The following is a 144,179-nucleotide window of genomic DNA, read 5'->3' on the forward strand; positions in this document are numbered from 1 at the left end:
TGATGTATATCTGAGATCATATATCTTGAATTATTTCTCTCTTTTTGAATGCCCTTGTACAGACGCACTCCCCACAATCTTTTTCCAGAGGCATCTATTCGGCTAACAGAGGTTTAGAATTGTTCTAGCAGGAATGCAAAGACAACAGAAACACTAATATTCAGTTTATATTCTATAGGATTTAGGTAGAAGACAACAGTTGCTGAAGCCAGGCTTTATGAAAAGAGAGTTTTCTAAATTCATTGAGCTCTCAAATGGCAGAATTTCTTCTGTAGGCAGAAATGACACCTTCAACTGTGCTATCTAGGTCATGAACATGCTTTTCTGGGGACAGAGAAGGATATTTATTCACATGGTAAACAACTTAGCATCCTATATGCACTGGGCATCATTCTGAGGGTTAGGAATACAGCAAATGAAAAGAAGCTGTCTTTGTTTAGAAACATACATACAATGGTGTGTTAGTAAATGTTTAATAACCAGCTCACTGGAGAAAAAGGCTATGCTTTCTAGTACTTGCTAATTTCATGCTGTAAATTTTCCCACCATGGCTGATTTCAAGTTATCCACAAAATATTAAGTACAGAGCTGGGGGAGGATGACTTTCCAGCTGGTACAAGCTGGCTGTAGTACACTGATGGCTCCGTGTGAGATAAAACTCTGTGTGTGTGTGTGTGTGTGAGAGAGAGAGAGAGAGAGAGAGAGAGAGAGAGAGAAAGGAAATCAGACCCTAAGCACTTTATTTTTTTTATTAACATATAATGTATTATTTGTCCCAGGGGTACAGTTCTGTGAATCATCAGGCTTACACACTTACATATACACTTACACTTATACACTTACAGCACTCACCATAGCACATACCCTCCCCAGTGTCCATAACCTAAGCATTTTAAGAACAATCCCCTAAAGGGATTGTTGAATTTATTACCAGGTGTAGTTCTGTGAGTGTGCTACCAGAAGCATCCCTGGTTTGCTAAATACTCTATCTTGAAATTCTGAATTTTTTAATAGGGAAGACTACATTCTCACTTTATGCTAAGCCCTGCAAATTATGTAGTTATTTCTTCTCATTAAAAGTACTAAGTTTATTTACAGACTAAACTAATATTTAGGACTTTTCCCCCTATTATCTAGAGGATACAGTCATGAAGAAATTGAGATGCTTTATGGAAATATAAAGAAATATTTTCTTAGCCCAGTCTGAGGAACGATTTCACCCTGTCACAAGTGCACGAAAGTTATTGTCCACTAACAACTCATCCTACTCTTGGATCTCATGGCTCGTCACCCAAACTGGTTCTTGTCCTCCATCTTCATTACAGAGCAGAAGCACATTTGCATATTCACTCCCTGGACCTCATCATGAGATCTCAGAATTTATACTGAATCTTAAGCTACAACCATCTTATATGTGAGCCTCTCTCCACTCCCTCCCTGCATGGATGGAACTTGATTTTCACCGGGATCTCTAATCATCCAGTTTTGATCATCAGCTCACTTTGACATGACTGTGAACACCAGATTGGCCTCCATAGTAAGTCTCCCACATCCCACACTAGACCACCATGTCTCAGTGCTCACAGTCAAATAGGAGATCAAGCCTAGCTTGTGTTGCAAGTTCATTAATTTTTTTTTTATTGATGCCAGAAGACTGGGATATTCCAGAAGATAGAGGACATATTTTATTCATTTTCATATTTCTAACACCTAGCATTGCAGCCATTTCAGAGCAGAAGCTCAAAAACAGTTTACACAACTCAACTGAACAATGTTGTCTCAAGCTCTCAATCTTAAGCTCTTGCCTTTACCATCATCGGATGACCTCCTTCTAACTCCAGGGGGGACATCAGTTGTGAGACAAGAAACACACATGTCTACTGACCCTGTAGGACTTGGGCTTCCCCAAAGCTCCCTCTGTGGCCCTCTGTTCATTTCTCTTCATCCTGCCCTTCCCCCCATCATGTCTGTTCCCTATTCATCACAACGCAGTTGTGACAAGTCTCATCTCAGGAGGATTTCCAAGACCTCCAAAATGTGGCTTTATGCTCCTTACTCAATATTTTTTCTTGCTGCTATCCACGCTGGTCAGGCCACCTTCTCACCAACTGCCGTCACTTGCGCATGCTCCCAGGGCGCGGGATGCCTTTCCCCTCCAGACTTTCTCTTTTTCATCCCATTCTTCACAGCACCAATGCCAAGTCAATCTTGCTGGAGATTTAGAGGGACTTTTTACAATACAGTGAGCATTTTTTTTTCTAAATTTTTAATTTCTAAATTTTCTAAATTTTTCTAAATTTCACAGTACCTCCTCAGTCCCAATTTTTTAGACACTTAGGGACAGTGAACTGAAAACACAAAAATGGCAATTCCCTCTTTATTTTCTGTCCTCTGCCTCTTTCTTTGAATTCCGAGCTTCATTCCTCAAAGCTTCACACACACACACACACACACATGGAGGTGGAGAGAGAGAGAATATAACAATTTCCTCAGGTGCTAGCCCTGGGAAAAATAGAATTACTTAGGACTGTGGGTAGTCAGGACCCACACTATCCCCTGCCTTTCCCAGGTCTGACTTAATTGCCCTTGGGTTATTCTTACATCTACAAGAAATGGGGGACAGATTAAGGGATGAGTCGTATTAGAAGCTTAAAGAAAGGAATGAAGAACTGGAATTATAACATTCTGGGAAAGTGATTCTAAAAATTCCATAAATTTATGCCATTTTTCATAGTGACTAATAGGGAAGAAATGGTTAAATCTTTGGAGCTTGCAGGAAAGAATTTTGCCAGCTTTGCCAGGTATGAAAATTGCTATTGAATTGTCACATCCCAGTTGGAGCTGAGGTAACACTTTCTTTTCTAAATTTCCATAAATGTAGGGAACCAGGTTTTAGGTTGTAAAAAATAAAAACATAAATATTTCTGGCTAAGCCAGAGAAAGAACAGGAATTATATCTGATACCATTTATCAAGAGACCACTCCACTTCTTCTGATAATGTTGAAATGGGACACGGTGTAATGCTCTTCAGAGAACTGGAGTACCATCTGGCCATCCAGGGTGGTTAATTTCATGTGTCAACTTAGCTAGGCCATGTTACCCAGAAGTTTGGTCAAACATTATTCTAGATGTTTCTGTGAAAGTACTTTTTAAAGATGAAATTAACATTTAGCTCAGGAGACAGAATAAAGCCAATTACCAGTACTCTGCAATATGGGTGGATGTCTTCCAAGCAGTTGAAAGCCTTAATGGGAAAAAATCTGACCTCTCTTGAACAAGAGGGAATTCTGCCAACATAATGCCTTCAGACTGAACTGAGGCAAGGACTCTTCTTCCCTGTGTCTCTAGCTTGTCAGCCTATCCTGCAGCTTTTGGACGTGTCAGCCTTCACAATTGTGTGAGTCAATTCCTTAAAACAAATGTTTCTTTTTCTATAAGTATGTGCACATTCTGTGGTTCTGATTCTCTGGAGAATCCTAAGACCCTCTCTTAGAGAAACTTGGAAACTTCCTGAAAAGTGCGTTTGTAATTTCTCAATACTGACTTTCCTCTGTTCTACTTTTAGAAACAGACCATTCTAGTACCTTTATTTCTCTTTTAGAGAAATACTAGGCATTATCTACCGATAAGGAGAAAGAATAAATGAAGACCAACATAAAGGTCATTTTGATAGGTGTTAATTGTGTAGTACAATATGGAATTTCTTTGTATGAACTAACTTTTATACCCCCAAAAATGAGAAAAGGAAAAGGAGGAGGTAGAAGATAAGAGAAGGAGGAGAGAAGGAGATCAAGAATGAGAAGGAGAAGAAATGAAATTATTAAAATGAACAATAGGTCTTAAAAAAAAAATCTAAAACAAAAAACAGTGTCTGTCCAGGATGAATCAATATGCTGGCTGAGCCCTTTTCTAGTAAAATGATATTTAGTTGTAAGAAAAGCAACCACAAAGGGTTTTTTTTTTTCTTTTCTTTCTCTCTCTCTCTTAAAAAAATTATTTATGATTCGTACATCGTCTGCTTCAAAGTCTCATTTAAACTTTCTATAGTGAATCATCCTCCTTGCATATTTTTTGAGTAATGGTAGTGAATCACTCTTTTAAAATGTTTTAGGTACTTAATGTTCCTTAGTCTTCAAACTTAACACATCTGCTAAATGCTACTATGTATGAATGCTGCTAAATAACATCGTAAGATCATCATTCTCCATAGAATTGAGTAAGTACTGAAATGAGATGTGGAAGGACAGTGTCTTGTCTCTGACATTCCAGAAAATATATTAATTGTTGACAAGATCAGAAAGCAGAATAGCACAGTATAAATACAAAAATGCTTGCATTTGAAGTCAAAAGATCTGGATTCTAGTCCCAGTTATCACTACGAGGTTCATCTTAGGCACACCTCTTTGATATCTCTACACTTCAGTCTTAGCCTTAGCTATGATATCTGAAAATTATTATGAATATTATGAGAGAGATTATTTAATGTGGGAGTGCTTGGCACAGAGAGGGATACATCCACACTGATGCAGTTTAGGGAGGCGTGGAATCACTATAGTGAATGTGCGTGGGGGGAGGGGGTGGAAGGAGAGAGGAAAGAGGATATTCAAGGATCTTCCCAGAGCTCTGGAGCGGACTGTCTGCACTAACAAGAAAGGCTATAATTGGGCCAGCATTGGGCTTTCCTCTCTCCCAGGCTCAGAGGAGGGGTGTGGGAAGTACAAGGTGCCAAAACAGAGCTAGAAGTCGCTACTGGCTGAGGCCACATGGTCTGGGGATCCATTCTCTTTCTCTGACGGCAGGTGGCAGAAGGGATGACCCTCAAATCAGTCCATTTTCACCCCGGGTGAGAGCCCAAGGATGACATGTGTGCGTATAGGAACAAGTAGGCGATTCAGTTAGAACATTTAGTCCCGGGGTGCCTGGGTGGTTCAGTGGTTTGGGCTGCTGCCTTCGGCTGGGGTCATGATCTCAGGGTCCTGGGATCGAGCCCCGCATCGGGCTCTCTGCTCCGCAGGAAGCCTGCTTCCCTCTCTCTCTCTCTCTCTCTCTCTCTCTCTGCCTGCCTCTCTGCCTACTTGTGATCTCTGTCTGACACATAAATAAATAAAATCTTAAAAAAAAAAAAAAACATTTAGTCCCCATGTACGTGTTCACTAATGGAAGCAGGAATACCAGGAAGGGGAACGCATATGCTCTTCTAAAGGCCAGGCACTTTATCCGTTTAACTTATTTATACTCATAACCATCTCATATAGCTTGTATCCTTCCTTCTGTGCAACACGTGAGAAGATGGGTGCAGAGCGCTTGCGAGATTTGTCTGAGCAGCTACTGGAACTGGGATTGAAACCGAGGATAATCAGTCCTCCCAAGCCCTGTCTTTGTGGAGTCTCCTTCCTGTGCCCTCTTCCCTGGATAGCAGTATTCCTGCAGCTCTCCTCTGTGTAGAAGCAATGTTCATTCTACATGGCACTTGGTGGGAGAACTGTCCTCTTGTGAACACTGACCTGAGCTTTTCAAAGGGGCTTCCTCGTGAGTGTTGTTTACCGTCACCGAGTCACCGAGCAGCTGCTTGTTCCTCAGAGTGCTGGTGGGTGTTGGTGAGGGCACCTAGGGAAACAGTCTGCACTTTCTTTGGCCACAAACCACTTGTGCCACTAAAGAAGAAGAAACAAAGGGAAATCAAGCATGGAATAATGGTACAAGTGTTTAATGGCAAGAATCATAATTTCTCATTTACCCCCTTGGTGGATACTCTCCTAAAACATAGGCTCTCCTTTTGCTGCATTCTTTTCAGAGAGCACAACTTCAACATTTACAAATGTTAAGCACATTTTCTCTCCTTTAAATTGGATATTTTTTCTTTATTGAAAATAATGTATCTAAAATTACTGATGCTAAAATAGTTACCGTAGTGCTGTAATTTCTCCGACTCTGTGTCCTACAAAAATGCAACTCAGCAGGAAACAAAATATTTTCTAGTTAAATTGATAAGATTTATATCCTTTTGAAAAATGAAGAAAGTTAAATTTGGATCTTCATACTATTGTTTTTGATTAAGTCTTGTTTCAGCATTACAGAATTAGTTAGGAAGAAAGTGTCCTTTAAGCATTCTGTCACTTAAAATATATTCATTTTTAATTAGAAAATTTTCCAATTAACTAAAATTAGGTCATACCAAACCTTCTAAACTATGACACTTAACGTTTGACTTTTGCTATCTCGATAACATGTATGACAAAATGAAGGATAATTCTTATCATAGATTTCAATAGTTCTATTCAGACAAAAACTCCCACATTTACTGTAGCTCCCAGGGGTTCTTCGACATGTTCATAAACGAGTTACTCTTTGAGAGAGAAGTTCAAGGAATGTATGAGTCGTTTTCCAGGCAATCACCCACTCCATTCTCTGATGGTTAGGATTTAGCATTTCACAGGTAAAAACACCACTTTTTCTTATTGTTACAAAACCTGGATTTTGAACGTAAAGAAGGCTCACAGCAGCGGAGCTTTGTTGGTAAAAGGTGAGATGCTAGAAACCATTCTGCCATCTTTCATTTCAGTGACTTCCCACCGCTTTTGTTCACTGATGTTGTATGTGCTATAGGTGTCCGCCTTCACAACTTTCCACTTGCGTGGAATTCCATCTGTTTAATCAAACCGAAACAAACTGTACTGTCAAGGTCCTTGTACCTTAAAAGATTTCCTTCCTATTATCTTGTTAACCCATTGCATCATTCAGAAGAATAAATACCCCAGCTCAGCACACAGGAAATGTAACCCAAAAAAAAAAAAAAAAAAGGAAATAGAGAATATTAAGATATATACATGTATGTGTCACACACACACATGCCTATATGCAAAATATATGGTCTATGTAACAGAAAAGTCAATAATTTATTAAACACGTATAATGATATTTGCCTAGTGTATTTAAAATGATAAACCCTGTTAATTAAAATTTGGATTTTTTTCTCTTTTTTTTTTTTCAAAGAAAGTAATAAATTAAGACATAATCCTGAATTTGTGTTAGAATTGTGAGGCAGGAAAAAGATGTAGCTGGGATTCCAAATTCACTCACAGCACCCTTAAACATGCAAAGGAAATGTAGCTTCTTCATTTCTCTATGGCTGACTTTTTTCTCCTATGAGCCTCCATGCTGCTGGCTGGAACAGATATTTAGATGCACCAACAAATAGTTGATGTTTTAAACAGTATCCTTTTGGTGTAAATTTCAATCTCTTCAAATATAATGTGATACCATCCATCAGAGCTGGTTTAAATGTTTTGTTTTGGGTGATTCTACCTTTCAGTAAATGCTCAGACTTTCAGAATGTTGCTTTCCCTTTTGGGTAGCAGCTGGGTGTCTGAGGGGCTTTACCGTGTTCTCCCTGGCATCCCTGGCCATGTGCTGCCTGCTGTCCATGCTTCTTCCTCTGGGCATCCTGCTAGTGGCTGTTCCCGAACTCTGAGGCTGGCATGACCGCTCTGTGCTCTCTCAGATTGGCCTGACATCAAGAGTTCTCTCTGGTGACTTGGCCCTGAAGTTCGGCTGTCACCTGGCTTCAAAGCCATTTTGCTTTCGCCTGGAGATTTTTGCCCGGTTAGACAACCAATACCATCTGCTTTCTTCTGCAGCCCTCCTCCTGCCAGCAGAAACTTTAGAACTCACTGTGTTGTCCAAGGGCCAAGGGGAGCTCAAGAGGGCTAGCTCATACTCTCCCTACACATGCCTTGCAAACCAGTGCTATCTCATCATGTTGTACAGAGGTGGAGCCACTCTGCTTAGCTAGATATGTTCCTGCCAGGGCTTGAGCCAAGAGGAGGAGGCCAGGACTCAGTGTTTCCTCACCTGCCCCTTTCCCCAGCCACACCCATCCACAGGTTCTTGCCGCACTTCTCGTCCAGCTGTCCTATCCTCCCTCCTTACATCAAACTTCAAGATCAAGTCACCAGACCAGGTTCTTCCCATGTTAATAGGACAATAAGGCATTCAGGAGAAGTGTCTTATTTTTCAATAATATCAGAAAAAGCAAATCCTATCTTGGTTTTCAGAAGGCAAACAGTGACTCCTTTTCTTTGCACTTGTGTCACAAAAGGTTCAAATACACAACCTACCCTCCAACTCTAGCCCCACCCTTCCCTGGCCTTTTCTGCAGGTTCCAAATAGGAAAGCCCAGTAATACATTTCCAAAAGATGTTACCCTTGCTCCATGTGCAAAAAGAGTGCAATTTCAAGGGTCTCTTAGGTTGATAAAACAAGAAAGGAGTCGTATTTTACTCTGAATGTTAGCAAGCCCTAAAATTCGAGAGATTTTTATTTATAGCTAGACTCATTCTAGCATATATGTAGCAGCAGCAGAAGAAGCTTTTGAAAATTTTACATCTGATGGAATTGTTGTTTTTCATCTTATTTTATAGAATTATTTCCTCTATCATTTCATGTTTGGGTATCCTAAAATAGCTTAACGAGCCTCTCTCTATTAATAAAATATGAGTTAGAGTCCATTTAATCAAAAAGACTTCAAAATCATTCCACATTCTACACTGTATTGGGGAGATGATCTCAGACTTTACCACTGAAAAAAGATTTTGAATTCATTTTATTAAATCGAACATGAGGCTTTAGGTCAGTGCCTAACACTTGCTACATAATTTTCTTGTTAAAAAAAGAAAAAATATTGTCAAAGCAAAAACCATCATTTGATTATCTATACAACCCTGGAACTTGGGAATTTTTAAGAGAGTTCAATGAATTACCTGTAATTATATGCAGAATTCTGTATTTACATTTTCATGGGAGAAAAATCATAACTTTTATCAATTTATCCAACCAGGGATTCTGATTCCCAAAGAGGGTTAATTTTCTTTCGAGCTTTATGCCCAATAATACTGAGTGGCCAATCAATTATTTGCGAGAAATAGAATATAAATGTCAAATTGCCCTTTGCAATGAAATAAGTAGGCTGAACCATTCTTATTACAAGTAAAGTATGTTTGTTAAAGGTAAATAACTAGGTAGCTATACAAGTTTTCCTTCACTAAAGATGTAAAATCAAATGAACTGATTCTCATCTTCCTCACCTTTCAGCTGACTGGGCAGAGTGCAAACTCCTTAGCACAATACCAAATGCCACTTAAACTGACCCAACCCTGCCTTTCCAGACCTACCTGTCACTTTGCCCTCACTCTCTATTTGGGCCAAACCCAATTACTCACTTTCCTCTGAATCCCTCAGGCATTTTCATGCTCTCTGTTCAAATCCTCTCTGTCCAGCAAACTCCTACCTCTTCTTCAATATCTCTTCCCCATCCCTATGCATGGCCTCCATCATAGCATTCTGCACATCTCACTGCTGTGACAGCACCTGTTATTCCCCTGTCCTTACCCACTATTAACGGGACTGTCTTGATCACTGGGACAATATTATGTTCATCCCATGTCCCTAGGACTGAGCACAGTTCCTGGCTGAGAGGAGAAAGTCAAGATATGCTGGTTGAACTCGTAATTGGAGGATTCAAGAGAGTAAGTAAAGTAGTCTGGCAGAGGACAGTGGGAGGAGGCCCAGCCTTTGGACCGCAGACATGAATTCACTCTATTCTCCTGACACTATCCAGAATGATATGTCACAGTCCCGACGCAGGTGTTCAGGTATCAGCTGGGAATAGTAGCAAGCTGTGGCAGCTCAGGCCCTGTGCCAGAGTGGAGCCCCCTTCTGCACGGGGACCCGCCTTGCATCGGCCTCCCACAGGGCTCCCGTCCACCATCTCCTATCTTACCCTCGGCTACTGCCCCTTCTCATTTCTTTTCTTCCTGCTCCCTCTCCTTTCCCTGTCAACACAACACAGCCCATCCCTGTCTGCGGCACACATGACAGGGCCCAGGTGGTAGCAGTAAAGTTGGGTAGTTCTGGATACTCTTCCACCTGCCAGGGTTATGGACTCGCGTGGAGAAGTTTACAGTTGTAAAACACTGTCACAGTGTTTTACATATGTGTGTGTCGCATATATCATCTCATAGAATCTTAATTTGAGCCTCATTATCTCTGTCAGCTAATGTGGAGAAAAACACAGTAACTTAAGTTATCTAAGGCAAAGCACCTGGATGAGCCCAGCCTGGAACAAGGTCCTTAACTCTATTGGCATTTTGGAATTCTTGTTGGAGAACAGGGCAAAGTTGGTGATGGTGCCCTTAGCTTAACCCAATATTAATAAAAATGTTTTTGTTGTTCTAAAAGTAATTAATAGGCAATAAAAAATGACATAATATACATAAGAGTTATAAAATAAAGTGCAATGTATCCCTCCACATTGCCCCTCCAAGATCTTTATCCCTGCTCTTCTAAGGCTACCACCATAAAAAATGTCTTATATATCCTTCCAGAAATGTCCTCAATTGTCCTTCCAGAAATGTGTGCATACATATATGTACATATGTGTTATATAAAAATATTACATGTATTTATAAGTGTATGCAAGTAGAAGTATGTATGCATAAATATTCCCCTGTGTACAAATATAAGACAATTAAAATATAAAAATATATAAAATCATACCCATATATGTATTTGTATACATACATATATACATAAAATAATTTTATATTAAGTTCTATCTATCCTATCTATGTGTGTTGTTCATATATATGGATGGATATAGATACACACGTACATATACACATACACAAACCTCCATATATATACAGTCAACCATGGACCTGAATGTCAAGGGGCACGGCTGGTGGTTCCGGCCGGTGACATTACCTCTTTTTAATGAAGTGAATCAGGGAACAGTTTTTTTGTTGTTAGAGAAGATAGCTGTTTAAGAAGCACCAGATCCTTTGCTGGGCCCAGTCTACTTTGGGCAGAGTCTTCTTTCCTAGGAAGCTTGGTCTGCGGGTCCCTGTATTTAGTGACTCCCAGTTGCTTTGCTGTGACAGCAACTTCTGGGACCATTTGAGCACCAGGACTGATTTACTGTTTCCTTTTAAACACACCCATCCAAGCTCAGCACAACAGTCTAGGGTGGTAATTGACTATTTATTGACTCCACCTAGCATCCCTGTCAGTGACTGGAGGGTAAAGACAATGTTTCAATCCTTTTGTTTCCCCAGCACAGACCCAGTGAGGGCTTGTAGCACAGATCTGAAGCAATAACTGGCATTTACCATAGCTCACCTACAAAGTCTCCACAGAGCTCCATGGGGAGGTAGATGCCCTTTCTTACTGAAGAGTAATCAAGATCATCCTCTCTTTTAGACACCATTTAGAAGTAGGTCATTTCTCTTTAGTGCTTTTAGCTTCCTCTTCTATCTTCATACTGCTTTGAAACTAGCAAACTAAAGCAAGCCATTTGTGTGATTTCTATGCTTGCCAGCTATGGTTATGGGGGGGGGGGCGGCAATTGTTTCATCTTCTGGAATATTCATGCAGACTTTGCATACTTTTTGCTCCACTGGGGAAGAAAGAACCTTGAGTCTCTTAGGAAGTATGCAGTGAAAAAGGAAATTTTTTAAAATGGAGGGAAAACAACAGAATGGAAAGAAAGATAAAAGAACAAGAGCTTCAGCTCTACAAACTCATCTGCATACATTCTTTAATGACATAGTCGCTGCACTTGGAAGCAGTAAGGTTGGAATGGAACACACCAGCTGGAAACATGGATTCAGTCCTAGCTTGGCCATGGAGTGGCCAGCTTCAGCTGTCTTGCCTGTGGCCTGGCTAACTGAGAAAGAGGAGTTTAAGTAGATACAACAGAGGCACTGATGCTCTGGTAAAGTTCACTTAGCCTGTGTTTAGAGACAGCAGGAGTTAATGGGATATGGATTTTGACCCAGTTTAAGGAAGAACGTTATAATATAAAGTTTTAGGAAAACGAAATATTCCACTTTGTAAGGTGATAAATTCTCAGGTACTGGAAAGATTTGAACTGCCTGGGATAGAAGAATGTCTTATGTGGTTTCCAAGTTCCCTGATATTCCCTAAGAATGTGATTCTGTGACGATTGCTCTCTAAGGCAGCACTGACCAATTGAGCTTTTTCTGCAGTGAGGAAAATGTGATATGTCTGTGCTCTACAAAATGGTAGTCACTAGCCACATGTGCCTGTTGAGCCCTTGAAATGTGGTTAGTATGGCAGAGGAACTGAATTTTTAATGCTAATTCAATTCTAGCTAATTTCAATTTTAAAAGCCGCATATAGCTAATAGCTACCTTATGAGTCCAGCTCTGAAATCTTTGATGTTTTTCTGGCTCTCATCATCATGGCCTATCATATCATTGTCACATACTCTGTCTTCGACGCCGCTGGTAAACTTGCTCTATTAGGATAAGATTTTTTTTTTTAGAAGGAATTACGTCCTGAGAACGAAGAAGAACCCATTTAAAAACATGGAAATACAATCGAGAATAAGAACAGATGGCAAATAAACTATTGCCAAACTGGAAAGTGCAGTCAGAGAACCTGTTGTACAACCACAATAAAAACACTGGTGTTTCTAAGAAGAATAAAGATGTGAACTCCCCCGGTCCTGGGGGTGGGAGGGAAGTAGCTCCGAGCTCAGTGTTCCCAGCCAACATGCTATTGCACCGAACAGAGGAGTCTTCCCGCTGTACATGCTCAATGGACTGTTAGTTTTTTCCTCTGCGTTTTAAGAGTGATATGGAGATTTAGAAGAATGTGATAAAGTAACCTCAGGCTTCATGTTACTTCACCAGAAAGAGGAAGTTGTTTGAATTAGAACTTATCATTTCAGATCAGGAAGAAGCCTCAGAGATTATATAATCTAGTCTCTGTATTTTACAGAGAAGAAAACCAAAGCCTGAAGCCCAGAAAAGACTTGTGACTTGCCACAGTCATGTGGTTATTAATAGACTATTTCATTTGCGTAAAAAAGTTAATATGCAGTAAATCACAGAGAGTTACCCCTCGAAAATAACCTTTTTCTTAAAAATAAAAACAAAAATGGTGCTTCCCAAGAGCTTAGTAGAGCTGAAGAAGAGTCAAAGGTGTCATCAGTAACTTTCCTGGGAAATGTTTCAACCCTCTCACGCTTACTGAGGGTGTGACAGAGGCCTTTCTTGGAAACCTGCTTAGAGGGCCACACCTGAGCTTCTACTTGGCATTTACCTTGGCTAAGACCATGTCTCCTCAGATTTGGTCCAGAGAAAAACTGTACTGTGCTTAGGATCTGATCCAGGCCATATTCTCTCCAGAGTTACAAGTCTCTGGCGTCAGTTCCCAAGAAGAAATTCTTCCCCCTCAGAGTTCATTGAACATTCTTGTACGTCCCCTAGAGAATGGCAAAATCTAAACAAACAAGTTCTATTTTCAATTTGTCTTTCTGAAAACCGAACTTCACCCACATGAAACTAGCCAGCAGTCTTCAAATGCTGAAGGCTTCTAGGTACTTTCTGAGTTTGCTCTGACTCATGTTCTTACCTACATTTTTATCCTTGATTTAAAAAAAAAAAAAAAAACTAAAACAAAATAAAGCAAAGAACTGAGGGCTCTCTTTCAATGTAAACTATTTGATTCTTCCCACATTCTCATCTTTTCTCCAAGACCACGTAAAACTCTTCTTCCTTGAAATGGGTATAGAATTCATGTAACTAACATATTTGGAAGAATATTTATGGACCAAGTAGACCTTTGACATTCAACAATTTAATAAAAGGTACTGTCACGTCAAAGACTATGATCTAATCACATTTCTTTTCATAATGACTAACAGATTTTCATGATGTCAGTTGCCCATACAAAAACCATATTTGGCTTTCTTCTGGGATCTTTTTGGATTAAATAAGAGTTCCTAAGTCTGGCAGCTTAATGTTAATGTTTTCTTTCTTTCTACCTATCAAACTACTTTTTAAATTCATCCCCAGCCTCACTCTAACACACATTCCTTTTCAGTCAGGTTATTCTTACCATGCTCCCTCCCCCAAATTCTTGTTTATGATCTTTATGCCTTTCTTGCATGGCATTCCATACTTCATGCCCTCTTTTGGGTACCATTCCCTCTTCCAAGAATAGGCTTAAAGCTGCTTCTCTTTTAAAATATCTTCCCATCTAAGCCCATTCAACACTTGTGTTCTATCGCTTTTCTACTTTGGGAGTCATTGCACATTTTGCTTTGTGTTACTTTTGTGCAAAAAGCTATAAACTTTTAGAGTGAGGGATATGGCAGTGGAGACAGATGACACAGATACATCGTTGGATTTACCCCTGTCAGCCTCTAGATGAGGACTGGAGTTCAGATTGACTGAGTGATATGTTCAAGATCACACAGAATTAGAAGCCACATCTCCAAGACCACTGCTCATTTCATCACACTACATTGCCTTTTAATTTCATATCTGTACCATACTAATAACTGACAAAAATATAAATAGTATTACATAATATGTAAAGAAAAATTCACAACTGCATTAGAGTGATGCTTATGTTTTTATTACTTAAAATTATGGCTGTGACAGAGAGACTGCTAGACCATGTTTCTCAGTCTTATCAGCAATGAGAAGCAATCAGAAGACTGAGTTCTGGCACATGGAAGAAGTATAGAAGTAATGTATGTAGCTCCAGGTCTGGCCCATAAAAACCTCCTTGCATACTCCATGCCTTCTCCTCTTGCTCTAATTGTTGATGTTGGGTTCCAGGATGACCTTAGAGGCCAGAGTTGAAGACGGTAGAGTCATAAGATGATAGAAACTTGGTCCTAGAGCTGCCTAGTGATTCAGAGCACCCACTTTGAACCGTGTTACGAGCAAGACACTATAATGTTAACAATAAACAGTGTTAAGCCACTGAGATTTTGGCTAGCATCTATCCAAAGTAATACACATTCATTACAACATTATATGTTATAATTCTTACAACATTCATATGAATTCGATATCCCCAATAAACAAATGGAAAATCCAAAATGAAAGTGGTCACACTTTAGGCACAGCCAAGATATGAATCCACGTCTGTCTGATTCCATATGCTTTTTTTTTTTTAATAAATACAGAGGTTCCTGTGATGACAATTCAACTTAATAAACTTAGATAAGAACCATTTTATGTACCTATGTTGAAACGTATCAACACTGCCCACCACCAACAGATGGCAGTAGTGGCTGCCTATAGACTGTCACTGAACTTATGAACAAATGGATTTAGGAATATCATAAAACGAAATATAACCTATATATGCATAGAGGAGTTTCTGAATGCTCTGGTGCCTTTTCCCTGTGAGGAATAATTTATTTTCTTGAGAATTATCATTGCGAGTTATTCAAACTTGTGGGCCTTTAATTCCCTCCTCTGAGAGTGAGGAAATCGGCCTAGAATCAATTGTATTCAGTAAATCCTTTCAGAGACTGACATTCCATTGTGTGCGTGTGATCTGATCCCATAAAGAAACTCACACTGGGCTGGCCCTATCTCCCTAGGGGAGACAGGCTTGGTAGTAAATAATGTTGTGTGATTACTCTTGGCAATGGGTCAACAAGGCTACAACGAATGCCAACAAAATTAATTTATTCTTTCTTTCTTTCTTTCTCTTTCTTGTTTTCTTTCTTTCTTTCCTTATCTTCTCTATATTTTAAAAATTTCTTCCCGTGAACACATGTAATTGTACAATTAAAATAAATATTACAGATGGACATTCAAAACCAGGCAAGCAATGTGAAGGATACATTTTAAAGGACGAGGCCGTATAGCAGAATGGTTAACAAAGCAGACTTTGGATCATGATAGTTCTGTGTTCAAAGTCCTGCTCTGCCATTCTCTTACAATATGGCTGTAGAAAATTTTCCTAGCCTTCTAGAGCCTCAGTTTCCCCATCTACAAAAAGGAGGGAGAGTATTACATCTACACTATAGGGTTTTGTGAGGATTAAACACAATATGAGGCAGAGGGCCTGGGAATGAGATGGTGAAGATGGTGAGGATGATATACATGTGATTATATTAAAATGGATAATAAAATCATAAATAGCAACTGTATACTAATTATTCTGTCACTTATCATATTAACTCAAGTTATTTTCTGGTGTGTATGCAGCTTGAATGTCCTAGATCCTCCTACCGTTCTCAAAACAGAAGTCACATCTTCTTCTTATTCTCTGGCATTCTCTGTGTTCATGGACACAGAAAGAAGATAAGTCAGTCAGTACTTCTTGAGGAAGGGAATTATAACATGATCCTTGCTCGATTTCTAGGCATTCAACTTCAGATTTTCACGGAGCAGTTTTTATAGCACCATACCCATCCACAAAGAAGAATGAAAGCAGGCCTATTTAACAGGATGCTTAATGCAGTGCTATAAAGCCAGAGAACTATAGACTATAGAAATAAAGACCAAAGAACTAGACAGACTATAGACTAGAGTACTAGAGAACTATAGATTATTGAACTGTCCTGAATACTGTGGTTGTCACTCATCACATGTGGCTATTTAAATTTAAATACAACTAAAAAACACACTTCCTCACACTAGCCACATGCCAAGGCTCAATGGCTGCATGTGGTGAGCAGCTACCCCACTGAACAGTGCAGATATAGAATATTTCCATCACTGAAGAGAGTTCTACTGGATGCTACTGGCCCAGAACTCCTCAGAAAGCCCCTGAAAGTTGGAGAAAGAGAATTGTCAGAGTTAGGGTCTTTTGGCCAAATACTTCTTTCTTCAGTTTTAATTTTTTAGAAGACCATTAAATTCCAATGATGTGACATGTGAATGGTTACAATTTATTAAGCATTTAGTATGTTCAAGATATAATGCTAGGTCCTTTGTACATACCCTTTATCTAATCCTCATGCTCTGAAATGCAGAAATTATTGATTATAATAGTTTATTACTAATAATTGTTCATACTTAGAGCAATTATTTTATAAATATTATTATTAGTTATGACTAACTTGCTTTTTAGAAGTAAGAAAACAGAAGCTCAGAGAGGTTGAATAACTTGCCTGAGATCACACAGCTTGGAAGTAGCAAAGTTGGGATTTAAATTCAGCATTTGTCTGGCTCAGCCATCTCTGCTTACTCAGTAGGTTCCACTGGTTTTTCCTTGATCATACCCTCTCTGAGGCACAGTTTAGGAGCTGTGGAGATATGCAAATGCATGCAACAATGCTTTCCAAAGCCTGTCAACCTAGTTGGGGAATAAATGGATACAAAAGAATGTAAGTAACTACAGTTACAGAACAAGCTCTGTTAAAGAATGATAGATAGGATAAAAAGAAATATGGAATGGAAAAGAAATATGGAATGTACTAGAGGTAAGAAACCAATTAAGAGGCCATTGCATTGATCAAGGCATTGTCAAGATAAGGTGTAGGAGTTGAATAGTGGAGATAGTGGAAATGGGAAAACACATAAAGGAAGGACAATCAGTATTCGGGAACCATTTGTATTTAGGGAAAAAGAAAAAGGGAGGTTTGGTTGCCAGTCTCTAAGATGATTTCCCTCCCCACAGTGATCCTTGGTATTCATGCCTGGTGAGTCCCTTTCATGGTAAAGCTGACCTGTCTCACAGTAGAGCTGACCTGTGTGACCAGTGGGACATGGAAGAAGTGATGGCATGGGACTTCCAAGACTAGGTCAAAAAAGCAGCTTTCCCCGCCTTTCTTGGTTTGTCTACTCCATGGGAGGCCAGCTACCATGTTGTAAGACCACTTAAAAGTCCTATAAAGAAGTCCACATGGGGATGAAACTCTGAGACATAATAAGCTCTTATTATGGTTTTTAGCTACTAAATTTCAGGATGATTTATTATGTAACAGTAGATTGCTAATAGAGGAGGCATCAGATTATTTAACGATTTCAAACTTGGGTGATGATGGAACTAATGACCCATTTTCCTTCTTTTCAAAACATAAACCATATAAGCAAGCCACTTTGTGATCCAGTTCTGTGTGGACTTTCCTAAAGAAACAATGTGGTCCAGTAACTGAAAAGTAGATAAACAGTGTTTAATCTTTTACAACAGTCTCTCCTGAATGTGCTAGATGGGGACTACTTTCAAAATAAAATCTCATTTCCCCATCTTATCCTCCATATTGCCTTGATACCAAATTAGCTCCAAAATTTGTCTTCAGGGTTTCCCAAAAAATTGTACCATAAACTCAAGCCAAAGAGGCTTTTGTCACTCTCTTCACTGATCAGAGTTGTATTATGTGGATCTATATTAACCTCTGTCTTTACAGCTTTCTTATCCACTCTGTATTTGCTTTCTGTATAACAAAGGAGAGCCCAGGAACCATCCCTGAAAGCAAAGAATCCTCTTATAGAGGGAAAGAGGGGAATAGAGTGAGATTGCCCATTATTGCAACCACAAATAAGAAAACAAAAATACCCTGCACTTTTTTTTTTCTTTATATATATGTTCACCACGGGAGCCAACTCAGAAGGTAGCCTGGTACAGGCAAATTCATTTAATATTTGTGTGACTCTGAGAATGTTAAATAGCATTTCTGTATCTCAGTTTCCTCCTTTGCAAAGTGATGATAACGACTTGCTGGTTTGTGAAAGGATAAAATGAGTGAAAGCACAAAAATTGCTTCACACAATACTTAACAGGTTGGAAGCATGCAATAGCTATTAAAGTCTAAAATATCTCAATTATTGGAAATTCTGTGTTCTAAACTGTTACACAAAAGGGTAAATTATTTCAGATGCTAGTACTTGAGTATCCCTTCTAAGTCATGCTCTATTTGCCTCATCTCATATTTTGAGATAGTTGCTTCTATCATTGTTAGGACAACAAGTGGCTATGATATTGATGTGGCATTGAATAACATTCATCATGTCTGGACCCAAAAGCTGTAAGCCCATTAACTTTGATTTATATCATGTCATATGTGACCAATACCTTCTACATTTTTCATATCTTTCTGCACATTTGTTTCTGATTCTGAATACAGATAGGAGAGCTCATTATACCATCATTGCTGAATCTCACTATGTAGTATAAGCATTCAATTTAACTCCCAAACTATTTTTGGGTCCTTAGTACGTGCCACAGTTCTGAATATTTTGTTTACATCAGTGTACAGAAAGCTAAAGACCTGACTCCATGAAGCTTATACTCTAGTGGGAAAATACAGAAAATAAATAATAAAGATAGCATATTAGTAAATTATATAAGATATTAGAAAGTGATCATTATAAAAAAAAAAAAAAAAAGAAAGGACTGAAGATCTAGGATAAAGCACTTATGGCCATTACTTCTCCGAGGATAGTATCTGATATATCCAAGACAAAAGTCATCTCTAGATTATGCACAGCCAGAGTAGTAATGTGGGTGAAGCTGTGACCAAGAGATGGAAGCCCTGATGAAAGTGAGTCCTGAATTGGGAATGAGAACCTAGATATCTAGGTTCTCTAGATTAATTCAATGCTTCTTCCATTCTCTTGAGAGCCATTAGGGGAGTCTTTCCAAGAACTTTAGATATATATCTTTAGTTATCTTTTGGACATTCATCTATGTCCAGCCCTTAGTGGGGCTGGCAGTCAGGAAGGAAAGATGGACATCTGTGGAGAAGAGTGAGGAAAAATAAGAATCAAGAATAAAATAGAACCTAAAAGAAAGCACTGGAACTCATGTCTCTCTCACTGCATCTAATCCTGATGACCAGCAGGAGAAGCTGCTACCATAAGTCTGAGAGCTGTGCCCAGTCCAGTACTTGAAGAGCTAAAGGAAGAGATGAGCAACAGCTGGACAAGGTGAGTTAGCAGGCGCTGCCCAGGTGAGTTAGCAGATCCGTGACAACATGATGGCTGCTGTTTCACTTCTTCCTTCCAAATCAAGGCCATATGCCTCATGTGGCCACCCTTGGCCCAGAACCATACAGAGAATAAAATTCTAGGAAATATAACTCAAACTAAGCGAAGTTGATGGAGTACAAAATCAACATAATCCTTACATATCAATCAATTTTAATTCTTACAGTTTTGTTAAAATTTCCCCTTTCTTTCCTTCTCTACTACCATTACTCTAGTTAGATCCTTGGCATCTCTCTTCTGGCCTATCAACATAGCAGAGATACAAAAAATTTGACAAATTTTAGGGTCCTGCTTGTAGGTACTATGACAAAAGCTTCTGCCCATCTAGCTCTCTGGGGCACCCCTAATCTTGGGAATACTCTTGAACTTGTTCGGCTTCATCATTATTGGCCAATATTATTGGCATCACCCTTTCTCCCTGCTAACATGTTTATCAATACTGTGCACGTGTACTCATTAGTACTCAAGAATGCATAAGGCCAGAAAGGGAAGGGAAAGTAGATACTAATAGCAGCTAGCATTTACTGTGTAAGGTATTTTATTAAATAAATTATTTCACAGCAATGTTTCAATTAATACATCCTTTTGATAATAACGAAAACTCAACTTTGTAGCAGCTAAGTGAATCACCCACCTAAAGTTGGGTTTAGACTCAAACATATTTGTTCCCAAAGCAGATGCTCTTTCTATGAAGGAAAGAGCCGGGGGCAGCTCTTCCTTCTGTGTTTTCATGACTACCAGGGTAATTTATCTTTTTAGGTTTGGGTTCTTACCCAGCTGGATTGGATTCCATTTGTGGCAGCTATAGAGAAGATGCTCAGCACAAACACCTCCATGAGCAAGACAAGTACCATAAATGAGTGAAGAGGTAGGAAGTTGGGAAGGGCCAGGGGTGGTGGGGACTGTGGGAAACTGGAAAATTTAAACTTATCTATGGAGTACAAGGGTGAATCAGCTTTAACCAATGATTGCCTTGCTGGACTGCAGACTAAATGTTACACAAATGTTGTAGTATCTCCTAACTTTAAATGTTGACTCAATATTTTTGTTAAAGATAACATGTCTCAGAATATTTTTAAGATCCTGTGTAGGGTGCCTGGGAGGCTCAGTTGGTTAAGCATCCCTCTTTGGCTCAGGTCATGATCCCAGGGTCCTGGGATCAAGTCTCACACTGGGGTTCCTGCTCATTGGGGAGCCTGCTTCTCTGCCCCTCCCCTGACTTGTTCTCTCTCTCTCTCTCTCTCTCTCTCTCTCTCTCATTCTCTCAAATAAATAAATAAAATCTTAAAAAAAAAAAAATCAAAACCCGTAGGCTAAAGGTAACACTGACCGGAGTCACCTAAGGACTGCTAATTTGCAGTCTCCACTCTGGAGATCTTGTGCTAAATTCTTTAGATTTATGTGTGTCATCACAATTTCCTCCAAAAGTTGATCCAAATACTATGGAGGAGTAGGGAGAGTGACAGGTTAACCCATGGTTGGTCTAGCCACTTCGGACTCCAAAGGCTTGCAGACCTGAAGGCTACTCCTGTTGAGAATCAGGCAAAAACTAAAAAGCCAAGGCACCTGGACAGAAATGGACATGAAAGGAGCACACGGTGAGCCACTGTGTGGGTGGTTATGAGAGCATGAGTCAGTGGATGTTATGTGGGGGTGGAAGTTAAGCGTGCATGTGAGGTTGGGTTAGAGGACTATAAGCAGAAAGAAGAAAGGGAGATTGACAACCAGTGGTAGGAAGAAAGGGAGAGAAAAGAGAGACAAAGTAGTCACTTGTAATTTTACCCAGTGCATGTGAGGACGTGTTCTATCTGCCAAATGTTTCCCCTAATATGTGCAGGGACAAGCAAGTGTTAATACTTATGAGGTTAGAATTGGGCAACTTTATGACCAAGGTAGATATTTAGTAATTTCTTCTGGCTACCACTTTCACCAGAATCTTTCTTTTTTAACAAGTTATAAATCGTTCCCTATTATCTTTGTGCCAGCTGCTTAGAAATGTCATAGCTTGGTTTGAGCATCTCAGAAACCCAACTGAATAGATAAAAGAGGGCTAAGTAAAAATGATGGTTATAATTAAAGTGTGTGATTCTAAGACATTCCTATCTTCCCTATCAGAGGATTAAGATCTGTGGTGAAGGAACCAGAACCATCAAGTTCATGTTGGCAAATATTTTAATACATGAGTAAATTCACAAATCTGAGCACATCGGCAGCTGGCCCTGCTGCAGCAGTGAGGACAAGAGTGTGGATGCAGCAACCAAAGGAGAGTGGCATCCATAGCAGCCTGAGAGGGCCTTTGCCTCCAGAGTTCCCCAATGTTATGACCTAATTCTTGACCCATCTTGCTCCTCTAGGAGGCCAGCAGAAGTTGAATGCATATTCTGAAACCTCTTTTTTCCACTTTGTGAGAAAAAATTATATAATTTGAGGTGACGCTCATATGATGGATGTGCAGTTTTCACATCGTAAAAAGCAGGTGCTAAGTGAGCTTGGTGTGCGCAATACTCCTACGCAGAAACCATCTGTGAGAGAGCTCCAGAGTCAGCGACCCGTGTACATTTCACATTTTTAGAGGGCAGGAAGGGAGGCAGAGATGATCTTGGATGCACAGGGTAGTGGGCTAGCCTCATGGATTCCACTTCATGGAGGTTTCAAATTCCTGCTGATGTTCTGGAAAAGACTCCAGCATTTTACCTAGGTTGGTATGGTTCTTTCCAGATTTCTCCCTTTTCCCAATTCTCATCTCCATCTCTAATGAAAAAGATTTTTAAAAAATTAATTAAGGTTAAAGTTTTTTCATTAGAAAAATAAGGGGCTTAGTGTTAGTCTTCTTCAGTCAGGAATCTTTTCAAGGATATGATGAAAACTGTGGACCATTCTCCATAACAATGCATATGTCTACAAAGACTCAAACCTTTTCAAACTTTTCTCTGGGACAGTGGTTCTTAAACTGCCGGTCCACTAGAATCCCCTGGAGAACTTTAAAGACTAGGGATGCTTGGACCCCACCCTAGAATAATTAAATCAATATACCTCAAAGGGCCTGTGTATAATATAATGTTCAAAAATCTCTTCAGGTGATTCTAATGTAGAATCAGGCCTAAGCATTGGATCCCCAGAATACTAAGTGAACACAACAAGGAAAAAAGTTGGGGAGTAAAGAAAGCCAAGAAGCAATATCTACATATTGCTATAATATCTAACTAGAAGGATACACTCTAGGAGATACAAAAGATGAAGAGTAAAGAAGACAAGACGCAAATGACTTGCTCCTTATTGCCAATTCCAGATTATTCTTGCTTCCTCCACCTAAAAACAATCACCTGCATTGAACTGCATGCCATAAGGCCTACCACCAGCTAGTTTCCTTGTTTCTGTCTTTCCCCAATGCTCCCACCTCCCACCTCCTAACAACAAATCCCAGGTCCCTTTCCCTCTTTCCTTGAAATTTTAACCCTTAGTTCATTGTCACTTACTTCCTTCAACATTGCTCCGGACAATTCTTGGTGATTTAAATATTCACATAAATAATCCTTCTGATATTCTGGCCTGTCAATTCCTTGACTCAACTCTCTCAAAGATCTTGCCTATACCATTCCTCTGCCACTGACTTTCGTGGTCATATCCCACTAGACCTTGTTATTAACAATCACTTAATCCCTTTATAACCTCAATTCCAAGCATCCTACCCTCTGACCACCACCTCCTGTCTTTCCAACTTATACTCTCTAGTGCCCCAACTCCAACATCCTTCATGTCACCTCCTGCAACTTACTGATCTTACTAACTTTGGATTGTCCCCTACTCCATCTTCATGTCATCACTTGCCTCTTGTCCATCATCATTATCATCCCCTTACTCCCTTGTCTTTATGTGGCAAAAGTACAACAATGGTTACATCCATCTCTACACCTACTCTGAGCTCACATGTACACAGCTGACCTTGACTTCAGGAAAACATGCATCCATATCTACTGGTCTCACTAAAAATGCATGACCATCAACCTCAAATGGACTACAGAGCCACCCAATAATCTAACAAAATCCCCCAGTTCATTAATTTTCTCCCATTCCCATATGATTATTTCACATCTTATCCCCTCTTCCAATTCCTCCTTCCCCATCTTCATTCTCAGCTGATGACCTTATTTCCATTTTCTCTGAGGAAATACAAGTAATCAGAAAAGAGCTTCTTCATGCTCTTACCACCCTATCTATCTAACCTAGCTGTATCTCTATCCATATACTCAACATTCCCTCCTGTTACACTGAAGGAATAGTTTGTATTCCTGTCTAAGGGCAAGGCCTCTACTTATGCACTAGATCCTGCCTTCACTTTATCACTCAAGGACATCACTGTAGCAATTCTCCCCACCACCCAACCATCAATTTTCTCATTTCTAATAGATCATTCTCATGATCATAGAAACAGGCTATTTTTCCCACCTTAAAAATAGCTTTGGGGCACATCAGCGGCACAGTCTGTCAAGAATCTGACTCCTGTTTTCAGCTTGGGTCATGATCTCAGGCTTGTGAGATCGTGCCCTATGTCAAGCTCCATGTTCAGCATGGAGTCTGCTTGGGATTCTCTCTCCCTCTCCCTCTGTCCCTCCCACTGGGTGCAAAACCAATGAATTTTGGAACACACACACACACAAATAAATTTTAAGAAAGTAAAAAAAAAAAAAAGAACAAAAGAAAGAAAGAAATCTGGGGAAAAAAAGTTTTGACTGTTCACCGCTCTCTCCCTATGATTTCATTTCCCTGCTCCCCTTTATAGCAAAACTCTGGAATAATGATCTCTTCTTACTGACTCTTTTCTCTCTCCTCTCATTCTCTCTTAAACCCCATTTTTGTCCATACTAACTCACTGAAATAGCCCTTTTCAAGTTCACTAACAACTTCCCCCACTGCTATAAGCCCATCAGTTTGCAGCCTACAGCTTACTTCACCTACCGACACTCTGGATTTTTCTCCTTCATCAGTGTGCATTCTTCCCCAGGTACCTTTGCTGATTGCTCCTCATTACCCTAAGCTTTACACTTTGAGGCTTAATTCTCACACCTCCTCTTTCCTCCATCTACACTAACATCCTTGGTGATCTCAACCAGCTTCTCAGCTTAAACACCATATACATGCTGATAATTCCAAATTTATATTTCTAGGTCTGAACTCTCTCTCAAACTCTAGACTTGTACATCTAGCTGCTTATTTGACATCTCCACTGGCTATTTCTTCTTCCTGGGATGTTCTTCCAACAGCTATTCACATGGCTTACTTCCTTATTTCTTTATTCCTAGACCTTCTTTGTGTACACAATGAAAAACAGCATCTACTCCCAACCCCCACACTCCCTATCTTTCTCTACTGTTTCTCTCTTAAGCAATTATCAGTGTCTGACATATGTTATATTTTGTATTATTATCTATTCATTATCTGTTTCTACCCACCAGAATATAATCTCCATGAGTCCTGGCATTCTTGGTATATTTGCCTGGTACAAAATATGTATTCAAATATTCATTGATTGAATGAATGGCCCTAAACTCTAGATTTGGAAAATCAGTGGGAGAAAACAGGAAATATCCCTACTTACATGCTAGATTACTAACAAAGAGATCTTTAAGGGTATTTTATATTATCTCCCCATTTTCCTCTGAGTGGTGGCAGCTAAAGTTAGCCTACTGGAACACAATGATGAGGTGGAAAACCTAAGGGCGGGGGAAGCTTGTTCTTTTAGCTGCTTCCCTTGGGAAGGATGCTTGTGCTCTCAGCTGGGGAATTGGGCCAGAGTTCTCAGAGTGGATCCTGGAGGACTTGTCCCATGCAATGCTTCATAAGGAAGAGGCAAATATGTACAGCAGGACCCACAGGGGTAACTCTCTTCTTTATGCACTCAGTCAATCCATACCTCCTACTTTTGTGAGAAAATACTAAGATTTGAATACTTAAGGAGAAAAAAGGTAAAGAAGACTAGGGAGTTATAGCAGTGCAACTGAATATAGTGAGCATTGGTATACTGATCAAAAGAGAAACATCTATCAGGTTGCATGGTCAAAAGAATGACTTATAAATCTGGAGTTTAAGTTTTTTTGGTGTGTGTGGTTTTTGTTTCCCTTGCCATTATTAGAGTTATGGATTTTGGTTGCCACCTGGGGTCATTATCGGTGGTAACTAACAATTGTGGTTATCAACAATGGTTGGGTCAGTGAGACAGGTGAGGGTAAATCACATCATTTGGGGCTGACTCTTAGTTTAGATGACCTTTTGTTGCAGTAAATATTAAAGACAGACATGGAAGGAGATAGGAATCTTAATTAGTCACATACATCCTACAGAGTCTGTGGAAAAAGGGAAGGACTCTTTTACTAACTGCTATGGTAAGGAAGGATGAGTTTATTGATGGAGTACATTTATATATGAAACCTTCATGTGTTTTTCTACACTTGTGCTGGTAATCTCATTTTTTTCCTGCATACTCTACCTCCTGAGTCATTTCCTAGCCACTGTTACAATGTGTGTGTGGTGTGGTGGTGGGGGTGGTGGTGGGAGACACAGAAGGTGTAGAACCTGGGAACTGTCCCAATTTATTATACCCTGGGCAGGACAGTCACCATATTTTTTTTTTTCATGGTCAAGTAGGATTTATTTTAGAAATTGGATTGTTTAATATAGTACATCTACTAATATATATCCCACTATTGACATAAAAACTTTTTAAAAGTCCTCTATTTATTAACACAGTACCAATAAAATAAAAAAAAATTATGATGACTTCCTAATCTTGAATCTTTTTTTGGTTTTGTTTTTTTTTAATTTTTATTTATTTTTAAAATTTCTTTTCAGTGTTCCAGAATTCATTGTTTATGCACCACACCTAGTGCTCCATGCAATACATGCCTTCCATAATACCCACCACCAGGCTCACCCAACCCCCCATCCACATCCCCTCCAAAACCTTCAGTTTGTTTCTCAGAGTCCATAGTCTCTCATGGTTCATCTCCCACTCTGATTTCCCCCAACTCCCTTTTCCTCTCCATCTCCCCAATGTCCTCCATGTCACCGTATTTAAGAGTAGATATGACAAAGAACTGCAAGGTCTAGAGAAAAACAGGGAACAAAATCATGATATTGTTGGAAACTAGGTCCTTTGAGAAAATATTAAACTGGTTTGGCTCATAAGAGAAGACCACATGCTGTCTTCAGATACGTCGAGGTTTTCTTAAGGGTCTGAGCCCTTGTCGCTATGACAGAATTTGGAGATGTAAACTAAATTAGGAGGTATATTTGACAATTTCAAGAGTATTTTGGCAGATCCTAAAGCAAAGGTCCAAATGAGAATTCTAATAGCTTACACTCTGGATGACTTGCAGGTTTTGATAACTAGGATTTTGGAAGCCACTTTGAACCAGCTCTTTGATGGGTGCTATCTGGCCTCTCTAACCTGGCTTCTATGCAGTCAGGACACCTAATTGTTATGAAATGGGGACACCCAGTCTTCTATACTGTCTTAGGTGGCATCCCCAGCATATGATTTACCTGTATAATAATTCAATGCTTCAGTTTTACCTTAGCAGGGATAAATTCACCCTCCCTTTTTATTTTTTATCTGCTTTGAAAGAATTTTGCCAAAATTTCTAAAATTTCTAAAAGAACACATTAGAGGAAGTTCATGAAGAGAACTTGATCAAGATGCTGCTCAATCTTTCACACTCAAATATCTGCTAGCTTTCTTTCTGTTTGTTGTTTAAAGTGCATGTGGGACTTTTCGGGGGCCTCTATTCAACAATGTTTGGGGTATAGGAAAGTCTTTAAGCTGCACTGGTTGGTGGCAATTATATCTTTGAGATGATCAATGCTCAGAAAATCCTGACAAAGCCATGCAGGGAAGTAGAAAACAAAACAATGCTGCAGACATGATTTTATCATTTAATTAGAAACCAGCAACTTATTTGTAGATTTTTTAATGTTATTGAAGGCATTTCTTGTGAATAAAGCATGAAACAATTACATATATAAAATAAGCTTATAATATATATAATAGTGACTGACTATTAAAACAATGAAGCTGTCAACTAGATACATTTATAAGCTAGAAATCTTTAAAGATAATTTTTAATCTGTGTGGTAGATTGTAGCGGTGGCCCCAGTTTTTCATGCCTCCCTCTCTCCATATCCTTCGGTGGTACCCTTCCTTGGTGACTCTGGGCTTGGGGACATGACTTGCTTTTTTTTAATGAGATAGTAGTAAACTTGCCCCAAGCAAAGACTTGAAAAAAAGACTTGTTATCTCCATTTTCTTTTTTGGACCCCTGGTACTACCATCAAAATATGCCTAGGCTGGGCTGCCTAGGTGGCTTAGTGGGTTAAGCCTCGGTCTTTGGCTCAGGTCATGATCCCAGGGTCCTAGAATCGAGCCCCAAATCGGGCTCTCTGCTCAGTGGGGAGCCTGCTTCCTCCTCTCTCTCTGCCTGCCTCTTTGCCTACTTGTGATCTCTCTCTCTCTCTCTGTCAAATAAATAAATAAAATCTTAATATATATATATATATATATATATATATATATATATATATATGCCCAGGCTGGAGAGACATGGGAGCCTTGTAAGGAGTACTTAGTTACTTAGTGTCCAGGACAAGGCCAATCTGCTACTGATTACAAACACAGGAGTGAGCCCAACCAAGATCAGTTAAATCTATCCCAGATCAGCAGAGTTATTAAGCCATCCCATAACTTATGAGAAATAATAAGTGGTCATTGTTTTTAGCCACTATGTTTTGGGGGTGTTGGTTATATGGCAATGGCTAACTGATGCATTGTGGTTCTTAGGTGCTTCAGGGATTCATCTGCTTGAGGGATTATTCTTCAGAATCTCTAGAGGCTACTTTTAGGAGCATGAAGTGGTGTCAGTCCAAACACCAATTTTTTGCCTTTCTCCTAGAAAGGCAGCAAGTATCTAAAGAAGTATTGCAATAGTATTAGGTGATAGAGGGCAGCAGCCTTGTCAAGGCCTGTAAAATGAATGTCCTTATTTCCTGTAGATAAGTGACCCAAAAGGCATTATAATAGGCTGAGTGGAAAATGTAGATAAAATATTGAGTATTAATGAGATTACTGATGCAAGAACTCTGCTAGGCAGAAGATGGGATTAGCTGCCCTTGGTTTTCTTGGAGATATGGAATCACAAGGTCATCATCATCATCAACATGGCTAATCATTATTGAATACTTACTCCAGATATTGTACTGAGTGCTTTGCATGCCACATCACATTTAATTCTCATAATAACTCTATGAACTAGGTATTAAGTAGTGCCATCTCTGTTTTACAAATAAAGAAACTAAGGGTCAGAGAGATTCTCCAAGATGAAATTGCTCTTAAATCGTAGAGTTAGAATTCAAACTCAAGTAGTCTGACTCTAAAGCCCATGCCCTTAAACTCCCTACTCTATAATCAAAATGCATATTTTTTTAGGGGAAGAAAAAGGAATCTAGTCCAACTCCCTCATTTGGCAGATGAAGAATTGAGACCAGAGTTGTTGGTATACAGACTCTGTGTCTAACACAGACTGAAGGAACTCTCCTTATACTCGGCCCAAATCACCCAAAACTGGACAAAACCCAAACTGTTTTTGTAAGGCTGCACCTAAGACTAGATTCCATATATAGGTGTACTTTTTGTGTTTTGCAAAATGGTGCCCAGCCAGAGGCTGAAATCCAGAATGCACTTCTCTCAGCTAGGACATAGTGCTATATCCTCTCAGAGGAAGAGGTACTTTCAAAAATAATTCTTTTGTACAGAGAGGGAGATGTTTTTGTTTTTCTTTTTTCCATTTTCACAAAAATACTGTTAAAACATCTGCCAGCTGTGTGCAGTAACACACAGTTAAAGACCATTCCATTTTCTCACACACAGAAAAAATAGAGGAAGTGTGACTAGTTGCTTTTTAATAAATAAATGTTGAATGAATGAACTTTAAATGAACAAAGATGTCTTCATTATGCACAGACACACAGGGACCAAAGCACACGGAACATGCAAATTTGTCACTGGAGACCAAAGCTATGGCACCGAACCATTCTTTTTTTTTTTTTTTTTAATATTTTATTCATTCATTTGACAGAGATCACAAGTAGGCAGAGAGGCAGACAGAGAGAGAGGAGGAAGCAGGCTCCCTGCTGAGCAGAGAGCCTGATGCGGGGCTCGATCCCAGGACCCTGGGATCATGACCTGAGCCGAAAGCAGAGGCCCCAACCCACTGAGCCACCCAGGTGCCCCATCACCGAACCATTCTTGAGAAATGACTGATACAATCTAATTTTCCAATCTTAAAAATTAAAAACTATATATATATATATATATATATATATATATATATATATTGCTTTCTTAAGCCATCCCCTTCTTTCTGTAAATGGGGCTTCATGAAATTCAAACTCAAAGAAAGTTTAGAGCTGTGTTTATTCCTCATCTGAATGTATTCCCCAGCAACCCTTCTTTTCTAGAACAAAGGAAACTAATTGCTCTTGCAAGCTAGGTGGCTTGCATTACAAATTTTAATGCTTCACCAGAAACTGAGGCAAGCCAATTCCCTCCTCCATTCTCACATCCTCCCCCACCATGGCCCACACCTCTGCTGACTGCAGCAATCTGAACTGAGTACTTGTAAGGCCACTCTTCTCCCTTTGCCTCTAATAACCCAATCTAACTATTGTGGTGAGTAATTTCCTTACCACTTCTGTTGTTAACAAATGCTAATAATGCTGCACGATACAGATCGAGCACGGCTACTGAAAAAGAAACTACATAAATTATTTTTAAAAGTTACCATCAAAAGAAATGCTTTTCTGAAGGAAATTATTTTTTAACGGCTCAAGGCATTTGCCTAGCTTTCTGTTCAAGTGACCGCTTCTACATTAATTAACAAGTGATTCTCTTACATGAGCGGAAACTATCTTATCTAGGGTACACCTGCAGGCTTCTTTGGGTGGCTATAACTGCAGAGAAGTCACTATCTATTTTCTAGAACCTGCGTTATCTGCTTTCGTGATGCTTAGATTAATAGACTAAAGTTGTTCTATCTCATTTTGTGCCTGCTAAGTCTCAATTCTCTATTTGTAAGAATCAGGGTTGAGCAGGTGGTTGGTATGCAATTACATTTCTTATACATGCCAATAATCAGTGAATTAGGCCTTTCAGTCATTCAATCAATCAGTCATTAATGCAGCAAATATTTACTAAGTGCCTTTGTGTGCCCTGCATTGTGCCAGACCCTGGAAAGAAAGCAGCGAGCAAGAACAGTCATCCGGAGTCTTTACATTGTAGCCAGTGGCCGTTATCTGAGGTGCTGCCTAAAAACAGAAAAAAACAACCAAGGAATTTAACCCACCATCATTGAGATGAATTTAATGCTAAGCCTAATGAAGGAATCTCCCCAGCACATTAAATGTCTGAAATTCTTATTCCATAATAATTCACCCAACTAATTTTATCAGATTAATCTAGATGTAGCTAATATTGTCATGACTTCCGTATCTTACCAATGTCTTAATGTGTGCTTTACTAGCCTGTCCCCAAATTCATGTAAGTCTAGATTATAGGTTTTAATTCCTGTGAAAGTCTCAAAGACAAAATCCATTTTGTGAGCAAAAATGGTGCTTCTAACTCCTTCTAACTTCATCTTAAAATCATACATGGGTCATCAGCAGTAAATGTGAACAGAAATTATGGAAAAAAACCCTCAGTGCGACTGAAAAACAAACCTCGAGTGCACATTTGTCTGATCTTATTTAGTGTCATTTTCACACATAAAGGCCTGCGTGCTTTCATTTTCTCAAGCACGCGTGTCATTAAGGTTTGCCGTGTGTCTTCACAAAGCAGGGACCTGATATCATCTCAAGAAATACCAAATAAGCACAGTCTCCATAAGTGTTTTCTGATGATGTAATGCTTCCTATTTATTGTTTTAAGTAGCATCTTATTTTATCTTTCAGGTTAGTGCATGTTTATGATAAATGCTGAATAATGAGTTCAAGACTCCTCAACTTAGAGATGAAAAACAAATTCCTTGAAAGCAGTTTGTCACTTTGCCTCCTAATTTTCAGAATGCTATTTAATCTGCCAGTGACTAAGCTGTAGGAAAAATCTTTTTCTGTTGTTATGTAAAGGAAAATGTGGGTGGAAGGAATAAGGTCTGGTCTAAATCCACCTCACGATTGGACTGTCAGAGATAAAGGAAAAAGGAAATCTCTGCTTTCCCCAGGTAGGGATGTGAGGTTGCTTAGAATTCCACTTTTGGGGAAGTCCACCATCAAGGCGATGTAAATTCTCAAGTAGCAAATTGACTCAGCATGTTCCTAAGCCACAGGCCTCCTAGGTGACGTATGCTAAATTCACGTCATTTGCCCATTTGCTCTCACTAGGTGACAGGGAAACCATGTATTTTCCCCACTTCATGCACACACAAAGCGGAAGCATACTAAGCTCCCCTGTGGGTCTTGTTCTTATTCATCTTTCTAACAATTAAGACATTCTATACCTGATCAGAATGATTCATTTTAATTCTTTTCACCTTTATTCCAGTGAGTTTAGAGTGAACAATTATAGATGATCCTCCTTTGCCTAAAGGTCTTTCCTCTTTTTCTTTCTTTCTTTCTTTCTTTCTTTCTTTCTTTCTTTCTTTCTTTCTTTCTTTTCTTTCTTTCTTTCTTTCTTTTTCTTCTTCTTCTTCTTCTTCTTTTTTTTTTTTTTTGGAAGATTTTATTTGTTTATTTGACAGAGGGATTGAGATCACAAGTAGGCAAAGCAGCAGGAGGAGGGCGGGGCGGGATGGGGGGGGTGGCAGGGGAAGCAGGCTCCCAGCTGAGCAGAGAGCCCAATGTAGGGCTTGATCCCAGGACCCTGAGATCATGACCTGAGCCAAAGGCAGAGGCTTTAACCCACTGAGCCACCCAGGTGCCCCTTTCCTATTTCTTGAGTAGTCAGGAAAATTATTTTACATCTTGTAAATCTGTTTAGAAATAACTGAGATTGTCAGAGCCCTAACCACAATATTCCTCAATGTCTATTTAGCAAATAAATTCAGCATCAGACGTGGCAACCACCACTGTGATAACATTTTAAAGGTATGATCCATAAGAAAGTGGTTTTTGGGTTTGTTTGGTTTTTTTGACCCCTGAAGAAAGTCAGGGAACTAATATTTAACAGGTCCCTGCTATGTGCAAGGATCAGTTTTAATGGACTCAACACATACCCTTTCAAGGCAAAAACTTCCTTGTCATTTTTCTCATTAAAAGACTGATGATTTTTACTAAGAATAAGAAAATTACTAACAGAGGACAGAGTTTATAGAAATACAGAGAATTGTGAGTCTTAAGCTTCCTCTTCTCGGCAAGTTACACGTAATTTCATGTGATGTCATTGTATTCCCATGTCCAATTGTCTGTTCCTACAATAATAGGAATCATCCTGGGCCTCTTGCCATTGGCAATATGTTTGAGCAGTAGACACACATTAGCACTTACAAGTGTGACCTTGCACAAGTTTCCCGAACCCTTTTTCAGTTCTCTCATCTCTAAAATGAACGATAAAAATAATTACCTCACAAAGGTGAGGATTAGGTGGTTTATTGCACTTCATTGACTCTAGGTTGTCATTGATTGTAAGAGGTAGCCTGGTTTACGATGCATTAATATATAAATACATTGTCCAAGAATAGTAAAAGGTAGAATACGTAAAAAACTGAGAATAATTCCTGGCACAGAATATGTACCTGGTAAATGTTAACTGTCATGATCTATTAGCAACCCGTGGGCCACGGTGCAAGAGTGGGCTTGCCAAACCCTCTGTGGGCTGTGGCTTCCTCAACCAAGGCAGGACACCTGGGCATGGGCAGGAGGCTCGGCTACCCTGGGCTCAGAGAATAGGGAGCTCAATCAGTCACTTTAAAACTTTTTTTTTCCCCTTAGAGGATAAATCTTTTTTCTAAATTAAATCTTACCCAGGACCTTACGTGTAAAACAGATGAAAGAAGACTTTCCCTGATGAAAGCAGTGAAGGAGGGGCACAAAATGCTGCCCATCTTCCCTCACCTTCACCCACACGGCGGCCTCTCCAAAGAGCCCTGTGAGAGGAGTGATATCGCTTTTTTAAAATAAAGGGATAATGAGTCTCCTAAAACTTCTACCGGTGTTTGTTAGTCCATTACTCCAAACCTTGTCACATTTACCTTACTGAAATGTCATCTTATTTGTGGCACGTATTAATGCCTGATATGTGCACTAGATATGTACACAGAACACACTTTCAATATACTTTTCTCACCTTCCTCTAGTTTGGTCTCAAAACTCCCTTAATTTGTTGCCTGTGTCTGAGGCTGTCCTTCCATCTCAGCCAAGTCACCTCATGATGCCCTCTCAGAGGTTGCCTAATGCTCTCAGGGGACACATCATGAAGGATGTCGAGTTTTATTTCACGTATACTTTCAGTTATCAAGGACTTTTAAATTTAATGTCTTTTTCTTAAAACTCTCCTTGAGCTCTGTCTCCGGAAGCCTCCAAATAATAAATGGAATTTAATAAACTACTATGGTACACCAATTATGATATGCAATATTATATGGGAAGAACTTTCTCTTCCTGGATTACCTGCATAAAACTTAGAAATACTCACATGAAAGTATTTTCTCCCTTCTGGGTGGGTGTGTGTGTGTGTGTGTGTGTGTGTGTAAGAAAGAGAGAGAGAGAAGTTTGGGGCATATTATGTGTAAAGTAGGAAACAACAGTGTGAAGTTTTCCACAGAGGTCCATGACTGTAGCAGCTCAGAGAGCTTTGAACACAGGAAAAAATTAACACAGGTAAAAGAGAGCTCTTTCTAAAATAAAATAGCTCCATAAAGATTCAGAAAGAAAACAGGATATTCCCAAATTAATTTTTTCTCAGATATTGCCTTTTACAACTTTCCCTGACTTATGGTTTCATAGATCAGGAAAAGGCAGAGTGTTGCTTTCTTGTTAAAGTATCATTGACTCATTAAAGAGAGGGGGGAAAAACCCAACAAAGATCAAATACCGAAGGTCATAATTCTTTGCTCCTAAAAGAGAATATAGCACTCAAGTGATTTTACTTTAAATGAATACTTAGAAACTAGAAAACTTTGTTTAATAAAACAACTATAATTAAAATATATGTTCATTTCATGATATGAGGATTGAACAAGAAACAAAGTGTGATGAAATCAAACAAAGCTGGGAAAAGAGAAGAAGAGAGAAGAAATCTGCAGAGAGAACGGAAGAATAGAGAGATCCAGAGAGAGGGTGAGGCAGAATCAAAAGGAGAGGGAGGTGGACACTCAGAACTTTCCTAAATTCTGTGGATCATTTGGGTTGTGATCACTGGGGGTCATCATGCTCAATGATCACTGTTGATCTTCCTCAACTGCCTTAATTCTTACATTTCTAAGGTCTCCATTCTAAATGATGATCTGAATACCAAATCCATTAAAGATTATTCTCTTAACACACCAGCAAAGATCAGAGCTGTGGTTTTGAAAGCTGGGTAAAAACCAAGTCAAGGGCCAGAGAGTCCTACAGCCCTGTCATGCCATTAAAGTCTCCAGCTGATGCACATACGGATGGCAGAAATAACAGGACTTTTGCCAAATGGGCTGACATGACATGTGATGACCTGTGACGACTTATCTGTGGACATCCACAAACACTGAACTATCCATCTCCTCATATCATGAAGACTGAATTTTAGTTAACTCTCTTTTGTTTTGTTTTTGTTTTCTTTTGTTTCTTTTGTTCTGTCCTGATTTCCTCCTTGGTGCCTATTTTAAAGTTCTGGGGGCTAACTGGAGCAGAAGGTGAGTGTTCTAATGTTCTCATTACAAAGAAAAGGCTCAAATAACAATGATAATTGGTAAAATAGATGTAAATAACTTAGTTATATGTTTGGCCATTAAATTGTCAAGATAGCTGATTTTCTGATTGTCTGTGCTATTCAAGACCTAAATGGCTATAGGAGTTTGTTCACTTTTTTCTTTCTTCTTTCATGGATATAAAACATCAGGAAATTATTGTCAAGTCTTAATACTGGACCAGGTTGTCACTGGTTATAAATAAAAGAGAGACAGTTGGATATTCCAACCCAGATTGGAAGCTGATTATTATTAACTCAGACAAGATATACATTTACATTCTGGATACCACCAAGAATAATTTTGCAAAAGGACTCCTTACCCCAAATCCATGTATCAGACGCAACATCATTGGGGTCCAATCCTTTCATGGAGTATCAGACTGTATCTGCACAGACTGTTTTGTTCTAATCCAATGATATTGGCAATGGAGGAAATTTCCTGTTGTGGAGAGAACTGGTCAGGCTGTACAGGCAGATCACCCAATCATTCAATGTTCTGCTTTTTAGAACCTTGGTTTTCTTGTCTGTAAGGAGGGATAACAAAAGTACTTAGTTACCACATTGTTGCTTTACATAAGATAATGTCTGTAAAGTACTCAGCTATATATGTGTTTGTTCTTTTTTTCTTTCTTTTTAAAAAAGATTTTATTTCTATTTATTTATTTGAGCGATGGAGAGAAACAGTGCAAGGGGTGGGGAGGAGCAGAAGGAGAGGGACAGGCAGATTCTGTGCTGAGAACAGAGTCCAACGCAGCTAGATCTCATGACCCAGAGACCACAACCTGAGCTGAAATCAAGACTCAGACCAACTGAATCAAGAGCTTAACCAACTGAGCCACCCAGGCATCCCTATAAGTGTTTGTTTTAAAAATTATTAATATTACTTTTTAAAAATTGTTCCAAGGTCTTTTCCTAGCAGGAGCTACCCCTGCCCCCCCCCTTTATTGCCAAAGAAGAGTCTCTTATGTGTGACTATTTCTCAGTTTAATGGCTGATTTCTTTGAGATTTTGAGCCCTCAGCCTTTGAGCAAAGCTCACAGCCTGTTCCCTGTCCTTCACTTTGTTAATCAGTCACTCTCATTTATGCATACTGTACATAAAGAATCAATATTTAAAGAATTGAAGTACTAAATCTGTCCTATAATTCATCATTAAAATGGCAATGAAAAATAATGATTTTTGATGACTCCGATGTCATTTCAGGATTCTTCAGTACCTTGTCCCCCGAGTATAGTTTAAGGTTGAGGTTGGGTATATATGCACAAAATAATTACATATCATGTCTAATCTTTGTTCTTTATTTAAATTCAATTATCCAACTTATAGTACATCATTAGTTTCAGGCGTAGTTTTCAATAATTTATCGGTTGCATATAACATTTATCAGTGCTCATCGTGTCATGTGCCCTCCTTAATGGCCATCACCCAGGTTATCCCATCCCCCCACCCACCACACCTCCACCAACCCTCAGTTTGTTTCCTGTAGTTAAGAGTCTCTTATGGCTTTTCTTCCTCTCTGATGACTTATTTAGTTTTGTCTCCCTTCCCCTATAGTTCTCTGCCCTGTTTCTTATATTCCACATGTGAGTAAAACCATATGATACTTATCTTTCTCTGATTGACTTATCTTGTTCAGCATAATACCCTCCAGTTCCATCCATGTTGATGTAAATGTATTTAATATAAGTATTCACCCTTTTTGATGGCTGAGTAATATTCCATTGTGTATATATATATATATATATATATATATATATATATACACACACACCACATCTTCTTTATAATCCTAAAATTTGTATGGAACCAGAAAAACTCTGAATAGCCAGAGGAATGTTGAAAAAGAAAACCAAAGCTGGTGGCATTACAATTCCAGACTTCAAGCTCTATTACAAAGCTGTGATCACCAAGACAGCATGGTACTGGCATAAAAACAAACACATAGATCAATGGAACAGAATAGAGAACCCAGAAATAGACCCTCAACTCTATGGTCAACCAATCTTCGGCAAAGCAGAAAAAAATACCCAACAGTAAAAGGAGAGTCTCTTCAACAAATGGTGCTGGGAAAATTGGACAGCCACATTCAGAAGAATGAAACTCGACCTTTTCCTTATGCCACACACAAAGATAAACTCAAAATGGATCAAATACCTAATATGAGACAGGAATTCATCAAAATCCTAGAGGAGAACACAGGCAGCAACCTCTTTGACCTCAGCATAGATGTGTCTCCAAAGGCAAAGGAAACAAAAGCAAAAATGAACAATTGGGACTTCATCAAGAAAAAAACGTTCTGCACAGCAAAGGAAATAATCAACAAAACTAAAGGGCAACCTACAGAATGGGAAAAGATATTTGCAAATGATGTATCAAATAAATGGCTGGTATCCAATCTTTGTTCTAAAACAGTGTATTCAGGGAGCCCATGAATCTAATAAATTCATGGGGCATTGTCTACAAATTGGCTAAATCATCTTCAACCATATATATGTTAGTTTTCAAAAAAACATAGCTAGTCTTAACAAATTAAATGCAAATTCATTTAAAAGCACTCCTGAATTCATAGTGACCTCCCTGACATTAGAATTACTCAAGCAAGAACATAATAATTAAAAAAAAAAAAAGAACTACTCAAACAAGATGAACACTAAAGTCATTACTACCATTTACTATTATAGAAAGTAAGGCATTTTGATATTAAACAGGAATTCATGACATAAAACACGATATTCTCAGATATAATAACATAAAAACTCAAAATTTCTATATGGCAAAGATGCCATAAAGGAGATAATATCAATATGTTTAACATATCTTTATATGAAATGGAAATATATATAATAGAAAAAAGAGCCTTGCAAGTAAGTAGGAAACAACCCCATAGACGACAAAGAATATGAAAAAGGCTGTTCACAGAAAAGAAATAGGCTGATAATAAGATATAAAAATGAGCCAAACTTAACTATTAATCAAAGAAAGATAAACCAATGACAAGATATCATGTTTTTGCCTAAGCACATCAGCAAATTTTCTTTTCAAAGATTTTATTTATTTGACAGAGAGAGAGAGATCACAAGTAGGCAGAGCAGCAGGAAGAGAGAGGGGGTAAAGCAGGCTCCCAGCTGAGCTCCTGAGATCCTGATGTGGGGCTCGATCCCAGGACCCTGAGATCATGACCTGAGCTGAAGGCAGAGGCTTAACCCAGTGAGCCATCCAGGCGCCCCGCACATTGGCAAATATTTAAAATATTCATAACATAAAAGGTTTGAGAGTGGAGGAGCAAAGGAAATTCTGTTGTTAGAGTGTAAATATGTAGATATGACATGTTAAAAGGCACTTTGGCAATTTCTTTCAAATTGTTAAAAGGATATAATCTTTCAAGTTGGGAAATGAAATGTAGTATATGTATCTTAAAGGGATATATTTCACATATGCTTAAAGATATAGATGTTTAAGAGTGTTCATTGAAGCACTGTTTGTAGGAGATACAAACTGGAAACAATTTAAATATTTATCAATAGGAGTATGAATGGGTAAATTATTATATAAAGCCATACAATGAAATATTAATCCAGCTATTTAATTGAGATAGCCCTGTATATGAACACTGTATGGATTGTTGTCCCTGACATATTTCAAGTAAAAAAAAAAAAAAAGTTGTAGAATATGCATGGTAAGATTAAATTTGTATTAACAGATTTTTATATGTCTGCATCCCTCTCTCTCTTAATTTCCATATATCTCTTCTCCATATAAAATTCTATTTTATTCAATCTCTATATATCTATATCTATTCTTTGATATTCTATGTACATAGGAAAATAGTCTAGAATGATATATAGTAAACTCTCAAGAGGAGTGAAAATGAGGGAGGAAAAGGGAGTAATTTAACATTTTGCTTTTTACTTCATACAACTGTATATATTTTGAATTCATTGTTTTATGACACAGATGTATTACTTTTGTAAATAAAAGATGAAAATCTTTGTGGCCCAGTCAGTTGAGCATCTGTCTCTTGATTTCGGCTCAGGTCATGAGATTGAGCCTTGCATTGGGCTCCAGCTCAGCAGGGAGTCTGCTTGAAATTCTCTCTCCCTCTCCCTCTGTGCCCCCCTGACTTCTGCTGGTGCTCTCTGCTACTCTCTCTCTGTCTCTTTCAAATCAATCAATCAATCAATCAACCTTAAAAAAAGATGAAAACTAGTAAGTTTCCAAAAATGATCCTTATTCCTAGAAACAGAAATAACTGTCCAAAATGAGTCTGCAGACTCCTTTCTAAGAGGTCCTACTGTTGCCCCTTGGGAGGAAGCTGGGGGAGGTTCCTATTCAGGTGATTAACAAGGGCTCAGTAGATACCTAAAAAAGAGGGCACAGCAAAGACCGACATCACATTTTTAAATCTTTATGACCATGCATTAAGGGCTGTAGGGCCAAGATGTTTATAGCTACTCATCACTCTAGGGAAGGAGAGAATAGTGTTTCTTTGATCATGGACAAGGACAAGGATTCTAGATAAGGTTGGTGGGGCTTGTCATATCTCCTGATGTGGAATTTGGTTGATGGAATGAAGGACAACTGATCTCTAGCCTCACTGATGGGTGTCATAGTTATCTAGAGGCCAGCCACTGTCTGAATACCTTTTGTTGGTAGCAGTGGTACATATCATAATAACTTAATATTGAACCAGTGGAGGCCTCTTTCTCAGAGATCATCCTGCAAAATATCTAATTCTATCCATGAGGGGATGCAGCAAGTGAAAAACAGAAAGTATTTGACAAATGATGACCACAAGAAGAGCTGCAAGATAGGACACGGGACTTGAGCCAAATAGTTTCCAGTACAGCTTTCCCCATGCAAAACCATGAACTAGCAGCATTCATTTTAACTCTTCCCTTCCTTTTATTCCTCTCACCATCAGTCTGTTCTCCCTGGCTAGAAGCCTTCTTCGGTTCGCAGGCTTCATTCCTACACAGAACAGGTAGTCTTCAGGCACAGTCCATTAGAGAAATTCTTGAAATGTGTCCATAAATCCTCTTTGTGGGTGACTAGAGCACCGTGCTTTTTGGTGATGACCCGAGTTACATTCCTGGAAAGAATGCCTCCAGCAGAAACCACCACCTCGCTGTAAGGTACCAAATAAACATAGAAGTTCAGTAAAAGCAGTGTGCTTATTACACAAGCATGCCTTCCAGCCGGACTGCCACCCTTAGCTTCTCCCAGATACAAGGTCTGAAGCTGCTATACTTATACACAATGATGTATATATGCAGAAGAATTATGGGCTACTCTGCCCCTCAAAGAAGTCTCTGGAGCCTGGAAAATAAAAATAGCAGTTGCTGACATTTCCTCTGAGAAGCAGATGAAATGTAAGGTTTTCCTCTTACCACAAACAGGAACACCAAATTTTGCAAATGACTTCAGGAGGCTCCTGGACCACTGAAACACATTGACGTGGTCTCAGGGGGTCCACAGAGGCCAAGACAGACTCCCTGTGCTGATGGGGAAGGGCCATGGAAGGAATGGCACCAGGGTTTTAAAATACCCAAGCTCAGTTGGGAAATGTGTAAAAATACAAAGTAATTAGTTTTCCATTCTCCCTCCCTCCTCCGTCTCCCTTTTTTCCTCCCTGCTCAAGAATAAATTCTCTATCTTAGTCTTGATCTTTACCTGGATAGAACTAGTGGCTGTTGAGGCTTAAATGTGACCACTTCCAGACAAAATACAGTCAGTTCTGCTATAGTGTGACACATACTTTCCTAAAAATCATTGTACTACACAACATTGCACAACAACAACCACAGAGCTTATGGGGAAAATGAGATTAGGGGCTCGGTACTCCAACATGTTGTCAGAGACACTTAAAAAAGGTGGTAGGAACCTAATAAAAAATATAGCAGTTTTACACATGTTAAATAGTTAAGAAATACATAGATACTACTATAAATATGACACTTTACCTAGAAAAAGGGTTGAAGTTTGTTCACGGGGGTTGACTGTCGCAGCTTGTGAGCTATTGAGAAATGTCAACGGAGGGATTTCGAGGACGGAACCTTGCAAGCCCAGATGTGGATGAGTATGGCTCATCATACACCTGGTGAACGGAGGCAGCTGGAGGATGTTTGAGGCGTGTGTGCATTTTGTGCATTCCGATACAGCTCAGTTCAGCTGGAGGCAGTTTCCTGCATTCATTTAGCATTTCTGATAGATGAAATCAGATGTAGGCAAACACAAAATTCTTGTTATACTCAAATGTTTCCCTGGTATATTTAATCAATGGAATAAATTTTCACTTTTCACATGAGCATTATAACAAAACTGACTAAATCTAGATTATAAAAATGATTATAACTTAAAGCTACTAAGACCCCAATGGAATGATGCCATAAAAGTATCAGTAAGGTTACCTCGAAGCAGATAACATGTAACTCAGTTAAATCTGAGCTTCCTCACTCCCACCCTAAATTTCATCTCAACTAGTGATAAATTCTAGTGAAATGCAAATTTGGCTCCATAACTTTGAAACATACTGTTAATTCTGAGCAAAGCCTTCTTGGTGCTGGGAATAATTTGTAGCAGTATGCACCAGACTTCCTGGAAAATCCTCATTATACATTTATATCCTTATCATCCCACCCCACCTGGCAGCCAACACTAATCTTACTTCCTCTTCTCCACATTCCTTGTCCCCTTTATGTGCACCCCGCAAAAGCCCAACAAACAAAGTCCAGACTTTATGGGTTCTCTCATGAGCCACTCCTCTCTTTCCCACCTTCTTTTCCGAGAGTAAAGGCTTCAATACATATGGTAATATTTTTCTAATGCTGCTGTAAAAAATTACCACAGAATCAATGGCTTAAAACAATACAAATTTATTATTTCAGAGTTCTGGAGGTCAGAAGTCTAAAATGAGCTTTATGGGGCTAAAATCAAGGTGTTGCTGAGCTGCACTCCTAGAGGCCCCAAGAAAGAATTTTTTTCCTTGCCTTTTCCATCTTCTAAAGGCTGCCTGTGTTCCCTGGCTTGTAGGCCCCCATCACCCTGACTTCTGCTTCCGTGCTCACATCTTCTCTGACCCTGACCTTCCTGCCTCCCTCTTACAAGGACCCCATGATTATATTGGGCACACCTGGATAATCTGGGCTACTCTCACATCTCAAGACCCCTAATTTATCACATCTTCAAAGTCCCTTTTCTTACTCATAAAGGTAGCCTATTCATAGTTTCCAGGGATTAGCCCATCACACCAGCGGTGATATTCAAAATGCTTTACAACGGATATGCCACTTAAGTCAGGGTGTCTGATTCTCAGAAAGGTCTTGTCCTAGTGCTGAAGCAGGACCCTGGAGATCCTGGCACACAGATTGATGTAGAGTAGTGAGGGCTGGGAGGTCCCAGGGAAGGACTGGGGTATGTAGGACATTGAGGAGGCCCTCCAGGGCTGCAAGGAGTGGTTCTCTCTAAGCAGTACGAAAGGCTTTTTTGACATTTTTACAATCAGCTCAGCCACACCTGTGTGTTTTGGCTAACCACTGACCTGTCATGCTCTTCCTTATCCATAATCAACACACAAATTTTCTGGGATTTTTATTTTTTTTAAATTTCTGGGATTTGTATCATTGCAGCATTCAGCCCTGTTACCTGGAATGTCTATTTAAGGCTCACTGCAACCCTATGATAAGGTCTGTATTTAACTTTCTTTCGCATTAACCTACCTGGGATCAGATGAGCTATTAATTGCTAAGGCCTGGATTTCAATTTAAGCACTTTACTTTAGAAATTGAGCTCTTAGCCACTGTGGTTAGTGTCTATAAGGAGTCTCACATGTCTTTGGGCAGCTAAGGAAAGCATGTACAAAGACTATGCAGACAATGTTGAGGGCCAAGTGGCAATTCTTCGTCCACAGTACTTCATAGGTTTACCCAGAACCCTCCCCTACAGAGTTTAGTGATTATAGGGAGGACCTCCTGATCATACAGTAAGTAACCTGAGTAGCTCTGAATAGATACCCTATGATAAAAAAAAAAAAATCATAGTCAAGCAAATCAAGTACATGCAAAGAAAACAATTATCATAAATGACTGTGTGTAAAAGTTTAGAAAGTACAAACTCCATCTTGGCTATGTAACAGTCTAGCATAAAAGTAGGGTGAGGGCATGCAATGAAATAGATGAAAAATGAGTGAATAAGTAAAATCCACAATCAAGACTTTAATTTGTAAGACCTGCCTGCCTGTGGTACAAATATACTTCTGGTTAGAACGCTATATTTAACTTTTTCAAATGGGTAGAGCAGTAGGGACAGAAGAACATCAGAGAGGAAGATGATAAAACCACTTCTGGACTTTGAGTCTTTTCTAACATCTACCTGGTTGTAGTTAGAATAGTGCTGCGCATCCCCAGAGGAATTAACATCTAAAAGAAATAAGTAACACTACCTCAAAAGAAAAAGAATCATTTATGGATATTTTTGATTTTGCTACTGAAAAAATTTTTGGTTTGGATAGGAATGAGTATCAGTACCTTTCATACATTTAATTGATGCATTATATGAAAGAGATGGACATTAAAGTGTTTTGTTTTGTTTTGTTTTAAATGAAGGTAGAGTGAGATCCTGATTGGGAGATGGGATGAATTTCTTCAGAATCTCTTGGAATCAATTATGATATATTTAAAAACCACATTGGTAAAATGTTAGAAGCCAATATTAAAGATGTTCTTGGGAAGAACTGTAAGCAAATCTTACTTTAAACCCTTTAAGCTCATTAAAATCCTAAAATATTCTTGTTAGTTTGGAAAATACCCCCGATATTTAAACTTTCCTAAAATGTAGCCCCTCTCCTACCTTTATGATGGAATACTGGATGATTTCAGTCAAAAGTCATCATTATTACTCTAAGAATAAGTCCTGCAAGAAAGCACATGTTGCCACTTTACTCATTATTGAAGTGCCCTTATGACTGGCTGAGGGAATAGGTAAGATGCTAGGGGAGGCCAAGAAAGAGAGATCAAAGTGTTTTTGTTTACTTTTTTGAAGTTTTGTAGTACCTACTGTTTACCATGCATGCTTCTTGATTCATGCTGAAAATTGGAATTCACCCATTTCTCTTTTTCCTGTCTAAGATGCAGATGGGGCACATTTCGTTGACTCCATCAATCCCTGCCCCCACGCATTAGCACATGCACACGTATACCTAGCCAGTGGAAAAGAAAAAAGAGTTACTCACATTCATCCATTTTACAAAGATTTCCAGGCTGCAATGGGAGGGCTTTACCTCTCCCTGAAGGATGAATAAATAGGTAGCTTTACTGACAACCTGTTCACAGTCAAACTGCAGTGAAAACTGAGACCAAGGTCTTGCTCTACTGGCACTTATGAGATCCAGTGCTGGCAACATGGAGAAGATAGTCATCTGCCTAATGGTCATCTTCTTGGGGACAGTGGCCCATAAATCAAGCATCCAAGAGCCAGATCGTCACTTGCTTAGATTGCGTCAACTTATAGATATTGTTGATCAGCTGAAAGATAATCTGAATGACTTGGTAAGGCCATATTTGTCACAATAAAATTTAAATAATATTCTCCAATTAATATAAAAGGAACTTTTCGACTTATAAAAATAACCCAGAACTAATTTTCTTTTGCTCTAGGACAATGAATCTCTGCCAGCTCCAGAGGATGTAAAGGTAAGACCAGTTGAATTTATTTGTGAAATATATGTGGTACAAGTTTTTAAATCCAATTAAGAAAGGCATTAACATAATTATTTAGGAACCTACTTAATTTTAATGAGTTTGGGGGTTTAATAGTTAGTAAAATAGTTATTTTTATTTTGATCAAACATTCATTGGTTTAGCAACAAGCCAACCAATAAAACACTGCATATATAAACATATAAAAATATTTTTTTAATCTCCAAATATCTCTAAGAGTACTTCCAAGTAGTATTGTTGTGACAGAATAACAAAACTATACTATGATCAGTTTCTGAACAATAATCAACTAACTACATTGTAAGAGCCCTTGTGTGTGAAACTTATTCAGCCCTCCTTGGCAAACCTATCTAAGACATAGAGACACACCCTGGAAGAAGCAGAATTCACCTTTTAGTGAAAAGAAAGAAAGACAATAAAGAAAAGACAGAAAGGAAGAAAGAAAGGAAGAAAAAGAAAGAAAGGAAGGAAGGAAGGAGGGAGAGAGGGAAAGGAAAGGAAAGGAAGAGAGAGAAGGCACAACAAGGAAAAATGGTAGAATGGCAATCAGGGCTGTCCTTTAGAATATAATTCCCATATACCTTGGCCTCAGTGAGTCTTGTCTTTGGCCTTTGGAGAGGTCCTTCAAAAGGACTATTTTCACAAACTCATCCCATTCTCTTAAGCCATTTAAATCCACTAGGTCCATTAGGTCCATTAGGTCCCAGGAAGAAAGCATCTAGGATATAGTTCAAGAGTGCTCTGTGCTGATCTTTTCCTTAGTAACTTTGCTCTAGTCTTCACGTCAGGTAACCTGAGGAGATAAATGCAATTGGGGAAATGTTTTCATTGTCACAGACCTTTAAGTGCATAAATGAGAGTTACAATAAAAGTGCTACCAGTAATTAGGACACTACAAAGGGGAGGCATAAAAAGATACATTGCAGAGAAAACAATTATCGTAAATGACTATGTGTAAAAGTTTAGAAAGTGAATGAGTCACAACTATTGCTTTTCTCTAAAATTCACTCTCTAGCTCTGAACCTAACCACTCTCATTTACTAGGCCCTTTTCTAATAAGCAGCATCTAAAATGAAAGTAGCACATTCAGCTTATTGGAAAGACTTTTCCAATAACTGAGAATATTCTTAATCATGACCTAATTATCAAAATATGCATTTTCAGCATCTCACGCATTTTATTTAACTGCTGTGGTTAGAGTCCTTTTGCACCAGCCCTGTCTATAAGTTGCAAAATGAAAAATAGGGAAGATTTCCCATTTTCTAACTTGAATTGATTCAGTAGGTACATCCTTTGTTAAGTATCTATGCTTTGTTGAAGATAGAGATTTTTTTGTTTTTGTTTTACATCATAACAAGATTTTTTTTTCTTGGTGACACTGTATCTATCTGACAATCTTATCCAACAATGCTGATTATGATACAAGTAAGAAATGGTGTAACTAATCTTTAAACTATGTTGGCAGGCAAACTTAGGAAGAAAAAAAATAGTTAAAGGCCACAGTAGCTTTATATCAAGTTTTTCAGGGCTAGCATGAAAGCTGGGTCTATAAGAGATTTGAAAAGACTAAAATGCTTAAGGAAAATAAATTCATTTACATGTTGCATGTAAATGTTGCTACAAATAGTGATTATCTCCCATCCCTAATTGGCTTTGCCAGGCATCATTCTCTTTCTTTCTAATTACATAACCAGTGGTCCTCAACTGATAATGACTTTACCCCCTGAGAACATCTGACTTTGGAGAAATTTTTGGTTGTCACAATTGTGTGTAGGGGACTGCTTTCTATTGGCATCTAGTAATTAGAGGCCGAAGGTGCTACTAAACATCCTAGAATGCACAGGACAGTCCTAACAACAAAGAATTATCTAGCCCAAAATGTCAATAGTGTTGTTACTGAGAAACCCTAAACCTGGTTTGTGTGTAGGCTAAGGTAATCTCCACTAAGACTTCCTAGTGTGACTGGCCAGGCCTTTCTGTGAGGCCTGGTTAAAATAAGCTATATGGAGGTAAATATTTTCAAACACTCAGTTGCAAAACAACAAAGCCAAATGTGCTCCCTTGCAAAAGCAGCACTTGACTGTTCTCTGTTTGTTACTCTTGCTTTCGACTTCCGTACTTCTCCCTCTGTTCGCAATACTAATGTAGGACACATAACTCTTCATGTTATCATGGGTTCGAGGATGAAGGAATCACAGTCTTGCCCTCATCGTTTGTTGCCACCAAGGCACAGCCAAGGAAAATAACAGTGATACTCCCAGATGGTGGTGCTATGCATGATTTGGGGTTCATCCTTAAGCCCTGTAAGGCTCCCTGAAGCAAGGTTAATCTCTTCATGCCCCTTTTCAGTACATCCTTAAGGCAGTTAGCAGGACAGCTCCTCCACTCCTTTTCCTCTTGGAGGCTGCCTTTGATGTGCACCCAAAACCAAATCCAACAGTTCTTTGTCCTGGACCCCACATCGCCAAGGCCCACTCTGCTGCTTGCAGAAAGCACAAAGCAACAGGTGAACAAGGAAAGGCAGGGGAGACAGCACGGCCTGTCAGTATGTGTATCAGCATCCAGATGCCATTCAGAGGCTTTCAGAATATCTTTCTCGGGTATAAAATCTTTCATCACTGATCATGACCATTCCTGGCAACATCAAGGGAGTTCATTTGGTAGGGCCCCTCTACTTCTTTGGAACATAACTTTCTTTCAACATACATATGTAAATGTTAACTCAGCAAAATGGGCTTCTGTGAGAAATGCTGGTTTTTCAGATCATCACGGATGAAGCAGTTAGTGTTTTCAGTTTCAGCTGGAAAATTTACCTCTTTAAATATGAATATTATTTTTTTCCAGTAAGTTAAGCCGGTTGTGGTCAAAAAGAAGAGAAAAGAAAAAACTTCAACAAACATGAACATGTGGTTTTCAAGGAAAAAAAAGTGCTATAATTAACATTTATAAATAGTTTCTATTAAATAAGCATTTTGGCAAACATATGGAAAGGATATTACCTTGCCCTTATGAGAGAGGCAAGCTGCTCTGATATAAGGAAACCAGATAAGCTGGTTTTCGGCTTGTGGCTATGTATGCAAAGCAAACCTGATGGGGTTGTATCTTAAAGATGCATGTTATTAATCAACATTCATACTGGGTAAGCATATGAGTTGGAAAATGTAAAGCAGGCCAGATGCTATTTTCAGCTGATTGTCCATGAGAAAACTCAGGTAAGTTTGTTATATATGGGACTGCCCTTGTAGGGACTGAGAGAGATTGAGGTTTCTGGTTATACGGCAGTGACTTCCACACACATTAATGCAATGAGGATACAGCAACTATGGTAGGGCGGGCTGGGGATTGGAGAGCATATTACACATACATTTGCTGAAAGAAAAAAGAAACTTGGATACAAGTTCTTAGATGAGCATTAAAATGTTTGCAACAAGTCAGTTTAAATTTTGTTCTTCCAATAAACTCCATTTTATTTTTAGTTTGATTTTTAAGATTTTTTTTGACTTATTCACTACTCATTACTTATTTGGCTAAACCAAGAGACAAGGTTTTGACTCTCGTTCTGTCCACTTCTCCATTCTTTGAGATACTACCCTTAGTTTCTAAGGAGCGGTCTTCCCTCCCATTGGTTGGCCAAGTCTCAAATTCTGTTCCTTGACTTCTTGACTCAGGCAGAATCCTACTCTAACTGATCCAAGAGTGTGAATAGGATTTTAGAAGAGTCATGTGTAGTATTTCACAGGTATAATGAATCTTAGATATGGAATAGGTCATCAAAGGTCAAAGCCACTTCCTTTCCCCAAAGTAGGGGTTTTGACTCATTTATTTCATTTGTCAACTCCACACCTATTTATTGAGCATTCACCAACAATGAAACACGATGCCAGGTATTGTACAAGATCAGAAGATGCTTGAGACAGGTCACCATTAGATGCTCTCATGTATACTGTAGAGAGAGAGAAAGAAAAAAAACAAATAAAATTGATTGTTAATTGTACTACAGTGTATCTCACCCAAAGCTGCAAATAGGCACAGTGTAACTTTTAGAAAACTTGTTCTAAAACCAAACCAAGTGTAACTTTTAGAAAACTTGTTCTAAAACCAAACCAACTCTCCCCCACAAAACAAGAAGATCCTGCCTACCACCCAGACTTCAAATGGAATTAGGAATAAAGAGCTATGGAAAAGTGAGGCTCTTCCCTCTTGACTGTGAGGCAGGACTATGGTCTCTCTTCCCTAATATGAGGCGATATTTCAAATGTCAGGTGCCTCCTTCTCTTCAGCTCAAAGATTAAGTATGATGTGAACTTATTGCTCATCATCTGCTGAAATAAATGTGATCTAATACATTGTAGTAGAGGTAGAAAAAGAGGATTGGGAAGATCATTTTTACTTTCTGAATAACTTTTGTTAACATATATACAAATTATTTCTCTTTCAGAGACATTGTGAGTGGTCAGCTTTTTCATGTTTTCAGACGGCCCAACTAAAGGCAGCAAATACAGGAGGCAACGAGCAGAAAATAAAAGTATTAACGAAACAGCTGAAGAGGAAACTACCTCTCAAAAATGCAGACAAAAGACAGATACACAGACCAGTAAGATTGTTATTTGTTATCTATCTTATTTGTACTTATTAACTATGTCTCTTACATGATGTAACACACACACACAAACACACTTGGAGCCAGAGATTCTGGTGCTTTCCTTCCAGTTACATGTTATCATATATGGTGTATTTTGAGAAGTGGAGTCACCTCTTCCAAATCCACAGACTTAGAAGTGCCCAGAAATTCTAGAGTTTTCTAAAAGTCCCTGGTAGCTAGAAGAAGTCTCTGTAACTTCCCAAGGTGAGGAAGTCGCTAGGTAGAGAATCCAATTGTGACTTGCTAGTTAAATATTATTCTCTCATTTCTCTCAAGTCACATATAACTCGTCTTCTTTATTAACAGATCCCAGTTTTTGCACAAGAAAGGAGATAGCCTACAAAAGACTAAGAAAAGTCTCAAACTTGGCCGCCTTCTCTTAAATAAATATTATTGTCCTGTACAATCATAGAATCAATACTACATTTAAATAGATAGACTTATTTGGCTGGAGAATTTTAATAGTCCCTGGTTTTAGGAGGTCCTACAAGGTATACCCTCTTGTATATCTCTTCTTATGTCAATTCATAAGCAATGCTGATACTCTCATGACTAACTCAAGAATTAATAGAAACCAGTGGATAAACACATAAGATAAATTGCTCCAAAATATTTTTTAATCAGTTCTCTCTCCACCAAGGAATTTCACGTGTGATTAAAATGAAATCTTAATGGCTTTTATTTTCTTTAATTGCTTGGCCAGGTTGCAATGTTAAGAGTATCCCTCTAAAACTTTTCCAGACAGAAAGGGGCTGAGCCTGTGTTTGCAACCTAATAGCAAAGACTCATGAAATGGCAGTGCTGGCATTGAGCTTAGAACTATCTAGTTAAACACCTTCAATTGGTAGATGGGAAAATGAGACCTACAGAGGTTAAGTGATTATCCTAGCCCCACAAATACTAAGTGGTAGAATGAGAACTAGCACTTCTATCATCTAACTTTCAGTCAAATGCTCTCACCACAACATCAAACTGACTTAGAGATGCTGAATATCAAGCAGTGGCCTGGTGTTTGCTCTCAAAAAGAATAAGGATATGGGCGCCTGGGTGGCTCAGTGGGTTAAGCCGCTGCCTTCGGCTCAGGTCATGATCTCAGGGTCCTGGGATCAAGTCCCACATCAGGCTCTCTGCTCAGCAGGGAGCCAGCTTCCCTCTCTCTCTCTGCCTGCCTCTCTGCCTACTTGTGATCTATCTCTGTCAAATAAATAAATAAAATCTTAAAAAAAAAAAGAATAAGGATAAAGAAAAAAACCCTAGAATTAAAAAAAATATATATAAGCGGGTAATACACATATGAAATTTGTTCACTCTCCCTATAATCAACTAAATACAAGTTAAGGAAATCCTACTTCTATCCAATTAAAAATTTTAACAATACCCAACAATAGTAAGTATGGTCTGCATGAACAGAGGTAAACCTTTTTCACAACATACATCAAGAGAAATATTTTTATTCCTTTAATTTAGTAATTCTACTTCTAGAATTCTATCAAATAAAATAGATGCATATAAAATTATTCAGAAATGTTCTTGCAGTATTGTATGTAATAGTGAAAAGTTAGAACAATCTATGTGTCCAAAAATAGTAATAAGTTTGATACAATGTTGGAATACAAAGCAACCATTATGTATCATATTTTCGAAGAATATTTAACATGCAGGAAATGCTTGTGATATGTTGAGTGTAAATAAAGCAAATTACCATCAAGTTAAAAAACATAAATGCAAATTGTAAAAACCATTACTGGAAGGGTATACATCAAAAGATTGCATGGTTATCTCTGAGGATAGGATTACAAGTAATTTTTCCCATTGTTTTCTTCCTGAACAATTTTATGTGCGTCTTGAATTTTTTTCAGTGAACATGATTTATATTTCTAATTGGAAAAAAAAATTTTAACTGAACACTTTAATAAGTAGGAAAAATGTTTTAAAGGAGAATATTATTCTTTCATTGATTTCTAGACATGCCCCTCATGTGATTCTTATGAGAAAACACCACCCAAAGAATTCCTAGAAAGACTGAAATCGCTCATCCAAAGGGTATGTAGCTGCAATTATGTTTGATTTTCTACTTTGTATTTATCTACCCAGATTGCTGCTTATGTTTGTGTTACTCATGGTATATTATTTCCACAGATGATTTATCAGCATCTCTCCTAGAACACATGGAATATGAGGTTCCTGAGGATCTAACTTGAAGCTGGACACTATATCACATACTCTAACACAGTAGTGAATCTCACTTCTTGGTTTCTAAATGGAGGAGTACAATGTATTAGTGATGGGGAGAAAGACTCAGATAAGTGTTCAAAGTCAGGATTATTTCCCCCCAATTACAATGCAGTATTTCAGTTTGATCCACATGGTTTGTTTTGATCAACTTGAAAAAGCTTTCTACTCAATTAGAGTTTGATTTCCTCTGTTATGGTTTCTATGGTTTCTAAAATTTTTACTTGATATTATTGCCCAACTATGATATTCCTTTATTGGTGGAGAAGCTTAAAATTTTTAGCCAAAAATGTAATTTGGGAACTTACTGATCTTATACTTACCTTGATCTTGATTACCACAAGAATGAGGTCTCTGATGATCATAACTTAAGTTATACACCTTCGTTCAAGCTGAGAAATACAGAAGCATATAGTCAAGATGAGAAGTTGGTCTTTATTCTTTTAAGGAAATGAAAACCTAGTGTTTAGAAATGTAAATCTGAAGAGTTTACTTTTTATCTCAGACTATCTAATGTATAAATATATAGTTTATTTATGTGCCAAGGTATAGTTTTACTAGATGGCTACAAAAAAGTCTTATTCCTTTATTGGGATTTATCAAAAATATTTAAATGCTATAGATATGAATGTATTTATGGAATACACTCTTTAATCTTTTTTTCTTTGAGTGGGATTAATAGTACCTTTCCCAGTTCAAGTGCCCTTATAAGCTAACATTTTAAGCTTGTGGAAATGGCAATTAAAACCTACAGAGGGCATATATCAGGTGGTCTTCTGAAACAAAATACATTTGAAAAGTCTTGTAGCTCTCATCTCAAATTGTTATAATGTTTGTGTGGGAGTGAGCTAGTAACTCCAAATGTCTGTCACCTTTCTTTCTTCCTTTCTTTTCTTTCTCCTTTTTAAAGTGACAGACACCTTGTGCTCGCATGCTTTGCATAAGACAAATTCAATCATCTATCTAAGATCAAAATCAGGAGACAAATCAAGAGGCCAAGACTCCTGTCCTCATAGAAAACAGACCTTGCATAAACATTCCAAACTTTCAACCATGGATAGTAAAAACAAGAAACCTGCTCTAATTGCCATTTCATATCAACTCCAGCAGATTTTATTTAAATATTAAGTTAAAAACTCTAGAAAAATAAAATTTTTGCCAGAACATTATAAGCTATTTGAGAATCTCTTATTGTTAAAATGGCTGTGAATGTGCAAGAGGATGTGGGATGGGAAACACTGTATGTTCTGAGAAGAGAAAATGATCTACTTAAAAGTCTTTTAAAAACAAGTAACAGATAAATTTGAAATTCTGAAAGATACATTAGCCATCAATGATTTCATCAACTCTCAATGAAATGTTGTATCGTCAGAAACAAGGCATTCTGCTTTACAATTTTTAAAATGTTATTCCAGAGGGGTCATGTAAACAATGACAATGATAACACGCACGGAGAGCCTGCCTATCTGTGAAATGGTGCCAGCCCAGACTGCTGGGATAAAACTAGAAAGCGGCCGCAAAGTTAACTAGGAAAGGGTGAAGTCTGTATTTCTTGTTTCTGGCTTTATAGTTGTTGACTTCTTTGACACTGTGATTTTATATTTAAAATAATGTATTTATTTTGGTGTGTTTACTGTTAAAAATCTCTGTTCTAATCCTTTGACCGGAGATTCTACCTTAGAAATAAAAATAATTTAATGGGGTGTTGGTTAAGAGCCTTCACTAAGCGGAGTTTAAAGACTCAGGTAAAGATCCTAACAACACCCCAAGAAAAGCACTGCATTGGAACAAACAAGATGAAGTAAGACTTGAACAGCTCCATCTTCACTGCTCCGTGTTCAAGGTTTACCCAGCCCTCAAAAGAGATATAAGGCTTACCTATAAACATTATTGTCATGATTCAGGAGGCCTGAAATTCTGCTGGCTATGAAATCATGGTCACTTGCTTAAATTTTCGCGGTTTCTATTTCCTTCTCTATAGAATGAGGGTGTTGGACTGAATCTTTAAAGTCTGTTCTGCCTTTTTTTTTAGAGTTTTATGTGTTTTTGAGTCTCTAAAATTCTGGATACTCTTATGGGAACATCTGACCATACTTTTGAGTAGAAGTTTAACTGAATCTAAAGTTCAGTTACACAATCTAATTCAATTGCATTTGTAACAAGACTCATTGCAGGAACAAAAGAGATGTTCCGAACAAACAAAAGGAAGGAAGGAAGAAAAGAAAGACAGAAAAGCATTGCAGTAGGTCACAGAAATTCAGGAAAAATCAATCATGATTTTTACTATTGTAGCAGAAAGTGTCTTCTTTGGACACGTATAAAGTTGTAGCATTATTATTCTATATTATTGCTCTGTTGTATTTACATTTGCATCCAAGAATTTAGTTTTAATGCAAACTATGTACTTTATAACTTAATAATTATTTATTATATATTTGGTTTTAAATGTTTATGTTCATGGCTTCTTATTTAAGACTTGATCATATTAAATACTTCCCAGTCAGTACAACGGTCTTTGTGATTCCCTGGAAACCCTTAATTCAATAGCCTAAGTAGAAAATAAAAGGTGATTCTCAGTTTCTGGGAGCATATTGTTTTTATATGTATCTTCTCTCCTTACATACTTCACTGAAATGGAATCTTGGACTCCTGTCTCTCTACCTTAAGGATACCACTTCCTTTTGCAACTCTCCCAAATGTATGGCAACTCCTGGAAGACTTGAAGATATCCTTCCCAATGCCTGTTATGTGCACACTCTTATTTAAAACTCTTTCCTGCTTTGACATTTATTCCATATAGCTTTTCTCTTTCCTTACTTGTCATTGATGATTGTCCTCTCCTGGTCACTCCTTCATCTTTTCTGGGGAGTTAGGCATATTCTTCCTTGAATTCAACTTCTGCAATTATCTTGGGTAACTTCAGTGCCCATGGGGATGATTCCACCAATGCCACAACTTCCCAGAACCTTGACTACCTCAATTCCAAACACCTACATCTTTTATTCCAGCATCATCCCATTCCCATAGCCATGTGTCAGACTTTATTGCCTAAAACTATTCTCTATATGCTATCCTTACATATCTAAAGTCATTACCTGCTAGTCTCCTAGTTCTCAAACTTCCTTACTTCTACCACATTTATCTCAAGACTCCATCATAATAGCCAGGACTTTACCCTCAGTTTATTAATTCCCCTTTGTTGTCCCCCACCCCTCTCCAGAAATTAGGTCTCTGATCAGTCCCTTGAACTTCAGATTCAGCAATCGTCTCAAGTAGCTGCCTACGAACACCCTACCTAACTGTCCTAATCTTGGTCCCCTATTCCAGCTTTGGACACAAGCTGGCCTCTCATCTTTGGGGAAACTTTCAAACTTCCCTATCTGGCTTACTAGAATTACTTTCCCACTTCATGCTTAGCTCTGAATACTCATGTGCTTTCAGTATCTGCCTCCACCTATTCTAGTCCACAGGATAGTCCAGGAATAGCCTCACCTCATATGGAGGGGAAAGATTTGAATCACAGTTAAGCTCATTGAAAGAGTAGTCTCTGCATATGTCTATACTCCCTCAACTTCTATTCATTCATTCACTAAATCACTATAGTCTTATTTCTAACATCCTACACCTTATCACTATATCAAAAATTTCCCTTTGTTAGGTCAATGATGACCTTCAAATTACCCAGCTCACAAATGTGTCTAAGTCCTCATCTTACTTGATCTTATCATGGATTTTGCTACCTTTACTCATTCTCTTTTTTCCTTCTTTGACTCTGGAGGGTCCTCCTTCTCCTGGTTCTTATCTTACCTCTCTGACTATGCATTCTCAATGCCAGCTGTTGGTTTGCTTTCCTGTATCCTCCCCTTAGAAGTGGATGTTCCTAAGGATTCTTTCCTGGCCGCCTTTTCACTTTAAACCTCTTCCCTCAACAGTCTAATGGATTCTTGGTGCTTTAACCAGCCCCCACCCCCTGCCCACTGTATGTTGCTGACTCACAAATCTATAGGTAAAGGCCATCTCTCTCTGCTTATTCCCAGGCCTCTATATCCAACTTCTCCCTGAAGATTTCCATCTCTATTCTCTAGGCCCTTCAGCTCAACATGCCAAAATTGATCTCCTCACTGTTTCCCACTTGCATGACCTCCTCTATTTTTCAGTGTTCCCTAATCCTAATGGGAATGTATCTTCAGCCTCCCAGACTCTCCCTTCTCTTTCATTCACTAAAACCGACTGGTCATTGGACCCTGCTATTTCTGTCTCTTAAGTACATCCTTTCTTTTCTCTACCATCCTCTGCCTACTCCCTCTGCCATCATCTTAGTGCAGGCTCTCAACAATGGTTATAACTTTTGATTGGGTTTCTGGCCTCTTGTCTTTTCCTCTTTCCAATCTATCTCTGGATGGCCACCAGAATATCTTATAAAATGTAACTCTGATCAATCACAGTTTCTCCTTATTTAAAGCCCTTCTCTGGTTCTTCTTTGGAGCAAATCCTAGGTCCAAACCTGGGCATGTATGACACTTCATCATTTGCTCCACTCAGCTCCCAGCCTCTTTTCACTTTGAACTTCAAAATTCCAGCCAGTCCAATCTGTTTCTAGTTCCCTGTACATGCCAGGCTGTTTCATTCTTCTGTGCCTTTGCTCTTGTAATGTCCTCTCCTTGGAATATTACTCCTCAACACCCAGAAAAGCCCTCATGCATCTGTCAATATTCAACTTAGTCATCAATTCCTCCAGGATTTCCATCAGCATCTTACTCTATCTCTGTGACAATGTTAATCTCTTCCCACTTTTAGAACTTTAACATACTTTGGTTATTTATATTATTTTGATATACACACATTTATTGAATGATACATCTGTTTCCCTTTCCAGAACATAAGTCTCTTTGTAGAAGGAACTGCATCTTGCTAGCACAGTGCCTTATATATAATAGATAATGTATAGTAGAAAACAAATATTTACAAAATTGAATTGAACCAAATACAAAATACATAATTATGCATTGAAATTTTCCTTGGCATCTCTCTTTCTCTTATCCATTGAATCTGATTATCAGCAAAGCCAGTCAACTCTGTTTTCAAATATCTCTAGATGCCAACCACCTGTCACCATCTCCAGATTCCACGTAGCTCAACACCACCACAATCTTTCAATTAGATGATTGTAATACTTTCCTAAATAGTTTTCCTGATTTTGTTCTTGCTTCTCACCAAAATATATCTGCAACAAGCAATTTGAATGATCTTTTAAACACTGGAGTATGTCACCCTTAGCTCAAAACCTTCTAATGGCTCTCACCTCATTCAGGATAAAGCCTGAGTCCTACAACAAGGGCTACGTGGTCATGTCCCCTCAACCTCTCACCTCTCTCACCTCATTTTCACTGTTCTTATTCAACTCAAGCCACATCGGCACTCTTTCCATTCTTCAACACTCCAGGAACACTCCCACTTACGGCAGTTGCATTTCTTGTTTCTTCTGTTTGGAATGCTCTCCTGCCAAATGTCCACATGGTCCATTCCCTCCCCTCCTTCATGTCTTTCCTCAATCAGGTCTACTTTGACTATCATCTTCTTTTAAATTGCAACTCTCCTAAATACCACCGCTTTATTTTTCTCCATAGCACTTACCACCCTCAACATATAGATTTTTATAGTTTATGTATTTATTGTCTCTGTCTCCCACCAGAATGTTAGCTCAGTATGGGTAGAGGTTTTTGTTTGTTTTGTTCACTGCTATATAACTAGCACCTAAAACAATGCCTTGAACATAGAATGAAATCATGAAAAATTTGTAGAAAGAATTAGTGTGTTCTATAATAGCTGGCACTGGAGTTCTCCTGCAAGGTTTTAATTCCCAACACATGGTTTGCTTCTTCATTATTATGCAAGTCATGTATGATTGGATTTTTTCTTTTATAGCTTCTCCCTGACCTATGGGTACTTTGTATTTTCTGTAAATTTATTTCCATCCTCTTATCCAATGTGACACACCTCTTCTATATTTTCTAAATGATATCCCTTAATAAAAAAAATGCAAAGCATTCATATAACCACTTGTGAGTCTCTAAATATGTCTTTTTCTTTCTTTGAAAAATATTTTATTTATTTATTTACTTATTTATTTGAGAGAGAGAGAAAAAGAGAGAGAGCAAGAGTGCAAGCAGGAAGAGGCAGAAGGAGAAGCAGATTCCCCACTGTAAAAATGTTTTTTCTACCTTCATTCATAATAAAATATTATTTTCAAGAAAGTTCCTTGTATGTTACTAATTATTTTATTTTTTCACTTTTATTTTTTGAATTTTTCTTCATTCATTCATTCTGAATGAGGTGATAAAGTGCTCTAGAGAAAGAAAAGCAGAGAAAGGGAATGGGTGGGGGGCATGTGTGGGGCAAATGAGGAGAAAAAAATTTTTTAAAGATTTATTTATTATTTTATTTATTATTTGAGAGTGAGAGAGAGAGAAAAAAAAAAAGAGTTGGGGGAGTGGCAGAGGGAGACAATCCTCAAGCAGACTCCCTGCTGAGTGTGGAGCCAGATGCAGGGCTTGATCTCAAGACCCATGAGATCATGACCTGAGCCAATACCAAGACGGGGATGCCCAACTGACTGAGCTACCCAGAAGCCCCTGAGGAGAAGAGTAGAATGAAAATCTTTAACCAGTGAACTCTTCTGTTCCTTCCAGTGAGTTTAAGTGAGGAATACTACAAAGGTGAGCAGCAGTCACATGAAAGAGAATTCTTTGAGGAGCAGTGTTGAAACAGACTTAGTTCAAATGAATAATCTAACAAATGTCAACAAATTGGCAAGTACTTTTCAGTTCTGGCAGGCATTATAGTCATCTAGAGCTTATACCCCCCAAATTATATATATATATATAAAACTGGGTATTTAATTAAAATAAAATTAGAATGTCTGAGGGCCTGGTCATTAATATTTTTAAAACTCTCCAGGGGATTCTAGTGTGTAGTCAGAGCTAAGAACCACAGAAGGAATCAAGCAATGCTGACACAGTATGGCTAGGAGAGACAGATGATATATATACTACAAAATTATGAGTACATTCGTGTACATTTTCCAGATCATTATCTTTTTACAACAATTTAATTCTCTCTGAGGCCTTAACAGCAAAGACAACACTCAAATGATGAGCTTACTTTTTTTTTTTTTTAATAACAGAATGACAATTTTGGAGATATTTTAAATAAGCTTAATTATTTGTTTAAAAGAGGAATATTAGGGGTGCCTGGGGGGCTCAGTAAGTTAAGCCTCTGCCTTCAGCTTGGGTCATGATCTCAGGGTCCTGGGATCGAGCCCAGAGATCGGTCTCTCTGTTCAGCAGGGAGCCTGCTTCCCCATCTCTCTGCCTGCCTCTCTGCCTACTTGTGATCTTTCTCTCTTTGTCAAATAAATAAATAAAATCTTTTAATAAATAAATAAATAAATAAGGAATGTTAGATGTAGAATAATCATATAATAGGATTCAATATAGCAATAACAAAACTGAATCTCAGAAAAACAAATAAGATAAAATCAGAGAGGCAGGCAAACCATAAGAGACTCTGAACTATAGGAAACAAACTGAAGGTTGCTGGAGGAGGAGGTAGGGGGGTGGGGTAATTGGGAGATGGAAGAGGAGAGGAGAGGAGAGGAAACAACATTAAATATCTTTGGTCAGTGGTCAGGTTTTCCCACGGTAGAGTCTAAGAAAATGATTCTGCTGCAAGTGGCTTACTAAGGAAGTGCTCCCAGAGAAACCAGGAAGGGAGTGTGGAAGGACGATTGGGAAAGGGGAAATCCAGGCCTGGGAATAAATTCAAGAGAAATCTCAGATTCTACCTGATCCTACGGGTGCATTGGAGCCTAGATTACACCTCAGAGTTGTTATTTCTCCCCAGAGACAAAGAAACTGGGCTTTTGTATTCCCACTACTCTTTTTGTCGGTGGAACTTCAGTACAGAAATGAGGCTGCTCCAGTGCCCAAGGGCCATCCTCTGAGTGTCCCAAGTACAAGCTGCCATGAAAGCACACAGATGGGATGGGCACATAGAGCTGATGGAAAGGATCCAAGGGCATCTAGGAAGACACCAACTCTGTCTACTATAGTAAGAATGATTTTTTTTTCATTAAAAGTTTATTTTAACAGAGGTAGTTTTAGAAAGTTTGGATATATTTTTTTATATGTAATTACATAGAATTTTATGTATATTTATTATGTACATATCTTATATAAGTTATAAAATATCTATAATTGGGGGCCACAATTTCATTTTCAACAGCCCACTTAACCTAAAGGAGCCCAGTTTTGGTGAGAAATATACTTTAGCACAAAGAATGCTCAAGGGCACGAATATAACACCACTGATGTGCACCCCAAGTCCTGAATACCAGCAGAAACTGCTTCCCTCATTACCACCCCCACCCAAGGGCAGTCATCATTCTCATGCCGCAAACAGAAGAGATTGTCCCTGTTAAAATATTCATAGTCTTAGAATATAGGGTAGTTGATGGATTCCAAGCTTCTAGTAAGCCTCCCCACTCTTTTTTTTTTTGTCTTGGAACCAACCATTTCTTGGAGGGTCCCTTGGGAGAAATGTCATTGTAAGTGTAATTAAAACATTTATATATGTTGATAGATAAATCAGTCTTGAAAAAAGAAAAGTTTGAAGCTGGTCACTCTAAAGAGGGTGCAGAAGGGAAGGGTGTGGCCAGGATGGAAACAGAATTATCCGCAAAATGGTGGGTGGGTAAGTGTTCAGTGTTGCCTGGCAGAGTTTTTCCAGTATGCTAAGTCATTGATGAGGAGAGAATAAAATAGCATTTGAATTTGAAGTAAAAGTGTCATGCTACAATGTTTGTTCTAAAGCTATTACTGTGGGATCAAAACCTGTTGAATGACTTGTGACCACAAGCATATTCATGGTGAGTCACAGGGAAATTTTACTTTTTGCCTATATTATTAGTAGAACCTCTTATTTTCCCAGCGGAAGCTTTTCACTGAGGATGTCCTTTTAAAAAGATACCTTTTAAAGGAGAGGACATGCTGCCACCTATTGAAATAATGCAAGTACACAGACACCCAAATTCTAAAAAATTGTGAAAAGCAAATGGTATCAACTCTAAAAGATTTTCTCAGCTCTTTCAGTCCCGGATTTTGTGAAATTTTTCAGTACTGAGATAATTTTTAAAAGGAGCTTCAGGACCAGGAAAGCCACTTCTCCTCAGACCTAAAGAGCTCAGTGTGAACAAAAAAGGGAGTGTTCAAAACCTGCTCTAGTACCATTAGCTGATGTCCTGCTCACACAGAAGCATCTGAGATGAAACTTTACACAATCCTTCAATAGGCAGAATGGCCATTAGATTCCTGTATAGTCATAGTAATCTAGCTCGGGTCCTTTCTAGTTGTTCTCAGCCAGGACATTGTTAACCTCTATCCTTTGTTTAGGATGAAGCCAGAAATACACAGCAGATTTCCTCACCCATGAAACAGTTGTAAAATTCAAGGATTTCCAACATGATGGAGTGCTCACAAACATAAAAGAAAATAAGGCATGGAAATGTGCCTTGTAAAGTGTTTACACATTTGATAATGTAGGAGCTTGTTTCAGATTTATTTTGCTACTAGTGACAATTAGCTTGTACTGAATTCCCACTTATCTCATCCTGCTTAGGGAATTTCTCTCATGACAGATAGCTCAGGAGGGATCCTCTTTTTCACAACCTTGGCCTTATTGAACTGTATTTTAATATGCAGTTTCCTGGGGCACCTGGGTGGCTCAGTAGGTTAAGCATCTGCCTTCCGCTTAGGTCATGATCTCCAGGGCCTGGGATGGAGCCCTCTATCAGGCTTCCTGCTCAGCAGGGGGTCTGCTTCTCTCTCTCTCTCTCTCTCTCTTTCTCTCTCTCTCTCTCCATCTGCCCCTCCCCACTGCTCATTGTCTCTTCCAAACAAATAAAATCTTTAAAACATATGTGCAGTTTCCTAATTAAAAAAAAAAAAAATTCTCCCAGTAGTTGCCACAGAAGAAAGATTTCAGGTTGCAGCACTTTAAATAAACATGTCAGTTAAATCTTTTTTTTTTTCCTTTTTTTTTTCTTTTTTTGGCTGCTTCTGTTCATGTCCCCTCCCTCCAAAAGTTTATTTTCTGCATAATACTACTCTCTTCAATATAGTCTCAGTGTATTAACCAATTCTGTATCATTTTGCTTCTCTCCTTTCCTATTTCTGCCCTCCTCATCAGGGCTAGACTAACAATGGCTCAGATATTTCAGCCCCTGTTGCTTCTACTTTTAATGTCAAAGCTTGTTTTTCCCCATTGAGGAGTAACACAAAAACAAAGAACCCAAACCCTTTGTTTTTGTCTTTCTGGCATCTATTCTGCCTCCTCTGATATTAGAGCCCCTCTTTTTCTTTGGGAATCCCTCCTAGACAAACTCTCCGTCCTTGTTGTCATTTGGGACTGGTCTAATCTCCTCCTCAGCTCCACGAGTGAAAACATAACATAAGCCAGAGCATGGAGAACCCTTCCTGTGACTTTTGTTGTAATTATTGAGAAAGAAATCTTATCCTCCTACAGGGGTTGCTAAGCTGATGCGATTCAGGCTGGAGCTGCCAGTGGTCATCTTCGCAATTCTTTGAGGGGCACTTTCTGAGCAAAGAGAGGCAAAGGAGAGAAAGGGAAACTGATTAAACCTAATTATGGGAGCCAATAAATCTTTTACGTTTAATCTGGTTTCAGTTGTATTTCTGTCAATATGACTGGAAGAGTTTTAAGTTCATAGACTTCTTAATCTCAGCACTTTAAATTACTTTACTCTCCATTTTTTTTTTTTTTTTAAATCTGGAATCCACTGCAGTTCCATAGTGCTAGTTGGGAAATCTATTTAGGCTGGACTGAATATTATTTATCTTTATTCCCTGCTGCAAGAGTGAAGAGGGCCATGGTCCAGACTAAACTAAAAGAAACTCACCTTAACAGAATGTAAAAATGAAGCCTCCATAAATTTAAGTGATGAACCAGTAATTTAAATGTCTTCTATAACAAATAATCAACATTCTCTACAGAAATACAGCAGACTGCAGATTCTCTACAATGTATAACACATAATATCAATATAAAAAATTAGTAGACATGCAAAAAAAAATAGGAAAATGTTACCCATAGTCAAGAGAAAAAGTACTCAAGAGAAACAGACTCCAGGATAATTCCAATATTTGTATTAGCAGACAACAAACTTAAAGTAACCATTATAAGTGTGTTTAAGAACTTAGAGGAAAAATGACCATAATAAGAGAATAGGTTAGAATTTCAGTAGAAACATAGAAATTATAAAAGTGATGGAAATTATAAAACCCAAAATTATAAAATCAAAAGTAAGAAATTAACTGGATGGAAAAAAAAATTTCACTGGCTGGGCTCAACAGGTTGAAAAGAGTAGAATTTGTAGAGAAATATTTGAATTTATCCCACTTGAGGAACATGGAGAAAGAAAATTGAAGAATGAACAGAACTTTGGGCACATATGAAATAATATCAATTGGTCTAATATGTGAAATTGGAGTCCCAGAAGGAGAGAAGAGAGATAATCAACAGAAAAAAAAAATCTATGGAAGTAGGTCAAAATTTGCCTACATTGGGAAAAAAACATTAACTTTCAAACCTAAGAAGCTTAGAGGACCTCAGGCAGTTTAAAAACAAAGAAAACCACATCTACACACCACAGTCAAATTGCTAAAGCCAAAGATAGAGTGAAATTTTTGAAAGCATCAGTGAGGATGGCAGGGGACTATGTGGACATTATATACAGGGGAATGACAATAAGAATACCATCTGATTCTCAGCAGAAACAAGAAAGATAGAAGACAAGGAAGAAAACATTCTTAACATGTTTCAAAAAGTGTCAACCCAAAATTCTATCTCAGTAAAAGTATCCTTCGAAAATGAAGACAAAATAAAGACATTGCTAAAAGCCTACAGAATTCCTACAAGAATTATTTAAAGTTCTTCAACTAAAGGAAATGACAGCAGACTGAAACTCAAATATACCCTTGGAAGTGCCAGATGCATTGGTAAACATAAAATGGTATTCTTCCCTTCTTGTTATTTCTTTCAAAGACAGATACCTTTTCAGTGTGAAATATTATAACATTTTATTGTGGAAATTGTAAAAAATATATGACAAGAACATACAAGATGGTGTGATAGCAGATTTAATCACATTGTTTCAGGGTCCTTAAATTTAACACAAAGTTGTACAATATTAACTCCACAAGACTATGATAAGTTAAGGATGCATGCTGTAATCTTAGAGGCAGATTAAAAGGATTAAAAAGAATAGCTAAAAATTAGGAAAATTGTAATGGGATAGCAAAAATATTTAATTAATGTTAAAAAAAGCAAGGAAGAAGGAATATAAAAAAAATCAGACCGGACAAAGAGAAACACATGACAGAAAATGACAGAATTAAAATTAAATGTAACTAATGACACTAAAAAAAATGGACTAAATTCTCAACTTAAAGGCAAAGACTGTCAGCAGCATAAAAAAAATAACATACAACTATATGCTTTCTATAAGAGACATACTGTAAACATAAAAATAGGTTCAGAGGCAAAGGGAAGGGAAAAATACATGATAAAAATAATAAGTATAATAAAGTGTTGGACCTATGTTAATATAAGACAAACTGGATTTAAGAACAACAAGTATTCCAGTGAAAGAGATATGGACATTTCATAATTATTATTGTTACTTTTTTTAACTCTTCATAATTATAAAAAAATCACTTTATCAAGAAGCTATAATAATTACAAATGTGTATGCATCTAATATAGAGCTTCAAAATAAATGAAGCAAATACTGACAAAAAGGGACAAATAGACATTTCTAAAGTTATAATGGGAGATTTTAAGACACATCTTTTAGTAACCGATGGAACACTGAGTATACAGTATATTTGCGTAACACTATCAACCAACTTGATCTGACTATTATTATACAAAACCATCAACTTCAAACAAAAAGTACACATTCTTTTTTTAAGTGTGCATGGAACAGTTACCAAGATAGGCCATATGCTTGGCTAAATAAATCTCAATAAATTTAAAAATTAATATGTATTTATATATTTATAAACCACAATGAAATTAAATTAGAAGTCGTTACTCCTGAGATATCCCAATAAACCCTAAATATTTAGAAACTAAGAAACAGGCTTCTATATAACTCATGAATCAAAGAATAAATCACAAGAACTGTAAGAAAGTATTTTTGACTAATAATAAAAACACAACAAATAAAAACTGTGGGATGTATGTAAAGCAGTGTATATTAGGATATTTTTAGTATTATATATTTAGATTAGACAATAGAAAGTTCTAAAAGTAATTAAGATTCCACTTCAAAAACTAGCAAGGCTGATGAACAAAAAAAATGTGGACAGCTAATATGAATAAAAGAAAAGACATTACTATGGCTTCTGTAGACATTATGATAACAAACGAATACTATTTTTAAAACTTTGTATCAATAAAGTTGAAAAATGAGATGAGATGGAAAAATTCCTTAAAATATAAATTTACCAAAATAGACTCAAGGAACAATAGAATATCTGAAGAGCTCTATGTCTATTAAAGAAATGGAATGCAGAAATGTCTGGGTGGCTCAGCTGGTTAAGTATCTGACTCCTGATTTTGGCTCAGGTCATGATCTCAGGGTCCTGGGATGAGCCCAAATTGGGTTCCCAATTCAGCAGGGAGTCTGCTTGAGGATTGTCTCCATCTTCTTCTGTCCCTCCCACTGCTCACTAATGTGCTCTCTCTTTCTCTTGCAAATAAATAAATAAATCTTAAAAAGAAAAGAAATGGAATTGATAATAAAAATGTATCTCACAAAACCACTCTAGACCCAGATGGCTTTCCTAATGAATTGTATCAATCATTTATGAAAGAAATTTTGTTAAGTTTATACAAACTCTTTCAGAAAACAGAGGACGAGGAAATACTGCCAGACTCATTTATTGAGGACAGCATTCTGATACCAAAATCTAAGATAAATCTTTTTTTTAAAAGATTTTATTTATTTATTTGACAGAGAGAGAGTGAGAGAGAGAGTGCACAAGCCAGGGAGAGAAGCAGGAGGAGAGTGAGAGGGAGAAGCCGACTCCCCACTGAGCAGAGAGCCTGATTCTGGACTCAATCCTAGGACCCTGGGATTATGACCTGAGTCAAAAACAGATACTTAACCAACTGAGCCACCCAGGTGCCCCTGACGGAAATACTTTTGAGAAAAGAAAAATCACAGACCAATATCCTTCATAAACATAGATAAAACAAATGCTTTAAAATTGGTACATTTTATCCAGAAATACATATAAATTAATTACACCATGACCCACTGTAATTCATTCAAAGAATGAAAAGATTGTTTAACATACAAAAATGAATCAATATAATCTGTCATAATGATAGAATAAAAGAGAAAAAGCAAACTATTACTTCAATGAATACAGAAAAAGCATTTGAAAAAATTTAACACCTATTCATGATTTTGCAACAACAAAAAAATCTCTGCAAACTAAAATAGGAAAAAAACTCGTCCTTAGTCTGATAAAAGGCAATTTTTAAAAACCTCCTTCTAGCATCAAACTTAATGGTGAACATTAAAGATTTACATTTAATTTAATTTAATTTAATTTACATTTAATTATCTTAACATTTGAGATCAGGGGCAAGACAAAGATGTCTACTCTCACTTTTATTCAAAACTGTTTTGGAAGTCCAAAAAGTATATAATAAGGTGACAAAGGACACAGGAAGTACAAATATTAGAAAGAAAAAGCAAAACTTTTATTTACAGATGATGTGATTATATTAAAAAAATGGAATCTAAAAAAAACTATAGCTAATAACACAAATTTATCAAGATCTCAATATATAAGGTCAATATACAAAATCAATTATATATATATACCAACAGCAAAAACTGAGATTTAAAAAATTTTTAATCTCATTAATAATAGCATCAAAATTAGAAAATACTTAGCAACATATTTCATAAAAGACACGCAAAACCTCTAAAAGTTACAAAACAAGGACACATGGGTGACTTAGTCGCTTGCGCGTTTGCCCTCAGGTCATGATCCCAGGGTTCTAAAATCAAGTCCCACACTGAGCTCCTTGCTCATTGGGGAGCCTGCTCTCCCTCGGCCTGCCATTTTCCCTTCTTATGCTCTCTCTGACAGAGAAATAAATTAAAAAAAATAAATAAAAGCTACAAAACATTGCTGAGAGAAATTTGAAAAGATCTGAATAAAGGGAGAAGTATATTATGTTCGTGATTGGAAGACTGAATATTGCTGAGTCAATTTTCTCCAAAATTCAATTCAAAATTCAATCCAATTCAATTCAAAATTCTATAAATTCAGTGCAATTACAATCACATTTATAATCCCAACAGAAATTTTTTTGGTAGAAGTTGGCAAGTTGATTCTAAAATTTATATAGAAATGCAAAATACCTAGATTAGTCAAAACAGTTTTGAGGAACAAAGCTGAAAGTCAGAATAACATGAATTCAAGACCTACATACAGTTACAACAATTACGAGAATATGGTATTTGGTGTAAAGATAGATAAATAGATTAAAGGAATAGACCAGAGTCTAAAAATAGACCCACATACATATAGAAAAAAGAGTATATGCCATATGATTCCATTTATATAAAGTTTAAGATCAGGCAAAAACTAATCTGTGGTGATAGAAATTAGAGGAATGATTGCCTAAGCACTGGTGGGGAGTGGGGTAAGGGTAGACTGGGAGGGAGCACAAGGAAATTTTCTACGTCCCAACTGGGGTAGAGATTACATGAATATGTATAAATTTATTAAACCTCCTTGAATTAGACATTTAAGATCTGTGCATTTTACTGTATTCAAACTTCCCTGAATAAATAATAACTACAAATGGAGCTAAGGGAGTAAGAAGTCTTCAGAAAGAAGTAGATACTTGAAGCACAAGTAGGATTTGGCCAGGTGAAGGATGGAAGGAGACTGGAAGTAGACAGTGTGGTATGTGGAAAGGCACAGAAGTGTGACATAGCACAGTGCAAAGGAGGAAGGGCTGGGAGGGGCCAAATTGGAAAGGGCTTTGGGATTAAGACATTTGAAGTTCATCCTGAAAACTAGGGTAAGCTACTGAGGCAGTTTTTGTTGGCAAGATCAAACTAAGAGCAAAGTAAAGAATGGGTGTGAAGGAACTCATCAAGGGTTAGGGAAGTTGAGTTCTAAAGTGGCACCAGACAAGCGTGAGGATTCCAGCCAAGGTGGAGAGAGGTCTGTAGGGAAAGAGAAATTTTAAAGTGGTAGTAAAGGAGTAGGATCTACAAGTTTAATGCAGGTATGGATTCCGGGATGGGTGAAGGGGATGACAGGGTTGACAGAGGAAATCTCAGTCCCATTTTCCATTAGCCTGTCACTAGCTTTGGAGAGTTGATGGCACGGAGGGTACTAAGGGTCAGAGCTGTGAGTAAAAACTCAATGACAGTCAGGTTTCTCAAGTTATCTACAATGTCAACTAAAAGGAAAAATTTGAAAGAAAAATGTTTTGTTTTGCAAAGATCAAAGTTTTCTAAGGTGAAAGAAAAACTTGACTGTAATAAAAAAAGTTTAATTTACTGCCACCCCCCCCAAAATGGTCAAATAAAGCTAACATTTATTGAATGCTCACTATGTGCCAAGCAGTGTATTAGGTACATCTTATGTAATGTCGTGATGAATCCTGCTACTAACCGAAAGAGATTGGTATAAAAATTGTCCTATTTTTCAGAATGGGAACTAAGACTGCCCAAGATCATTCAGGTTGCTGGTGGGGGAGACAGAATCCAACCAGGCACAGATATCTGCCTTTGGTCACCTGCGTAAAGGTGTTAGCTACAAGGTTACAACAGGTGATTTTCATTTTCTGATCTCACAACTGTTAGTGATTTTGGAGGAAGAAGGTGGGGAGATTATGGAAGAAAAATCAGAACTGGGAAGGGATCAGGAGAATCGTTCTTCCTCAACTGACACACATTCCTATGGAGCTGAACCTCAGAATGTAAGAGATAATAAAACCTATCTGTTATGGTCTGATTTATGTCCCTCCCAAAATCCATATGTTGAAGTCCTAACTACTTCAGTCTTAGTAGCTCAGAATGTGACTGCATTTGGAGACAGGGCCTTGAAAGAGGGGATTACATTAAAAGAGGTGATAAGTTAAAAATTAGGGGGGCCCTAACCCAATCTAATTGTTGTCCTTATAAGAGGAGATTCTTATACATATATACAGAGAAACACAGTCTGTGGTATTTCATTATGACAGCCTTAGCTAACTAATCATCCATCTGTCCACCCATTTCTTTGTTCAACTATATTATGTGCTAAGCTCAAGAGAGACATAAAACACTAAACCTTATCTCCTAAAGAGAAAAATGGATAAAGAACAATTACAACTCTATAGGGATAGTGTTCTGATAGCTTTATGTTCAATTTAGGGTGTTAGATAAGGTATCCTGTGGGAAGTGACATATACCTTGCAGACTCAAGGATTTGCAGAAATTCCCCAGTCTAGAAGAGGGTTTCTGAACCTGACACTATGGACATTTTAGGCCAGATAATAATTTGTTGGGAGGGCTTGCCTTGTGCATTATAGGACATTTAGTAGTATTCCTGGCCTCTATCCCTTAGATGTCATTCACACCCCCACCCCAAGTTGTGACAACCCAACAGCTCTTCAGACATTGCCAAATGTCTTTTGTGGGACAAAAATGGTCTAGAGGGTGGGTATGAGCTTCTAAGATGAGGACAGTCATAGAATCAGACCAAAGATAAGATGGCCATTCAGGAGCTTGCAACCCTCTCATTTTACAAATGAGAAACTAAGGCTCGGAAAGGCTCAGTTCCTTATGTGAGACCATGAACTGGCTAGTATAACCAGAAGCAGCAGAGAAGGTGGTGGGGATAAATGCAAATCCACAAGAAATCTTTAATATGAGGCTCATCTCTTTCAGTGTGTGTATACATGTTTTTAAAGAAATACAATATCAAGCTCTTACCTATTGTAACAGACTATGGAGCTCCAATACGTTAAAGGTTTATTTTCTAGTGCCTGGCATAATGACTGGTTGAGTAAGTAGTAAACTAGAACTAGTTACTGGACTAAACCTGAAACAATAACAAATATGATGCTATTTACATTTTTCAAAGGATTAGTCTAAAATTTACATCTTGATGACTAGTAAGCTGCCAGTAACTATGTATGAAAGTGGTTTTGGTAAGGGCAGATGCTAAACACGAGAGATGTTAGTTAGCATTGTCATTTCTTACTGTAACAGGAAGCAGTCTACAGACCTGGGCCTGACTGGTGGGACAGTCTGCTGTGACAAGGTGATTTTAAAGCATCTGAATAATGGTCAGTGTAAACACTACAACTCACTAGTAAAATTGTTTGCTTAATATGATATCTAAACATAAGCAAAAGTTAATGATCCAACAAAGGTACCTGTTCTTTCAGGTTCACAATTTATGGCAATTTTGACCTGGTGCTATGGGGTACTTGGCGTTTCTTACTGAAGCACAGAGCTTTGCAAGGCATTTAAAATGACAATGTATGCATAGAACAATGAAACTCTACCATTCTCTTACACCATACACAAAGATAAACTCGAACTGTATAAAAGATCTCAACGTGAGGCCGGAATCCATCAGAATCCTAGAGGAAAACATAGGCAGTAACCTCTTCAACATCAGCCACGGCAACTTCTTTCAAGATATGTCTCCAAAGGCAAATGAAACAAAAGCGAAAATGAATTTTGGGGACTTCATGATGATCAAAAGCTTCTGCACAGCAAAGGAAACAGTTAACAAAATAAAGAGGCAACCCACAGAATGGGAAAGATATTCACAAATGACACTACAGACAAAGGACTGATCTCCAGGATCTATAAAGAACACCTCAAACTCAACACAAGCAAAACAGATAATCATATCAAAAAATGGACAGAAGACATGAACAAGACACTTGTCCAATGAAGACATACAAATGGTTAACAGACACACGAAAAAATGTTCATCATCACTAGCCATCAGGGAGATTCAAATCAAAACCACATTGAGATACAACCTTACACCAGTTAGAATGGCCAAAATTAACAAGAGTAAACAACGTGTGTTGAAGAGGATGTGGAGAAAGGGGAACCCTCTTACACTGTTAGTGGGAATGCAAGTTGGTGCATCCGCTTTGGAAAACAGTGTGGAGATTCCTTAAGAAATTAAAAATAGAGCTACCCTATGACCTTGCAATTGCACTATTGGGTATTTACCCCAAAGATACAGATGTAGTGAAAAGAAGAGCCATCTGTACCCCAATGTTCATAGCAGCAATGGCCACATTCGCCAAACTGTGGAAAGAACCAAGATGTCCTGCAACAGATGAATGGATTAGGAACATGTGGTCCATATACACTATGGAGTATTATGCCTCTGTCAGAAAGGATGAATACCCAACTTTTGTATCAACGTGGATGGGACTGGAAGAGATTATACTGAGTGAAATAAGTCAAGCAGAGAGAGTCAATTATCATATGGTTTCGCTTATTTGTGGAGCATAAGAAATAGCATGGAGGACATGGGGAGATGGAGAGGAGAAGTGAGTTGGGGGAAACCGTAGGGGGAGAAGAACCATGAGAGACTGTGGACTCTGAAAAACAATCTGAGGGTTTTGGAGGGGCAGGGGGCGGGAGGTTGGGTGAGCCTGGTGGTGAGTATTATGGAGGGCATGTATTGCATGGAGCACTGGGTGTGGTGCATAAACAATGAATTTTGGAATACTGAAAAGAAATTTTAAAAATATGTAAAAATTTAAAAAAAAATAAAATGACAATGTGGAAAGTTCTCTTTCATTGCCATCGAGGGTAAAGGCAGGACATATGCCAGCCTCAGAATCAGGGTTACTTTTTGGGAACTAACTGAAAAATATCTTAGGTGGTCATGTTGGACCCTGTGCTGCTTTCACCTCCTCCTCAGTCCTTATGTAGCCCATCTGGCCCAACTCAGGATGCACTCAACAAATGCTGACGAGAATGAGGCTTTCTGGTGCTTTTCCCAGTCCCTGAAGAGGAGTCTTCTTTCCTTTGTATTCTTTTCCACCCTGCCTTCCCATTCCTCCTGTCAGTGTCCCACTCAACAGTGTCCCACTCACCAATGGATAACCTAGAATGTCCATTAGGAGTGTCATTTGCTGTGCAGAGGAGCATGGTTCACAGGTGTGGTTGGGACAAAGAGGGACTGCCTCCCGGCCCTGTCTGAGATGTGTTCCTCACTCTTTCCAGCAGTCCCTGAGTTCTCCTCAGGGAAGCTCTGAAAGTTCCACAAGGCAAAGTCTGAAAATTCCTGCTCCAGTCTAATGGTGAGGCTGCAGATGAGAAAACAGAATCCCAAAGAGCCCGAGTGACCTAACCAGGCCACAGATCTCTAATTTAGCATTACCTGCAGCAGAATGTGCATTCTTTCTTACCTCGACCGGGGTACTTGGAACCACCCTTCCCAGAGATTGAGGTCTTTCCTGCTCTAGGCCCCTGGAGATGATTGCTGGTTGGACACAGATGGCAAGGGTCAAATATTCCTGAAATTCCAAAGGAATAGTAAAAGATGTTGGATGACAGACTGGAGACTTAAACAATATTAATCAAATAAATCAGTTCAACATGGTCGTGACTCCTTTTAGTCCTTATGGCACAAAATATTATCTATAAGTGTTTATCTATCAAAATCATTCAGCTTTTCAGGTTGAAACCATAAAGGCCAGTTATTGAGCTGCACAGCATATTCTACTCATCCAGTGGCCTTTGTGGTACATATCAGACCTGCCCAAAGACTGCTCTTACCACACTCCACACTGGTATACTCTTAATAGGGACAACTAAAAGCTATCTCGATGTAAACATTTTTTTGTTTTGAAGGAGATCAGATTATGCTATTCTAAAATATGCCACCATAGGAGAGGGAAAAAAATATGCTTTCTTCCACCTTCCATATGTTCACTGGCTGGCAGCCTATAAATTAGACCAACAAAAGACAGATTAACAGAGAAAAGCATATAGATTATGCGAGATAAGTTTTGTGTGAGGAAATGAGATCAAAAGGAGTGGTTTACTAGGTTTGATGGAGTGAGGAGAGTCATGGGAAAATGTGATAGGGGAGAATGGTATCAACTAAGGTAGTGCACTGGGGAAAACTTAGCAAGGCCTGTTGATTCAGATTCCTTTCAGTGTTCCTCTATCTTTGGAAATAAGGACACTCCTTTCATCCAGTTAGGAGGACACCTCTCGTGTGAGGATCTTAAGACCTGATTCATGGAGCACTGGGTTTTACACACAAACAATGTATCATGGAACACTACAAAAACAAATGATGTACTGTATGGTGACTAACAACATAATAAAAATAAAATAAAATAAATTTATAAGTGTACATACCCTTTGGGGGAGAAAATAAAAAGACCTGATTCAGGGGTGATAGAGGAAGTCAGTTTTTCCTGCACCTGTCATTTCTCAAAGTTCTCCAGCTTCAAGTAATCAGTATGCCAAGGTATCGTATTTTCGGTTAGGGCATTCTGAACCCCGCTACCACTTTGGCATAAGGATTATTTTGAACTGAAAATATTTGAGAATCAACAGATCTATAAATAACCCTCCCCAGATATTTCCTTATCTGACTAAAGGCAGAAAGTACTGAGAAATAAGGGCTGCCATAAATCCCCCATCCCCGAGGTAGACTTGTACAAACAAACCTGACTGGGATGTCAAACCTGACGCCGGTGTCTCATTAATTTCCTCCATGTATCTATCTTCCCACAGTTTGCCACTGCTGAAAGCCCAAAACTTTTTCCTTTGTCATGTCACATCTCCATAATTTCTCATTCTTTGTTAAAAAATGGTATAGAAGCTCTCAGTCCTATCTACTTCTTTGAGTCCTCACTTCTTTTCCAGAAAAACCATGATGTCCCATCAAATAAAATTTGTATGTCTTTTTTTTCTGTTAAGATAATATGCAAAGCCCCAGGTAATAAATCTAAAAGGGCAAAGGAAGTTTTCCTCCCCCACAGTTTATGTGTTACCTCGCTATTTCTTTTGTTCACTATGCTCACTGTTCATCTATTTCACTGATTGTTGATTTTGCTCTATAGATCTATCCATGTATCTCCCCATCCATCCATTCATCTATGTATTCATGATCCATCCATCCAGATAGCTATTTACTTATTTTATTGAATGTTTCGAGATTACTTGTAGATATCATGACACTATATATCTAAATACTTCATCAAGAATCTTCAAAAACAAAGGAAACATAATTATCACACTTAGAAATTTAGCATTGCACTGATATTATTTAATTCCTTGCTACCCATAGTGTTGTCCCAGGGTCAGCAGCACCTGACATTACCACTAGGAACTCTCAGATGGTGTATGTGAGAGTCGGAGGGCGTGTGGAATCTGTGTTTTATTTTTCTTAAATTTTTAATTTTTATTAGTATAATCAAAGAATTTCATGAATATTCTTTGTTTTGATATACTATTTTCTTTAAACCATTCACCCAGAGCTGTAATGTAGACCAGTTGTTCCCACGTTTTCCCACCCTGCACCCTATGCATTAGGCGGCAATAATCTTGTCTGTATTTTCTGTCCTGGAATCCAATGCCTACTTTAAGTGCTCAATAAATAGCTCCTGAAATACTGCACTTGGGAAGAGGCTTATTTTTTTGTAGTGTAAAATGATAAGACAAAGACTTCCACTAAAATGCACCACAGAAACACTGAATTTTATAGAATTTTTTTGATCTACCTGGGATCCTGTAAAGATGTTAAGTTCGTTTTTTTTTTTTTAACTTTTAAAATTTTTTATTTGAGTATGTTGACATATGTTACATTAGTTTCAGGCCTATGACATAGGCATTTAGTAAGCTTATACATTATGCTATGTTCACCACAAGTATAGCTATCATCTCTCACTATACAACGTTTTTACAATATCATTGACTGTATTCCTTATGCTATATCCTATATTCACATCTTATTCATTCCATAACTGGAAGCCTATATCTCCCACTCCCCTTCACCCATTTTGCCCAATGTCCCACCCTATCCCCTCTGGCAACCACCTTTGTCTTATTATTTATGGGTCTGATTCTACTCTTTATTGATTCATTTGTTTTAATGTTGTTGTTGTTGTCCGTTTCTAAATATGAGTGAAGTCATATGGTATTTGTCTTTCTCAGTCTGACTTATTCCACTTAGCATAATACCCTCTAGGTCTTTCCATGTTTTCTCAAATGGCATGATCTCATTTTCTTAAAAGATTTTATTTTTTATTTATTTGACACACAGAAAAAGAGACAGAGCACAAGCAGATGGAGCAGCAGGCAGAGGGAGAGGGAGAAGCAGTCTCCCCACTGAGGAAGAAGCGCTATGTGGGGCTTGATCCCAGGATCCTGGGATCATGACCTGAGCCAAAGGCAACTGCTTAACCAACTGAGCCACTCAGGCACCCATGATCTCATTTTTTTTTAATGGTTGTGCAATATTCCATTGTATATATATATGCTGCATCTTCTTTATCCATTCATCTATCAGAGGACACAGTTTGCTTCCACATGTTGACTACTGTAAATAATGCTACAAGAAACACAGAGGTACATATATGTTTTCAAATGAGGGTTTTTTGTGTGTTCTTTGGGTAAATACCCAATAGTGGAATTATTAGATCATGGTATTTCTGTTTTTAAACTCTTGAGGAACCTCCATACTGTTTTCTACAGTGGTTATACCAATTCACATTCTTGCCAATAGTGTATGAGTGTTCGTTTTTCTCCATATCCTTGTCAACACATGTTATTTTTTGTCTTTTTTAATTTTATTCATTCTAAAAGGTGTAAGATGATATCTCCTTGTGGTTTTGATTTGCATTTCCCTGATGATTAGTGTTGTTGAGTACCTTTTCAGGTGCCTGTTGGCCATCTGTATGTCTTCTTTGGAAAAAAATATCTATTCAGGTTCTCTGCCCATTTTTTAATCAGATTTTTTTGGGTGTCGAGTTGCATAAATTCTTTATATATTTTGGATAGTAACCTGTTTTTGGATATACCATTTGCAAATATTTTCTCCCACTGAGGAGGTTACCCTTTTGTTTTGTTGATGGTTTCCTTTGCAAAAGCTTTTTATTTTTGTTTTTATAGTTCATTTTTGCTTTTGTTTCCCTTGCCTTAGGAGATGGCAATCTGACTGTCTGTGTTTTAAGTTTGAGAGCCACAGTTCTAGATTAAAAGATAAAGAGATCTGACAACTACAGGCACTGTGTGATACTTGTTAGATTGAAATTTGGGGTGGGATGAGTTGGGGACAGCTAAAAGGGATACTACTGGGTCAATTGGGGGAAATTTGAATATGAATTGTACATTGGTTCAGGGCTTCTCAGAATTGAATGTGTACACAAATGACCTGGGAATCTTATTAAAATCCAAATTCTGATTTTGACTCTGGGGTGGCCCCTGGGGTTCTGCATTTCCAATAAACTCCTAGGTGATGCTGATGCTGCTGGCATATTTTTTTAACTAATCTAGAATAATTCTAGAATAATTCCCCAACCTTTTATTTTTTTTAAAGATTTTATTTATTTATTTGACAGAGAGAGATCACAAGCAGATGGAGAGGCAGGCAGAGAGGGAAGCAGGCTCCCCGCTGAGCAGAGAGCCTGATGTGGGACTCCATCCCAGGACCCTGAGATCATGACCTGAGCCGAAGGCAGCAGCTTAACCCACTGAGCCACCCAGGCACCCCCCAACCTTTTATTTTTAATTACACTGACTTTTTTGAGAATTCTAAGCTAGCTGTTTTGCAAAATATCTCACAGTTTCGATGTACCTGATTATTTCCTTATAATTAGGCTAAAATCCTTTTGGCAGGAATATAATATAGGGGATCCTGTGCCCTTTTCAGGATAGCACATCAGGACACATATTACTCTTTAAAGCACTTAAAGTTTCAACTTCCAGTCTTTCTTCCTCCACCCATCCCATGGCCTTCTGAGCTGGGGTGGTGTCAAAAATCAGGCCCAGAAGACCTGCACCTGCACTCACACTCTTCTTGGTACCATTGACAGGAGCAACAGTAAAGAACTAACTGGAAACTGAATGCCCCTGAGACAGTTCCCACTGATCTGTCTCCCAAACTCAAAACCTTAATTATACAAAACAATATAGCTGTGTTTGTGAAAGTCCTCCTGTACCAAAGATGAATCACTGGTTTGCCTCAGAAATAAAAGGAAGACTGATTCAGACAAGCTCTGCTGCCAAAAATACCCTTATGGAGGATGTTACAACAAAAAACAGAAAGCGAGCAGAAGCCAACAGAGAAACACTGAAGGTGTTGTGACAGATCTACAGAAATCCTTTTGAAGATCTAGGTAACAAGATTTGAACCTTCTCTGGAAACTGTCAACCAGTCCCGTGAGCATCTTTACGTTACTTTTAAAGAGAATTTCAAAATACAACAAGAGACACATATTTCATAGAGAACATCTAAGAAATGAATTGAAGACAAAATTTAAGAAAACATAAATTTTGTGATTAGTTAAAACTGAATAATCAGGGGTGCCTAAGTGGCTCAGTCACAAGCATCTGCCTTTGGCTCAGGGCGTGATCCCGGGTCCGGGGGGGTCAAGCCCCGCATGGTGCTCCCTGCTCCGCAGGAAGCCTGATTCTCCCTCTCACTCTCCCTGCTTGTGTTCCCTCTCTCGCTGTGTCTCTGTCAGATAAATAAATAAAATTTTTAATTAAAAAAACCTGAATAATCAAAAGACACTTTAACACTTAATACTTTAAAGGTAAATAAAGAAATAGAAGGAGAGTAGTACTTCAGAAGTCAAGACAATCATAAAAATCTTAGTCAGTGGGAGTTTCAGCACCCAAGTGCTTTTCTTCGAACATAATTATTGTTGAGAAAGACAATGTAAGAATTATAAAATAAATCTGCCTGCTTAAGCTGATCAGCCTGCCAGACACACTATGATTTCCACTGAAGGCCGGAGTGTGGGTTCAGTATATGTCCTTGTTGTCTGTGTTGAGAGGCATCTGGTCCCAAAAAGCCTGCTAAGCCCAAATGGCTGGGGAGTCATTTTCCCCCAAAGCTGGGGACACTGTGAATCCCACTCCCACAGTCTGAGACTCTAAATATGGTGAAGTTTCCAGACACAGGTATAACAGGTATGACCTAGTCATTTCATCCCAGAAACTGAAAACATGATGAAAGGACAGTTTTTACCCATGACCTCCAACCTTATCTTTTAGGTCTGAGGTGTTGTTATTAAGGGCAAAAAGATTTAAATACAAGTAAAGGAGAAGGGGTGTAGTGAGCTCCACTAATTTAAGGCACTTCTATAAAAGTTTTCAAAGAACTAGAGCTAGCTGACCTCCCCTCTCCAGTTCAATCTCTCCCATACCCTCTAGCACTCTGCACCTCAGTTGTTCTGAACCACTTGGGTGCCTCAAGCTTGGCACACATTCTTGCCTCCAGGCTTTCTTCCTTGCCTTTCCCACCTTACGTGGTTAACTTGAGATTATACAATCTCTTCTCTGGGAAGCCTCCTTAATGCCCACCTTCTCCAGTGCTGTCCCGACAGAACTCTGCTTTTGGTCATACATGTACCCATCCCTTCCTCTAGACTAAAATCTAGTCTTCAAGGCAGAAACCCTATTTTGTTCTACTTTGAAATTTTAGTATCCAGGGCCTGGCACATGATATTAATCATGATGTAAATGTATTTATTACATGCCAGGCATTACTTCAAGTACTTTAGATTAATTAATTCATTTAATGTGCACAACATTATGAGATAAATACTGTTATTATCATCAATTTACAGAAAAATATGTCACAAAGTATTTAAGTGATTTGTCTATGGTCTTATATCTGGTAAATGGTAGAGCTATGATTTGAAGCCAGCCAATTTGATTCTAGGGACCATGCCTTTAAACTCTAAACTATAGTGCTCTTAACAAATACTAGATGGAAGAATGTATAAATGGAGATGATATACATAAGGATGGGTAGATGAAAGAATGGATGGATGGACGGATGGATGGATGGGTGGACTGTGCAGGTCTCTAGCCAGTTAAAGAAAGCAAGGGCATGAAAGAAATGTGCCCACTATAGACCTCTTCGAAGGAAGACCCAATTAAGTGCAAACATTTAGGCACAAACTATTTCATACTAGAGGAGGAATCTATATTTTGGAGAACACACAAATACACAGAAATGCACATTGAGGAACCCGTGAAAAGAGCATGGGTTTTGAAATCAGAGGACTAGATTTGAAGCATGATTCTGTCAATTTGAGGCCACTTACTTTGTTAACACTGACTTCATCAGTGGAGGATATATGAGTAATAAACAGAGTGCTTGGAACTTGGGAACCTTCTGATTAATTTCAGTTCCTCCCCTTCTCCAGAAAATAACATCACTTGGATCTGATTTACCATAAGCAGAAAAATGCTGAGAAAAAGATTGGTGAGGCTGGCTCACTGGAGCACAGGAAGGCAAGACTTGTCTGGATCTCCTGCTCTCTTCCTGGAACTGGAGTTTGGGTTTTGAAAAGAGAGGTGAACTCACAGCTTAGCTCTGCCAGTGCTGAAAATTCTAGAATTATTAGATAACTTTTACTTCAGGTTGGAAAACTATGCCAGCATATACAAATGTGATATCCCTGAGGGCAGAGTGCTTGATATTTTAGTAGCTTTTTTCATATAATAAAAATAATTAAAGTTCATTGCAAAAATATTAAAGAACTACAGAGAAGTATAAAAAAGAAATGAAAGATTGGTCCACATTTCTCATCTTGGAGGATCTTTCTTAATTTCTTAGTATGCATATAAGTATGTATACTTTTTTGAAAACAAGAATAGGATGAGTCTGTATATAGTATTATGTTATTTTTACTTGATGATATATTGTGGATAGCTTTCCAAAATAGAAATACATAATCAATAATCCCCTGAAAGACTATAGCATAAATTATTTAAGTATTCTGTAAACAAGGCTCATATGAAACTATTATTATGAAAAATACTGCAGCAAAAATCTATATACATATCATTGAGAGCCTTTTTCTATTATTGCCTTTGCTTGAATTCCCAAATGGGAATTGTAAAGTTAAAGGTAAACATTTTTCTTTGGATGCAATTTGCCAAATTGGAACACCTCCTCTAGAAGGTTGTGTTTCATCAACAGTATAGGAAAGTTAAACACACACTTTCTCTAACAGTGGATATAGCTATTGTTTTTAAACAGAGCAAAAAAGGAAAACAGTGATTTCTCATTTTCACTCAGATACATATGTTTTTCCTGAGGTAATCCTCGAACTTTATTTAATGTAAGTATAAAATACTTAAAAAATCAAGATATCGTTTTATATATTTGGGTGCTCCCAACTTGGGGACATAAATATTTTAAATCATTAGATCTTCTTGTTGGATAGAACCCTTTGTTATGAGATAGTGCCCTTCTTCATCTCTTGTTACAATCTTTGGTTTAAAATCTAGTTTGTCTGATATAAGTATGGCTACTCTGGCTTACTTTTGATGTCTATTTGCATCGTAAATGTTTCTTTATCTCTTTACTTTTAATCTTCAGGGGTCTTTAGGTATAAAATGAGTCTCTTATAGAGCTTCCCTATGATCCAGCAATTTCACTATTGGGTATTTACCCTAAAGATACAAATGCAGTGATCCGAAGGGGCACATGCTCCCGAATGTTTATAGCAGCAATGTCCACAATAGCCAAACTATGGAAAACTATGGAAAGAGCCAAACTATGGAAAGAGTCTAGATGTCCATGAACAGATGAATGGATAAAGAAGATGTGTGTGTGTGTGTGTGTGTGTGTGTGTGTACGGAATACTATGCAGCCATCAACAAACAAAATCTTGCCATTTGTAACGATGTGGATGGAACTAGAGGGTATTATGCTAGTGAAATAAGTCAATCAGAGAAAGACAAATATCACATGATCTCAAATATCATAAGAGGAATTTGAGAAACAAGACATAGGATCTTAGGGGAAGGAAGGGAAAATCAAAAGATGAAGCCAGAGAGGGAGAAAACCATAAGAGACTTTTAATCTCAGGAAACAAACTGAGGGGTGCTGGAAGGCAGGGTGGGGCATGGGAGGGATGGGGTGGCTGGGTGATGGACATTGGGAAGGGTATGTGCTATGCTAAGTGATGTGAATTGTGTAAGACTGATGAATTACAGACCTGTACCCCTGAAACAAATAATACATTATATGTTAATAAAAAATAATAGAAAGAAAGAAAGAAAGAAAGAAAGAAAGAAAGAAAGAAAATAAATGAGTTTCCTGTAGGCAGCATATAGATGGGTTTTATTTTTTTTATCCATTCTGATATCCTATATCTTTTGATTGGAGCACTTAGTCCATTTACATACAGAGTAATTATAAATAGATGCATTTAGTGCCATTTTATTACTTGTTTTGTCATTGTTTCTGGAGATTTTCTCTATTTCTTTCTAGTCTTTGTGGCTCTTGGTCTTTCCTTCCCACTCAAGGAGTTCCCTTTAATATTTCTTGTAGGGCTGGTTTAGTAGCCATGAAATCCTTTAGCTTTTGTTTTTCTGGGAAACTCTTTATCTCTCCTTCTGTGCTAAATGAAAGCCTTGCTGGTTAGTGTATTCCTGGCTAATTTTCCCTATTCAGTGTGTTGAATATATGATGCCACTCTCTTCTGTCTTGCCAAGTTTCTGTGGAGAGATATGCAGTTAGTCTTATAAGTCTTCCCTTCTAGGTTGGGGACTGCTTTTGTCTTGCTCCTTTATGATTTTTTCTTTATCAGTATATTTTGGAAATTTAATTATACTACATCTTGGTGTTGGTCTGCTTTTGTTGATTTTGATGGGAGTTCTCTGTACCTCCTGGATTTGGATGTCTATTTCCTTACCCACATTAGGGAGATCTTCTGCAATAGTTTCCTCAAATAAACCTTCTTCTCCCTTTCTCTCTCTCCTTTTTCTGGGACATAAAAAGATGTTCAATATCACTCATCACCAGGAAAATACAAATCAAAACTACAATGAAATAGCACCTCATACCAGTCAGAATGGCTAAAATTAACAATACAGGAAACAACAGGTGTTGATGAGACTGTGGAGAAAGAGGAACCCTCTTACACTATTGGTGGGAATGAAAACTGGGCCAGCCACTCTGGAAAACAGTATGGAGGTTCCTTAAAAAGTTAAAAATAGAATTAACTTATGATCCAGCAAATGTACTACTAGGTATGTCCCCAAAAGATACAAAAACACTGATTTGAAAGAATACACACACCCCCAATATTTATAGCAGTATTAACAATCAAAGCCAAATTATGGAAAAAGCCCAAATAACCATTGACTGATGAATGGATTAAGAAGATGGTGTGTGTGTGTGTGTGTATGTGTGTGTGTATACAAATGAATATTATTCAGCCATAAAAAAGAACAAAATCTTGCCATCTGTAATGACATGTAGCTATAGGGTATTATGTGAAGTGAAATAAGTCAGTCAGAAAAAGACAGTATCAAATGATTTCACTCATATGTAGAATTTAAGAAACAAAACAGATAAATGTAGTGGGAGGAAAAAAAGAGACAGATGATAAAACAGACTCTTAACTACAGAGAACAAACTGAGGGTTACTGGAGGAGAGGTGGGTGAGGGGTTGGGTTAAATAGGTGATAGGGATTAAGGAGGGCACTTGTGATGAGCATTACCTAATTGTATGTAAGTGATGAATCACTAAATTCTATACCTGAAACTAATATTACACTGTACATTAACTAATTGGAATTTAAATTAAAACTTGAAAAAGATTTTAAAAATAAACAGAAATTGTATAATTTTTCAGAAATAATTTATTCATATGCTGCTCCTTGATTAGATATTTGAGCTACCCAAAGACTTTAAGGGTAGGCTGAGGGGAATAAAAATGTAGATTCTTTCCCTCTCGGTGTTCTTTGTACATTTATTTTTTACATTCTCACTACACACATTTAGGCATATAGAATTTGTCCCAGGACCTCCCCTTCTGGGTGAAATTATACAGGCTTAGGACTTTCCATACCCCCAGCTTTGGCAGTGGCTATATGCTCAAAAATCCAGGGGTTTGGTTTGTTCTGTTCTCATACCTCTTGATCTTTCCACATCTTCCCGACAGTCTTGTGCACACAGCCTTCAATGAGAAGGGCAATTTGTGGGCAACCTGATCAAGGAAACCTGTACCTCTTTGAATTTACAATGCCCTCCCATCTCCATATGAGATGGCCAACCTTCACAGGAATCACATTGCTGCCAAAAGAAGTTTTTGCCTTCCCACATGTGCTGTCTCATACCCTTGCAGGTGATGAGCTTAAAAGGGGCTGATGCTCTCCATATGGCAAACATATTTATGGAGTCCATATAGTGTTCATTGTTAGGTGCATCATTTCAAAATGGCCCCAGTGGAGGTAACCACCACCAAGTGCCAAGATCGCAAAACTGCTTCCTGAGCTTCTCAGGAATAGAAACATCTTCAAAAGTTGCCACTGGGAGTAGCATCTGTAGTCCAGCAATGGTAGGTGGGGCTGTCCAAGAATCTGACAGTGTTTCTCACAGTGTTGCTCAAGCCAGCGGCTGCCACATGGTCACCTGCATCTGGAAGCACAGGACTCCCCACCGAGACTCTTACATATTTTTAATTGTTAGTGAGTCACACACATTTACATGTTTATTGACCATATGTAATTTTCTTCTATGAATTTCTAGCTTATATACTTATCATATTTTTTATCAGTTTATAACAATACATATTCATCTTTGCATATCTCATGCCTAATATAGAACTTAGCACAGAGCAGTTATTCAACAAATAACATATTTTTGGTTGTAAAAATATGTTATCCATCCCCACAGGACACAGTTCTAAGTTTTAATCTTGATTGCCATAAATTTACATCTAACTTTGGGAAAACCAAATTCTTGGAATCTGAAAATGCTGTCCACAATCAGACCCCTAGTAGCCCTGATACTATATATTCTAAAGTTTGAGACTTAAGAGAGAATATCTCCTATATAAAAATTTTCTAAAGAATAGACCAAGAAGAAGAGCAGGGGCCATTTACCTGATACCATTGGGAGGTACCACAAGGTTGGTCTATACCCAAATCTTGGTCTGCCAGAAGCCCAACAGCCATCTTCCTTAAAACAATCATCATCCCTTAACAAGTCTTAGAGTAATCAAGACCAACTATGTTTTCTATGGGATATTTAGGAAAATAGAAAGACATTTCCTATCAAAATTTCATTGGAGGGGTGCCTGGGTGGCTCAGTGGATTAAGCCGCTGCCTTCGGCTCAGGTCATGATCTCAGAGTCCTGGGATCGAGTCCCGCATCGGGCTCTCTGCTCAGCAGAGAGCCTGCTTTCCTCTCTCTCTCTGCCTGCCTCTCCATCTACTTGTGATTTCTCTCTGTCAAATAAATAACTAAAATCTTAAAAAAAAAAAAATTTCATTGGATTCATATTTTAGAGAAGTCTTGGTCAACCCAGACCATGCAGAAAAATCCCTAAAGGAACATCTTTTAATAATTCCTTTTAATATATATTAATTAATATATATAATATGCATAATATATGTAATTTATATTATGTTTACTTTTAATGTTTATAAGAACATATACTAGTATTTTCTCTCTTTTTTAAATAAGGATATTTTTCTGATATTAAAGAATTTTCTAATAATAGAACCCAATCTTATAACATTGTGCCTATAAGAAAGGGATCCTCATGTGTCTGTTGCACAAGATGTCCTTGGGAATCATTTGAACCATTATTCAAGAGATAGAAGACCCCCTAGGAAAAAAAATCTCATGGCATTCTATTGTCTACCTTGATATACTGCCAAGTTTTCACAAGAATTATCACATTTATTCCTTACATTAACTTGTGAGAAAGAGCAAAACAAAAACAAACTATATATTTTTTAGTTCTATGGGACCATTAATTAGAAGATACAGCATGTATTTAATAACAACTTTTTGGGATATATATATATATATATATATATATATATATATATATAAAGAAACACTCCCATATTAAATATATACATTTTAAAATGTTTCCAGATTTCAGAAAAGCAAGAAAGATATATTCTTTGTTTGTTTGTTTGTTACTTTAGCATCAGGGAACCATGGTGGCACTAGCTCTCTTTTATATGGGAAAACAGAAGTGGAATTCCTTACCTAAAGAATCAAGATACAAGTGAGTATTTCCTTGGCTCAGTGCTTTCGTATGACAGTTTTGCTGGAGCAAAGGGAGTAAAAGAAGAGTTTACAGTTTGAAGTTAGGTCAGCAAGAGGGGAGGAGGACCCAGGAAGAAAGGAGGGGGAGCTGAGAATTTGGGCCATGAGCTAGTCAGACTCTGCCCGGCTGTGATTTTGCGTTTAGCCACTTATTTCTGACCACAGGTTACTATTCTAGGCTTTCCAAGCTATAAGCACAATCTGTATGGCCTTTTCATTTTCTTTTATCATTCTGTTCCCAGCACTTTGCTCCAACTTCAGACACCAGGCATTTCCCCTATTCCTACCAGATATACCCACCAGAATGTTTGTATTTTTTTTTAAGATTTATTTTGTTTATTAGAGATAGAGAAAGAGCAAGAGAGGCAGGGAGAGGCAGAGGGAGAGGGCAAGAGACTCAAGCAGACACTTCATGGAGCACAAGCCTGATATGGGGCTCAATCTCATGACCCTGTATCGGGACCGGAGCAGAAACCAAGAGTCGGCTGCTCAATGGACTGCACCCACGTGCCTCAGAATGTTTGTATTCTAAGAGAGACTGAAAGACTCTTGACTTGAAGAAATAAATTTCCAATGGTACAACTGAGGGATTATGACAAATAGTAGGAAAGACATTTTTGGCTAGATTCAATATGTGCCCTTAGAGTTATAACTAAAGACATACAAACTGTGACCTTGTAGTCTCCTTAACAAATGTGCCAGCTTGTCCTTCGGTGGTGACTGGATGGCTTATTTAATGGCACTGTCTTAACTGCAACAGCTGAAATTCTGTGTAACAACGCTTCTCTCACAAGGATTTGCAGTGCCCATTTTAGCTTTGGAATCTTGCAGCCATTGGCCTCTGCCCTTAAACAGCCAAGCCAAGACAGGCGATCCAGAGCACAGTGGCTTAAGACCTCAGGTTTGCTTCAGAGAGCTCTGCCTTCTTCTCTCAGGGGTCCTAATGTTGCAGTCTGAGCATCAGCCAGCACTCAAGCGTCGGTGACGCATCCAGGGGCGTGGAGTTGTCCCTGTGATAAGGAAGAACTCAACAGAGACGTGATTTTCCCTGTTGTAAATTCTGCCACGATCTGCTGCCCAATTTCCTTTCCTCTCAGCCCAGCATTTCAAGAGAATAGAGACTCTCTGTCTGATAAAGTTTTTTCTTTGCCCACATGAAAGGGTATGAAGCAATTGCAAGCTTGCTAAAGTGCTGTTGTCTGTGGAGATAACCACAGCTTCAGTTTTTGGGCCACCAGCCCCTATGGCTGCATTTCTTCCTACCATCCGTTTGAGCAGGAACAGTAGTTTGTGCCAACTCCAGAACTTCAAGCATGTCATTTCTGAAACCACAACAAGTCTCTTGAGCTTCCTGAACAAAGGGTTCATAGTGGAAAGCCCTGAAGTTCTTTTGGGCCTCCTAAAACCACAAAGCTGATTACTGAACAAAGCCCCAAGCATCTGAACACATGGGTGCCTTTCTTGGAGCTCATCTCAGAACATGAAAAACAGTTGAGAGCAGTGACTAGGGAAGGGCTGGGGGTGGGGTAGAGAGTCTGCCTTCTCTGCTCAGATCAGTAACACCATCTAGACCATCTGCACCAGTGATGGTTCACAACTCTGTCAAGCAAAAGGACGCCCTTGTAATATCAAATCTTAACAATTGTATTGTTAGTAGAATCTAACTAAGAAAATATATAATGAGGAAATGCTAGTTTGAACTCAGTGTTCTTTTACATAAATCTATATTTTGCTAGTTCTAGTCATCCTTACATTTTTAAAAAATATTAGTACGTTTGCACAAAACATTAATTTTCCCTCCTGAGATTATGCATTTAGAAGCTAGATTCGTGGACACTTTGCAATAGCTCCATGGACCACTAGGGGTCCCACCAGAAGCTAGGAAACACTGACAGATGGAAACTATTCTTCACTGCAAGTACTCAACTACACCCAGTAACTGCAAGCCCTTCTGGAAGAGAATCGACTATGCATTTGGATGCCTCACAGTTCGGTGTTTATTTATGAGTCTAAAATTTCTAGGATAAATTCCTCTTGGAATCTAATGTCAGGAACTATCTTGAGTCATTTAAAACTTTGCCTCGGTTTTATTGAGATAGAATTTTCAAACAACATTGTGTGAGTTTATGGTGTCCAGCATGTTGATTTCATACATATGGTAAAATGATTCCCACCACAGCATTAGCTAAAAACTCCAGCCAGTCACAGAAACTATGTGAAGGACATTGTATTTCCTCCTCTCGTGTAATGCACACTCTATTATTTCCTGTATTTCCAATTTTTCCTTAGCTAGGAGGAAATTGAGAGCTAAATGCAATGCTCAGTTGTGACAATCACCTGGTGCTTCTGTCCCTGAACTTTGTGCTTACTCCTCAGCATTGTTAGTTTTCCTTTTTATTTTCCAAGCATCTCTCTAACTGTGATCTTCATGACAGGCCTCCTCGCCTCATGGAAATTAGAGAAGCATAAATTATAAACAAGCACCAAGGCCCTCATTTGGCTGTCAGCCTCCAAGGAAGTAAAAAGAGTAAATTGCTCCCCAGAGGAATTTCTTCTGGGCCACTGAGCTATTCTGCCATCTCCTCTGCCAAGTGTCCGTGTGTGGACTAGTATCATCCAAACTCCTAGGCCACACTTCTCCAGGATGATAGGGAGCACAAGGATAGTGGTGGCTGAGAAGTGTGACTCACTCTCACAACACCGACCCTTCACAAGGCCTCAAAACAAAGCAAAATGAAACAAAACAAACCAAGCAAAATCGAAGGAATTCAAGAGAGCTGACAAAAACAGATGAGCAGCAAAAGCAGCTCCTACAAGATCCCAACGGCTACTGCCAACATTCTCACTGGCGGGATCTTCTGACTACTCTTCCAGCAAACTTTTCCATTTTATTTCTTATCTGACCTGTTGTCCCTTGCCTTGTTGCAGTCTTACCTGTTTTCCTTCATTCCCAACCGGCCTCTTTCTGTCGCTGTACTAAACCATCTTACCACCAGGGAGCAGTGCAGTTAAAGGAACTGGCTCAAGGGGTTTGCAGCTCTAGACTAGGAAGTATTAGTGATAAAATTATTCCATAAATTTGTCTTTCTCCATGATTTTTTTTTTTTACATTTCCACTTTAAACTTAAATTGAGGTGATATTCCCACTTGTAAATCGACATTCATATCAATGTTTTAATAAATAGGACTGTCTTAGATTCTGTCAAAGTCCTCTTTACTGTAAGATGCCATTTAACAACAGTTGGTGCTATGACTTATATATCAAAATACAGACCCAGAGGCCATTATATTCCACTTCAGCTTTCTTTGGGTACAAGCCACAAAGTTTTAATAATGAAGTATTTCTTAGAATTAAACCCCTTCAGATAGTGTTGTCAGTTTTGCAAGGTAAGGGGTTCTCTGAACTTGAAGCTATTGTCCTGTGGGTAAGAAGTACTTCCAGTCTGCTCAGTAAGTGCCCCCTTTGTTATAAATAAAGACCCTTGGAATTTGATCTGTGTGTTGGGGTTCTCGTTAGACCCCTCTACGGCAGCTTTGACAGGCTCCAGCTTCTACAGGGAACAAAGTGACTCCTAGCCCTTGCCTCAGGGGCAGGGGCTTTATTCCATTATCCCTAAGCATATTCTATTACAATGTGCATATACTATTTGCTTTGCTTTGTTTTTAAGAGTTTGTCACTATCAATAAAGGTACTGGCAAAGGAGGGTAAGTATTATGATACACATAGCCACTGCGCAGTCATTAATTCAAACTGTGATTACTATTTAGCCCTTAAAGACCAGAGGATTACTAGGCATTTCCCAGAAAACAGAGCTAAAAAATAGGCCAGCAGTTCTTCTTCAGATCAGAAGAAAGCACCAGTCACTACCAAGGAATTTGGCCTTTGCGCCTCAGAAAGAAACCTGAACTGACGAAGAGACTTAGGATTTCACTAAGGTAGATGGTTCCAGAAAAAAGTGTTGAGAAATATTTGAAAAAGAAAATAAGAATGATTTGATATTCAAGTATGGTGAAATTTTTCAGATATCTTACATTGGTATATAAAGATTCAGTGAGATTGGAAGAACTAGACTTATTGCAGTGATTATTTCACAATACATACAAATACTGAATTATGTTGTACATCTAAATTTAATTATAATGCTATTTGCCAATTGTATCTCAATTTTTTCAAAAAAAAGTTGAACTTACTGAAAAAAAATATTAAAAAGGTCAAGTTGCTGGGTAATTAAGGGCAGAGCAAAAGATACAAGCACCTCTGTCACCTAGGTTCTATGGGAGGATAGGAATATAGCTTAGATGGGTGCCTTATTCCAAGATACAACACCATCTCCTGCCGTAAAAATGGGAAGTTGGTTTTTTTTTTTTCCTTCAGATAAAGTCAATTAGCTAGCACAGAGCATCACTCTACTTACCAGGTAAAGTTAGGATAAACTACATGTGGCAAATGGCACTATCAAACTGTCTTACTTGAGGACTAGTTATGGCTCATCTTAAAGATATGTATGTAACTGGGGATGAGATCTTTCTGTCTCTGAAATCTTTCAGCAGATTGCCTGTGATGTGCATTCAATTTTAATGTTTATTCAACAATGAAACGGTTTTCTTTCCCTAAAAGACAAGAAAAAGAAAACAGTTTAGTAAAGAATACAAAAGGAGGTTATGGGGGGAGTGTACTTAATATGGGCACTGCATTTATACAGGTGCCCTATGAGGTAGGTACTATTTTTACTAACATTAAAACTCTTATATAAAGGAAAAAATTAGTGAGGAAAGGTAAGTAATTTTCCTTGAGTTTCCCTGTGAAAGACACTGGATTCTAATCCAGCCCATGTTCTTAATGCTACCACCCTTTCTGACTCCAGAGTTTGCATTTCTAACCATGATGCTGCCCTGTCTCCAGAAGGGAATATAAATCTAGACCAATTTAAGGAAAGACAAGACAGAGGCTCAGGGAGGTGGTCCTGGATCTAACTTCTCAGCATTCCTGCTATACTGATAGATGAGTACAATTTATTTTAGCTTCTCTGGTAATAAGTCTCTCTTATTTTATTCCAGTTCTATGTGCTTGAGGGTCTTTCAGAACAGACATGGCATTACTTCTCAAGTGAACCAGACTTCAGCATAGAGAAACCATTCAGTAGATATATTCAGTTTTGTGACCAAAACTTGGGAATAATGATATCTGTAAACAGTTTGATGACAAGTTCTCCTCTGGAAACTAAAATAAATAACACCCATCTTCATCACTTCAGTCAATACTATGTAAAAAAAAAAATTGCACACATTATGGAAGAAGGCAAGCATACAGTTTAGTGAGAGGAAAATCATCATCAAGCATTTCTGTTTAGTGAGAGGGAAATGTCTGTTGAAAGAACTCACGTCAGAAACAACTGTGGTGGTTCAGAATTGTTATCAGAAATAACTGCAGATACATACAATGAAGGGAATCTTAACAATTAATCTCACCCATGTATGGAGGTTAAGGAAACCACAAAGACGGAATAGGGAAGCTGTAGATTATACTAACTAGATAACAATGGCCACACATTATTCCACAAGGGTAAAATTTCAATTTAACCAGAAGAGTAAACCCAGTGTCACATTAAATGACCCAGAATTATCATGAATATAGACTATTGGGTCATGTAGAACTGACTTGGTGCATATCCATACTCTTAAACTCCTGTGTCTGATTTGTAAATTCTTTTTCGTTCTCTTGTTGCTGACAGGTTGCAGTGATGTGCCTGTTTTGAGCATTTACTACCTGTGGTAGACACATCGTGTGAAGAGTGCCTAACTCCCTGTGGTCACCTCAACTTCCCGATGCAAAGGAACAGGATCCTAGAAGAAGCAAAGTTTGCTTATAATAACCTAGTGCGTGGAAACAGCTGATTGCATGGACAGCCCACCTGACTAGGCTGATCAATGGTCCCTCCCAGGGAATGTGGAGTCTGGAACCAGAGTGAGTGTTAAATTCTCTGTGAGTCTGTGACTGTAATACATATACTTGAGAGTGATGAGAAGCCATTATATGGCCTGTACCCTAAACCCTATGTAAAGTAGATGCTTAAGAAATAAGAGGCAGTGAAAAAGTGTGCAAGGATTCACAAAGAACTTCTCGTTACCAATTCCATTCCTTCTTGAGGTCCAGAACATTCCTGTCCTTAGGTTCTATAAGACATTACCAAATTTTGATAATAATCTCTGCTTTCCCCTCCTAAGTTGGTATAGTGGACATCTGTTGATGCTTCTCATCATCTATTCTTTATTTCTTCCTCCCTAACAACTCCCCTAATTTCTAGTTATATGTTTTTTAAGATTATTTATTTATTTATTTATTTGACAGAGAGAGACTGAGAGAGAGAGAGAGAGACAGTGAAACAGGGGACACAAGCATGAGGAATGGGAGAGGGAGCAGCAGGCTTCCCATGGAGCAGGGAACCTGATGCAGGGGCTTGATCCCAGGATACTGGGATTATGACCTGAGCTGAAGGCAGATGCTTAATGACCACCCAGGTGCCCCCTAATTTCCAATTATATGTTTTAATTAGAACCAATCCTAATCCTTGGCTTCAGAGTGGGCCCAGACTGAAGCCCATCAGAGCACCCCATTCTCCTGTATAGAGTTATTGATGCAGAAGTGAGCAGATGACCTCATTTGTTCTAATTCAGTTTAAAAGAATTTTCTAGAAGGTTTTGAGAAAAAAGTTTCCTTTCTTATTCTTAGGACTTAGCAAAAAAGATGGCCAGTGGACATAAAAGAGATATTTAACTGTCAGGTGCTTCTGACAATTCCTTACAACTGTAAGGAAAGTCAGATTTAAGATAAAGCCAAAACCATGCAGGAAAAAAGAAAAGAAACTAGGTCCTTGGTGAAAACCTGGGTCACACTTTGTCTGAAGCCTGTAGACATGTCACTTTCATGTACAGTACTTTTTTTTATTTTTAAAGTCTATTTGAGTTATATTTTTAGTTGTAATGAACAACATGCTAATTGATAAGCACTTTTAAGTTGTTTGCAACAAAAGAACAGTAATTTTGTAGTATTCAATGACTTAATCTGAGCTAAAGTATATGAAGGAGTTAGAATAATTGGGCATTGAGGAGAGACCCAAGGAAATCTTCTACTAAATAAAGTACTCATGCGATGTGTGTGTTATTAAATATTATTTTTACTTGTTCTGAGGCCTTTGGGGGTTACTTCCTGACTTTTTATTTTCTCAAAAAGCTATCTGCATTTATCTCAAAATGCAGATAAATCCCAGTATATTTTACTGACAGAGGAGCCTTTAGAAAATGAACTAATTCAACATCCTCATTTTATGCGTACCATAAAAATTGCTGCACACCCTCAAACACAAGAATAGAACATTTCCCCTTACCTTGAAATTTCAGCTAAAATACAAAGCTACATTCAATAGTCACTAGATAAATCCCAGCATGACTTGCTGAGAAATATCCAACCTAGTTCAGTGACCTTTACCCCCAACACCCCCAACACACTGTATAAAAGTAAACTAAGAATTCCCCAGGAAGAGAATTCTTTGCAGAGTTCGTAGTAGAGAAGGTATTTCCCCTATTCTCCGTGTGAGGAAAGATATGAGCTACATGTTCCCTAAGTGCATTTGGGAGGCCTCAAAAGAAGTTTTTTAGAGGCAAGTGTTACCTGCCAGAATAGAACAGGTTCTCTGACCCCACATCTCTTGGTTTAGCACTTGCCATGTGCTGTTAACACCAGAGTGCCCAGGTGGATGAGCTTTGGGATCAAACTCAGGTGTGCTCCCAGGAGCTTAGGGGCACATGTGAATAAGAAAAAAGAGTAGCCAAAGAGGGTAGGTAGGACAAGAGGAGAAAGCAGCAGTAGGACTGGGCAGAGCAAAGATGCCAAATGTTCGCCAGGCCAGTTTCGGGTGAATAGGTGGTGGAATGGTCACATTAAGAGCCATTTCTAAAGGGCTCCAACCCAAAAGTCTGTCCACTGGAGTGAGGGAATCATGGCAGAACAAGGTCACATGTGGTCACCACCAGGGATAGAAGCTGATGAGATATCACAACAGGTCATAGGGAGAGGAAATCACCTAAGTCAAGAACCAGGGCAAGTGGAGTTCTCTGAGGAATTCACTAATGTGTGCCACGAAATGGTCAGTATTTGAATCCCTGTGTGAGACAATATAGTCAACAGCACCAACTAGTTAAAGCATTATGCTTCACTTCTTGGCCCTCTTCTCTCCCTGGCCTGAAGGAGCCAAGTGTAGCAAAAATGTGTGTTTGCAAGAGGAGAGAAAGGACAGAGAAAGAGAAGAATATCTCATTCCCTTCTTCCCCGTGGTTGGTTTAAAACCATGAGTCAATTCCAAGCTGGCAGGTAGGAGGAGGTTTAATTGGATGAAAGATTTAAATTTTGATGTTAGACTAAGCTGTCCTTATTAGTGGAAAATAGGAATTGTTCTACTATCCCAAAATGACTGAAAAAAATTAGAATCTGCCTCATATATCATTCAGACTTTGGAGATGGAGAGTTGATACAGTATTCGGGGGCAGTGATGGGAGAAGAATAATGCTGTTATGCCTGCTGAATAAATTTGTGATGATAGTTTTATAAATATAAACATATACACAGCAACATTTATATTTTGAGAGAAATAAGCATGGATCAATAATGATGAACACTGTCATTAAGATGGATATAAATTTCCTGTCTCAGAATAAAGCCACTGAGAACTAAATAAACAACAACAACAAAAATCTACTACTATTGTATAATTCAGAACCCATTGGAAATCACTACACTAATTTCTTTAGAGACTTTTATTTTTTTTAAATACTTTATTTATTTGACAGAGAGAGAGAGATCACAAGTAGGCAGAGAGGCAGGCAAAGAGAGAGGAGGAAGCAGGCTCCCTACTGAGCAGAGAGCCTGGTGCGGGGCTTGATCCCAGGACCCTGAGATCATGACCTAAGCCGAAGGCCGAAGGTCACTGAGCCACCCAGGCGCCCCTCTTTAGAGACTTTTAAATTTCATTTTGCACATAGAGATTTTTTTTGCCACATCTTTGCTGCTTTCCATTCTATAATGTAGTCATCATTGTTACACTTAAACACAAAATACAATTTATAAAGTTTTGTGGCTCAGATTGGCAGTAGGTGAAAGACAATTAAGAGATGTATTATAAAGTCTTTTAGAAAAATAGAAAATTGTAAGCTCTAGGTGTTTTGCAACACTAAATAAATGGTACATACTCCATTATCATTAATAAATAAATCTGCCTTCCTCACTATGAGTTTAATGAGCTTACAAAGAAATATAATCATTTTCTTCAGTATTTAATCCTGTTGATCGTCTTCCTCTTTCTTCCCCATTGGTTCCATGATATACCCTGTCCTAATCCTCCTCTTACTCTTCTAATTTTGGCTTCTTTGTCTTTTTCTTCAGCACTTCTTTCCTTTTTGACCCCGTGTTTGTATTAGTTAAATTACATTCAGTTGAAAGTAACAAAGACTCAACTATAGTGGTTTATACACACAAGGGTTTGTTTTCTCCAACAAGAGAAAATCTAGTTATAGAATGTCCAGAGCTGGTATGTAACAGCTTTAGGAAGTTAACAGAAATTCATGTGTCTCTACTGTTGTGATTTCCTCAAGGCCACCTCATGACCAACCTGATTGTTAGCATTAGCCATTACCTTTGCATTCCAAGCACCAGGAAGGAGGATTGGATAAAGAGGACTTGCTCTGTCCTTGACGTCCCACGCAACACTATGACAAAAAATGATTGGCCAGAACTAGTCATGTGACCAACAGCTCTATGGTACACTGAGAAATGCGGTCTTTTATTTCAGAAGGTGATGTACTCAGCTAAAAGTTTGCCTTCTCTTACTAAGGAAGATAGAGGGATGGATGCTGGGTTGGTAGCTAGCAGTCTCATCAAACCCTCTTACCTCCCTCTGTATTCTGCATTGGTAATCTTACCCAATCCAACAGTTGCATGCACATCCTCTCAAATCTCCAGCTTTATTTCTCTTCAGTTTTTCCTTTCCCATTTATGCATTCCTTTTTGACTTTTCCACCCAAACATTTCTCTGGATTCTCTAGATTTTAACCAGACCTATCTCAGATTCATTATGTCTAGAACCGAAGATATAATCATCTTACCAAATCACCAAGTCAGCTTCTACACACTACTCACCCAACCAGCTCACATAAAGCACATAAAGCAGTTTCCCAAACCCTCTCAGCATCTACGGCCTGTGGGCTAAGCAGCTTACTGTAACTCATTTCATGTTTCACATCATGATTTACTTCTGTTTTTAGGTGATTCCCATAACCACTTTGAAAAAAAAATCAGGTTTTTGTTGTAATTTCTGCATTAGTAAATCTCCCCAAGTGCAGGACCAGTCTGTTTATTATTACAGTCTGTTTGTAACAATAACAAACTAGCCTATTTGTTATTACAAAATAAAATAAGCATCAGTGCCTAAAAAGATGTGAAACAAATGACTGGAAATACAGTTTTGCAACCAGTTCTGGGTTTTTACCAATTTTCTTCTTAGTCAAATTGTTTTTAGCCCAATGATCTGGCATGTGCCACATGGCTTTGTTGGGTGGAGTGATGGTGCAGTAGGAGTCTTTTTTGCTAAATTCATTAATACAAATTAGAAGCTGTCTACCAGCTCAGAGAATTTCTGTTCATATAACAGTTATTTTTACCGCAACTTGGTGTACAAAAAAGCCAAGAAACAGCAGCATCTTCTATATGGCAAACAGAAATGTGCGGGAGGAGAGAACTATCCTTCACATAGGAAGAAGATAAATCTCAGTATGTTTGGGAAGGAGAAGGAGAGGGGAAAAAGGAAAGTGAAGAAATCTGCTTCTGGTTGTCAGAAGAAGCTGGGATTATAAGTAGAGGCTCTAGATGGTAATGTTAATGCCTTTCTTTTATGGCTACTAAGGAGATACAGGCTGCGGTGAGTAAAATAACATACCAGATGTCCTTTGTCCACTCCATTGATATCCAAGGTCACTGATGCTGAAGGCCCTTGTCTTTATCCATCCTGCTTAATCTCTCTGTAGCATAGCATCAGGCACAATAAATTGCACTTCTCCCTTGGCTTTCAAGAATTGAGAAACACTCCCATCTGATTCTTCTCCTACTCTAGTCAACCCTTTTCAGTCTTATTGCTAGTTCCTATTTCTTAACCCTTTTATTAGTCCTGCTGTTTCCTGCGATTAATTTTCCACTTGCTTTTCTCCCTTTTCTTTTCCTGCTGATCTAATTTATTTCCATAACATTAACTTTATGCATCAATGATTTCCAAATCTGCAGTCCAATCTAGATTTCTTTCTTATCTCTGGACCTATACCTCCTTCTACTAGATATCTTCTCCTGAATAATTTACAGATATTTGAAATTCAACATGTCATCTTTCTCTTTAAATCTGTTATTGCCCTTGCATTTTCTATCTTGGTTAATTTTGTGCCACCCACCCAGTCACCCAGGCTGGAAAGCTTTGAATAGGGATCCAAGATACCTATGTCTTTTTTGTTCCCATTCCCCATTTCATCAGTCACCAAGATCTGTTTACACATACTACATGGATCATTGTTTACCTGACCACCCCACACCCTACCTCCACTCCATGAGTGATTTGAGAGCAGCAATCATGTCTGATTGTGGATCCTCAGCTCATATCATTGGACCAGATACTTGGCACAGTGACTACTTTGTAAATGCTTTGGTTTTGTTGCTGATTCTCCTAGACACATACACATTTATAATAATCAGTCAATACCTTGGTCCAATAAGCAATTCTGAGAGAAGAATACTCTCTGATATGTTTGTTTCTCCCAAGACATATGACATGGCTACATTTGTATAATGAATTATTGTTCACATATCTAGATTTTTAGTTTCTGTAGAGAAATCAAGCCTAGCTTCCCCTCAAAATGTACTATGTAAAAAGAAGGATACTGTGGAAATGCCAAAAGGGAAAAATTATTATCACACAGTTCCAATGAGGAGATTTAGTTTGGGTCCCCCTGCCGAAGCAGGGCCTGAGACAAGGATGTAGATGCAGGGCTCCTTACATCTCCATGTGGTGATCCCAAGAAGCAGGAGTGCTGGAGAAAGGAGTGTTAGGTAGATGGAGAAAACAAACAGGTAAGAGGGATTTGCTGGAGTGGTTTCTACCATGTTCAACTAGCTGGGACCTTCAAAGAAGCATATAGAATGCTCCTCAAGACTGTTCAAGTGCAGTAGATTGGGGCATTGTCTACTGACTCCTGTCTGCCCCTGGAGAAGGGTTATCTCCAAGAAAATAAGCTTTCTTTCATTTCTGGGCTACTCACATATATGGGCTAATGAATTCTTTTGGATTTGATGAAAACCCTGGGGCAGGAAAATGGAGAGGTTATGGTGGGTGTCTGAGGTGGATAATTTTTAGTGGCATACATAGAAGTGTCCACCATGGCTGCAGCTGGAATCAGAAATGGGACAAGATAAACATCTACAAGAATGAAAGGTGATCAAACAAAAGAAACAGGTTTCCTGGGTATCTGAGCAGATTGGGTGAATGCCAGCTGAGAACTTAAATGAATTTGTTAACTATTTCCACTAGAAACATCCTTGAGCATTCTCTTCTTTTTAAAAAAAAAACCTTGTAATGGGGGACAGAGTAGGAAGGAAACAAGTGGTAAGGATTATTTTGGAACCTGTGAATGACAGTTAATGTTGATTTCTCCACACCCAAATCCAGATCTCCACTGACTCTATTTATTTGAGAGGATGAAAAAGTTAACAGCTTATTTCCTGCCTTCTTTGCTAGAAACCCCAGACATTACCAAGTGATAGCATTCTGGCAAGAAAAACATTAGAGAAAATCTGTTGACACTAACCTCTTCCTCTTTGTGTCTTGAATGAATAAGGATGTGATGTCCTTAACTCCAGTGTCCACATTATAACCATGAAGTGACACACGAGGAAGAAAGCAGTCCTAACTGATACAGAGGCAATGCAAATCCCAGGATGGCTGGCTCCCTTTACACCGTGGCCAGGACAGGACAGGCCATGCATGAAGCCCCTGGTCACTGCTTCACCTAAACATTTCCTTTATGAAAAGGTGACCAGCTCAAGGAAAATGCTTAAGTCTAGCTCCAATCTAATTGCTGTAGCACAGATTACTGGCAATACCTTGTTTTTAACCTAGCCTTGATTTTGAACCACTTGTCACTCTGTCTCTACCTATCCATGTTGTCCCCATCACTATCACACTGTTCCAAGAATCTATCATGTTTCAGGCTTTTAACCTTTAAGTAGAATCCCCAGCTCTTAGTCCCTCTTACCTAGCCAGCCTGTTTTAGCCTGGCCACACTGCCCTCTGTTGTTCCCACTTGTCTTACCCTGTCCTCAGATGGAACAGAGATAACACCATAGAGAAACAAAGGACTGCAGAGCATGAGAGTACCCAGTTTTCCTTTTCCTCCACCTCAAGTTCTGCCAGAATTGTCTTTTTTTTTTTAATTAAAAAGTTTATTTATTTATTTATTTATTTATTTGAGACCTAAAGAGAGGACAAGCAGGGAGAGTGGCAGAGGAAGAGGGAGAAGAAGGCTCCCTGATGTGAGGCTTGATCCCAGGACCCTGGGGTCGACTAAGCCACCCAGGTGCCCCAGAATTAAGTCTTTCATTGGTTTCCTGAAGTCAGAATTTGTGTTCATGAACTAGTATACCCAAAGAGGATTAGGAAGGACCCTGGGTCAAAGGATTTTCTTAATTATAGTACTATGCAGAAAATGGAAAAATCTGTACAGAGTGAAATATAAAAATTTAGTATGCTCTTTCTTCTGAAGCCACCTTGACATTTTTATGGCCCATTCACAAAATAAAATAAATAAATAATTCTTAATTCTAAGATTAAAGTTTAAAAAAAAAATCAACACAGAGTTAATTGTTTTCCCTCCAGGAGCAAGTCCTCCCAGAACTGGCCAAGGGTCAATAATTCATATGCCCACTGTCCCTTGAGACCCTATTGAATCAGTCCTCTCTTCTCTAGTATGGACTTATCTCCTTGGCCTGGTAGCAAGTTCTTTCAGAGCAGAGACTGGAGTCTTTCATTTCTCTTATAACCTACAGGGTGCCTAGCACATTGTAGTCCATACTGTAGGCCCAAGAAAGCTTTAATGAGTATATGGTAGATCACTTTCTTTATTCCAGTCATAACACCTTCTAAAGTGATTTAGACAATTTGTTAAATAGCAGTCTTCTTAGATGGGAATGGAAAATTCCTGCTCTTTGGTGGTTCATGAACCAACATAAAATTTGATGGTAGGTGGTTTCTGTTTAGTTACTGTAGGTAGACAACTTTTCTTTCTGAAGACATTGCCTTTTACAGTAATTAGTACTCCTGGTGTTTTTGATTGGGAGGCCAAATGAGTCATGGCGGTCTCAGGTCACAATTGAGGCAGGTTTTAAAACCACATGGGAAAAACATTCTACCTAAGGAAATAAAAGTATAATCTTCCCCTATTCTTGTATCCCTTCAACACATTATTGAGCACATACTGGGTGCTAACTCATATGCTAGAGTTGGTGTAGAGCGACAAATGAATGAGATAGAGAAGCTGCCTTTTTAACTTATAGTTTGCCGGCGCCGTGGTTTAGCTGGTTAAAGCGCCTGTTTAGTAACTTATAGTTTACTAGTGGATACAGACAAGTAAATAGGAAATGTCAACAGAGTACAATCACAATACAATCAATGGACATTTCTGTACAGTCAGAGAAAATCCCGAGACTACCCATATTTAAAAAGTACAAGTGATAACATACAAGTAGACCCAGAGCTTGAACAAGAGATTCTGTGTTTTTCCTGATATTTGAGCTCACAACGACAATAATATTGGCAATGATTCTTCATACTTGCAAAGCAAAGGGAGACTCCTAAACCGCTGTAACATGTTATCTCATTTAATCCATATAACATACTTTTTGAGAGATATTTTATTATAATACTTTACAGAAGAGAGTACTGTGGCTTAAGGAAGTTAAGGTACTCTGAGGAACTCACCTCACACCTCAGTGATGACAGCACATGATACTGTTAATTTGGGCAGACTCTGTACTAAATGTTATTTGATAATTGTTATTAATTTTCTAAATTAAACCCTTGTACTCCTAAATACCTTAAATAATATTTTTTCTTATGTAAGCAGGGGCATATTTACCAAAGATAAAAGCACCTTATGAGAAATGACTTGGGGACTGTGACTAAAAGACCCAGAACTACTTAGAAATTTCAAGTCTCGCTTTCTTTTATCTTGGAATTCTTTTTAAGTTTCTCAATTTTAAAATGTTCCACTCTCTCCTACATGGGAAAAAACTAAAACCTGTCTTTCTATTTTAAGTTTGCGAAAACATGTTGAATGATCCTTTATAATACAGTCAGTATTCTTAGGACCCATGATTAACAGACACATCAAGTAGCATTTTACAACTTAATGAAGATTAAATAACTAGTTATATGAGATCCAATTGATCCTCGAAACACCTTCTATAATCATAGTAAAACCAATATGCATTCTTCAAATTTACTTATCCCTCAAAGCATGAAGAAATGTGAAAATCAGTAAATTCTATTTGTAGTACCACAGTACCAAATGTCCCATATTTACATATACTGGTTATAATTTGAATACTTTCTTATTACTTGTTAAAACTAAAACTTTTAAAAAAGATTTTATTTATTTATTTGACAGAAAGAGATCACAAGTAGGCAGAGAGGCAGGCAGGGAGAGAGGGAGAGAGAGGAGGAAGCAGGCTCCCTGCTGAGCAGAGAGCCCAAAATGGGGCTCGATCCCAGGACCCTGGGATCATGACCTGAGCCAAAGGCATACACTTAACAAACTGAGCCACCCAGAAGTCACTTGATTTTGAAATAATAGGAGGGATTAGTTTGTCTGTTGATTTGCCACAACCTTTTCTGTGTTTTCATTAGTCGGTTTCATTGCTTTCTTAGACCTAGAATGAGCATATGTCTTCTTTCTGAGGGATAAGAAATTAGAACATTTGCTTGGTTTTCTGAAGGGAAAGGGTGTTCTCATTTCTTCCTGTGATTTTTCTTATTTGCCAGGCCATAAAAGTCACATCATGTTGGCAGAGGAATATTTAATGTGAAGGAAAGGCAGGGTAAACCTTGGGACTCCTCACTTAAACGCATCCCATCTACAGCACTAGGAGGGTTCCTATCAATGCATTTAAATGGTCATTTGTTTCTCTCCTTTCCAGTTAACAATCTGTCACTTTTCCCCTTAGGCTGAGTGGCATTAGAATGGCATAAACATTTGGGGGGATTTGGATAAAGCATGCTGCCAACAGAGGCAAAACATCTTACTTTTAATGTGTATAGCATACCTATATACATTATGTAAACATACATATCATATATCTTTGGTATTAAAATTTCATGCAGGCAACTAGGAGAAAATATCTGTGAATGTTCCAAGAAGAAAGGCAATGAATATTTTTTTTAAAAAGTTGAGAAACATTGGTCTAAGGGGAATTACACCGGAAATACTTTTAGTTTGGGTTAGTGACCAATACTTTTCCTATGAAATCAAAATCATATTGGATGTATTTGGATTAGGTTACAAAAATGGATATATTTAAGAAACATTGTTTGCATGCATAATCGAGGGGAAAAAATGTACTTCTTACTAGATGGAAGCCATAGAAGATGTTTTAGTTGCAATAGTTCCCTAACTAAGACAAGTAGTCATTAAATGTGGGCTCCTGATTCTAACTAATGAGACTTGGTGATAAAATGATTAAAAGAAAAAAAAAAACCCTAACAGTAAATCATCCTCAGTGATTTACTGAGTAATCACTATGTCAGACACTATTTTAAGCATTTTAGATACAGTAACTCATTAAATACATACACACACACACACACACACACTCACACAGGAACTGAAGGAAGATACTATCATTTCCCAATCTTATAGTTGCATAATCACTGAGATGGTTATAACCAAGTTACCCAGGATCACAAAGCTGGTAAGTAGTGGGGTTGGGATTGAAACCCTATAGGCTGACTTCAAAACCTCCTCCAAATAGACAATACAGGAATTCTGTAAACTGAATGATTAATCCGTGACCCAATAACTGATGGACTGTGGCTCACACCAAACAAAAGGGAATGGTAGTGTCAAGAGCACTTTAGTGACTACATCTCAAATAAAGATTAACCTTTGCTTGCTCTGAGACCAGTAGGATCAGTAGGCTGCAGGCCACAGACATGAGAGTGAGGCCCTCAAGATATCCAAGCTCTAGGTCAATGACTCTCAACAGTGTTTGTGCATTAGAATCATCTGGAGAACTGTCCAAAAAACACTAGTGCTTGGACACTACTCCCTGGGTATTAACTCAATTAGTGTCAGGAGACGGGCCCAGCTACTAAATTTTCTTGAGACCATCTGAGGTGATTCTGAAGTGCAGACAGGTTTGAGACACTGCTCTAGCCACAAACTCCTGCCATTGTTACTTTATACATTCTTGTCCTGAAGCTGACCTGAAGTTAGCTCTAAACCTTCAGTGCCCACCCAGCCCCAACTTCAGTATATCCAAGGTCAGAGCACTAGAGAAGCCCAACCACTTTGTGGAGGAGTCTTCACAGCAGTACCAATCCTGTCCCCTTGGTGGGTGGACTTCACAATGAGGTGACTCTTGCTCTGAGACCAAAAGAGAAAAGAAATATTGGGGCACAAAGTGTTTCTTTGCTTTCATCCCCTCAAAGTGATTTCACTCTACAAAGCTGACACAATCAGTACTTCACTCCTTTTCCTTCTAAAGGTGATACTGGGAAGAAAGTGGAATGAGCTGTTGATAGCGTTGGGATTTTCCATGAGCTGCTGATAGAGTTGGGACTTCCCTGGGACCTAGCTTAGGTTCACAGACAAGGTGAGGAAAGCAAGATCCAGGCTCATAGCTGTCTGTTACTTTACAGGGAAAAGTGATTGTTTTAGTTGTGATCTTTATCGTTTTTATTGGCTGTTCTAAGTGAATTTGTTTTAAAGACTGTTTCCTTTAAATGTTGGCCACATAATCAATCAATCCAAGCACCAGGGGTATGGCAGAGAAGACCACATTGAGGCATGGCATGGCAGAGGAGTTAAAGCAGGAGATGGGCAATGAGTGCACACCATTGTTTAAATCAGCTAGAGAGAGCTGGGGGCAAGAACAACACTCCAGAAGTTCTGTCCTAGGGCACCCCAGAGCCTCTGATTCCTAAATGGTCTATGGCTGTAGAAGTAATTCATCCACAAGTTTACCTGGAGCTTAAGCTCTGCCTTAAAAGCGTGGTGAATTCTCTTGTTAAAAGATACATTCCGTTAAGTCGAACTTTACAACCAAAATTCTACGTTAGAATTCATCCATCGATGTGGAGCTATAGCTATCCCTAAGGGGATAACCAGCAGAAGATGTTGACTGGGAGATGGGAACAGAAGTATATGTCCTTTCCAAGAAGAAGAAGAAGAAAGAAATAAAAAAAAAAAAACCTAGAAAATGTTAATCAAAGAGAAAGCCAGGGTTTTCTTAATGACTTCACCTGTTCTCCTTCAGAGGTAGCAATGGAGAAAAATGATTTCTTTTTCATTTTAGGACACAAAGAAATGATCAACCAAAAGTTAAAAAAAAAAATTCCTATTTCAGGGAAGTTAAAGCCTACAACAAAATAAAAACGATAGGTGTATTTACTCCTGGCATATGCTTTTCAATTCTGGAATGGTTTTGATTCTAAGTATAAAGATCCAAGGCAACCAGAAAAGAAACCTATACAAGTTCAGAGAAACAGGATAAGATTAAATAATAATTGATGACAGCTAAGAATTTGTAAAGTGCCTAACTGTTCCTATTCTTATTTATTTAACCATCTTTTCTGTATTTTTTAGCAATATGACTCATATATATACATTTCTTTGTTTTGCCTTAACATTTTTTAAGAATTTAAGTAGGAAAGAATTAAGGTGTTTTTTTTTTTTATTTCCATGAAGAATAAGAAGTCTAGTTGAATTAAAAGTCAGCCACTGCATTGTTAATATTCTGCCATTTGGAGCCTTATCACCACATTCACCCACCTCCTCTCCTACCAAGGAAGTTTAGATTTAAAGGGATTCACTTGCAGGGCAGAGTGAAGGAGATCACTAGGTAGGGATTAGAGGAATGTGTCAGGGAGAGGTACCAGTCCATACTGGGTCCTTTAGAAACCTCTGGTTGTTGCAGCTCCACATATCTTCTCCCCTCCAACCCAATCCTCTGGCATTCCTCTTTTTAGTAATGTTTCTACTGCCATTCTTGATTCTTTCCTTTCTCTCTTCCACCTGTGCCTTCTTTGTCAAACCTTTTTAGGTTAAAGTCCCCATCCATTCTTTCTGTGCTTGCTTTCAACCTTAGAATAAAGTCACAGACCTGGACTGAATGGATCCACAATGAAACTACCCAGTTGGGCCCTCACTGATAACTGACAAGTCTCCCTCTTTTATAAATGCATTGATATAGCTCTCCAGACAATTACTCTAAATATTTCTATCAAGCCCTGCTGCCATAATCACTCGCAATAAACAGATTTCTATTCTACTTAATGTAGACCAAGGTTACTCAATATAAATCTCCTATGCATTCTTCCTTTTCATCTCACATTTTCTTTTTTCTTTTTTTTTTTTAATTTTATTTATTTGACAGAGAGAGAGAGAGAGATCACAAGTAGGCTGAAAGGCAGGCAGAGAGAGAGGGGAGGGGAGGAAGCAGGCTCCCTATGGAACAGAAAGCCCGACTCGGGGCTTGATCCCAGGACCCCGGGATCATGACCTGAGCCGAAGGCAGAGGCTTTAACCCACTGAGCCACCCAGGTGCCCCTCATCTCACATTTTCTAAGTATTTCTTTCTCTCCTTCCCTTCCACTCTCCCTCCTTCCCTCTCCACCCCCCCAACACCCTTCTTTTATGTTTCTTTCCCAACTACTCTGCCAAGTTGATCCCAGGAGCATCATTCTCTCAAAAAAAATCTCTTTCTCTTGACCCTTTAATCAACCTATCTCCAATGACATTTTTTTATTCTAAATAATATTCTCTAGCACCTTCCGGTTTTTTGTTTGTTTGTTTTTGTTTTTTTGTTTTGTTTTGTTTTGTTTTTAAGAACCTCTCTCAAGATACCACCACTTTCTAACTTTGGTTAAAATTATTTCTGTATATGTTTAAGGATAAAATTTAAACATTTTTTATTTTCTTCAAAGTCTAAGATTGAATCCTATACATACTGTGTGCTTAGTGTGTATTGAATGAATGAATGAATATCTTCAGTCTAGTTAAGTCACTTTGGGGCCTATGCTTGGTATCTGAAATAAAATCCGTGAGAGTGCTCTGAATTCATTTATGGTTTGGGATGTCTGAAGATTGCCCTGGACTTCTCAGATAATTACCTTCTCAGTGTAATGTAACGCCATAGCCCCTTAGTCAATATTTCTTCATCTTATTTAGTAATATTGGAAACTCCACAATTAGAAATAAATTCCCTTGACTTACATCTTCAGTTTCCCTTCCATCTTCAGTTCCTCTTTAAAAACTAAGTAAGCAAACAAGCAAGGAAATGAATAAATAAACAAATAAATAACAGTTGTAACTTTCTAGGAGAGATACTACATTTACATCGGAGTAAATTAATTTTTCTGATATTTTCTTTTGGACTGAATGTTAATAGGGAGAACAGAAATATCATATTTTGGGGCGCCTGGGTAGCTCAGTCAGTTAAGCGTCTGCCTTTGATTCAGGTCACGCTCCCTGGGATCTAACCTCACATCAGGCTCCCTGCTTAGTGGGCAGTCTGCTGCTGCTTCTCCCTCTGCCCCACTCCCTTCATGTTTTCTCTCTCTCTCAAATAAATAAAATCTTAAAAATATTAATATTATATTTTGTACACGGAAAACGGGAAGAAACAGATGGTTTGAGGTTTCTTGCCAGGGATTCTTTGATTCTCACCTTTCTCTCCTTCATCTATGCCTTCTTTGCCAAACCCTGTTAATTAAAATCCCCATCCAAGCCCAAATTACAGCAGGGACCCTGTGAGTCTACAGTGGCTCTCCAACAGCTTCCTTTGTTGTCCTCCCCAAGGTAGGTGCTCTCCAAGGATTTGTCTCCAGAAAACCATTATTAAAATGCAGTTAGAAGCAGACTGGAATCCTGCTTCAATTTTGTTTCTGCTATAAATAAATGGAGGGCAAGTCTGGTCCTCACCTGTGAATGAATTGGAATCCGTTTCTCTGATCCTGCAAGTACAGATTGTGATTTCCAAAACAGGCCTATGGCAGTATAGAATTTGTGATATTTTCCTTCTTTCTAAATTTCTGTAATTTTAAATGTCCTATACTTCATATACTTACATTTTACCAGAAAAAAAAGGGTAAACTAAAGCAAGATCAGAGTATATTAATTACAAGCTTTAGGGGAAGAAAACAAGGAAATATCTTTGGGTCTAGAATGTTTTTCCTTAGATTAATTTTGGTGATAAAATATTCTTTATAGTAAACAGTGTCATAGTTGGACCTAGTCTCCACCAGTTCTTGACCATCAGATTAAGAAAGATATTTTATTATATAGAAAAGAGAAGGCCAAGAAAAAAATCTATTGACATAAAATAAAGATGCCTCTCACTGTGATTATACTAAATATTAAATCCTGGCTACCTTCACTATATACCCAGACACACACACACACACACACACACACACACATACACACACACACACAGGGTCATATAGAGGTTACTTCTGCTTTTCCTAATAGACATGTATTAGTTTTCATCAGAAATCTCCAAACTTTACTATGTCCCTACACTTGATTGTAGATTTCAGTTTCCCCTCAACATCTCCCACAGTTAACTGAGAGGTATACTTCACATGTGTCTGTCTAAGATCTGCCACACTTCCCCACATTGTCCATAGTTCAGAGGGCCATTGGAAGGAGCATCACTGTAGTCCCTCATGAGAAACATCAAGGCCCATGGTAAGAGTGCTCTTCTAGTGCTCCCAAAGCTACCAGTTCTGAAGGCAGCACAGTGATAGGGGCTCCACAAAGGAAAAGTCTTCTCTAAAACTTGGTGTGCTTTGTCACTCAGTCTATTCAGTCTATCATTGGCTTTCTCTTCTTAATCCAAAGGGTGGGAGAGGATAAGTACCACATCCATCCCAATATCTAGCCCGGTTCTAGGAGCTCGGCAGAGGACAGAAGCTATATCATCATTCCATTCTCCTCAATTTCTTTATTCTTCTGTGGGTCAAACCCCCTCCACCTCCCAAATTCTCCTGCTTTTCTGTGGATGCAAAAACTACTGTTGGGGGTGGAGGCAGGTGGGATAAAAGTGGAGGATGTTCTTTATGTAAGAAGTGTTCAAGAACTGGGTCAATCAGTCAAATGCCCTATTGTAATAAATACACTAATTATATTCATACACCATATTGTAATTCATACACCAAAAGACACCAATTTGTCCTTTAATTAGTAAAATCATGTCATAGACCATCTTAGGATACAAGTTTTGAAATCAAGAATTACATAGCATTTTCTGGTAGTGAAGACTCGACTACAACTGAAACCCTCATGCATGCTGGGTAAATCTAACAGATTGTTTCCAATGGATTCTTCTTTCATTTGTACAAAGAAGATTGGGTTTTCACAAGTCGATGCAACGTCAGTTTGCTGCCAACGCAGCTCTCTACCACTCACTTTGCCAGACCTTCTATTTAGACCCAGTTAGTGGCACCTCAAGTTAGTGCCAGATGACCTTCAAGTGCACCCCAAACTGAACTCAACAAAAAGACAAACTTTAGAATACAGCACCAGCAAACTTGCAACAACTTCTGAGTAGCACAACAGATCTGACTGGGTTTCCATAGTCACAATCCTCCCAACACATTTAGAAATTTCGAACTTACAAAACAAACAAACAGAAATCCCTAACTCTACCTGACTTTAGCCCATCTGGCTTTTAAGTAGGATGAATATTTTTTTTCCCTACCATCCCCATCCACACCCCATCTGAGAAGTTCTTAAAGGATAAGGGAGAAGAGAAAAAGGGAATGGGATAAGAAGCAGATGGGGGAATGCAGTGAAACAAAGGAATGCAGTGTAAGTGTGAAAAAGAAAGAGAAAGTGAAGAAAGCCTATAAGACAAACTATCTTAATTTCATTGTAGACAGGAAATACTGCTAGAATTGCTGATTCAAGTACTTTGGGACTACTTTATAACCCACTGCCTTGTCACAAAGGCAGAACTCCAAGAAAGACAGGTCTCCCCCTTCACTTCTTGTCGCAGATATGACACTCCGGGAAAGCACACAGTTTTGTTAATTTTCCCCCAAATCACTCTACAACTAGACTTAAGTTCTTCCATGAAGTGGGTCTTTTAAAATACAGCCCTGAATCTAGGAGTTTAAGTGGAAAATATTCATTAGCAATCAAGAATCCTTTCCAGTTAGTGGTTAGCTCCTGGGGAGGAATTTCTCTTCACCTTTGAAGGCAATCAAATGCACTGATGCAAAAGAGGATTATGAGACCATTTGTACCTGGGTGTGGTCCAAGAAGAGGTTTCCTGGGCATTACTTTATGAAAGAAAGTTGTTAATCTATAGTAAACACCCACAGATCTCTGAGACCAGGAATGAATCAGAAAGTTAAAAATAGTCTAAAACCTGATCATTTCCTTTTCTGTGTCATCTACACAGGGGTGAATAGGTTAATATATTTCAGACAGTTAAAAACAGGACAGGATATGGAGTCCTTGAGACCTCCCTCCTATGAAGAAGCCACCATTGGCCTCCAAACCTCAACTTTATCAACCCTGAAACAGGTCACCATGACATGGATTAACAAGTGACAGGATAGGATTATCTAGCTATGAGATGGTGTACAGTTGTAAGGCCAGAAAATACTTGAGAACTTTAAGAATCAGTCATTAAGAATCTCTTTTCTTTCTACCTTGTAATTGATTGGCTTTTCTAATGATTAGGGTCTTTGAGATAGCCCTACATGGCACTTGCCCTTTCCAAAGTATGTTAATGCCCCAGTAGCTAGAATCCTAGAATTATGTAAATTAATGAGAATTTTAAAAAATTACACTCCTGGTTGAAAGCATGGTATGGTTTTACTGTTTTATTAAGACTTGAGTTCTTCAAGAAACCTACTTACTCCCAAGGTTAGTGCGTGGTGTGACCAGCACCACTCCAGGTTCAAAGGAACTGACTCCATATAGATCAATGCTATAGGCAAATGTTTATAAGGGGTGGTGGCATCATCAGCAGCCTATATCCTCTGTCTGTAATCAATTCAGGAGTAAAAGCCTACCCTCTCCTTTCCTTCCCAGAGTGAGGAGACCACTGAGTATGTTACCTGCTTTCTGGAACAGCCATGATAAACACTAGTTCCTTTCTGAAAACCAGATACATACAGTGCTGGGAATATAAATTTGTCCTTAGTTCATAGAAGAATGATTTATTCTGGAGGTCATGATTTGTTGCATAAGTTTATGACACACTCTAAACTTTACGTGGGATTTCTTCCTTCAATTGAATCAAACACGTTTGTGAATTCTAATTTAGCAACATTCCCCTCGGCCATATGCGCCTCAGACAACAATCATGCTCCACAAGTCATAAAATATATCACTCTGGTCCTCCTGCAAAGGGTTTATACTTTTTCTTTATTGATTCAATCTCAAGACTGCAGTTGTTCAGTTACAAGGTAAAACAAGGTGTTTCTATGTCTATTATTACCTTCAGCTTAATTCTCCCTTGCTCCCTGGACTGTAGCTTGCTTGAGTATTCCCTGGATATTTTTCCTTTTTTGTCAGGGATTTTTATGCACATATCCATCATGTCAAAATCCAGTCTACTTTGTTCACTTTATTTGTCAGAATATAATGGCAGAAAAGCTTAAGGGTTTAATCAGGCAATTTTTCATTTTTCTGTGAAAATGTTGTAACAAATCTCCCTTAATCTATCAGACAATACTCATTATGTGATACTTCCCTCTACCATAAAGACAGGAAGCCACAAATTCATTTTCACAAACTCTGAGCTCTGAGTCACTTAAAAGGGGTGATTAGAATCACAGAATCTAAATCATGAAGGGAATAGAGAGGTCATCTCACTGACTTATCATGGGAATCACCTAGGTTGCTTTTTTGTTGTTTTGTTTTGTTTTGTTTTGAATGCAAGATTCCTTCTCTCTTCTCCCTACCCCCAGCGATGCTGATTTTCTAGGTCTGATTTGGAGTTCAAGCATGTATTTTTAGAAGTTTCCCTAGGTGATGCAGAGGATTAGCTGTCAGTGATCCTCTAATGTAGTTCCCTCTTCTTTCAAATAGAAGAATATCTACTTTCACATTATTGAATTGTGAATATCCAGCTTTTGTAGGAATGGTGTTAGAAATGGGACTTTCCCAGTAGAGCTGTGCTTATCACTTCACAGATACATCATCACATTCATTCATCACAGTGCATTCATCATTCACTCTTTCTACAAGCATGTGTTAATGCTTAACTGAGTCGTAGTACTATTAATAGGAACTACTTGTGAAGAGTCCACAATGGGCAGGCACTGTACAAATCATTTTATAAATAATATATATAATCTCCACAATAGTCCTGCAAGGTGGATTTGTGTAATTGTCCTCATGTTAAGAAGAAATTTAGGAGAGCTAGAATTTAAGCTGACATCTACTAGGAGCTGCATAGCTCACATATATTCTAGTGTTTCATATGTACCATCCAGTTCCAAAGCAATTACATAGATAAGTATATACACTTTGCCTTTTTAAATTAAGAGAATTTTGGGGATGCCTGGGTGGCTCAATGGGTTAAGCCTCTGCCTTTGGCTCAGGTCATGATCCTAGTGTCCTGGGATCAAGCCCCACACCAGGCTCTCTGCTCAGCAGGGAGCCTGCTCCCCCCCACCCCCCGCCTGTCTCCCTGCCTACTTGTGATCTCTCTCTCAAATAAATAAATAGAATCTTAAAAAAATAATAAAGAGAATTTTTTTTTCTTAGCCCAGGCATATGCTTAGTCTTTTTTAAAAAAAGATTTTATGTATTTATTAGAGAAAGAAAGAATGAGAGCGAGAGCATGAAAGGAGAGAGGTCAGAGGGAGAAGCAGACTCCCTGCCGAGCAGGGAGCCCAATGTGGGACTCGATCCCAAGACTCCAGGATCATGACCTGAGCTGAAGGGAGTCATTTAACCAAGCAAGCGCCCACTTAGTCTTTTTCTGATCATTTTAATTATGCAAACTTAATGACAGCCAGTAATTATTGACTACTTATGTCTCAAGTACTTCATATGTTAAATTAGATATAATACTGGCAATTCCTTTGGGGATATACTATTTATGTCTATAAGAGGCTTTGGGGTTTTAAATTCCCACTTCTTTACAGACCTTTTTTAAAAAATAGGATATATTTTTACCTGTTGGAGATGATGTAAACACTGTACTACTGAAGAATAGATAAATAGATCCCCAAAATTCATACCAGCCCTCCAATTCTATATTGGGATTATAATTATCCCTGAAAGATCCTCTACTGAAAAACTTTCTATTTCCTGTTGAATTAAAAGCTGTTTCCAGTGCATTCATGGATTGAATAGGCTCTATCTGATCACAATGTTTCACTTTTCCCATGAGTTCAATAAGTTATATTTTTAGCATTTTTTCTGAAGCCAGAAAAAAGCCACCCAAAAATCCCAACAAACCCCAAGAGCTATTTTCAAAAGGGAGTTTTTTGGCCACAAGCAGTGGGCTACTTTTCAAGTGACTGCAGTAAAACTTGGCTCAAGTTAAATTTAAGGTAGTCTCTTATTTTTTTCTTCCATTCAGACTAAAAATATTTTAAGATGTCTAGGTAAATTATAAATACTTCTTAACTATGAGAATAACTGTTTTAAATTTGAATCTTTGAATGTAATTCTAATTTTTTTAAGGTAAAGTCATGTGTATAAAGTCAGAGTAAAATCTAAGATAATGAAAATTCACTACATATTCCAAACTTTTCATTTGTTCTTTAATATAAAAATGACTAATTCAGTAAACATTTTCTTATCGCCTGTGATGTGCCCAAAATCATGCTAGCCACTAGATAAATGGAGAAGAATGAGATAAGGGCTCTACTCTTGAAAGTTTTCAGGTTTACTCCTTTTAAATTACTGGATTAAACTGCAATACAGTCTGCCACGTAACCATTTTTTACCCACAAAGATAGCAATTTCATATGTAATTGAAATCTATGTAATTGTAATTAGTAATCTATTGTATTGCACTGATTTCTCTTTGGGAGAATGAGTAGGCATTCCCATGAGGAGATGAGGAGTGGAAGATGGTAGCAAGACTTCCTCATGCCCATACTACTGAGATTGTACTGAATCCTACAGCCCAGGAGAACCACTGAAGATGCTATAGTGTTTTGGCAAAGGGATGGGGGTGGAAAACACTATTGCTAAAAATGTAATATAATGTTGGGTAGTATAAGGAATGAATATAAAGAAGAAGTTGGATATCATGAGGTTCATTTTAAGTTTGTTCCATTAGTTAAGTGAGAAGTGTTGAGGACCTGAATTTAATCTATTCTACAAATATTAGAGACAACATTTATAAAAATAACAAGATGGCTATGATGGCTAATTTTATGTGTCAACTTTATATGGTCACAAGATGCCCAGATTCTTGGCCAAACAATATTCTGGGTGTGTCTGGTAGGGTGTTTCCCTATGAGATTAACATTTGAATCAGTAGACCCAGAGAAGCAGATTGCCCTCCTTAGCGTGAGCGGGCCTCATCCAATCCATTGAGGACTTAAATAAAACAAAATGGCTGAGTAAGAATGAGCTTTTAACTGACTGAGCTGGGATGTTGACCCATCTTGTCTGGCTTTCAGACTGAAACTTAAACTTTGGCTCTCCTGCGCCTCCAGCTTGCCAGTTGTAGATCTTGGTACTTCTCAGTTTCCATAATTATGTGAGCCAATTCCTTGTAATCAATCAGTCTGTGTATTTATCCATCTGTCTCTTACTGGTCCTGTTTTTCTGGAGAATACCTGACTAACAGTTTTTGGTACTGAGAGTGGTTCTAGAGAAACAGAATGTAAAGAAAGTGTTTTCTGAATTATTTCTAAGGTTTCTAGAATTGGTTCTCTATTCTGATTAAAGATGTTAATGGTTCTATTTTTAGTAATAAAGAAAGCACTGATATTCCATGGTGTCATTTGGAAAAGAGATGTATGTGAAGACTTCTGGTGAAGCTGGGAACATTAATTATCTAAATTCTGATGAGTTTTGTCAGTAGTAGAGGCCCCCTCTCTCCCAGCAGAAGTAGCCTCTCTACCCTTGTCTGAGGGGATTAACCCTGTATTGCCTAAGGAAACTCTAATGGCCTCTCTTGAGACAGCCACTGTACAAGACAATGTTGATTCTCCCCTGGAACACTTCTACCACCCATTCTTGCCTCTAGACCTATGACTAAACTCATATCCCAAAAAGTCCCTAAAGAAAGGTAAGGTACAAATTGTGATCCATGAGGAGATATATTACACTTTAAAAGAACTACTTTAGTTTTCAAATGTATACAGACAGATATCCAGAAAACATGTGTAGGAATGAATATTAAGAACATGTGATAACGGAGGAAGGAACATCAAGTTTAATTGGGCCAAATGTGATATCAGCTCATTAACCAGAGATTCTGCATTTAATGTTGCAATTCGGGGAGTTAGAAGGGGTTCTAACAGTTTGGTTGGTTGGCTGAAACATGGATCAAAAAGTGGCCCCCTGCAAGCAAGTTGGAAATATCAGAACTGCCTTAGTTTAATGTAAAGGCAGGGATTGTTAAAGTGGATTTATCTTTTGAATGACACACTGGAAGGGTCCAGAAGACATACTTTTCATGATGACTGTGGGAAATAAATGACTATGAGGGGAGTTCCAGCATCCTTAAGAGCCCTGTGATCATGCTTCTCTATAGGTCAGTCCTTACAGTGGGAACTACAGTCACTAAATTGAGAAACCTAAGTGCAATGAGAAAAACTATATCGTGGGGTAGCAGGGGCCAAGTAACCATACTCAATCACCAAAGGCAAGGTGAGTGTGGTTGCGATAATAGACCACAGAGTCAAAGCAGCAATCAAAATAGTCTGACTAGCACAGACCTTTAAAGTTGGCTACTTAAACTTGGTGTTCCAGAAGTAAAATAGATAGGAAGCCTACTAAATTCTTCCTTGATCTGTATAAGCAGAAAAATTGCAGGTTAAATGAACAAAATCCTAACCTGAATTATAAAAACAGAGTCCTAGCCCCTCAATCAATTCCTATACTTGAGCCAACATACTTACCTAAATCTACTTGAATGAAGAGAGGCTGGGTACCCTAAGGAAGGACCCTGGTACACTACCAAATATTTATACTGACAATCTTTCTCCCAGCCTTCTCCAAAGGGATCCATGGCCTTTTACCAGAATTAACTGTGCACCGTTGAAAAGGAAAATCATCAGACATTTCAGGGAATACTGCATATTGGCTCTGAGCTGATATTAATTCTAAAAGACCCCAAATATCATTTTTGTTCATAAAGTAGGACCTTAAATAGGTCAGACGAGTTTTAGCTCAGGTCTATCTCACAGTGAGCCCATTGGGTCCCCAGATGCATCCCAGTTCCAGAATTCATAATTGGAATTGATATTCTTAGTAGTTGGCAGAATCTCCACATTGGTTTTTGACCTATGGAGTGAGGGCTAGTATTGTGGAAAAGGAATAGTGGAAGCCACAAGAACTGTCTTATCTATGAAAATATAAACCAAAAGCAATACTGCATTGAATACTAAATTGCAGAGAATAATGCTATTAAGGACTTGAGACATGCAGGAGTGGTGATTCCCACCACATTACCATTCAATTAGCTTATTTAGCTCTTTAGAAGATGGCTGAATCTTAGAAAATGACATTGGATTATCATAAGTTTAACCAGGTGGTGAACTCCACCAACTGAAGGTTCTGTACCTGATGTAGTTTCATTGTTTGAGCAAATTAACACATCCTCTAGTACCTGGTATGCATTTAATGATCTAGCAAATGCCTCTTTCTCCACCCCTGTCAATAAGGGCCACCTTGCTTTCAGCAGGCAAGGTCAGCAATATACCATCACTGTCCTACCTCAGGGGTATATCAACTCTCCAACTCTATGTCACAATTCAGTTTGCAGGAATCTTGATCACCTTTCACTTACACAAGATATCATATTGGTCCATTACACTGATGGCATTTGCTGACTGGACCTAGTGAGTAAGAAGTAGCCACTACTCTAGGCTTACTGGTAAAATAGCTGCATGCTAAAATAAGAGAAATAAATCTGACAAAATTTCAGAGGTCTCTGTGAAATTTCTAAGGGTCTAGTGGTGTGGGGAACTTTGAGATACCACTTTTAAAGTGAAGGATAAGTTAATGGATCTGGCTCTTCCTACAACCAAAAAATAGGTGCAATGCCTCTGGATCTCTTTGGATTTGGAGGCAACAGATCATTCATTTGTATTTGTTAATCTGGCCCATTTATCAGAGTACCCAAAAATCCACTAGTCTTGGGTGAAGCTCAATGCAAGAGAAGACTCTGCGATATGGCCAGCTGCTGTGAAAGCCTGCTCTGCCACTTGGATCATATGGCTCAGTAGATCCAGTGGTGCTTGAAGTGTCAGTGGCAGATAGGGATGCTGTTTCGATCCTTTGGAAGGTCCCTATACGTGCAGGCCCTCAGCATACTGGAGCAAAATCCTGCCATCCTCTGCAGATAACTACTTCCCTTCTGAGAAACAGCTTTTAGTCTTCCTAGAAACTAAATGCTTAACCATGGATCACTGATCCATGTAACCTGAACTGCCTCTCATGAACTGGTTTTGTCTAACCTGCCAAACCACAGACCTGGACATGCACAGCAGCATTCCTTCATCAGATAGCACTGGTACATATGTGATCAAGTCTGATCCAGCCCTGAAGGCACAAGTAAATTACATGAAGAGGTGGTCAACTGCACATAGTTTCCACTTCTGTTATACTGTTGTCTCTCCCAGCTTGTACCTATGGCCTCATAAGGGATTCCCTATAATCACTTTATTAAGAACTTTATATTCACAAACTCACCATGACTTTGAGCGGAAATCATCATTTCTATTCATTTCCATTTTGAGGAAGCTGAAGTACAGAATGGGTAATAACTTGCCCAGGACCATTCAGCTGCAGTTATGCTATGACACCAATCTGATACCAACATTTCCCTTTGACAAACATGCCATATTGTATTTTCTAAAAATCCACACAGCAGAAGTTGGAGAACTTTCTTTTAGCCTTGCTGTTATTTTTAGCAAATTCCTATTTTCCTTACTGGAAAATAAGATTGTATGGGGAAAAGTGAGGGAAGAAATCAAGCTATGTATCCAAAAGATACTTTAGTTAAATTTAATCAATTTAAATTATTCTAAAAAATTAACAACAGAGAAAGTGACCTAGGTTCTTTCCCATAGCAGACACAGGACTTTTAGGAGGGGTACTGTTTATTTTTCAACCCAAACCCCAAAGGACTCAAGTAGTCATATCTACTAAAGAAATTGAATTTATAATTATAAACCTTCCAATAAAAATGTTTTAGGTTCAATTCCTTCACTGGAGAATTCTATTTAACATTTAATAGAATCTGTTTCAGAAAATTAAAGTTAAGCAAACACTTCCAAACTCGTTTTATAAGGCCAGTATTACTGTAATACTAAAATCAGTCAGATTCTACAAGATAAATTATAGATCAATATCCCTCACAAGCATAAATGCAAAAACCTTGAAAAATATTAATAAATAAAATTCAGTACTATATAAAATGATAACATATCATGACTAAGTGAGGTTTATCCTATGAATTGAAAGGTGGGTATAACACCTCAAAATTAATGTAAGTTAATAAATGACTAAAGTAATAAATCATATGATCATCTCAATAGATACAGCAAAACATGACAAAATTCAATACCCATTCATGATAAAAACTTCCAGATAATTGAGGAATAGATGAGAACATGTTGATAAAAATATGTGTGAAAAACCTATATCTAATATCATACTTGATGATGAAATACTGAAAACCTTCTCCCTAAAATCTGAAACAAGGCAAGGATGTCCACTTTTACCACTTCTATTTCATAATCCTTTGTGTTTTTTGGTTTGTTTTTGTTTTTTATTAGTTTCAGAGGTAGAATTTGGTCATTCATCAGTTGCATACAACACCGAGTGCTCATTACATCAAGTGGCCACCTTAATGCTCGTCATGGAGTCACCCTTTTCCCCGCTCTACATCCCCTTCAACAACCCTCAGTTTGTTTTCTAGAGTTCAGAATCTCTTATGGTTTGCCCCTCCCTTGATTTTCAACTTATTTTTCCTCCCATTCCCTTATGTTCATCTGTTTTAAGTTTCAAATATTAGTGAAATCATATGGTATTTATCTTTCTCTGACTGATTTATTTTGCTTAGCATAATACCCTCTAGATCCATCCATATTGCTACAAATGGCAAGATTTCACTTTTTAACAGGTTTCTAAAGTGTTTCCCAAACTTCCTTCATTTACCAGCTATTTAAAAATTTTATCATAACTTCATTACTATGTACAACCACATTTTGGAAATGGCTGAAATAGAAAAATAAAACAGAATTTCAGGAGCAGAAAGTTTCTTGAGGAGAGGGATTATCTAAACACACATGTGTATATCAGATCAATACCCATTTATATAGTGAATAATTAGTTTGACCCAGCCTACATTTCCTAGAAAATAGAGCCTGAAGAAAATTTTTATGTGTAAAGACTTTATTTGGAGGTACAATCTTAGGGCAGAAAGTGAGGGGAAAAGAAATGTGTAGCAGGGAAGGACAGAAAACAACTATAAGCTATTGTATTCACAAGCTGACCAATTTCACAAGAAAACATTGATGTCTGCTCAGTCACAGAGGTTATATTTCAAATAGACTCTTTGGAGCCATATTGCTTTCAAACAATCTAACAAGGACAGGAATTATCAGCCAACCACTTTCCATCTTCCATGCTTCAACAGTCAAAGTTTGGCATGTGGTACATTAACTTCTTTGCACATCCTCTTGGTTGTCCCACCCCCCCTTGTCTGGGAGCTGCTAGAGAAAACAGATATCACGCCTTATATCAAAATGCTTCATTTGAGTAAAACACCCAGTGCTCCATGCAATATGTGCCCTCCTTAATACCCATCATGGAACACTACATCAAAAACTAATGATGTACTGTATGGTGACTAACGTAACATTAAAAAAAAATTCATTTGAGGCCACAGTGATGGGAGGAGCCAGATTTTGTGTAGGTTTGTTCAGATCACATCTGTATTCTCAAGAGGCACAACAGAGATCATACTGGAGTCCAGCAATCACTCTGAGGAGGTGGTGACAGAAGGTGGTATTAGATGATGACTTCCCAGTAGCGGCCAGGGCCCTCCATTGACCAAACAGCAAGAAGCCAAAGGGCAGGTGGGCCTGAGTAAATCTGTAAAGGTGCATAAACCAGGTCTGATACAGTTTCCAAAAGAATAATTGCTGTGGATGATCTGCTGACAGTTTGAAATACCCATCTAATATTTGGCCTATTTTTGAAATCCTTTGGGATAATTTTCTCAAAAATATTTCATGTTATTGTTTATCGGCAATACACATAAAAGATTGCTGAGTTTTCTCAAATGTTGCATAGAGTAGAATTTAATTGACCATCAATTCATGATCTATGACAGAAGTCTGAAAATTTTTTTCTACTAAGATGCATATCCAGATGATGTATCAGGACATCATATACTCCCATGAGCTTCCCTGAGATGGGGTGGAACTCCTAGTGTACTTGACATAACCTGATTATCTCCCTCTCTCTCCTACTCAAAGGAATTGTCTACTAGAGAGTCACATAGGGATAACTATTATATATATATATATATATATATATATATATATATGGTGCAGAGTATATTCTATATATATTATATATATGTATATATATAACATTCTAAGTATATATACTATATATATACATAGTATATTACATATAACATGATTTTATATATAATATATTATATATTACTTATATAAATATAAATGTGTGTGAACACATATTTGGTGACCTAACAAAATATGGTGGCTATATATATAAATCATTTGAAATTATTATTATTAGAAAGTGAAGTACAGTGCTTAAACATTTGAGCTTTAGAGTTCTTAAGCAATCCAACTTCCTCCACTTTCTATTGATGTTACCTTGGACAGATATCTTCACCTTTTCTGCTTCATTTACCTTATCTATAAAATACAGAAAATAATGATATCCACCAAATATGGATGTGTGAAAATTAAATGAATTCATCTCTTGCACCAAAGTGAGAATTGCTGAGCTAGACCAGTGCTTAGCATACATTAATCATTCAAGGAATGTTAGTTACTAGCAATAGCTAATTACTTGTGATTATTATTTTAAAACTATTATTAATAACAAATGACTTCATTTGCCAATGTGCCACTGGTATTCAATTCAATTCAATTCAATTCAATTCAATTCTATGAATATAAACCACTGCTCTATAAGAAAAGTAGAAACTGTTTTGAATTTGCTATAATTTCCTTCTTTAAAAAACTAAAAATCTAAGTCATGTGTATAGTTCAAGTGCTAACCTCAACAAGGTACATTCTATTTCTATAGGTTAGATCTTTATTCTAATTGTTATCAAGAGTTGTGAGATTCTAGGTTCTTTACTGAAACGATTATTCTAGAATTTTCAACTGGTTTTATTCTCAATAGACAGACAGGGTAAGTCAAAAATTACAAAGTATCAGAACTTGTGCCTTAAAACCATTGATGGAAATGAGCTCATGTACACAGGTAGGTAGGAGAGCTGTAGAGTAAGGTAACACAGTGTGGGTGCAAACAAGATCTATAAGTGGGTGTTTGTCTTTTTCATGTGTTGTTTTCTTCCTAAGTTTGAGTTCTCTGTTGTACTTAAACAGATGTTGTTTAGTAACAGTCACCACTTTGGGCACTTAATCACATATCTACCTACATTTTCTGTTAGAAGTAACTTCATCCTATGGGTCTCCCAGGACAGAAATATTGGTCTGGTCTTTGTTTTAACCCCTTTAGCCACTGCATTCAATTTGCGATTATATTCTCTAGCTGTTTCCTCTAATTTACTCAGGGCCTCAATCTGTGCATATCTGGTTTTTATTTGTTTCCAAAATATATTTATCTTCTTATACATCTATTTCCTCCAGGAGATGAACAGCTACTGCAGGGCAGCACCATCCTTACCTCTCCACCCCCACCCCTTAGCACAAGTGTCCAGAGCAGCATGTTTTCAGTGCTTATTAATTGGGCTTTGTTTTCTGCTCTTTTGCTTTCTCTCACAAGCTGCTCCAACTTCCCCATTTGAGGACCACCTGCCATAGACAGACCGAGAGAGCTAGCAGGACTCTTGAGCAGAACCTATGGCCATTCTGCAACAAGAACATCATTTCCCTGAAATCAGGTTTTATCATATTTGTTTCAAAGAAAATACTAGATTACTTACAAGCTAAATTACCTTTCCCCCAAATCTTCAAGTAAAATCAATGCAACACATTTTAGTGTGTGAATGTGAGTGGGAGTTTGAAAAGCACACATCTATTTTGTCCAGCATGTATCTATCAGTTGAATGTTTCTCACACACATCCTAATCATGACCCACCTCTACTTAATGATTTATAGAACTTTCACATGTTCCCTGAATCAAGCCCTAACTCCCCAGTCTAGCTTCTAAGTATCCAATGCCTCATTTCTTACTCATTGAACACATCACTCTAACAAGCTTATCTGCTCACTGTCCCTTATGTCACGATCAATTTTATCTCTAGACCTCTGTACTAATTCTCTAAAATGCTATTATTTTCTTTATTCTGTTTTTCTTAACCTTTTAAGAACCAACTCATACAACTCCTCTAAGAAAACTCAGCAGCTCAGGGATTTTACCTTCTCTAACATCCTCTGTTAAAATGTTTTAATTTCTCATTGTTTCAAGCATTTCCTTTATCTTTTCAGCAACTTTTAAGGCGAGGGGCAAGGGTTGATTTCTCTTTGTATCTCCCACATGGTGCAGAATGGATACTAGAAAAATCAAGAGTATCAGCATTCTTCTAGACTTCTGTGGCCACTTAGTCTAATCTTGCATAGTAATACACTCATTTATTTACCAAAAATAAATTTTTCCAGTTTTATTGAAGTCATAATTGACAAATAAAAATTATGTATATTTAAGGTGCACATGTAATGTTTTGACCTATGCATAAATTGTGAAATGATTACCACAATCAAGCTAATTAAAATATTCATCACTTTACATAGTTGCAATTATTTACCAGTATGAATCGAGGGTTTATTTTGTATAAGTCAATAAGTGTAAAATTCTCCCATTAATACATTTGAAGAGATTATTGGTCTCGCCTGACTATTTGTCATGACAAAAAAGCTTATTATTTCACAAGAAGGTTTATTTTATTTTTGGATAGCTGTGCAAGTTCTTTTTTATGATGATCTGAAATACATTTTCTTCTGATCTTAGTTCTGTTTCTGGAACAATTTAGAATAAGTATTTCTTCCATATAACAGTCCTTTGATGTTCATCTAATTTCATTTTTTTTATAATTCTATCCCCGGTTGACATTAAAATTTTCATCTTCTGTTCTCCTTCACTATTCATCTTCTACTATAACTCTATGCTTTCTAAATCCTTCCTCATCTTATCTGTCTTCTTCCAAAGACACTTGATTTTGTCACAGTCCTTTGGTAACTAAATATGGACGTATCATTGGACTATTACCAGTGCAAGTATCTGTTGCTTAATCAGGGCACTTTAACATTTTAGCCTAGAGACCAGTCTGTCAAATGACACAAACCGTGTCTTAGTTACCTTAGTTACCAGTCCAGTCTTAGTTGTCTTCTCATAGTCAAGCTTATTGACAATAATCCAATCTCAAACTATTATTTTTAAAAAATGACTAGTAAAAATGCATTGCAGTTTCTCTCTGGAGCATACAGAAATCAATATGCCACAGAATACAGTACATTCCTGGCATGGTACCAAGGTGCTAGGTGTATGATGGTGAACAGAGTTGGTCCCTGCTATCAAAGAGCTTTCAGATTTTTTATAAAGAAAAATAACAAAAAGTAAACAGATAATATAAAAAAAATATACAAACATAAATCAATATAATTGTTATAAAACAAAAAAGATAAAGAATAGAGTTAAAAATGGTGGGTCCTACTTAAGGTAGTAAGGAAAGCTTTCTCTTTGGTGCTGACATCAAACCGAGACCTAAAGAGAAGAAAGAGGCTGCTGTACAGTACAAGAAAGGCAGTCTTCCAGGAAAAGGAAATCAATTCTACAACAAGATTAGGGAAAACAATCTTGGTTATGTTTTAAAGCCAGAGGCCAGAGGGCTGGGGCAAGAGTAGAATGAGACAAGACTGTAAAGGTACGTAAAAGCCAGGGTAGGCTGGATCTTGTAGGTCATAGGAGATTTTGAACAGGACAGAACTCAAAAATGGATTTTGATTTAAAAATTATTCTGGTTGCTAGAAACCAAGCCAGGAAGCAATTATCGTGGTCCAGGAAAAAGATGATAATGCATGACTTGGACCTGGGTGGCTGTAGTGGGGCTGAAAACAAGTCGATAAATTTGAGATCTATAATGGAGATGCTAACGACAGTTTGCTGATATATCATCTATCAAAAGATATGCCTCTATTCATGAATTCTTACAAACCAAAGAAAGGGGTTTTCATGCAAGCCACAGGCACACAAAATAAATAAGTATATTTTCTTTGTTGTCTTCTAAAATCCAAAGTACCCCAACATATAGCAGAGTTTCTGTTTGCATTGATAAGAAGTGATCTTCATTCTTCAGATATGAAACATCTGTCACGATCTATTCTGAAAACATGAGGGAAAAGAAGTGTAATCTAAAATAGTCACTGAGGTTATTCTCCTCTGGTTCTTGGAATAAAACAGTGGATCCCAGGCTCATTCTGCATTCACATTATAAAACACTAAATTTGGTTTAGCCTTAGATTTCTGAGTTGATATTCCAGAAAAATAAGTTTCTGCTCATTATATGAAAGAGTTTTCCAGTAGTTGCATTTTGAATAGGTAAACTTCAGGACAAATTATCTGTCAGACTTCCTATCATTTTCACTTTTTACAGAGTGGTCCCTAACTCACCTAGGGGTTCAAGAGAATGATTTCCTTTTCTTTTAGGGACTTGAGAAATAAAAGCTGAATTTATTAGATCTCAGGAAGGAAATAACACAATATCCCAGAAACTGATAACTTAAAAAGTTCTCGAATAATAAAGATCCAAAGAAGAATGATAAGACATTTGAGTTCTATTGCTAATAGAGATTAACTTTGTTTTCTTGGACAGGGTTCTTGATTACTCTGAGAATTGGTTTATCTAAGTGTTAAATAGTTACAAAAATCAATGGTTCTCTCTCCCCCCGTTTCTTAGTAGAGAATTAAAATATGGAAAATCCCTAAAACTGAAAAGGAAAAGTGAGAAAAAGTACCTAATAGTCAAAAAAGGAAAGAGGGCATTATTGAAACACCTGGCAACATTAAGCAATCATGACTCAATGAGCAGAGAAAATCAATGAGTCAAAAATGAATGCTTTTTTTTTTTTTTTACTTGAATAGACTTTCTCTAGTCTGTGAGCCTTATCTTTTCACTAATTTCTAATCCTCTGAAAGGCTGTTGGATATATCACACTGTGAGGGTGCAGATGTCACCAAGACACCATGATCCCATCCTCATCTTCCCTATTGACCTATGTCCTAAGGTGCATTCAAAAGGGTGAGAGCTTGGTGTTTGGACTGATTTCATGAGTGGCTTTTCTAAAGATTCCAAGTGCCAGACCCTTTAGTGTTATTGAAGATATCTCCCTCTTCCTGGACAAATTCCTAAGCTCTCTATACCTCAATGTTTTCATCTGTAAAACTAGAATAAGAACGTCACCTAACTTATTACAGTTGTAATGTTAGGTGATAAGAGTATAAATAAGATTTTAAAAAGCTCTTGAAAACATGTTTTATGTTAGTGATGTATTATGGATAATGTTAGTGACAACAGATGCTAGCCATTATTCATTTTACATTCTCATCCATAGTCACAACTTCAACTTCCATGGGAGTGCTCACAGTCTCCAGTTACTGATTAGCCCAGGTTATCAAACTTCATACTGTTACAGACACTAGTATTCCCCCTCAAAAATGCTCAGCCCACAACTGTAACCCTTTTTTATTTAGTTCAACATGTCTGTTCTAGCATATTCCCAACAATTCTGCCCTGGCCTTGTCCTTTGCTCGCTGCCCTCATTCACAACGCCTTCCTCACTTCCTCCCACCATCTGCAGAGATGCACAATGACACAAATAATCCATATCTATGCCTTTGTTCATGCTGTTTCCCAAACCTGGAATGCCCTTTTCTTAGCACAAACAAATCCTATGCGTTTTTCAAGACCTTCACTCCCATTTCTCTTGCGACTTTACCTTAATTACATAAAACATATCTCTATTTCAATTTAGTACTTAATTATATCATCCTTATTTGTGTTTTCATTTGTTTTCTGAATGAAAATCTAATTTTTCCAACCAAATTGGAGACTTACTGAGAGTAAATTCTATGTTTCATGCTTTTTCCATATCTCCTCCGGAGTCCATCACTAATACAACACACATAAGCACTACTGGACTCAGATTTTCCACTGGAGTCAGTTCTTCCTGAAATAAGCTTAGAAGATGCCATGGAGATGGCTAAGAATGGTCAAGACCAGGTCTGTAATTCCCTGAAATCTTTCATAATAAGTAACCCTTAATGCCTTATCCCATGTGCGAGACCCCATACAAGGCCACAGCACAATTTACACTCTCTGAAACCTTTTATCTCCAGTTTGTAAATGAGGAAAGTGAGAGAGAGGTTAAGTAATTTTCCTCAGGAAATGGAGCTTGAATGTCGCTACCTTCAAACTGCTAGTTATACAGGTTTCCCTGAATTTAATTACAGACTGTATATACTCCTTTAATCCATCAGCAATGTAATGAAAACAGTCTGGCTTTATTTTCTTATGTGGAATCTTTGTAATGAGAAGTCACAAACTCTTTGTCTATGGCCAGATCTGGCCACCAACATTGTTTTATTTGGCTCACACAATAAAAAAAAAATTTTTAAACAGACAATTTTACATGAAAACCTAGATTCCTAGCTAAATTTGAATGAATTCAACTTAGATAACTTAGTTAATAAGAAAGTTATTAAATTTCCAATAGGAAGAAAGAACTAGGAATTCACAGAAGAAAAATACAAGTGGCCAAATAGACATATGAAAAGATGCTTAGTAATTTAACAATGAAAGACAGTTAAATAAAAACTAATAAAACAATGATTTTCAGTCATCACACTGGCAAATGTTAAAGAGATTAATAAAATCCAGTACTGGCAAAAGTACTACACTGATGGTAGAAATATAAAATAGTACCATATTGCAGAGGGTATTTGACAATAGTCCTTAAAATTTTAAAAGATGCCTTTCCTTTCACCTGACAATTTCATATCCAGAGACTTATTTTAAACGCAATGAAAAGATGTGTATATAAAAATATTTATTATAGAATATTTGTAATAATGAAAAATTTAAAACAAATTTAAATATTTAAATCAACAGATATATTAGATAATTAGTTATGGTATAATCATACAATGTAATACTGAGAACTCCCAGGGAAAAAAATGAAGATGTGAAAAAAAATATGAAGCATATTATTAGATGATCTTATTTTATTTTTTTAAAGATTTTTTTTTTTTATTTACTTGACAGAGAGAGAGAGCACAAGTAGGCAGAGAGGCAGGCAGAGACAGAGGGGGAAGCAGGCTCCCCGTTGAACAGAGAGCCAGATGCGGGGCTTGATCCCAGGACCCTGAGAACATGACCTGAGCTGAAGCAGCAGCTTAACACACTGAGCCACCCAGATGTCCCTAGATGATCTTATTTTAAAATAATTATATATTTATATGTGGGGAAAAATCCAGGAAAATATATACAAACCATTACCAGGAATCTTCTCTGGTGGGATTCTTTGATACATTTCTGTGTTTCTTGAAAAATTTTTCTAAAAAATATTACTTACTTATTTGAGAGAGAGAGAGACAGAGTGAAAGAGAGCATGAGAGTCAGGTCAGATGGAGAGCAGACTCCCCATGGAGCTGGGAATCTGATGTGGGACTTAATCCCAGGATCCCAGGACCATGACCTGAGCCAAGGGCAGTTGCTTAACCAACTGAGCCACCCAGGTGCCCAGTGTTTTTGGAATTTTTAACTAGAGTATATTTTTTGTGTGAACTTCATGCATCTGGGGGAAAAAACTATACAGGTATTTTATAGTTCCTTTAGTATCTGCTTCCTCCTTACTTCACTCTAGGTTGTCATTCCAAGAATCAAGTATCATGGACCATCTAAAGAAGAGATTTTACAATTTTCTCTATTTCCCCCTCCATCCAAGGACCCCATGCATTTATATATTTACAATCAAGCAAACTAGTGGGAAGAGGCTATTTCCAGTCTTATGTGCTCAGTTTTCACTTAGGCTCAAGGAGAGTACAGTTTAGTAGTATGTTCTTGGGGACAAAGGACAGTGTGTGTGTGCGCGCGCACAAATTGGGCAAGTTGGGCAAATTGTTTAATGGTTCTTAACTTCAGCTCCTTCTTCATAAAGTAGACACAATAATGTATGATTATTAGAGTGGCTGTAAGGATTGAATGAGAATATAAATGCCTGGCATATGGTAATTACTTGCTAAGTGGTTATCATTATTATTGTTATCTCCTGTGTCTCTTAGAGTGAGGCCTGTACATTTGACTTAACACAGCTTTAGATATAAATGGGTTCCTAATAAATATTTCTTGATAGTTATGGCCACATAGTTCCAAATTATTTCTGTTCCTGTCAGTCTGAAAGAATAGTGAGTCTTACTATATTTTTTATTTTGGAGACTCTGCTTTTACAAGTTGACTCTGAGAAATGTTGACCTTGTTTATTCAATCTAAAACTTATATAAAATGCTAGAATCTCCCTGGACTGACTAGCAGTGGTCTGGGAATGAAGGGATAGAATAGAGAAAGGGAGAGGTAAATTTCTCTGCAGGCAGGGCAGGGAAGGGGGTAGAGAGGAAGAAATTGTGTTTGCATAAACCCCAACCCAATCTTCCTTTCGGTTTTCTCATCTTGATTTTGCTAAAGATAAAAACTAGACCTGTCTTACTTACTACTCATCCTCCCCGCAATTAAACATGATCTCTTCAGGTTTGAAATCTTAGAAAGTTTTTGTAGTTTGATCATTCTTGTCAATGACTCTCAAAGAAATATACAGGCAGTCCTAACTTAACAAGCCTCTTAGGACTTTGATTTTAAAAATCTATTCATGATTGTGTGTATGAGATACATCATTGTGCATGACTAAAAAGATGTGTTACAGGGAAAAAAAGACTGAATCAGGGGATTCCTGATATGATCAAACCATTAGGCTATGTTTTCTTGGGTTTATGATTTAAGAAGGAATTTCATTTCCTCTGCAGTGAATTTTCTTGCCTTTGTTGATTGCTTTTAATCTTCATGCCATTGAAAATTGTGCTTTAAAAAAAAATAAAGTTCTGAATGTGGAAAAACAAATTGCTTGCTCATTCTCATTTTCAGTGGTGGAAGGTATGACTGCAGTCACTGTGGAGCACACACCTCCCTTACTTTCAGTTTTTCCCTTGTTAAGATATGGAAAGTAATAAAGATGGTAATTTGAATAAAGGTGGGAAGACCAAGTTTTGGGCAAATTTCTCCATTACTTTTGCTTATATTATCAAGTTGATGTGAATAAAAACTCCAGATTTTTAAGGTAAAATTAATGCCAGGATTTCAGCATTTCTTTCCATTATATCAGCTCTAATCAACCTCCATCTTTCCCTCTTCAGAAGGGGAAATACATACCAAGGTTTGATATAATGCTTTGCAACTTGTTAAAAATTTCCATTTTTCAAGGGTTTTAACTTTCATAAAACTCCACATCATCATGATCCTGTCAAAAACTGAGAGCTATGAATGCACTTATGAGTACTCCAAGGCAAAAATTCACATTTGATTTGAAGGAAACTTTTTTAATGTGTATCTCAAAATTATTACACAAAAAATCATGTTTGTTCCATAATTCAGAACGTTCCATCTAGCGTTCTCCCTAGGGTTTGCAGGTAAAGCAGCAGGTGAGGAGCAGGAGCTGAAGGCAGAAGAAGAAAGGTGGGTATTTGCTAAAGGCGGAAGGAGAATATCTCTGCCCCCCTAAAAAAATCTGTCCCAGAACCGGGAGTCAGTCTAGGAGGGCCAGGCAGACAGGGAGGGCTGCGGTCTGGAGATGGACTCAAATCAAAGAGCCAGGAGTCACAGGGCAAAAACTGGTGAGTGGAAATAACCAAAGAGGAGATAATCAGGATTAGTTCCAAAGATCTGTGTGGATAGGTTGACCTTATTAAAGAGACAAGGGTATGGCCAATAATCATATTAACTTCTATTTTTAAAACCCAGAAGTATTTAATATTTTAAGAAGTAAAGTTAAAAGTATAATCTGCAACCTCATTTGAGCCCTGAGTTACAGTGGACAATAATTTTAAAACTAATAAAAATTTTAAAATGAGTGAGCCTTTTGTCTCTGTTATTAAAACTCATGAAAGGTGGCTTTGTTTTTGTTTGTTTGTATGACCCACGACTGGCTTTATTAGTTTAGAAGCACAACAGCAGTCATAATGTTCTAATTTTAGCCATTAATTATTTTAGCATCACCTTCAAGTCATCAACAAGTCCAATATCTCAATCTTAAGCCCTTCCTACCTCTTTAACCCGCAACCCATATCAATTACCAACAAAGTCAAGTGCCTACTCAGTTCAGAAAAGTCAATTTTGATTCTAAGTACCAGGTAGAAGAGACTCTTGCATTGGTTGCTGCTGTGGATCTCACACAGGTCAATGGGCACTGTCTCCTGGTGAACTGACATTCTTGCTTCCCCAGATCATGCCCAGGCTGAAGTACTGCCACATTGAGCTTTAAGGAGAGAACAAGCCAATCCACACGTTCACAATCTTTGTTCTAAAGACTGAGTTCTAGGCCAGCAGGACTTCCTGGGGAGGCCTTCCAGCCTCAGCCCTGTGGTGCAGATCTTCCCCTGCGCGTCAGACCAGGCTCCTCATCCTGCATGGTTTGCTTTCTTCGGGGACCTATTATCCTTTCAAACTGCTGGAAAATCTCAATTAGAACCATCCAAATTCATCAGAAGATGAACTGAACTCTAAGAGGCTTTTCACTCCCTTTTTCTCCCAGGAAGTTGCTTAGCATCTATGCAAATCTGTCTACCTCATACAACAACTAGCCATGCTCATCAAGAGGTCTTAAGAGAGGACTTATGGTCAGGTTATATTGAGATTCTGTTTCACCCTTCTCCTGGGGCAATAGGTATCTGTGTGCCTTTTATTTGTAGAACTATGTGGGATCACTCAAATGACTCTGGAAAAAGAAGACCCACTATGCTTGCCTATAAATCCTGGCAACTTCAAGTGCTGGCTGAAGTTCTTACATTTCTATCCCACAGCACTTTGTTAGATCTGGAAACCCAAATCTAAATTCATAGAAAATAGATTGGGTTGATAACTTATGCCACATTCATCTTAGAATCCAGAGATGTCTGAGTATATTTAGAATGCCAGCTCAGTGGCCCACAATGGGCTTATTTACCTAAAGGACTGAAGAACCTTCTGGGAAAGAAAGAATTTATTCGAACAAACACAAGTGTCCAAATCTCAAGTTTGGTTCAAGAACAAAGGATCAAGGTGGGCAATGGGGAAGGAAATCAAGGAATGGAGTAGACCAGGTCTTTACTACTCAGACTGTCTTTCAGTCCAACTCCCGTGGACTTACTTCAAGTGTCTAGGGGGGAAGGGACTACAATAAAGTATGAATAAAACTAAAAAAGTTATTTCACTAACCTTTATAGACCTTAAGAAACCCAATGCAGTGTTTTCCAGAGGAAAATCAGGAGAGAAGGGAATATTGTCAGAAGCCAATAGGGCCCTGATATATTGGCAGCTCCAGAATATCACCACAGTGGGCTGGAGAAGAGAGCAGGAATGGAAAATGCCAAGTAGGAGCAGAGACTAAGTTAGCAAACACAAGAGAGCTCCCACCGGTCTTTTCAGAATTAGCTGGGAGTATCTGCAAAGCAGGTAGAAGCAAAGCAAGAGAAATACTGTTTTATGACTGTTACTGTGACCCTGCTTATACCCCAGAGCTAGGACTGGGGACACAAAGCCTAAAATATAGTTGAAGTTTCAACATTTGTTCCATGCAACCCCACAGGTTTTCTGCATTCTATTTGTTTTCTATAGATAAATGTGTTTCATAAAGCTATTTGATAGGAATCCTTATAAATGGTAGCAGTAGCCTGATGGCCACAGAGAGAAGAAACCAACTTAGAAAATGGGCCTATATCATTGGGTAAGAATCAGCTGTTATGAACTGAATCATGACAATTGCTTTGTCTTGTCAGTGGTAATAAGTATTTATGCCTGAAGCTCAGTGTTCTAACAGGTGCTCTCTGCCCTGAACTTTTTTACTACTAAGAAACATCAAACTTTAGGAATACTTGCTTTCAAATTTCTTTTGAAAAGAGCCTGTACATCAGACTCTGAACTTACACGTTCTCATCGCTTATAGTTTAAATCAAAGGTAACTGTCTCTCTGTGATGATTATGACCAATCTTATATTTTCCTTTTTAAAAAGCTATTTTGATTTTTTTGCTTTTTATTATATAATCTTTTAGAAGATTCTTTCTTTTTTCTTTATTTTTTTATCATTCTTTCCTAAGGGAAGAGAAAAAAACAAAAAAGTATCAGATATGAGGATAACCCATAGCTGATAAATGGAAAGCTGAGAATGTTTTTCCCTCACAAAGAGAATGGTCTTTATTTTTATTGTTATTATAAAAGTAATACTGCTTATGCAAAAATTCAAAAAAACACAGACATAAAAAAAAAGTAAAAATTATTTCAAAATCACACTATTCAGAAGATAATAACCATTTATGTTCTAGGATAGAATTTACATGTGTTTCTCCATATACATATAGTGAGACAAAAAGAGAGGGAGAGAGAGCTTGTGCAAGAGCCTTTCTAGGTCCTCTACCTCTTGAACCAGTGTCTAAATGTTGTCACCTAGGGAAGAAAGAGATAAGCAAACCCCATGTTTCAAAATTACCCATAACACAGCAGCTCCACAGATCAAATTAACCACACAGGACAGCCCTGAAGATCGCTCAGGAAAATTGCTAGAACCACATTGTTATCTTGTTTCCAGAGCTATTCAGAACATCTATGAGGAAATGCATAAACTATAAAGCACTGTCTTTGACGTACATTGTCATCTGATAGGGGCCGCAACTCTTGAGTGGCTCAAAATACCACAGAAGTGGGTGGGGAGTGCTTCTACTCAGGGAGAGTCTTTTAACCACATTTCCCTGCATCTGATCTTTCAGAAAGTCCAACTAATTTTAATTTACCTTTATAATTGGCCTCCCAGAAAGACTTTAACAAATGTTTGGAATCCATTAGTTGCTGGTCTGCATCCAGGATAAACTGACTTACTTTCCATCAAAGCAAGAATTTAAAAACAACATAAAGTGAAACAAACAAGAACTTTTATTAACGGGGAAGAGGACTGATGCTGGTATAATTCCTATCAAGGTTTTTCAGTGTAGGAGTGGTATTCTCTCTTAGTTGGAGAACAGAAAGAGTCAGACTATAGAATCACATAGTTATGAATCAAATGCCACACACTTAGGGCCATATGTTGTTTATTGCATGCAATATTTGGGACATATTTATGCTAAAGAAGTATTTGCTATTTATCTGAAATGCAATTTTGACTGCATCCTGTATTTTTATTTGCTAAATCTGGCACACCTACACTCCCTCAATTTGTGACCACATATAAGGTACTTCATTTCTCAGAAACTCCAGCTCTATATATATAAGTTGTGTGATTGAGAAACATCTAGTATTCACTCACTAGATATTTACTGAGTGTCTACTATGGCAAGGGGTCTCATCTAGTCCAGGAAATAGAACATGTCCTCCTGAAGATTACATTAAACAGTTAACTGCACAACTAGTTACTTACCTTAAACTGATTAACACAACAGAAAAATATAAGATGTTATGAGATGGAGCTATAACTGGTCAGAGCAGCTTTTCTTGAAGAAATAACATTTGAACTTGGATGCATATATTCAAAGGTGCATACTTGGAGTACTTGAAACTCAAAATGTCCAAAACTGAAGTGAGTACCTTTCACATCTTGCAAACCCTAAACTCCAGTTAAAGGGATAACATTCATAGGTTGCCAATGCCAGAAACCTAGGAGTCATTCTGAACTCATTCCTGACATTCACTCTATATATTAATTCAATTATCAGCTTTTCTTCCAAACATTCCTCAAATCTGTATACTGTTTTCCATCCATACTACTACTGCCCTCACTGTCACTTATGTGACTATTTTAGTAGCTTCCTAACCAGTTAATATACTGCTAGTTCTGCTCCCTTAAAACTTATATTTTATACTCAAGCTAGAAAAAGCTATTAATTTCTCTATTTAAAACATTTTAGTAGGGCACCTGGGTGGCTCAGTGGGTTAAAGCCTCTGCCTTCAGCTCGGGTCATGATCCCAAGGTCCTGGGATGGAGCCCCACATCGGGCTCTCTGCTCAGCAGGGAGCCTGCCTCCCCCTCTTTCTCTGCCTGCTTCTCTGCCTACTTGTGATCTCTCTTTCTCTGTCAAATAAATAAATAAAATATTTTTAAAAATCAACATTTTAGTGACTTCCTTTTACCAAAAGCCCAGGATTTCCTTCCTTTCCCCTTTTATAGTCCTTTTTTTTTTTTTTTTTTTTTTTTTTTCCTGAGCAGCCAATACCCTATTCAGGAAATCAGGGATGTGTTTTAGAGCTAAGAATACTCTGTATTACCCTCCAAACAGAGAGCACTGAGAGACTATTAGAAAACCAACACAGGGCTCCTTCTGAGTACAGCAAACAATAATATGCCCAGCACTAAGATGAATAAAAAACAAAACCCAAAACCTTACAAAAAATTTGTCCTTCCAAACAATCAGTGCCTAAAATAAAATTAAGCCCCTTTGCCAAAATCTGAAGTTTTTGGAAAAGAAGAGCATTTGGAGTCCTGGGTACATGTAAAATGCTGTCACCACTTAGTTTCTTTGGATCTGAACAAGTCCTACTACCTAATCTTCATTGCCATGTAAGCCACATCTGTTCATGAGTTGTGCTTGGATCTTTCGTATTGATGCTCTACATGTATATCACTTCTATGTTTAATAAAAAATGAAAATATATACCATATTCCTTCAAACACCAATTTGAAAAACCATTAGCCAGATCCCTAGACTCAGAAATCTAAAATAGCTTTTTTTTTTTTTTAAATTTTTATTTGCCTTAGAACAGAACCACTAGTGTGGGAGGGATAAATTCCTTGATAGGATTTAAGAAGCAGGCTCAGAAGGGAAGTCCATATAGAGGAGAGCAGTGCTGCTCTAACAGAGCAGAGAATTGGAACTGGAGGCAACAGAAGACAATTACCTCCTACTTGCTGCCTTCGTTCCAAGAGGTCTGGGATTCCATGGGTCATCAGAAGGGCTTCAATCTTCTCTCTGTTCAGATTAGGATGAACCTGAGAATGGTGGAGGTGTCGGAAGTAGGTCCTCCAGTCTTGTCCTCTTCTGCATCCAGCTCCTAGATGCTGTGGGAACAAAGAAGGACTTAATGAAGGACAAAATGAAGTCCCTTTTGCTATAATACTTTCTCCTTCTACTGTGGATGCTTCACACCCATTGTCTAGTGAGTTACAAGAGATAAAGAGGGGAGATAAGAGAGTTGAAACAAGGATGAGGACAACTATAGAGGCGTAGGTAATGAGGGAACGATTTCTCCATATTCGGTCAGAGCTTGCCAATCCAAAATAAAAAAGGCCTCTTTTGGGGACAGAGGAAGAAAGATAGACTTCAGGAATCCCTTATTCTTCACATGGGCACTGTGAAAGAGTTTTGAGAATATATCATCAGGCTATTTGTGGGATAGTAAAAAGCAGGTCAACCACAGCTTCCTTCAAACTCAATTGTGATTCAATTCACCAAACCAGCTGGGCTCTTTTGGACATGAACCCAGAAGTTTGGTTTGCAGCCCAAAAGGTAACAGGGGGTCATGGACAGCACGAGTCTCCCATGTCCAGGAGAGCTGCCACAGGTAGACAGCCTAAAGCAGTTATACAGAATAGGGTAGCTAGATTGGACATATCTAGATCCTTATGCCTATCATCACCTGTAACTCATTTCCATTTTCTGGAAGAAATGATAAGCACTGGATGTTATATGCAACTAATGAATCATTGAACATTACATCAAAAATGAATGATGTATTGGGCGCCTGGGTGGCTCAGTGGGTTAAGCTGCTGCCTTCGGCTCAGGTCATGATCTCAGGGTCCTGGGATCGAGTCCCGCATCGGGCTCTCTGCTCGGCAGGGAGCCTGCTTCCTCCTCTCTCTCTGCCTGCCTCTCTGCCTACTTGTGATCTCTCTCTGTCAAATACATAAATAAAATCTTTAAAAAAAAAAAATGAATGATGTATTATGTGTTGGCTAATTGAATTTAAATAAAAAAAGAAAGCAAATTATTCTATACTGAATTACATATGCTTATATACATTATCCAGTTAGCAGTGTGCAGAAGACATTATTTTTGTTTTATGTAGACCCCTTTTTCTTAGTCACCTACCATCCAGGGGAAGCCATGGGTCATTCATTAATTCTGCTAATTATAGATAAGTAGGGCCACATTTCCCCCTTCTTCCTGCTTTAAATGAAACTTGATACTGAAATTATAGCAGCAATTTTGTAACCAGGTGACAGACATATATAAAAAGGGCTGAAAATCATAGACAATAGCCTTGACATTGTCAAGCTACTGAGCAAGTACAAGAAAATACATATGTCCAGCTTTCTTATGTGACACAAAGTGATTTGCTTAAGCCATTCTTTTGGGGTTACTTTCAGCCTTAAATATTCCCTGAATGATATAAGGAGTCCATCTGCTTTACTGAAATATTATAGTGTTGGTTACTGACAAGAGAAAGGATAAACACCGTGTGATCATTTCCATAGTTGCATAAAAAGCATCTGACAAAACATAACATCCATTCATGATAAAAGCCGTCACAGAATAGATTTGGAGGGAAAATAACCCAGCAGAATAAAGTCATATATTGAAAGCAACTGCCTTCAGCTCAGGTCATGGTCCCAGCGCCCTGGGATAGAGTCCCACATCAGGCTCCCTGCTCCTTGGAGAGTCTGCTTCTCCCTCTGACTTTCTCCCTTCTCATGCTCTCTCTGACTGTCTCTCTCTCAAATAAATAAATAAATAAATAAATAGATAGATAAATAAATGGAAATCCCAGGTACAATCACATCAAAAATAAGCAAACACCTCAGAATACACTTAATGAAGGAAGTGAAAGAACTGTACTCTGAAAACTATAAAAATACTGATGAAAGAAATTAAAACAACATAAGTAAATGGAAAGATATTCCACGTTCATAGATTAGAAGAATAAATGTTGTTAAAATGTCCATACTTCGCTAAGCATGATGAGCGTATCATGCTTAGCGAAATAAGTCAAGCAGAGAAAGACAACTATCATATGATCTCCCTGATATGAGGAAGTGGTGATGCAACATGGAGGCTTAAGTGGGTAGGAGAAGAATCAATGAAACAAGATGGGATTTGGAGGGAGACAAACCATAAGTGACTCTTAATCTCACAAAACAAACTGAGGGTTGGTGGGGGAAGGGGATTTGGGAGAAGGGGGTAGGATTATGGACATTGGGGAGGGTATGTGCTTTGGTGAGTGCTGTGAAGTGTGTAAACCTGGTGATTCACACACCTGTACCCCTGGGGATAAAAATATATGTTTATAAAAAATAAAAAATTTAAAAAATAAAATAAAATAAAAATAAAATGTCCATACTACCTGAAGTAATCTATAGATTTAATTCAATTCCTATCAAAGTACCAACAGTTTTCACAGAACTAGAATAAACACTCTTAAAATTTGTATGGGACCCCAAAAGACCCTGAATAGCCAAAGCAATCTTTTTTAAAAAGATTTATTTATTTGAGAGAGAGAGAAAGTACAAGCAGGGAGAGGGTCAGAGGGAGAGAGGAGAGAGAGAATCTTCAAGCAGACTTCTCACTGAGCACAGAGTCTGATGCAGGGATCCATCCCAGGACCCTGAGATCATGATCTATGTCAAAATGAAGAGTCGGATACTTAACTGGCTAAGCCACCCAGGTGCCCCTAGACAAAGCAATCTTGAAAAAGAAAACAAACAAACAAACCTGGAGGTACCACAATTACAGATTTCAAGAAATACTACAAAACTATAGTAATCAAAACAGTATAGTACTGGCACAAAAACAGATGCATAAATCAATGGAATAGATAGAGAACCCAGAAATAAACCCACAATTATATGGTCAATTAACCTTCGACAAGGGAGGCAAGAATATACAATGGGGAAAATCTCTTCAAAAATGATGTTGGGAAAACTAGATAGCTACAAGCAAAAGAATGAAACTGGGCCACTTTCTTGCACCATGAACAAAAACATACTCAAAATGGATTAAGGATCTAAATATGAGGACTGAAACCATAAAGATCCTAGAAGAGAGCACGGGCTGTAATTTCTCTGACATCAGCTATAACAACATCCTTCTAGATATGTCTCCTGAGGCAAGGGAAACAAAAACAAAACAAGTTATTGGGACTGCATTAATATAAAGGGCTTCTGCACAGCAAAGGAAACAGCTACCAAAACTAAAACACAACCTACTGAATAGCAGAAGATATTTGTAAATGATATATCCAATAAGGGGTTAGCATCCAAAAATACATAAAGAAGTTAAATATAATTTAACACCAAAAAACCTCCAAATGATCCAAATCAAAATGGGCAGAAGACATGAACAAAGAAGATATATGGATGGCCAATAGACATGAAAAGATGCTTAACATCATTCATCATCAGGGAAATGCAAATCAAAACTACAATGAGTTATCACCTCATACAAGTTTGAATGGCTAAAATCAACAACATAAGAAACAGCAGGTTTTAGTGAGTATGTGGAGAAAAAGCAATTCTCATGCACTGTTGGTGGGCATGCAAACTAGGGCAGCCATTGTAGAAAAGAGCACGGAGGTTCCTCAAAAACTAAAAATAGAATTACCAGGAGTGCCTGGGTGGCTTAGTCAGTTAAGTGTCTCCCTTTAGCTCAGGTCATGTCCTGGGGTCCTGGGCTTAAGCCCCATGTCAGGCTCCCTGCTCAGTGCGGAGTTTGTTCTCCCACTCTCTTTACCTTTCTCCTTCCTTGTGCTCCATCTTTCTATCTCTGAAATAAACAAAATATTTAAAAAATTTTAAAAAATAGAATTACCATATGATCCAGTAATCCCACTACTGGGTATTTGGCCAAAGAATATGAAAACACTAATTTGTAAAGATACATACCCTATGTTTATTGCAGCATTATTTTTAATAGCCAAATCATGGAAGTAACCCATGTCCACTGATAAATGATAGGTAAAAAAAGATGTGATGTATATATACACAGTGGAATATGACTCAGCCATAAAAAGAATGAAATCTTGTCATTTACAACAACATAGGTAGACTGAGAGTATAATGCTAAGTGAAATAAGTTAGTCAGAGAAAGACAAATACCACATGATTTCACTTAAATGTGGAATTTAAGAAACGAATAAAGAAAAAAAAGACAAACCAAAAAACAAACTCTTAACTATAAAGAACAAATTGAGTGTTACTAGAGGGAAGGTGGGTAAGGTGGATGAGTGAAATAGGTGAAGGGATTTAAGAGTACATTTATCATGATTGAGTCAAGTACAGAAATATATAAACTATACTGGAATCAAAATAGATAATAAAAATACAGGACACATGGGTGGCTCAGTGGGTTAAGCCTCTGCCTTCATCTCAAGTCCTCATCTCAGGGTCCTGGGATCAAGCACCGCATCAGGCTCTTTGCTCAGCAGGGAGCCCACTTCGCCCTCTCTCTCTGCCTGTCTCTCTGCCTACTTGTGATCTCTCTCTCTCTCTAATAGATAAATAAAATCTTTAAAAATAAATAACAAGTAAATAATAAAAATAAATAAAGTATTTGTTGCAGACAATGACTTAAGCCAAAACTAAAATGACAGATGCATAGCTTTTTCAAATTACTTTTCTGCCAGTATCTACTCATGCACTGAGTCTTTACTCTAAGACTCAGTATAAGAGAGCACAGGGAGAAAGTTGGCTAGAGAAAAGATATTAGAAAGTTAGGACTTTCATTTGCATATGAATACAACGGCAAAGGCCTGGCTGTAGAGGATATTGGAACTAATGTTCCAACATCCATTTTATTTCAGGATATTTGTATAAGCCAATCATGATAAGACTATGTCCCTTGGAACTGTTAATTGGGGGATGAGTAGACCTAAGCCAATATGGATCAAGGACCTACTGGAGTTCCTGGGAAAAGGTCTAGTTTCAGTCTCCTGCTAGAAATAATCAAGGAAGAATTTTATTCTAGCTGTTGTTTGCAACCATATTATGACCATGAGAGTAATCAGTTTTGACAGAAAGCCAACTCCATGGCAGCAGAGAATTGGGGTGCTCAATGACATCTCTAAGATGCTAAATCAATTAGCTCTGAAATTGAGCCTACTTTAAGACTTCCTAACAAGTGAAATAAATATCTTTGGTGTTCAGGCCAATTTGAAGCAGGGCTTCTGTAACTTATGACTGAAGTATTCTATCTAACATGGAATTTGGTAACTGAAACTGAAGTGCTCTAAGTTTCAGACCCTAAAATGTGATGTACAATTTGTTGAGTGGAGAAAAGTGGGACCAATAACAATGGGCACTCCATTATTATTCCTGGTCGAAAAGGTTCTAGAAACTTGCTTGAGAAAGAGTATAACTGTCTTATCTTGGGGGACAGATCTATGCCTATTAAGGCTATAGTATTTGAGGAAATGATAGCAAATTAAGAATATTGGAATACATCAGCTCCTTCTTGCTGCCTTAGTAAAAGCCTATAAGAGAGAAAATGAAACTAAAGGTGGCTCATTTGATAGCAGAGAAGGAACAAAATATAGTTCTTTTCCAAGGGAGGACTTCTCTGTCTATAACATATATTCTAAGTTTTTTGAGAGTCCAATAATTTTGATCCTTGAATGCTAAAAACAAACCAAAAAACAAAGACCAAGAAACAACAATAACCAAAAAATCAAACACCAAAACAAATGAAATGAAACAAAACACCAAAGACTTTTCTTCCAACAAGTAACAAAAGGGGTGGAGTGTAAACATCTACAGACAAGGTTTAGAAAACTCCCAGAAACTAGGTAGAATGATTAATGGCAATCTTTCCTTACTGAAGCCAAAACATAAAGACTGGGAGAGGTGGCTGTTTCTTCAAATGTAAAGACACCAGTGAAAAATACAAGGATTCAGGTAAAGATTCAGGGAAATATGACACAAGAAAAGAACAAAATAAATCATTATTAGCCAACCCTAAAGAAATGAAGATCTATGTATTTCCTGATAAAGAATTCAAAATAATCATCTCAAATAAGGTCAGTGAGTCACAAAAGAATACAGATAACTAAACAAAACAGGAAAACAATATATGAACAATATGAAAATATCAACAGTCATAGAAACCACAAAAAAGAACTAAACAGAAATTCTGAACATCAAGAATTTAATAATTGAATAGAAAAATTCAATAGATAGCTTCAACATCCAACTTGACCAAGCAGAAGAAAGAATCCATGTACCTGAAGCCAAGTCACTTGAAAAAAATAATGAGAAAGAACAAAGAAAGCCTGAGGGAATCATGGAACATCATCAAGTGTAACAGTATGCACATAAAGGAGAGAGAGGAAAAGGAACAGAAAGCTTAAAGATATACAGGAATTTCAACATAATAAAGATTATATATGACAAGCTATAGATAACATCATATGCAATAATGAGAAATTGAAAGTATTTCCTTTAAGATCACTAACAAGACAAGGATATCCATTGTTCCCACACCTATTCAACATAGTACTAAAAGTCCTAACCACAGCAATGAGGCAAGTAAAAGAAGTAAAAGCCATCTGACTGAGAAAAGAAGATACACTGTCTATCTTATAGATGACATGATCTTATATGTAGAAAACCCTACAGACTATACACACACACACACACACACCTATTAAAACTAATAAACAAATTCAGTAAAGTTAAAGGATACAAAATTAATATACAAAAAATCAGATGCATTTTATATAACTATCAGTGAACTATCTGAAAAAGAAATTAAGAAAATAATCACATTTACAATTATATAAAAGAATAAAATACTTAAGAATAAACTTAACCAAAGAAGTGAAAGACTTATACACTGAAAACTATAAAACAATGGTAAAAGAAGACACAAAACATTGGTAAGATAGCCCATGTTCACAAGTTGGAAGACAATATTGTTTAATAGCCATACTACTCAAAGAAATCTATACAGTCAAGATCAAAATCCCAATGACATTTTTTAAAGGAATAGAAAAAAAAATCCTAAAACACATTTAGAACCATGGAGGTCCCCAAATAGCCAAGACAATCTTGAGAAAGAAAAACAAAGCTGAAGCAATTATACTTCCAGATTTCAGTACAGCATTTTGTATGTGCAAGATGAACAGGTTCTAGAGATCTGCTATAAAATATAGTGCCTATTGTTAATAATATTATATTGTATACTAAAAAAATAGTTAACAGGGTTTATCTTATGTTAAGTGTTATTACTACAAAAAGAGGGAGAGTACAAGATAGATTCGTTTATTACTTTAATTGTGGTGATAGCTTCATGGCTATGCCTATGTCAAAACTCATAAAATTATATATAGTAAATATGTATGCACATTTCTTTGGTATATCAGTTATACTTCAATAAACTTGTGGAACGGGGCACCTGGGTGACTCAGTTGGTTAAGAGTCCAACTCATGATTTCAGCTAGGTCATGATCTCTAGGGTTGTGGAATTGAGCCCCCTGTTTAGGTTCCACACAGAGTGGGGGGTCTGCTTGGGATTCTCTCCCTCACTCTCTTTCTCTCTGCTCCTCCTCCCACATGTGCTCTCAAATAAATAAATACTCTTAAAAAAATAAACTTGTGAGGAAAAAAGTTAAAGGCTGAAAGCATTTGTATTATTAGAAATTAGGTTCACATTGGTTGAGCTATATCTTTATTGTGGTCAACCATAAAATGTGAAAAATTTTTCCAATTTTTTAAATAAAGTTTGCCCATTGAAATAATATCCCTAGTTATACAAGATTTTTGAGTCACATACAAATTGCTGACAGAATTAAAATATAATGGTTGTTTGGGGTGCCTGGGTGGCTCAGTGGGTTGAAGCCTCTCCCTTCAGCTCAGGTCATGATCTCAGGGTCCTGGATCAAGTCCCACATTGGGCTCTCTGCTCAGCAGGGAGCCTGCTTCCTCCTCTCTCTCTGCCTGCCTCTCTGCCTACTTGTGATCTCTGTCAAATAAATAAATAAAATCTTAAAAAAAAAAAAAAAAAGAAAGAAAAGAAAGTGGATCTCTCTGAGGCTGAACACCTAAATAGAAACAACTGGGAACAAGTGAGTCTAGAGGGAAACCAGGCTCACTGATGCCAATTCCCCAACCTACCCGTCCTCACTATGCTTTCTTACTGTATCTGGAGATGTAGACCAAATTATTTGAATTGCATAGTAAATTTGGAGACAGAGGGAGGTTAACCATTCCCATTAACTTAATATATAACATTCATGTTTTACCTATTGCTTCTAGTTATTGATTTATTTATGACTTCGATAGAAATTTTAAGCCCAGTATATATGACCAAGGAAACACTGAAATCCAATGGAATGGTTAAGAGTGGATATTTGAAAGAATGTAAAAAATTTTAGTATGGTGATTTTATTTGTAAAATTCTGCAAAAACTGCAGATATTCATGGGTAAAACTAGGTAATAAAAGATTGGTTTGCCTCTATTTGATTAAATTTTATGTTTACTATTCTGTTTAACATTAAAGGAATTTGAAAAATAAAAATAAATAAAAAATAAATAAAAAATAAATGGAAGTAATACTTCAACCAAAACACTTTATTGAGCAGAAATGGGTAAGTAAAAAATGACCTTTCTCTCTGCATTTATCACTCTTAGGTGTGACTAAAAACACAAACTTTAGTCCATGTAACTTGGGAAATTTGAAAATAGACATCTCTTGGTCATGTTAAAACAACCTTCTCTTAATAAACATTTTCTTTTATCAATGAATCTACTCCTACCATCCTGCCATTTGTGTCTTACAAAATTAGAAATATTTGCAATAATTATTTAAGTTGTAAACTACATGAATCCAAGAATGAACAGGTATGAAAAAATAAACCCAAGAAGAAATACCACAAATGGGGGAACTAAGTTTTCCTTTGATTGCTATCTGCTTAGTGGAACAGGAAAAATAGTCTCTCACTCAGCTATCTGATTTAAGACAACTGCTCTTTTAGTTCTTTTTGGCCAAAAAATTAACATATAAATTAATAGAAAGTACACTCTTAGGAAATAAACTACATGTCACACTAAATGTTTATGGTAATTGTGAAATACAAAGCTTATCTATCATAGTATAAATACATATCACAATTTTTCTCAAAATATATGGCCTAATCACAAAGAGAAAAACCTTTATAAAAGCATGTCATATAACTATGAAGAGTAGTGTTAAGATGGAAAAGTTCCATGGAAGGACCAACTTTTCATTTCAGATGATAAATAAACATTGAAGGAAATCAGAACATACCCTTGATCATACATAGTAGAAATCAATAAAGATTTTTTTTCATTATAAGGGCACATTCTTCTGCTCTCCTAGAATTCAGGCACTTAACTATTTGAGAAGCAGTTTACTTTTTCTAACCAGAACACTACAAAATGGCCATCTACTAAGGGCTATTTTTTGGCCAATATAAGAAAAAAATGAACAATTTTCTTGCTTACTCATGATGAAATAGTTTCGTGTCAAAACTTCAGGTGGATTACTGCATACAT

General features: G+C 37.8%; 2 protein-coding genes and 1 long non-coding RNA gene across 6 annotated transcripts in view; 1 reads left to right on the plus strand and 2 right to left on the minus strand.

Moving 5' to 3' along the window:
* Positions 1-21,930: 21,930 nt before the first annotated feature.
* LOC309862648 lies at positions 21,931-96,960 on the minus strand. Of its 2 annotated transcripts, none has more exons than XR_014310625.1 (10): positions 96,687-96,960; positions 52,600-52,668; positions 49,246-49,345; positions 45,984-46,195; positions 44,748-44,882; positions 44,534-44,596; positions 41,650-41,890; positions 40,605-40,814; positions 36,010-36,213; positions 21,931-22,518 (listed from the first exon to the last, which is right to left on the minus strand). It is a non-coding gene; the product is annotated as an uncharacterized lncRNA (long non-coding RNA). The 2 variants fall into 2 exon arrangements; XR_014310626.1 differs by having other exon boundaries at positions 44,741-44,882.
* Positions 45,011-54,852, plus strand: IL21 (interleukin 21). Its single transcript, XM_082726754.1, has 5 exons — positions 45,011-45,231; positions 45,340-45,375; positions 49,841-49,996; positions 52,010-52,087; positions 52,184-54,852. Exons 1-5 carry the CDS (start codon positions 45,064-45,066, stop codon positions 52,205-52,207), a joined length of 462 nt encoding a protein of 153 aa, XP_082582880.1. The 5' UTR covers positions 45,011-45,063; the 3' UTR covers positions 52,208-54,852.
* A 37,470-nt stretch (positions 96,961-134,430) lies between the features above and the next one.
* The window catches only part of ADAD1 (adenosine deaminase domain containing 1), a 107,995-nt gene continuing 98,246 nt past the window's right edge, over positions 134,431-144,179 (minus strand). For all 3 annotated transcript variants that reach the window (XM_082726757.1, XM_082726756.1, XM_082726755.1), the window contains exon 13: positions 134,431-134,734. In XM_082726757.1, the coding sequence (XP_082582883.1) occupies positions 134,655-134,734 (80 nt within the window). In that variant the 3' untranslated portion in view covers positions 134,431-134,654. The remainder of the gene's footprint in view (positions 134,735-144,179) is intronic.

The sequence above is a fragment of the Mustela nivalis genome, assembly GCF_964662115.1.
Source record: "Mustela nivalis genome assembly, chromosome: 4".
Lineage (NCBI taxonomy): Eukaryota > Metazoa > Chordata > Mammalia > Carnivora > Mustelidae > Mustela > Mustela nivalis.

Coding starts and splice junctions, on each gene's coding strand:
- IL21 (XM_082726754.1), top strand. CDS start 45,064: ATGAGATCCAGTGCTGGCAACATGGAGAAGATAGTCATCTGCCTAATG. Junction 45,232..45,339: donor AAGATAATCTGAATGACTTG/GTAAGGCCATAT, acceptor CTTTTGCTCTAG/GACAATGAATCTCTGCCAGC. Junction 52,088..52,183: donor TGAAATCGCTCATCCAAAGG/GTATGTAGCTGC, acceptor TTATTTCCACAG/ATGATTTATCAGCATCTCTC.